Genomic DNA, 144,179 nt, shown 5'->3' with positions numbered 1-144,179 from the left:
GAGCTGTTCAAATAAAAAGTTATCAGAATTTTTTAAACACAGGCAAAACAAAATATTTTCCCCTAGCTTCTTTTCTGAAACTATTGAGCTGTTTTGGCTGAAGTTTAAAAAAATATATAATAATAATCACCTGAGGCAGACACAAGGCATGGAAAACATCAGCCTAAATGGTTAACATTTGGCAAAGTTGTAAGCAAATGAAGACAGAGTCTTCTAATGGGAGGTATCAGGCAGCCTATAATTTTGCCTATTGTGGGCCAGATTCTGATACCCTTACTTAGTGAGGCCACTGGTGGATTTAAAGTGTTATTCAGCATGAGAAAGATATCAGGATCTGGCCCTCTGCATGTTATGACTTGTACCTAAACACCAACTAATGCAAAATGACAGCCTCAGTATGCAAAATATTCATAACAAGAGTCTTGAGTCTATAGGTTTTGCATTTTGCCCTCAATTTTTGTAAATATGATCAGTTTTATGAAAGACCTGTGCAATCTTGTGTGTCGTGTCACTTGAAAACAAGACCACTTCTAAGTGGGAGGGGAAAAAAACCCACTTTCACTCAAAATGGATCTCTTTTAAAAAAAATATGTACCAAGACATTTTTAAAGTTTGAATTTCAATATTTTGTTTTGACATTAAGTTTCACATCAACATGCACAACATTTTGAAATTCTGTGTAGTTTCTTTTTTTAAAAATTACCAGTGTGTGAAAAAAATTGTAAAGGACAAAATAACCTGCAGCTCTATTATGAATTGTTTTCTGCAATACCTTGTGAAGAAAATTTTTTTTGTTGTTATTTCCACACAGCTCTACTCAATCCCTGCAGTACTGGCATAAAATGCTGCTATAGAGAGTTATTTCTGAGATAAGCATCTTGTTAATGGGCTTCCGCACAACAGGGACAGAAATTTCAAGGCCATTATTGCCCCCGTGATTTTTACAGGAAATAATTGTGTAGATCAAGACCTTAAAATAATAATAATAAAGGTTCAAATCAGCTACTGAAAGGAGCATATACATAAAACCACATTACTGCTTGTCCAATATGTTATAGTAGTACAATGCCAGCACATTCTGAACTATAAAAGGATTCTTTTCACTTATAAAATATTATCTCAATATATAATGTCCTTTTTCTAAAACCTCCTCTGTTAACAGACAATATTACGTTTTCTGATAGTGCACTTACTCGTTTAATACTGCAAAACTGATCAAAAGGCAATGCCCAGGAAACAAACACCATCCCTCCCCCCACCCTCTTTTTTTATTTCAGGTATAGCTGTTTACAATAGGGGATGGGGACTGTGCTTATAATTCAAACTCAACAGGTTGGCTTAAAACATCGATTTTTCCAAACATTCCAAAATTTCCCAAACATTATGAAGGATCATTGAACTTTGCATTGTTTCATTACATCGATGGTCTTTCTCCCACCTCGCTCCAGCATCACTAAATTCATCTAGCTCTGTCGATTTCCGTTCACCGTCACAAGGGCAAGTTACCTCCAGAAGTGCACACACATTTACAGCAATTAGAACCAATCAGTGTAATTTATATAGCTGGGGCATCATCATGAGCATTCATCAAATCAGCATCCAGCTTTGTCAACAATGATTGCAAAAACACAACAGCCCGGAGCCCTGGCTGCAAACAACCATAATTACCTGCATCCCACTACTTGACCAGTCTCCCTTTGTGCTTCCCGTGAACGAGCTTGTCTTTTTCACTAACTATTGCAGACAATGCTGTTTCCCTTGCAGTGCCAGCACGTAGCAGAGGCTTGTATTATTCCTTTACACAGACACAGGCAGTCTAGAAGGAACTCTTTCCTTAGTCTCAGCCGCAGATTAAACTCTTCCAGTTTCTGCAGTTCCCCTAGCTACTTTTAGACTGTAAAGGTAACTGGAAGAGCTCCCTGTCCAATCAGATGAAGGGAGGTGGGGTTAGAATAATGAACCTGAAGCTCTGGCGTCAGAGTAGAAGCATTTCAGCATGACCCAGATCTCCTCATGCAAAAGGGGGGGAGAAAACACCAGCCAACACTGGGCAAAAGAATAACAGGCAGTTTATGCCACTGCTTACAGTACTAGTCAAGAGTGAGCTGGCAGTTAGAATCTTCAAGGTACAGACACAGCATCTAGGACAGCCAGGTATTCATAACACCTTCACTGCAGAGAGGGAGCAGAGCTAAAGGGGGAACCTCATGTGATTTGTCTTTTACTTAAGAACCTGAGATGGATCCAAACTAAAATCCCCAGAACTGAATGCCCCAGACTTTAGCAATGGATCTGAATGTTGTGGTCTAGACCCAGCTCTGTTAAGGCACTGTCTTTACAGCATCCAGTCTGCGCTTGTACCTTCCTACAGAGATTGCTTTCCTTTTGGATGGTGTAAAGAGAAGCAGCCTCAGAATCCATAAGCTGTTCTACTGCTCCACTTCCCTACAAGTGGAAAACCTTTTTTTTTTTTTTTTTTTTTTTTTTTTAAAGTCAGCTACAGATGATGCTATGGAAACTCTCCTGGATTTATTACTTCACTGACTGTTTGAAGTTACCAATAGGAATTTTTATATTTTAATATTTAACTGCAGCTTGCATTTATCTTACAGATGTGAGATACACCACAAATCCAATGGCAGAATTGCTGGATTTATCCTCAGATTTGTTATCCTACTAAGAGATAATAAGGCCCATGCTGAATGAAATCAGAACAGAAGAACTGTGACTCTCAGTCCTGATACTGCTAATAACTAGTTGAGCATTTCCCTTTGCTCAAATGAAGGACTCTGTTTTGGGAGCAGTGGGATCTGAATTTATGGCAGAATTTAAGGTAATAGGGAGCATCCTTTGAACACAAGCACATGGATTAGTTAGGGAAATACATATATTCTTAGCACATGAAAAACATCTAACGTGAATTTACAACCAAGAGCCAATTTTTATAACTGGAATCTACAATAGAAATGCTGACAGACTAACAATATCATTAATGACTCCCAGTCCTATGTTCACTGGGAAAACCTAGAAGATTATTTAGTACAGTGGTTTTCAACCTGTGGTCCGTGGATCCCTGGGGGTCTGCAGACTATATCTAAGATTTCCAAAGGGGTCCGCACCTCCATTTGAAATTGTTTAGGGGGCCACAAATGAAAAAAGGTTGAAAACCACTGATTTAGTAGAACAGAAGAGTTGCCTTGCATGAGTACCGTTGAAGGCTAGTGATATCTGAAAGTGAACCGGTAGAACTAGCACAAAGATGTCATTGGCGCCAATTCACAACAGTGGATAAACATCGTACTGTGTCAGAATCAAAACACATACCCCGTGGAGCTTCCACTGACGGGCCCTGCTTGCAGCTTTTGCCACCCTTTTACATATACACAATTGCTACATCTAAATAAAAGAACTGCTTTCCTTTTTGTGAAGATACCCAGGGGAAAAAGCTCTCAGTCTGAGTCATTAGGGGTTGACAACAGGAAAACAAACTTATGTTGAAGATAATGCAAGTGCTGAAGGAAAAGGTCACTAAGCACTACCAATTCCCAAGGAGTACAATGCTGCATCTTCCAGTGGTGTCCTGTGTGAGGCAGAATAAACTCCCAGCTCAACAGCAGGACCTGGCACAACTCCTTCTCCAGCAACTATGCTTAAACAAGGTGAAGGAGTGCAATTCTAAACAATCCAAAAGGGCACAACTTCCTCTGACATGCACATCTAATACAGGCCAAGTAAACGGGAGTCTTTGGTTAATGCACTAAGATTCAGTATTTAAGCACAAACAGGTGAATTGGATGGGTATCTGCTTGAAATTTACTCAGAGTCCTCCTCTTCCACTAGGCTTTTACATAACACTGTAACGGATTCTTTGTGGACCATTCTCTACTTCTGTTGTTCCAAAGTTCTAGGCAGGAATACAGAGGGGATCTTTCCAGGGCACCACAGTACCCAGTGGGAGCACGTTCACCTGTTCTGAGTATATCTAGGACTCCACACAGAAATATTTGGTAGATACAACTTTGACAAAATCTGTCTCACTCTATTACATTTTTAGTGCACACATGTGGAGGGACTAGCACATTTAACTAATGCCAGTTCAGTGGATGAACTACAGAAATTCTACTTTAATAGAAGTCCCGTTACACTAAAAGAATAACGTTCTATGGAACTGGATGGCCAATAGTATTAGTAAATGTTCACAGAGCCTTTCACCCTAACTGGCTGGTTCAAATCAGTCTAAGGGCTGGTAATGACTGAAAGATGTTATGCTATGTTTTGTGTGAAATGAGTCTGTGACCTCAATCTAGTTCCTAGTGAACAGGTGTCCATGTCACCACTAGTTGTTGGTCCTTGCAGACAAGCCAAGGAGTAAATGGGCCTGGAAATGTAACTTCTGTATCTTTGTATGCTTTTTAGTGCATGGATCCTATGGGGCTATGCAGTCTAGAAATACTTTGAACGGTAATGGTCCCTCCAGGACAGGGATGCTTCAGGGAGCTGGAACTGTTGCAGTAACTGTTGTGTGGATAGAGAACTGTTCTCTGCAGCTGTCAATCTGTTATTTTTCAGAAGCACTAAATTCTTATTGTTTTAAAATTAGTATCTGATTCCCAACACTGGTAGAGCTGTTAGATTTCATGTGATTTTTGCTTAACAAGCTAAAAATATAGCCTTAATGAACTGCCTTAATGTGGAGTATCCCACAGTCTTCCTTAATGAATTTCAGTAGTAAAGTAATGTATAACTGAGATGTGAGTTAAGCCCTTGATATTGAAGAGCTCTAAAAACATACTTCGGAAACACATACCTCCACTGTTGTAAAACTGAAGAGGTTTGGTAAAGACAACACACTTATACCCATACTTCTATTGACAGTCTAGTATCAGAGGACAAAGTTTCTTCTGGTTTTCAGTGACTGAAACTGCCAAGCATCTACTTGCTAATCATATGTTTTCACAACAGGATAAAGTGAAACTCTTCCCATGCTATCACTTATTACGTCACTAAGCACAACTATTGAATCAACAAAACAACCGATTACTCTGTCCAAAGTGTCCACAAGGTCATTTATTGTAAATGTTATTTTGGTCAAGAATTTACAGTAATTTTAGACAAAGTGGTAGGAAGGCAATATGGGCTGAACACACAAATGGGCGCCAGAAACTCTGGAGTTCAATCCCAGCTTTCCACTAACTTGCTGTGTACCCTTTGGCAAGTCATTTTGCCTCCCTGTGTGACACAATTTTGTCATATGTAAAGTGTGGAATAATAATAACCCATGATATTTCATGTATCTGTTAATATTTGTACAGTGCTTCCAATGATGTAAAGAGCTACAGAAGATATGTTTATATACATGTAAATAACACAACAAATTAGAGGAGAGACTTTGCCATTGGTGAACAGATCCTTATCCAATATAGAAGTCAGTAGACTGTTAAACATCAGGAATTGACTTAAAATCTTATTTTTAATAAATCTAAATATTAGTGATGAAAAAGGACTATTAGATCATTTAGACCCTGTAACTTTAAGCAGCTATGTACAGGAAAGAAGAGATACCGGCTGTGAACAATGTAAATTCAACTGTGACTACCTTATTCGTTAACATTTGAAAAGTCTGTTAGGTACCATCATATATAATTCTTTTAAAGCATTGGGTAGCAGGTATTTAAGATTGAGCCCTATGACCTCACTTTCTGCACTCAGTGACTTCATTTACCTGGGATAGTAACTAATTGCTCATATTTTAGTGGTCACAAAATCATGCTATTTCTGTAAACAAATAGAGCATCAAAATCTTTTGGTGTTTATGGTAACAACGAGCTGCCATAAGTAACAAAGAATAATTCTCCTTTTATTTCTAAACACACTTTATTTCTAAATTTCTTTGGAAATTGCCACTGCTCACATCTGTCTAGCAACAGCATGATTAAGATGTTTGTGGAGATGTAGTAAGGTAAGCTTCTACAGACAATATTAATGGACTCTGCAGAAAGCACCTGACATTTCTTGTGTTTCAAAGTCCACTGAATCGGCTCAGTGAGCTAGAATTAAAACCCTTGTTTATCATGGCATAACATCTATACCTGTGACTAATACTTTTGCTGTCTTGTGGAAACAAACAAACCTCAGTACCTAACTACCGGGCAAAGCCGCACATTCCTCAGTTCTCATTTACAGGAATTTAAAAATTATTAGCAGAAGAACTTTCTGACCAGTGTTGTTGGCGTGCTTCTTGATGAAAAAAATATGGGAAAACATGGTTCCTGTCCCAAGAATCTTAAATTTAATAACAGACAGAACAAAATATTTAAGATATATAATGCATTGGAAGACCGGATAATAGTCTAATAATGCTGTGGATTTTTTTTAAAGGGACATGATCAACTCTAATTTGGCTCAGATTTTGAGTTTTATTTAAAAAACTCCAACGTCTCAATATCACAAACACTCGTGCATATGAGTGGCTACTCATGTAAGTAGTCCCTTTTACTTCAATAGGACTACTCACTTGAACAAGAGCTAAGCAATGCATGACTGCTTGCAGGGAAAGGGATCCAGCTATTTACAAAACTTCAGTCCAGCAAAATTGTTTCTATGACTGGTTCAATTCCATTCTTTTAAAGAAACACACATTCCTCTGTTATGTTTACCATCCAAACTTTTCAACATTGCACTAGTGCAGGAAAACCAGAAACAGAAACTGACTAGAACAAAAGGGAAGCTCACTAGTCCATTATCGTGGAAAACCTAAACAATGAGCATAAGTGGCAAAAAGTATTTGAACTCCCCCCCCCCCCAGTTTTAATAATCTAAGCTCTTGTTACTATCATAGTTAAAGATGTTTGCACCTGAATCTGCAAATATATAATACGGCCATAGTGCTTACTACCAGGTCTAGTCCCACTGACTTCAGTTGAATCACTCCTGATAAAAACAACATTAGTAATAATAGATGTGTCTGCTGGATCGGATTCAGAGGGTTTTTTAAAAATATTTTTTTAACTTGAGAGTGACCCTTTAATATGGATAGACTTTGAGGAAGAAGCATGTTTCTTACGAGGAATATCTGCTTGCTCTTTTAAAACTAAAATTTTTATAACCCAGGGGTCGGCAACCTTTCAGAAGTGGTGTGCCGAGTCTTCATTTATTCACTCTAATTTAAGGTTTTGCGTGCCGGTAATACATTTTAACGTTTTTAGAAGGTCTCTTTCTAGAAGTCTATAATATATAACTAAATTATTGTTGTATGTAAAGTAAATAAGGTTTTTAAATTGTTTAAGAAGCTTCATTTAAAATTAAATTAAAATGCAGAGCCCCCCAGACCAGTGGCCAGGACCCAGGCAATGTGAGTGCCACTGAAAATCAGCTCACATGCCGCCTTCGGCACGCGTGCCATAGGTTGCCTACCCCTGTTATAACCCATAAATTCTACCCTTTTCCATTTTCTTTGTATTAAGAGCACACATCTTGCTTCACCTCCGTTTCTCACATCCCCTGGGTCAGATGCTGAAAGACTATTAAACTTAAGGGAGATGAAGGAAGTCTTCAATCCAGACGTCAGTGGGAGGAGAGCATAGGCAATACAGTTTGTGATCCCTCTGGGGAGGGAAACTACTAGTTCTTAATCCTCACTCTCCTATAGTGATTGAATATTTAGCTATGCATGGATCAGACTTTTGAAATACCTTGTATGTTATTCTACTGGTTTTAAGTTGACATATTTGTAAAGAGAAACTTTCAACTCAAAAGAGAAATTTTCACATCAGATGTTGTAAACAAACCTTTCTTCTCCATGTTACTAATAACACCTTAAAGTATTAAAACAGAAAAAAAATACATTTATTATTTTTTTAAAATAGTGTTTTTTAAAATCCTTTATTCTACGGGTCCAAAATTGTGTGGACCACATGCTGCTTATTTAATTTTTGCCTTTCTCTTATCTTGGACAAAGAAAGTCATTTGTCAGTATAACTTTTGTTTATTATCAGTCTCACTTTCATGTTCTTTTTGGACACAAACCACATGTAACCACATGCAAGGGGCAAACCAGGCAGGCAGAACTCCATTGACCTCAATGAGGCTCCACTGAATCTGCATGAGTGACAGGAGAATCAGGGCCCTTTCTTGCAAAAGCTGCAGGGCAATATTTCTTTCTTTAAATGAAGACAACTGATGAACTGGAAATTTTAAAAAAAATAAGAGTGGAAATATTTTTGTTGGGTTCAGTTTTTGTAAAAAAAAACTTGTTTTTACAAGATCTTAATCTTCCACTTACTGAGAAAGTTAATTATAGTCTGCTAAAGCACTTCCCTCCATGTTTCAATTTTCTTCTCTTAGTAATTTAGTGCTCATGAATGTCATGTCTCCAGTAACTAATCATGCCCTTTTCAGTTAACTACAATGATGACTTTAGTTAGATAAGAACAATAGCAAAATGAACCATTAGCACAGGGAGAGGTGTCCTTGCTTTCAAGCTACAGCTAGCCTCACGCATCATTTATTATTATTCTTATTGGTTCAGTCTCCAAATTCAGCTGCTTCCAGGTAACCAGTCTCTTTGAATCCTGCCTCCAGAATGTTGTAGGTATTTAGGTTGCAGTAACCACAGTCAAAACAGATCTTCAAAGCTCCACACACCACAATAAAAAACGCTAATTACCACAGACTGAAGCCCTCTACTTGTGCACAGAATGGCTATAATGTGGTCAGCAGCAGTGCTCTGCTAAAAGCTGACATTCTGTGCTGCACTTCTTACAGAACTTGCAGCTCTGTGGGAGAAAGACCCCTGGCCATTTTGAGACAATCTTTGCATCCTCTTTCCTGGGCTGTTCCAGGGGCAAGTTGTGATGAAGTGGGATTTTATTCACTTTGTTATGTTGCATGTGAGTCTTACTGTCCTATACTATGTGTACCTCAGTTTCCTTGTGTATTGCACCAACGCTTAGGTGATGGGAATTGGGTGTGTGACTTTCGCTGAGGCCCTCAGGCAGGTGAGGCTCCCCAGCTCTACATGTAGGCAATGGCCAATGCCCTTTATAACCTGAGACCCAAGAGGGGGATGTGACCAGGTGACTCTTTCCCTGGGAAGCGAGACAAAGGCCAGGAGGAGGGGCAACAGGCAGGTCGGAGGTGGGGTCGCTGGAAGCTGGGAGACTGTGTTTTTTGGGACTGAGATGGGGGAGTCCAGGGCATCTGGCCCAGGGTCCCCCAAGATGGACTTGTCTAAAAGTCATTGATTTCTGTGCTAACAAGTTCTGTACTATGCTGTGTTCCTGTTGACTAATAAACCTTATGTTTTACACTGGCTGAGAATCATTGCTGACTACAGAGTTGGGGTGCAGGGCCCTTTGGCTTCCCAGGAGCCCCTCTCAGGTGGACTCGCTGCAGGAAGTGCACAGTGTGGAAGGGGATGCTGAATGCTCCAGGGTCAGATTCAGGAAGGTTGAAGCTCTGTAAACTTCTTGCCCTGGTGACAGTATGCTCAGAGAGAGGAGACATGCTACCCCAGAGTCCTGACTGGCTCCATATGGAGTAGTTTCAGAGCATCGCCCAATGACTCCATGACACAAGTGCAGCCCATTGGATGAAGTAGGCAATGCAAGGGCTGCCCTAAATTATGGCTGCCTCCTCAGGAAGCCATTAGCATGGCAACACTGCTGAGAATGCCTGTGATATTATGGGCCAGATTTTCAAAAAAGCTCAGCTCCCACTTGTGGGGGCTGAGGAGAGACGACGGCCAGACTGTCAAAAGAGTTCAGCCTAGTAGATGTATGCTTTTTAAAAATCAGGGCAGGGAGTTGCTGTGCTCTAAGCGCTTTTGAAAATCTAGTCCCAATTGTGGGTACTGAATACTTGAAAATGTAATCCCCAGATCTTTTGAAAATCTAACTCCATGTGATCTAGACCTGTTATGAACATGGTTAGACAACACAATGGTTAAAATGCCAGCCGTTAGTTTATATTCACTGTTGCTGCCATCAATGGAGCTGAACCTTGGGTAGTGCATTGGTGGAAATTAGAAAAAAGGTGACAGTGCAATCACACCATATGGTCCACTCAGTCCATGACTTCTCTATTAGGATTGCTAACAAAGGGGCCAGTTAATATACATGGCTTTTGGTGACCGGGACATTTGACCACTGGAAAGGGCAACTTATTTCACACAGGCCACCAAACAATAGCAATTTTCAAGGCACCTCTGACTAGGACTAGATTCACACCTGTCACCTAGGTATATAAGCCTCTATAGCTCATTACTACTTCCTTGAGCCATCCAGTCCACCTGATACATATTTAAAACTGTAGCTATCTTTTTAATCCCCTCTCATCTCACAGTGCAGTGTATGCATAAGACTATCTGCGATTTTACTAGGATCCACTATATAGAATTATAGTAAAAGATTTATTATTACCTCAGCATCTAGAAGTTAAGAATTGTTGGAGTGGTTTGATGCTAGCATGTTGGTTGATGGATGCTATTTAAAAAATGTATGGAAGTATAAACCAACCCACGTAACAAAACTTTTAAATTTTAACTGACCTTAGAAGTGGTAGTGCTCTCCTCTTATCATAACCTAATCAGATGTGAGCAAGCAAAAGAAACAAGGTTACATTATTCGGGTATATAGATGGTTAGCTGAATATAATCCTAATCAGTTTTATAATTAACCTTCCAATCTGAGTGAAAGTACACCAGCCTGACATTTTGTAAGTTAATTAAGCTTTCTCTGAGCTAGCACTCCTTTCTTGGAAACAGTGAGATAGGAAAGTTAAACGATGGGGTGACATTTTACCACACTACTGATAACATGGCTCTAATTAAAAACAACTGACAAGAAAGGAGATTCTCTCAGGTATTATCCTAATAAAATAAAAAAAATCCCAATTAGACATGTTCAGCAACAGGCAGCTCTATACATTCCAGAAGTAATCAATAGTGCTCTAGCAGAGGTCTTTAGGAGCACATTCCATAGATAGCTGGTAGTGATCAAAAAGCACCCTACTTATTTGGATGCCTAGATTTCAGATTGGAGGTAGAAGGGCTTTACTTAGGGATTGGAAGGTAATCTGAGGGCACTATAAGCACAATTACTTTTCCATTCCATTTCTCTAAGACTGGTATTAGTGTCTGCAGAGAAGTGAAAGGCAAGAAGCATGTTAACAGCAAATGATAGCTATAAATCAGTTACTTTACACTTTAATTAATACTTCTATTGGCACGATCAGGTAGTTAAGGGCAAAAAAAATTGGTTTTTGTCAGAGAAAGGATTTTTTTTTATTTTGTTTTTATTGTAATTTAAATGGAAAAAAAAAACACACCTCTGTTTGGAGTTAAACATTTGCCTTCAGTATTTCCAACTTAGCCATCACAGTGCTGAGCCAGGCCATGAGAGTCCAAAAGGGAAACTGACTGGGAATAAAACTAAAATAGGTGACTTACAAAAAATAAATAGTATCCATGGGGAAAAAGAAGTAAGATTTTTAACATTCATTTATTTTTAATTATCTCAGGTATTACTGGTGAGTTTTCTGTTTTGTTTTAAATATATTGGGCCAAGATCAGGCCTGGGTTAAGTGGGTCATTGACTTCAGTGGAGTTGTACCCACACCACCCATGTCTGCATTTGGCTCATTCATTATAAACTGACAGAAAAGTACAAGTCTTTTACAGTATATAGAGGAGTACATCTTAGTTGTTTACAACCACACATTAAATATATTAAACTGTTTATTTTATTCCTGTTGATTTATATAATAGTTGCCACAAACACGAGAACTACATTTTAAATAGCTTATTATACCGTCCTATTACAAAATGAAATGTAGCTGGAAATATTTTTCCAGAATCTGCTCAGCTCAGTGAAAATCTCATGTAATGAGAGCTGAGCAGATTTTATGTGAACTTGCCTGAAGGTCCTGATCCAGTAGGTGTGCACAGATCTTTGGCTGAATGCCTATCTTTCCCAGCTTGTGAATCACTCTGGGGCTTAGTCAGGAGACAGTGTCTTGACACCTATCATAAGGCAGTAGTCCACAAGCTCAGGTGCCCAGAGTGAGGCTGTACATGCCAACAGGAAATAACCTTGGCACCGAGTGAGTTTGGGTGCCAACTGGGCTAGGCAGAAGCTGAGTGGGGTTTGTGGATCACAGTGGTGCCTAGAAACAAGAATAAGGTATCTAAATACCCTTGTGCAATGTGCATCCCACCCTAAATGCCAAAGATCACACAAGAAATTAACAGGGTGAGTAGGGATAGGAATTCAGCCATTTCTATCTCAGAGATCCATGCTTAGAACACAGTGTGTTCACTTTTAGTCCCTCTCATTACTAGTATACTATCACTACTTAGCTCACCAGAGAGATCTACCTATAGAAGGCATTCAGACTGTGCCCAGAGTGTACCAGAGCAGCTAAACATCAGATTTCATATTAAAGAATTATTCATGAAGGACTCTTGTTTCCTGTTTCTTTCAGTTACTCTGAACCTTTCCCTCTATTTCCTTCTTCTTCTCTTATTCCCCATTATCTCAGCTGTGGTACTGTAAGAAACCCAATTTCAGTCTTTCTACAGGAACCTTTTTCTTACTAGCTCATTAAAAGATTATCACTGAGGTTTTTTTAACAGTTACCTTTGGGTGGGTATCGTTATTGTGGTAAAAACATGTTTGAATGTCACAGCTATGTTAGAATCACAAGTTGCTTTGGGGCAATAACTACAGCCAGCCAGAATAACTATTATTCAGCCATCATTTCTTGTGGTCCCTTCTGGAAGCTAGAGAGGATAAACATGCTAATTAATTAGCACCTTTCTATAATTAATAATGGCTTTCATGTGAAAGTAGGTAAGTTGTGAGAGTGGGGTGCTTGTTTGCCTACATGTGCAAAGATTCTAGCCTGAACTCAAATGGCCACTTGGATTCACTCCCCAGCTGTAGGTCTCTCCCTCTGGTGTAATCAGAGAGATGCTTCCTTCCCACTCACACCTGAAATATATTTAAGAGGCCAGGGTTGGTTCTTTTTCTCTTCTATGATATAACATGTCATGGGGATAGGGTTTTTCTGCTATGACCTCCAGCATCATGGTAATTCCCTGGAGAATCTTCATCTGTTTCTATTACTCTATCAGGTTACTGTCTTCTGTTGCTCTGTGTTCCCCCAGCTCTAGGGATGAGGTAGTGTCTGAGAGGACCCCTGAGCTGTTGCTTGTTCCTGAGGATGAACCCCCTGAACTACCTCCAGTGTTGCTACTGCCACCAGGTGTGAGAAATGGCTATGCCCTCTTGCCACCCCTTCTCAAGGTGCTGTCTGACCAGAGACCTCACAGTTGGGAAGGTGAGGCCCAAAGACTCCAACCAGATTCCAGAGCCCTGAGGTATATGAAGCGGCTATATAAGATGTCTGCCACGAAAGAAGGGATCCCAAAAGCCAACAAAAATCACCTCTACAACACTGTCTGGCTCCTCACTCCATATGCTGAGTGCAAACACAACCCCAAGGACCAAATAAAAGGTAGGTGAGGAAAGACCTGTGTTTGGGGGGAGGGGTAATTAAGATGCTCTTTCCCCTTTCCTTCAATGGGGTAGAATAAAGAAACCTCTATTCTCTACAGAGGTGTAACTGTTAAATCTACTGACTCTTCCCTTGCATTGAATGGGTTTTTCCATAATCTGCCTCTCCTTAAAGGGAATTTAGGCCAGGCTTCTCCATAATTTAGGCCTTTGACCCTACATAATACCCACATCTAAAGCTATATTGAGTAAAGTAGGAAAAAGAAATAATTAAAATCTGTTGGCTGTCTTTTGTCCTTTTACTGACTTTTAAATTCTGCATTTTACACAGTCAGCAAAATCTGCTTCAGTATTGAGATCTTATTAATGATGTGTTGGGATCCCATTACAAGAGGACTTCTCCAAATTAGTCCACTGTTTCTGCTGTACTTTCTACTAGAGAAGAACCACTCCATTTCCCCCACTTTATGAATATCCATACTTGGAAAGCATGACTTCCGATGAGTTAATTACAAACTGATGCAGCTGGGAAGCTTCAAGGAGAAAATGATGGGGTGGGGTGGGGTGAAAGATGTGGTCAGATCACAAGACTGGCAACCAGCAATTCTTGACTTCTAATCCTACATATATGGCTGTGGACATGTTACTTCAACTCTGACTCAGGGTTTCTCCATCCATATTTTTTTTTTAAAAAATTGTATGTGTATATGTCTGGCTACAGATGTGAATCTTCACAATATATTTTTAAGGCAAAGTGCTCTGTAAAATGAGATTTAATAAGTGATAAGATTTATTAATTATGACCTGCCACATAAACTGCAGCCAAACTACCGTTTTAGGTACATTGCTATAAAATCCCCTGTGTAGCATGGTAATGTAATGCTTGAAAGCAAAAACTAATTATGGGTGTGTCTCCTTTTAAGATGTCGTCTATGTTGTTATAGTGATTCAGGTGGCTAAACTTGAACTAACTCACAATCTCAATGTGCAGCTATGCTCAAAAAAGCAAACAATTTTAGGTTTAGTGGAATGGAGAATAGCATGAAATACTATGAGCAGCTACACTAAATCAGTAAAGCCCTCACTTAGAATATTATATGCAGTACTGGTCTCCCTATCTCAATAAATAAGGTTGCAGAATTAGAGGAGGTTCAGAGAAGGCTAACAACGATTAGTAGCAAGGAAAAATGCTCCAAATGAAACAACTGGAATTCTTTACCTTAGAAAGCAGATGAGTAAAAGGGGAACATGATAAAAGTATTAAAAATAACACATGGTATAGAAAAGATCAGGAGCATCTGTCCTCCCTATTTCATAATACAAGAACAAGGAGACAGTCCATGAAATTGAAAGATAGCAAATTCAAAGCTGACACAGGAAATACTTTTATATGCAATGCATAACCAGACTGCAACGCTCATTATCACAGGATGTCATGGAGGCCAAGAATTTAGCAAAATTCAAAGAGGGACTGGATATCTACATGAACAAGAATATCCAGCGTTGTTTGTAGTTAATGAAAAAAAATTTGGAAAAACTTCAAAGCCAAGGGGTTAACTACAACAGGTTAGGATGACTTTCATGGAGGTAGATCTTCTCACATGTACTTATTTCAGGGTTTCTTGCACAGCCTTCTGAAGGGCCTAGTACTGGCAACTCTCTGAAAGAATGTTACCCCTATAAACCAGGGGTCTAACCCAGTAGGCAATTCCTGTCTCCCTGTGGCTGACACTAAGGGAGGTTATTGTCAACAATCTTGCTTGTATAGCTTCCTCCTCACCCACTAGTTTCTAATACCTCTTAAAAGCCTGCAAAGATATTTTTTTCTCTGCCATTTCTATCCTATTCAGTTTTGCAATTCTTCCTTCCTTAACCTAATAGAAACAGATTTTTGCCTGCTGCCCCTTTTTTTTAATGAAGTATCACTAGTGTTGGCACAACTGCATGAACAATGTGTGGAGCCAGCAGGTCAATCCACCATTTGTTGGCTCCTCCAAAATGTTTGTGTGTGTGTGGTTTTTTGTTTTGACAAATTGATGCATTTTCTTTAGGGTAATAAGGTTTTGGAATCCTGGTGGACATTCCCTGCCAGACTATCAAATTTAAGTTCAATTGAATTTTGAGGTCTAAATTATTTCTGTTTGATTATGCACATTGTCAAGTACTACACCTCTACCTCGATATAACGCTGTCCTCGGGAGCCAAAAAATCTTACCGCGTTATAGGTGAAACCGCGTTATAATGAACTTGCTTTGATCCACTGGAGTGCGCAGCCCTGCCCCTTCTCCCCCCGGAGCACTGCTTTACCGCATTATATCCGAATTCATGTTATATCGTGTCGCATTATATCGGGGTAGAGGTGTATTGAAAATTGTTTAATCTCTACAGAGACTTTGTTTTCTTTCTCAGAAGACCTTCGCTCAGTGGATCTGCTTTTCAATCTGGATCGTGTTACTGCGCTGGAGCATTTACTCAAGTCTGTCTTGCTCTACTCCTTTGACAGATCAGTTTTTAGTTCTTCTGCCATTACATGCACGTGCCACTTAGCTGTTAAGGAAAATGATCCTTCTGGTCAAGTGTGTCCCAATGTACCTCAGTCAATTACTTTTAATCTGCACTTTGAACTCAGAAGACACAAATGGGTTGAGATTGATGTGACCTCTTTTCTTCAGCCTCTAATTGCCTCTAACAAGAGGAGTATCCATATGGCTGTGAATTTCACTTGTCTGAAAGATGATCAACACCACAACTCTAAACAGGGAAATTCCTTTAATACGGCATTGGTGCCTCCTTCTCTTTTATTGTACCTAAATGACACCAGTGAGCAAGCTTATCGTAGGTGGAACTCCCTTAGGCATAGAAGGAAGAATCCAATGTGGTCCCGATGGAGAAATAATCCACTTGCAGATTCCATGAAAGAAATGGGAACAGAAAATATGCAGAATAAAAGGGCATCTCGCCACCGAAGAGATGAAGATGTGAAAGAGAACCAATCTGCTCCAACTTATAATTTGAGTGAATACTTCAAACAATTCCTGTTTCCCCAAAATGAATGTGAGCTTCACAACTTCCGACTAAGTTTTAGCCAACTACAGTGGGACAAATGGATAATAGCACCACACAGATACAACCCTCAATATTGCAAAGGTGACTGCCCAAGGGTGGTTGGGCATCGTTATGGCTCTCCTGTCCATACAATGGTACAGAACATCATATATGAGAAATTGGACTCCTCTGTTCCAAGGCCTTCTTGCATTCCTGCTGAATATAGTCCCTTGAGTGTCTTGACAATAGAGCCTGATGGTTCTATAGTCTACAAAGAATATGAAGATATGATAGCTACTAAATGTACTTGTCGGTAACATTTAAACACCACTTTACTGCTACTTATTTCAGAATATTTTTCCAATACTCTAAGCCGTCTGTAGTCTTGACCAACTGAATGTCATAAGTGTAAGTAACTTCTATTAAATAGATATGCTATCAATTTAGCATGGAGTCCATGGCAGGTATCTGCATAATGGCATCACTTATTTTTGTAGCCCCTTGTAACTAATTGGAAATATGAAATTATAAATTTAAGGAAATTTTACTTAATTTCCTTTTATATGGAGAAATAATCCATAACTTGTCACTTTGATAAAAGTGTAAAGGATTTCATTCTACTGTAAGCTTTGATGCTATGGATAAAAATAAGGGGAATAAACACCTGTCATGTCATGGCATTTGTGTGGTTCTTGTTCAGTCTTACTTGCATCCAAAAGACACTTTATATTTTTGGCAAGTGTCTGAGCACAGAAGGAGGCTTTAGTATTTCTGACTTTCTCAATCACTCAATTTTTAAGTATGCTTTTAATTATTCAAACCAGTTCCCTCTCCTGGTTGATAAAATTCAAGGTTATCTCTGATAAATGGACAACCTGTTTTGCCAAACTGTTAGGGCTTTCTTAGAGGTTGGTGGTAAGTGACTATACTACTTATCTGGAGACAGTCCTAATTTTGTACCAGGAAGTCTAACTACATTTCTGGGTAGTAACTAGTAAAAATATTCTCATTCAAACATTTAAGAGAATTGTTTCTACAGTTAGCAGGAAAACGTACACTCCTTACTAATAGGTTATTTAAAACTGGCATTTAGTAACTTTTTAATGCTGCTGCTTTTTCTATTCTGGCCAGCTATGAACAAGAAATAACAGTTTAGACTGTGAACTAAACTTTAGAAATGAAACCATACTTGGTATGATTTTAAATATACAGTTTTGAAAAGAACATTTCAAAACATAAACAGTTCAGTCACACTTCCTACTGAAGTTAAATGTTACTTAAATACAGTAGAGTTATGAACTGACCAGTCAATTACACACCTCATGTGGAACCAGAAGTATGCAATCAGACAGTAGCAGAGAAAAAGCAAGTAGAGTGTTAAACTAATAAAATAAGGGAAAGATTAAAAAAAAAAAATTGACAAGGTGAGGAAATTTTCTGTGCTTTTTTTCATTTTAAATTAAGATGGTCAAAAGCACCATTTTTCTTCTGCTTAGTAAAGTTTCAAAGTTGAATTAAGTCAATGTTTGTAGTAAACTTTGAAAGAACCATAATGTTTTGTTCAGAGTTATGAACATTGCAGAGTTATGAACCGCCATTCCCGAGGTGGTGTTAACTCTGAGATTCTACTGTATGTATTGGTATTCCTAAACCTGAATACTTTTTTTTTCTTTTTTTAAAAAGCCAGGCTTAATTGCTTTAATTTTAAAGTTAATGTTCCCTACTCCTATGGATCTCCAGGGCTAAATCTCTGGTCCTGTTACTATTCTAAACATCTATTCCCATGAACTTCTGCTGTAAACATACACTCTGTAATGGAAACCTGCCCCCAGAGCTCTAGACAGGCACCTACTGCACATAAGACTAGTTTGAAGTCATTTTAAGATTTTTAGAACAGATTTTTTTTTTTTTTAAATTGCTCCTGAGTCCCCCTTTCACCTGGTGTGGTTCTACAATGCCTTTCTAGTTCAAAGCTTGCTCCTTAAGAGTGTCATTTTAAACAGCTAATCTATCATTAAGTATAAAGAGACCCTCTTTTTACCATAAAAATACTTTAAAATCTATGTTTTAGAATCCTGCCAGTTCGTTCTGTGATAGTGAGCTAGAGCAGTAAATGCTGTGCTGGGAGTTGTGCAGTTCCAAATCTAAAGCACAAGAGGTGAATGTGATTTATTTTTTTTATTTTTATGGACATGGGAGAGAGAAAATGGTAACTACCTAGAAAATATACCAAGGCAAGACATGTTCCACATGTTTACTTACTATAATCATGAGCTTCTTTCTGGAAAACTAACTGTTGTACATTGAGAACTTAAGAAATAGGGACTGTTCAGCTGTCTTTAACCGGAGGCTTTTACAGCACTTCACAACCCATCCTCTCAAGGAAGTATTACTGAGCTTATAAACTCTTCTGGGCAGGAATGTTTTTTTGTGTTTTGACAGTGCCTGTGACAATGCTGTCTTGGTTTGTGAGTGAGGCTCCCAGGTACTACTGTAATACTAATCCACATTCTGTAGATGGGGAAAACAGGCACAAACAGATGAAGTGATTTAATCAAGTTCAGAGAGGAATTTGACTCTCTGTAGTGAGTTAAAGATCCTTACTTTAACTGAGAATATATTATTGCCCTTATATAAATCCATGGTACGCCCAAATCTCAAATACTGTGTACAGATGTGGTCTCCTCACCTCAAAAAAGATATTCTAGCACTAGAAAAGGTTCAGAAAAGAGCAACTAAAATGATTAAGGGTTTAGAGAGGGTCCTATATGAGGAAAGATTAAAGAGGCTAGGACTCTTCAGTTTGGAAAAGAGAAGACTAAGGGGGGACATGATAGAGGTATATAAAATCATGAGTGATGTTGAGAAAGTGGATAAGGAAAAGTTATTTACTTATTCCCATAATACAAGAACTAGGGGTCACCAAATGAAATTAATAGGCAGCAGGTTTAAAACAAATAAAAGGAAGTTCTTCTTCACGTAGCGCACAGTCAACTTGTGGAACTCCTTACCTGAGGAGGTTGTGAAGGCTAGGACTATAACAATGTTTAAAAGGGGACTGGATAAATTCATGGTGGCTAAGTCCATAGATGGCTATTAGCCAGGATGGGTAAGAATGGTGTCCCTAGCCTCTGTTCGTCAGAGGATGGAGATGGATGGCAGGAGAGAGATCACTTGATCATTGCCTGTTAGGTTCACTCCCTCTGGGGCACCTGGCATTGGCCACTGTCGGTAGACAGATACTGGGCTAGATGGACCTTTGGTCTGACCCAGTACGGCCTTTCTTATGTTCTTACTTTACCTCTTCACTACACCTAATGTAAAAACCAGTCTTGCAAAAGCTTAGTGATAAATTACAGTGTTTACATAAAGTTTGGTACACCTGATGAGGCCATGGCTATCCTACTTGCCATAGTGGACAATCTGATGTTTCAGGGGAAGACTTAAACAAACCTTCATAATACAACTAGCAAAGACCCTGATGCTGTAGACTCTTATGTGTGTGAAGTTACTGGGTTGAGTTGGGCAAATAAAAGATGATAGGAGCAAGTCCTAATTGTGCAATGGTGTAGCTGCTAGGATGAAGAATTCTAGCCTGATCCTTGCAACTGTTCAGGTTACAGCTTGAGGCAGGAAAGCTGACCAACCTGAGATTTTACAAACTGAAATAAAAACTTACTTTTTTATTTATATACATATAAATAAAAAAACCTATAAAATTATTCAGCCCTAACCTAAATTTTAACCATTAGAAAATGTGTATGCCAAAATACCAATGGATTCTATTTACTGACCTCTCAGGACCACAGTAGATCAACAACGTACTTTGTACACAATTTCAAACGGGTGTGAATTTTGACTGTAACCTCTAATCTCGGGCCAGTATGACCCTTCAGTAGCAGTACAATATGCTGTCATGTAAGACAAGCTTGATTCTTATACTTGGCTACTTTCAGTGCCCTGCTCATCAGACTGGTTCTTCCATCCTCGGTGCCTGGGCCAGCAACAATCTTTCTGGGTGAATCATGTGGTGTTGACAGGCTTCTTAGGGAAGATGATGCAGGGCCTTTGTGGTAGGAGGGAAGCACTTGGAAGATGCTGAAGGTGAAAGAAACCTTACCCTCCTCTCGTTAAGGAAGAAATTCAGGAAACTCCCCCAAAACAAGCAAAACTGGTCTGAATGAACAAGACCTGTGTCAAATGCAAGGTCAGGGTCTGGGGCTACCAGGTTAATTAACCTATTGGCTGTAATAGCAGCAGCTGCTACTCCTGTAGCCCCTATGCATGGATCAGTATGACCTATCTGGAGCAGGGGCCTAGTACCTTGACCTCTGAGTGGTGCTAAAGTCCCCAGCATGGTCACCCCACACCCAGCCCTGGCTGCGCTCTACAAATAGAAAAAATAATTAATCCACTGAGAGGTGGGGGGAGGGGCAGAGTAACCTCAGGAGAGGTCATGCCTTGGGGATGGGAATAGTACCATAGAGACTGTGTGTAGGAGTAGTTCCCAATGGGGGAGGGCAGTAATGGGAGGCCAGAGGGAGCCTAGAGACCCTGTGAGGTATTGGGGGGCAGAGACCATGGAGACCCCATGGGAATAGTGAGGGGGCAGAGGGACCCTGGAGACCCCGCGGGGGCAGTGGGGGGGACGAGACTAGAGCGACTCCGTAGGAATAGTGGGGCGCAGAGGGACCCTGGAGACCCCACGGGGGCAGTGGGGGGGATGAGACTAGAGCGACTCCGTGGGAATAGTGGGGGGCAGAGGGACCCTGGAGACCCCACGGGGGCAGTGGGGGGGACGAGACTAGAGCGACTCCGTGGGAATAGTGGGGTGCAGAGGGACCCTGGAGACCCCACGGGGGCAGTGGGGGGGACGAGACTAGAGCGACTCCGTGGGAATAGTGGGGGGCAGAGGGACCCTGGAGACCCCGCGGGAGCAGTGGGGGGGACGAGACTAGAGCGACTCCGTGGGAATAGTGGGGCGCAGAGGGACCCTGGAGACCCCACGGGGGCAGTGGGGGGGACGAGACTAGAGCGACTCCGTGGGAATAGTGGGGCGCAGAAGGACCCTGGAGACCCCGCGGGGGCAGTGGGGGGGACGAGACTAGAGCGACTCCGTGGGAATAGCGGGGGGCAGAGGGACCCTGGAGACCCCGCGGGAGCAGTGGGGGGGACGAGACTAGAGCGACTCCGTGGGCATAGTGGGGGGCAGAGGGACCCTGGAGACCCCGCGGGGGCAGTAGGGCGCAGAGGGACCATGGAGACCCCGCGGGGGCAGTGGGGGGGACGAGACTAGAGCGACTCCGTGGGAATAGTGGGGGGCAGAGGGACCCTGGAGACCCCGCGGGGGCAGTGGGGGGGACGAGACTAGAGCGACTCCGTAGGAATAGTGGGGCGCAGAGGGACCCTGGAGACCCCACGGGGGCAGTGGGGGGGATGAGACTAGAGCGACTCCATGGGAATAGTGGGGCGCAGAAGGACCCTGGAGACCCCGCGTGGGTAGTGGGGGGGATGAGACTAGAGCGACTCCGTGGGAATAGTGGGGTGCAGAGGGACCCTGGAGACCCCGCGGGGGCAGTGGGGGGGACGAGACTAGAGCGACTCCGTGGGAATAGTGGGGGGCAGAGGGACCCTGGAGACCCCACGGGGGCAGTGGGGGGGACGAGACTAGAGCGACTCCGTGGGAATAGTGGGGTGCAGAGGGACCCTGGAGACCCCGCGGGAGCAGTGGGGGGGACGAGACTAGAGCGACTCCGTGGGAATAGTGGGGCGCAGAGGGACCCTGGAGACCCCGCGGGGGAATAGTGGGGCGCAGAGGGACCCTGGAGACCCCGCGGGGGCAGTGGGGGAACGGAGGAACCGCAGGGGGTAGTCGCGTAGGGGTCCCGGCCTCCCTCGCCCTCTCAGCCTGCAGGGGGCGCTGCCGCCTTCCCGTCCTTTCCGCCCCTCGCTCGGGAGGCGGGGCCAGGCCGCGCGGTGAACCCGGATGGCGCCCCGGAAGCGGAAAGGGGGCCCTGGCAAGACCGCAGAGACGTGACCTCCGGACGTCCGAGCGAGCGGGCCTGGGTGAGAGCGGAGCGGTCTGGGCGAGTCGTTCCTCCGCCTCGGGGAGCCGCCGCCGCTGCCGGGGCCTGGCGGGTGTGGCCATGGGGCTGCGGGGGCCGTTCGGGCGGGGGGGTCTCCCCCCGGGCTGCGGCTGCCCCCGGAGAGTTACTGGCACAGTCCGGCTCCCTCCCTCCCAAATGCGGTTCGGTCCCATCCCCACCCAGCCAGACCTTGTTGTAACCCCGGCCCGGGCCCGGCCGGCCTGAGTCCCCAGTGGCGCTGAAGTGGGATCCCGGGGTGGAAGTTGAAGTAACACCGCGTAGCTTCCTCTCTGCTCATCCCGCCTCTAAAGGTGTCTCAGCCCCTTCCAGGTGGCTTGATTGAAATGACCAAGTGGAAAGCCTCGATTTAAATCCTTGATTTTAATCAGCGTTTCCATTTGTACCTCAGGCATTTTGTGGAGAGAGCTGCATTCTCATTGGTAGATATAACCCTCAAAACATGTTGATTTTCAACTTCAGTAGAGCCTTTACGTTACATTTGGTGCATCTTTTTGCTACTTAGTGATGATACACACGATGGTGTCTCCTGGATTCAGAGGCGGGGTCCAAATGCTTGTGATGACTTTGCCAGTCTCTTGCACTCAGTAACACCATCTCTAAGTCCTCCGTGGGATCAAGCCTTTAATACAGTACATGACCTATTGTGCTGTATTTATAACGCGTGATCTCAAAACTTAGAAGTTCATTGACTGATTCTTTATATAGAAAAGCATCCTGTAGCTCAAAGTTTTTGATGGAGGCTTGTGAGTGCAGCATATTTTTTATTTAAATGTTTGAAGAGATTATAATAAATTTAGGCCTTAACATATTTTGTATTAACTTCAGCTTTTGTTTTAACTGGATTTATTTTTAAAAAGAAAAACTATGTAAATGTTAAAAATCCAATTTTTTTATCATACAAATCATCGATTTGGATCCACCCTGAGGAATATTGTGTTTAAAATCAGTCTATCTCCATAGTAACTAGCACTTTGCTTTTGCAGTACAGGCAATTAAAAATGGGTGGCCTTTTTGGAAACTTGGAAAGAGTGAGGCATGTGATCACTTACAGCTTGTCTCCATTCGAGCAGAGGGCATTCCCTAACTACTTCACCAAAGGAATTCCAAATGTATGGAGGCGATTTCGTTCACAGGTCTTCAGGGTAGCTCCTCGTAAGTCCTAATTCCTTTGTTTGAGTGAATTATTTAAACTTCTGAACTGCCTTGTGTACCATATGTACTGCATTCACTAACGCCAGAGTTAAATTAAAGATGCTGATTGGTGTCATTTCTGCATCTATATTTCAGATCTTTGATATTTTTAAAAAGCTTATAAAATAATCTTTCCCTGCCCACAAGCATGGAATTTTATGTTAAAACTTTTATAAGAAGATCTTAAACAAATTCAGGGAATAAAACCATCATCAAAACTACAAATGCATGAGACAATTTGTGGAGCAGGTATGCTACATAAAGGGAGATGAAAGAGAAAATGTTCTAGATATGGGGCCAGCAGCTGTCATGGGTGGATTTAAATCCAGAGGAATGGGCTAAGAGATGTCAGGAGGAACTCTTCATATACCATAGGGCCATTCATAGTACATGCACGATTGCCTGCAAATCTAGGCATCCATAATAGGATGATGGCAGAGTGCAAATACTCATCGGGATGATTTTTAAGTGTTTAACTCTTACCTATATTGGCGAGGGCTTTAAAAATCCAAAGGAATCGCCTTAAAACATGGTGATCTCTACAGTAACACTTCCAGAGTCTATCCCAGGACCGTAATCAATGCAGCACAATGCAAGACATTTTCACGTATCTACTGTAATGTAACTTGTAGATATTCACTGCTTTTTTTATTTGTTTTGTTTAAGCTTTTGTGGTGGCCTATGTTGTTTACACCTGGGGGAACGAAGAATTTGAGCGACTGAAAAGGAAGAACCCTGCTGACTTTGAAAATGATGAGTAATACAGTTAATATGGAGATCTCAGTGTATTAATGTCAGTGTCCCTTCCTTGTTTCTAAACTTGTTCACATACACACAAAAGGATATTTATTATAGCAGGCTGCGAAAGCTTGTTCAATAAATCTTAGTTCCTATCCTGTAGTGTTGTGTGGAATTCTTGTCTTTGACTGCTTTGTCTCACTCACTTGATACAACTGAAGCTCCCTGACAGATTTTAAATTCTGCAGAATCTAAGTTTTCATTTTAAGAGTGTCTAGCCTTTATCGCCATTAAAGACATTCCAGACACACTGAATGTAACTGATGCAGTGTTGTCTTCAGGCAGACAAAGGTGAGCTCTGGTCCTTCCCCGAGCTGCATCCCTGGCCACATCCCCAGCCTCCGCAAGACTCCTCTCCCAGCCCTGCAACAGCCTCGGCTGCTGGCCATGGTTCCATTCCCAGCTGGGGACAAGGCTGGGAATGGAGCCGCACCTGGCCCAGCCCCAGCTGCAGCTCTGCCCCGAGCCTCAGTCCAGCCCGAGACCCACCCCCAGCCTCAGCCCCCTTACTCCTGTCAGCGGTTCCCCCTCCCCCAAGCCATGGCTCCAGGGGGGCATGGACAGCTGTAAGGGGGGGGGATGCGACCCTCAGAAGTTCGGGAACCACTGCCCTATTGTGAAAATGATTAATGGTTTTATTTAGCTGGCTCTTGTTTGAGGTGTCTAATTCATTGGCCACTGGGATAAATTAGGTAGTGGTGTTACCAACACAGAACAGAACTGTTTCTCAGTTCAGGGATGGTCTCTGTAAAATAAATAGTCTTTATACCTGAGATAGGTTTCTACTAGGCTATATTTAGATAATTTCCTGTCTGTAATGGCTGTTGTAGAGCTATATTTATACCCAAGGTTTTTCCTTTTCCAGCTTGTCTCTAAAAAGTAATCGGAACATCTGTTTTCTTTTATGGGCAGGGTCAACACAGGCTGTGCCAGGGTATGCTAAAAGGGCTTCACCTTTCTCAGGACAAACAGCTAAAGAACTTCAGCTAGTTCCAATTGCTTTTCCCCTTTGCCTCATTTCCCCTTTGCCTAGAGCTAGGATGAAAAGCACCCTTCTGCCACTCTACCATGTTGTTCCTCAGGCAGCTGCTGAGAATGTGTATGGCGTGTCCGTGGCAGAGACTGAGTGAAATTGTTTTCTCTGAATGCATATTGCCTTTGTGATAACTATCACTGTGTTCAGAGGGCTGCATCTTCAAGGAGCAAGACGATGTAGGAACACTGGCTGCATTTAACCTTAATAGCTTGATATTTAGCATAGTCTAACCCTAACTGAAGTGAAGAAGCTCATACTGCTTTGTCGGGAATGGATCAGCCCATCTTAAATGTTTGCCAAGCATGTAGAAAATCCTGAAGACAATGCAAATAGCCTTTCAGTGCTAAATCACCTTGTTGGCTCATCCTGTGCTGATGAAAAATTAGTTACATTGTTAGTTTGAGTTATATTTTACTCCTGGGGGAATTGTGTGTGCCTGCAGAAAATGCCTCCTCCTCCTCCCCCCCTGCCGATTACTTCACTTCCCTGCAGCAAATGACAGGAAAGCCATGCAGGGGGATGAGCATGGGTGCAGGTTTTTTTTTGGGGGGGGGGCGGTTCCCCCCAAAGGCAAGGCATGGGGGGGCACATGGGGTTACATGCTGTTCCCCCCACCCATTTCTGCAAGCGCAGAGTTGCCCAGCTGAAGGAGGCTACCTCTCAGCTCTGCTGACTCTGCAGCTGAATGCTGCCTTTTTCTAATGCCAGTCGTGCTCCCTTTCTGTCTGCTGGGAGCCTTCCTGTTTCTGTGCAACAGTGAGTGCCTGTGGTGGGGCTGGGTAAGGGGAGGGGAATAAGGCAAGGGGGGTGGGTGAAGAGGCAGTGGGGAAGGAAGGGGGGTGGAACAGGGCAGGGGGAGGAGAATGTGGAAGTAAGGGGAGGGGGGAAGTGGGAGCCTGGCATGCGGCAGCAGCTGGGGTCCCCTGTTAAGGAAGCCCATCGAACCTTCACCCCGACAAGCCCAACCCCACCCAGACCCCAACCAGCTATACCTGGACCCCCACCCCATCAAGCCCCACTCCCCCAGCACCCAGACCCCACCCACTAAGCCCCTCAAACCCAGACCACCCCTGCTGAGCCCCATCTCCCCAGAGCCCCCCCACACACACAGAGCCCAAACCACCTTCACCTGGATCCTCTGAAGTCCCATTGCCCCTGCACCCCCACAATGAGCCCCTGTGCATCCCAATCTCCCACTGAGCCGCCCACACCCAGATTGCCCCACACAGAAACCTCTCACCCAACACCTGGATCCCCCCCACTAAGCCCCTCCACACTTGGATCCTGCAGGGCTGAGCCTGCCCGCCCACACCTGATGCAGAGGGGCAGAACCCCGGGGTGTTTCTCGGACAGGCCCAGCCCTTGCACTATGTCAGGGTCAGGTGCAGCCTCACTGCCGAATCCCTGTACTGGGGGAGGTGGAGGCTTCAGGGTGATCTCCCACCTCAGTGCAGCCAGTGGCCTGTGCTCCCCACTGCCATGCTGGAGCCACATTTATTTATTGACAAATACAATTTGCAGAATTTTAAAATATTGTGCACATCATTTTTATGTTTTTGGAGCAGAATTCCCTCAGGCGTAATATTTCAGTGGCACCAAAGCCTAAACCTAGTGTACTGAAACAGCTACAATTTCCAAGCCACTATGGCAAACATTGGTAGGTGATAGCTTTTGTACTAGTAAGAATGGTGGCAAAGCTCATCAAAGGCAGACTTAATAATACTAGATCGCAGTAGAAGGCCCATTATTGTTAGAGAAAAGACAGGCTTCCTTTGCAAGCTTTCAGCAACTTAAGAGATTTTGCTTTTTTTCCTCCCTCCCTCATCAAACGCATCTGTTTCAAAGCTTAAATGACAGGTTTAGCCTGCTACAAGTAAAACTAATGAAAAGTGTAAAACATTCTTTTTTCCCCCCAAACAATGCTCTACAGTTTGATTTTACTGAACTCGTATAGTTTCTGTATCAGTTCCTGTAATGGATGTCTTCCCTAGGGAAGGACTATTTCTTCAAGCTGGGGAGCACATTCTTTCTGCTGCATGCCAAAAGCACTTGGCTACAGCATTTGCTTTATTTTAATTTTTTTACTTGCTTTGTCAAGCCTGAGAATATTTCAAGCACTGAGAGCTGTTGAACTAAAATTTGAGCAAATTGCTGCATTCTGCTGCAGTGCATCTCCACCCCGCTCTTTGATTCACAGACATCCTTCATCCCAAACTTAGTATCCATATCCTTTATGTTAATCCTTATCCGGTAAAGAATGACAGCCCACATCTGATGCCCTTTCATGTCAGGGCTGGGGAAGCTGCCATTACCCATGTTTTACCTGTTCTGGAAATAAAAAGACAACTGGTTGATTTCCACTGCTATGATATTCACCATTCAGAAGAAATACGAGAGGGGACTTGCATAAGCAAGAAAATAGGGAGAGTGCTGCTTTCTAAACTGGAAGCTACTGTTTCCCAAGAGGGGGGCAGCTATGTTTATACAGCTCATCAGACTTTCAAAGTCCACTACAGACAAATTAACTATCACACCACACAACCCACAAGTCCCATTTAACAAATAGGGAAATTGGCACATAAAGGAGGTTATGTGACTTGTACAAGATCGTGCCAGCTGAGATTCTAACAGCCTTTCCAGCTCCCTGCTTAAAGTGCTGGCCAGGGCTGGCTCCAGGCACCAGCTTAACAAGCAGGTGCTTGGGGCGGCCAAGGGAGAGGGGCGGCACCTGCGGCAATTCGGGGGCGGCAGGTCCCTCACTCCCTCTAGGAGCAAAGGACCTGCCGCTGAACTGCCGCCGCCGATCGCAGCTTCCCCCCCCCAATTGCCGCGTGATCGCGGCTTTTTTTTTTTGCTTGGGGCGGCAGAAATGCTGGAGCCGGCCCTGGTGCTGGCTGACAATTGCTTCTTGTACTCATCTCTGCTTGTTTGTAAGGGCTGCTAAGTAGGCAATATAGAGACTGGCCGGAGAATGTATTAGGGTTCCTCAGAATGATGATGAACAAGATGCAAAGGAAAAAAGGGCTCATCGTCAGCACAATCAATTGCTTCAGGCTCAGCCCTTTTGACCTGCTGTACTTTACCAACTGATCTCTATCTTAAACAGCAGGCCCAGAGAGAGGGTTACAAAAGGTTTAATTCTTGCTCCCAGTGAGCTGGTACAGAGGTAGCCAGAAGTGAGAGAGAGAGAGTGCGTGCGTGTGTGGAGGGGAAAGAGACAGAAAATCTGTCTGATACTATGTAAGGTTTCTATTTTGAACACCAGTACAATTGGCCTACAAGATAAATGCAAGGGCTGTTTTTTGCATATTTAGAGGGTATCAGTCCTACAACGTGGCATTATAATTGAAATTCCACCCTCCGAGTTGGCATCAGCAAGTATCTGCACATGAAGTTGTGGAAAACTACTGTACACCCTTCTATGTCAAGGCTGTTTGATAGGGATCATTTAAAGCTTTCTGCACTGGAATTTCTACATCAATTGTATTTTAACTGTATTGTGTCATTATACAGTAGCTTCAAAGGAACTCAGAATACTTTTGAGCCACTATGCTCTCCAGAATCCTCAGTGTTCCTAAAATAAGCGTAAGGGAATAGGCTAAAGATATTCATTCCTACACTAGCTCTAATCTCCAAAACCCTTCACTAGATTGATTCCCACTGAGATATAACTGTATGTGGAGTAGATTTGGGAGCCAGGTACAGAGTGCTGCACATGCATAGCACCATAGACAGGAAGTGACCTCAAAAGGTCAAGTCAAGCCCCCTGTGCTGAGACAGGACCTTCCTTGACAGGTGTTTAGCTAACCTATTCTTAAAACCTTCCAATGATGGGGATTCCACAACCTCCCTTAGAAGCCTATTCTAGAGCCTAACTACCCTTATAGTTCAAAAGTTATTCCTAATATCTAACCTAAATCTCCCTTAGTGCAGATTAAGCCAATTACTGCTTGTCCTACCTTCAGTGGACATAGAGAACTGTTGATCATAGTCCTCTTACAGCCCTTAACATACTTGGAAGACTATCTGCCTAAACATGCCCAGTTTTTTATAACCTTTCCTCAGAGGTCGAGTGTTCTAAACCTTTTATAATTTGTTGCCTTCTTCTCCAATTTCACCACATCTTTCCTAAAGTGTGGGGCCCAGAACTGGACACAGTACTCCTGAGGCCTTGCCAGTGCCAAGTCCAGCAGGACAATTACTTCCCATCTCTTACATATGACATTACAGTTAATACACCCCAGAATGATATTAACCTTTTTCACAATTGCATCACATTGCTGACTCATATTCCATTTGTGATCTACTATAACACCCAAATCCTTTTCAGCAGTACTAGTGCCTAGCCAGTTATTCCCCATTTTGTAGTGGTGCATTTGACCTTTCCTTCCTAAGCATAGTACTTTGCATGTCTTTATTGACTCTCATCTTGATTTCGAATCAATTTTCTAATTTGTCAAGCTCATTTTTAATTCTAATCCTGTCCTCCAAAGTGCTTGCAACCCCTCCCATCTTGGTGTTATCCACAAATTTTATACATATGCCCCACTTCATTATCCAAGTCACTAATAGTACTGGACCCAGCCCTGACCCCTGCAGGGTCACACTAGATCAGGGTTGGGCAAACCTTTTGGCCCGAGGACCACATGTGGGTATGGAAATTGTATGGCAGGCTATGAATGCTCATGAAATTGGGGGTTAAGGTGCAGGAGGGGATGAGGGCTCTGGCTGGGGGTACGGCCAGAAATGAGTTCAGGATGTGGGAGGGGGCTCTAGGCTGGGGCAGGAGTGGGGGGGTGCAGGATGGTGGAACCAAGGGGTTCAGAGGGCAGGAGGGGGATCGGCTGGGGAAGGGGTGCTGGATCCAGGCAGGGCTTACCTCAAGCAGCTCCCGGAAGCAGCGGCATGTCCCCCCTTCAACTCCTTCGCGGAAGCGCAGCCAGGTGGCTCTGTGTGCTGCCCCCGCCGCAGGCACCACCCCTACAACTCCCATTGGCTGCGATTGCTGATGGGAGTTGTGGAGGCAGCACTTGGGGCAGGGGCAGCATGCGGAGCCCCCTGAATGCCCCTACGTTTAGGAGACGGAGGGGGGATATGCCACTGCTTCCGGGAGCCGCGCAGAGCCACGGCACATGTGGAGTGGGTCGAGCCACGGCACACGTGGAGAAGGTCAAGCCCTGGACCCCACTCCCCAGCAGGAGCTCGAGGGCCGGATTAAGATGTCTGAAGGGCCAGATGCAGCTCCCAGGCCGTAGTTTGCCCACCCCTACACTAGATACACCCTCAGAGTTTTACAGCAAACCCTTGATAACTACTCCTGGTCAACTATTTGTGTACCCAACTTATAGTAATTTCATCTAGACCATGTTTCCCTAGTTTAAGAAAATGTCATGTAGGGACTGAATTAAATAGCATGAAATTCAATAAGGAGAAATGCAAAGTACTCCACTTAGGAAAGAACAATCAGTTGTATACATACAAAATGGGAAATGACTATCTAAGGAGTATTGCAGAAAGGGATCCGGGGTCACAGCAGATCACAAGCTAAATGAGTCAACAGTGTAACACCGGGGGGGTGGGGGGGAGAAGGGGCAGCAAACCTCATTCTGGGATGTATGATGTATTAGCAGGAGTGTTGTAAGCAAGACATGAGAAGTATTTCTTCCACGCTACTCCACACTGATTAGGCTTCAACTGGAGTATTGTGTCAAATTCTGGGTGCCACAGTTTAAGAAAGATGTGGACAAATTGGAGAAAGTCCAGAGAAGAGCAACGAAAATGATTAAATGTCTAGGAAACATGACTTACAAGGGAACATTGAAAAAATTGGGTTCGTTGTCCTCTGTCTTCTCTTCTCCAGAAACACAACAGTTTTCAAATACATAAAAGGTTGTTACAAGAAGGAGGGAGAAAAACAGTTATCCTTAACCTCAGAGGATAGGACAAGCAGCAATGAGCTTAAAGTGCAGCCAGGGTTAGGTTGGACATTAGAAAGTTCCTGGCAGGATGGTTACGCACAGGAATAAATTGGTCTACATAATAGAATCATAGAATATCAGGGTTGGAAGGGACCTCAGGAGGTCATCTAGTCCAACCCCCTGCTCAAAGCAGGACCAATTCCCAACTAAATCATCCCAGCCAGGGCTTTGTCAAGCCTGACCTTAAAAACCTTTAAGGAAGGAGATTCCACCACCTCCCTAGGTAACCCATTCCAGTGCTTCACCACCCTCCTAGTGAAAAAGTTTTTCCTAATATCCAACCTAAACCTCCCCAACTGCAACTTGAGACCATTACTCCTTGTTCTGTCATCAGGTACCACTGAGAACAGTCTAGATCCATCCTCTTTGGAACCCCCTTTCAGGTAGTTGAAAGCAGCTATCAAATCCCCCCTCATTCTTCTCTTCTGCAGACTAAACAATCCCAGTTCCCTCAGCCTCTCCTCATAAGTCATGTGCTCCAGCCCCCTAATCATTTTTGTTGCCCTCCGCTGGACTCTTTCCAATTTTTCCACATCCTTCTTGTAGTGTGGGGCCCAAAACTGGACACAGTACTCCAGATGAGGCCTCACCACTGTCGAATAGAGGGGAATGATCACGTCCCTCGACCTGCTGGCAATGCCCCTACTTATACAGCCCAAAATGCCGTTAGCCTTCTTGGCAACAAGGGCACACTGTTGACTCATATCCAGCTTCTCGTCCACTGTAACCCCTAGGTCCTTTTCTGCAGAACTGCTTCCTAGCCATTCGGTCCCTAGTCTGTAACAGTGTATGGGAATCTTCCGTCCTAAGTGCAGGACTCTGCCCTTGTCCTTGGTGAACCTCATCAGGTCTCTTTTGGCCCAATCCTCTAATTTGTCTAGGTCCCTCTGTATCCTATCCCTACCCTCCAGCGTATCTACCACTCCTCCCAGTTTAGTGTCATCTGCAAACTTGCTGAGGGTGCAGTCCACGCCATCCTCCAGATCATTAATTAAGATATTGAACAAAATAGTCCTGCCATGAGTGCAGGGTACTAGACTAGATCACCTCTCGAGGTCCCTTTCAGTCCTACAATTCTATGATTCTATGAATGTGCCAAAAGTCTTAATAAACTCAAGATTTTCACATCTACTACTTCCCTCCTATGCAGGAGGCCATGAAGGAGAGGAAAATACTATTAGGCCAAGAACACAAAAGCCAACTCCTAGACCAGTTTACCTCTAAAGTGAAAGATTTTTTGGGCAGATGAGAGGAAACTTGCCTTTCCTTCTTTTATTATCTGCCCCAGTTTTCCTACAAGCTGCTAGTCCACCCCACCAAAGGGGGCTGTACTGGGCTATCGCCCAGATGTTATAGGGTACACACAGAGGGTGTGGATGAGAGCTGGCAGCAAAGACAGAGTCATAGGAAGAAGACAATATAGTCTTGCAAGTCAGGACTCATTCTAGAAAAGTCTTGAGACAGCCCTTTCTGCCAACACAGCACCCTTTAATTGGCCTTGTGCAACTCTTGGGGACATCCTTACTCTTTAAGGACTAATGTGTTAGGAAAGCGGTTCTCAAACTTTAGTAACCCGAGGACCCCCATTTTGATTTAAAATGTTTTGGAGACCCCCAAGACCCTCTGCCCCACCCCTTCCCAAAGACCATGCCCCTGCTCACTCCCTCCCCTCTCCCTCCCCCACCCTCACTCACTTCACCAGTCTGGGGCAGGTTTGGGTGCAGGAGGGGGTGCGGAGTGCGGGCTCTGGGCTGGGAGTTTGGGTGCAGGAGGGAGCAGGTGCGGGCTCTGGACTGGGGCAGGGAGTTAGGGTGCTTACCTCAGGCAGCTCCCGAAAGCGACCGGCATATCCATCAGGCAGCAGCTCCTAGGCGGGGGCCCAGGAGGTCTCCACCTGATGTCCCTGCCTGCAGGCACTGCCCCAGTAGCTCCCATCAGTCACAGTTCCCGGCCAATGGGAGCTGCAGAGTCAGTGCTTGGGCTGGGATGTGCTGGCTGCTTTTAGGAGCAGCGCAGACTCAGGGTCCCTGCTCCTCACCCTCCCTCCCAGCGCCTCCTTCACGCCGGGGAACCTGAAGGAGGCGCGGGGGAGGGGGGGAGGAAGAGGAGAGAAAAGAGTGGTGTTGATCAGTGGGACCCACGGACCTCCTGGAGTACCCTCAGGGACCTCCAGGGGTCCGCAGACCCCAGTTTGAGAAATGCTGTGTTAGTCTTTCTCCTAAGCCTAAAGTCCGTATAGGGAGGACAGGAGCTTAATTTTAAACGGTCTCAGCTGAAAGATCCATACTTAAATATGCCAGATCTCAAGCCATGTAGTTCATCATAACAAAGGATCTGGATAAACTCTGCCGGCTTTTGACCCTGTTGTGGTGGTACAGGCTCTTTCAAAGCTAATTCTCATACACATACACCACGTTCTCCAGCTTATACATATGCTACTTTTGATCAGGAAAAGTCTAGATGAAAAAGAAACAGCAGGAGTGGGAGGTAGAATATTTCCACTGCTGAGGGTTTCATCTCAGTCACTGCACAGGGCCCTGGTAAAGATACATTAGGTACCCAATTGCATTCATTTCACCTCCAGCATTTTATTTAAAAGTATATTTTACATATATAAAGAATCCATGTGTGAGAAAGTGGGAGGCATTGCCGTCGTTTGAGTAGAACCCACTCTTACGCTCTCAGCAGCAGATATTGCTAGTAGTAGTTTACAGTTGAATGTCAAGCTGACAGCAATTTGAAGCTACCTTGCTGCTGCTGCCTTTTCCAGCCAATTAAACACCCACTTGTGCTAGGCCTCCTGGGTAAGCAACAACTGTATCATTACTTTTACTCATATACATACAGCACCATGTACATTACCTTTGAATAGGTCCATATTAACTCCCTGGAAACTAACATTTATAATTATGCATTATGAATTTTGAATGAAAATCAGGAAGTACAAAGCCCTTCAGCATTAATAAAAGGACACAAAACACGCCTCTGATGGTGGTGGTATATAATATTTGATGTGGAGAAACTGAGGCGCACAGGTTAAATAATTGGCTCAAGCTGTTTTAATGCACTAAAAGTGAGGAGCAGAATCAAACTCCCATCTTCCACTCTCAAGCTAAAACTATTCGACAATGCTGCCTCCCCTATTTAAGAAATCCACAACATTTTAAGTACTTGCAGCCACGGAAGTGAAAAGGTTACACCTGTTGCTCCCCAGTGAATACACTGGGGCCAATGAGGCCAACAACCCTTTTTGCAGGCAGGTACACAGTCTTAGGTTTAAAAAAAGTAACAGTTTGTATGATCAGTTTCCCCACATACTAAAGTACACGTGTAAGAAAAGTAAATATAGTTTGCCAGATGGATAGACCTTGAACTAGGTGACTTTAGTAGACATTAACTTATTAAATTTCTCCTGGTCTCCAAGACGAACTTTGTCCCTGTGACAACTGGCAGCTGATGCAAGGATAGGAATTGAGGCTATAAAAGTCTAGCTGAAAGGTTTGGAAAATTCATTCAGGAGTCCAGCACCTTCCACGAATGCTACCAGCGACTGGCAGCCTATCCAAAGAAGATGCAGTGTTTGAAAGTTATAGCTGCCTTACTACTTTGTGCAGCCCTACTGAGCCAGGTAAGAGCAGGAGGAAACATTTTAATTTAAATGGTCAGGCAATTACTAACATGAAAGTTTATGGGCTTGCATCCATAAAATGCTGTGAAGTATTTAGAGTTAATGGCAGAGTGTGTCTCAGTTACTTCTGCAAGCGAAGACAGCACAAGCCAGTAGTCTGAAGTATTCTCTCAGTTCTGACACTGTCAGTTTAGGTCAGTCATTTAGTGCGTCTGCAGCAGTTTCACCACCTATGAATGAGGATGGCTGCTTCCGTCCCACGAGTACTGGAGAACCTTAGTTGCTTTTGATATAGAACTTTACAAACATACCAAGCCAGTATACTTTCAATAAGAATAATGTTATGATCTGACTGCCAAATGAAGCATCTGTAAATCAGTTATTTGCAGTCCATTAAACCCAAGCTCACACTAACTGTGGCAGGAAGCCACTGTTCCTTCATGGCAATTGTATTTAAATTCTGTTTCAGATACACTGTGCTTCCTTGCATCGTCCAAGCTCTCACCTAACAAGGCAAAGGAGGATGACACCTTTCTGGAGAGGGATTTCCCTCAGACCCATAGGAGCCATATGCAGGGATGATAGTGAATGTCTCTCTAGGCTATGCAGGTAACTACTCATTCCCACATGCTTAAGGGAAGGATAAAGGCACAGGAATGTTTCACATCACAGTGTGCAGGGGGAATTTCTGCTGAATTATCACAATACTGGAGATGAAGTTTATTCTGTATAGAAAGAATAGCTGCAGCAAAGGTTGGAACAATAGATTCAGCCATTTTTCAAAATTAATTTTCTCAGTGCAAACTGCATGCAGAACAGTTCCTAGGAGTCCTATGGTAGGAGCACTGGCAAGGTTATTTTTTTTTTTGCTCTGTGCTACAAAGATTGCATCTTTTCTAATAAAGATGTTGGAATTTAGAAGTTTGGAGTGTTGGTCTAGCAGTGCTGGGCCCCGGATATTAGAGAGACAAGGGGGGTGAGGTAATCTCTTTTATTGGACCAACTTCTGATGGTAAAAGACAAGCTTTTGAGCTACACAGCACTCTTCTTCCGGACAGGAAAGGTACTCAGTGGCACAGCTAAATACAAGGTGGAACAGATTGTTTAGCATAAATAGTTAACACATTCTAAGGGTCCATTCTTGCAGGACATACTTAAGTGAGGACTGCTTTTTAGCTTTAAAATCAATCCCCCTTCAAGGAGGTGGTGTCATTAAAAAGCAGCATCTCACAATAAAGGATGGACACATTTTTATTTAGAGGAGACTGATAAGGAGCTCAGAAGTCTGAATGTGAATTAGTCCACATTACTAGACACAAACAGAACGGGGCCTCTCTGCTGCCCTCCCTTTCCTATTTCCTCCAACTACATCTAAACAAAGATACCAAAAAACAAATTACTACTAAATAACTGAAAACTGACTCATATGGGAGAGCCCAGGCTGGTGGCAATATGCCCAGCACCCTACACCCCCAATCTAGGAAAAGATGGGTATAGTGCTGAGGCAGTGCACACTGCATTCACAATGGGAAGTGAATAGAAAGGGTACCTTTAGTAGATCATAGAAATCAAATTGTTATTTTTGATGCATTTGTGAGAGGTTGTTTTAGACTACTGTTTAACAAAGCTGGTATGTTGCCCCTTAGCCTTTCAGAGTTGCAAGAGCAGGTACAGAAAGATTCATATAGAAGGAAAAAGGGATTTCCACTACGCAGTAAGGCATTCAGCATTGTTATCAGGGGTGTAGTGAAAGGACAGGCAGGTGTTCTTGAGCCAGTGTGCACAGCAATAAAGCACACCCACCAAGCAAGGCAAACCAAACCTTGTGCATTTCATCTGCAGAGGAACTGGTTTCAGGTCATCACGTTTTACAATACATTTTTGAAAGAAGACCGCCCTAGAAATCAAACAATCCCTCCCTGCCAATGTGAGTCATTGATAGCATCATTTTTCCCTAAAAAGTGCTTTCAGGATGTGCTGAAGTAAGATTTGAGAACAATTGAAAGAGTACACACCAGATTTACTTTAAATTCTAGTTAGCGGGAGCTGAACCAAATGAACAATGCTATGTGCATGTGTACACTGGACTGAACTATGTCAGCCCAGGCCTTTAATGATTGATACTATGTCTTTTTTTGCAGGAAGAATCACTGTTCCATAAGAATTTCCCGTGCGTGATCATCACTACGGAGAAGAAAATATTGTTACCTCTTACAATGTTCAACCTTATATATAAAATATTTATTAACTATCCTTAAGTTAGGACACTTTGAATTATGCAATTGCATATATTTAATATTTTTCAGACAAATGTGTTATATGAAATGTTGTAGGGCGTTTCATGAAAGTTGAAAGCATGCACTGGTCTAGACTGCACCTTCTGATGACAAGCTCAATAAAAGACCTTGCATCTCAGTTTTTTTTAAATTGTTCACATTATATGTTTTTCTATACGATAAACAAAGATTTGTATTTAGCAAATAGACTTGCTCTGTCTTGTGTCCAATGAACAAAAAGTCACAGTGGGGGGTGCAAGCTGGGGAGGCACTCCCGAAAGAGTGTGTATTTGCAGCTGGACTATGGACATTTTACCCTTTGGCCGGGTGAGTGCATAAACCAATCATCTCTCCTCCCACTGATACCAGCCAATAGTTCTCGGGCAAGCAGCCCTTCTGAGAAAGGGAACAGAGTGAGCAATCTTATTAAAGAAGAGCCCCAAAATAGCAGATTCCTTCAATACTCCAGTGTTTCCAACGGTATTTGGAAGAAAACAAATCTATTGCTGCCAAACTGCTCAAAATCAAGTAAGAACAAGTTTAACTGAATAACTATTTCAGGTTTGATCAGCTTAATTAAGTATTTCAGTGACTATTACCTTTGCATGCTGATCAACAGGGCTAAAAGAAACTGAATCAAGTGAAATATCAAAATAAGTCTAGGCGCCATCTGCATAACAGATACTCTTCTCCCTTGTTGTGCATGGCACAAGTAGATATTGAGAGGGCATGAGGACCCAAGAGAACTGAGTTGGAAGATGGAATACCATTGAGGAGGAACCCTACACAAGATACAAGCACAGCGTTTATAACGTTTGATACAGAAAATCTATTTGATATTTATTAAACTTAGTTTCTCCAGTTACAGTTTTGCATTGTACAAAGCATTTTAATGACACAGTAGTTAAAAAGATCTTTACAAATTGAAATGTGATACCCTTTTCTCCAAATATTTTAATTGCCATAAATTTGTTTAAAAATACACATTAAACGCATGTTTCAGACACTAAACTTTCTATAATCTCAATACCACAAAATACATAGAATATACTATACAGATGTGGAAAAATCTAGTTAGTATATAATACTTTGCTCACCATTAACAGCTTTATTACGTGAAATGCACATACTGACTTAGAAATCCTAATTTTGAGCCTCAAAGTACCCTTTGAAATTTCAAATGTATTGCAACAAATAAAATCACAGTTTTTTTATGTTTTTGTAAGTTTTGGTTGAAGACCGATGCCTAGAAACAAAATGTAAGACATGGACTTGTCATGTACAAAGCATAGGATAGAGACATCCCGTCATTAACAGTACCTTTCTGCATGATTAACAAGGGCTTTGAAGTGATAGGTTAAAAGTTACCTTCCCCTGCCCTACCCAACCCTCCTCAAAAGAAAACACAACCCTTCTTCACCAAATAATAATAATTTCAAATAAGATAAAGGATCTTTAATAAATATATAAGCACTTTATCCTCCATATACAAAATTTCTTCAAACCATTTAAAAGGGGGGACAAGATACAAACGTCAGTAACTGTGCTTGAAAAAGTCATGTCTGGTCCTTGTAGTTGAACTTTCAGATATTTAATGCCAATGTAGCCAACAAATATGGGCTACAATACTTGTGTACGTAACTGCATGATTTCCTAAGGTTATATCAAAAAATTCAAGACTGGGAACATTTCATTCCAATTTGCCAGTATGGACTCCATTAATAAATATAGAGTAATATCAATTGGAACGGTTGCATTTCTGTTAAGTTTCCAGATGTAATTAAAGCAGGTAAAAAAAGTTTATATGAGGATAGCCTATATAAACTATCCTGGAGCAGCACTTCAAACTGCTCAACATAGTGTATTCAATTTAATCTCAGCTGAATATTGGAATAGAGAAAGAACTAATGCTGTCATTCTCAAAGACTGTTCTATGAACTGGCCAGGCTCATTGCTCTAGCATCCTCACAATGAGACAAGAATATAGTTTTATTTTTATAGCTACCCCTGCTCTTTCCTCCTAACACTGCTATGTTTAAATGGCATCACAGGTAAAACTCCTTCAAAAATAATGCGATTTGACAACATGATTCTTTATGTACTTCCATCTCCAGGAAATCAGTCCTCTTAGAATAGTCTGTGTTTGTCTAACAGAGTTGGCTAGCAAAAGCTTTGGCTACTCTTTGTTTAAAGATATCTAAGATTAGCTTTGTTGTTGGAAATATACAGCTTTCCATAATACTGATTCACTAGACCTAAAGTAATTCAATCCTCAACCTAAATATTTATGAAATATTTGTTAGGGCACTAACCAATGATTTGGAAGTTACTTGCTCCCCAATGGGTAAATTAATTCAAACTTGACTTGCTCAGGCCCTTTTGTAACTGTTTTAATATAAACGCTGCAATGACAGTAAATTTTTCTGCTAGGTAAATGAAATATTAAATAAAGCAAAGGTAGTCTCTTTTCTACTAGTTTGGCAAACTACACAGTTGCATGCCTAAGGATTTATTTCACTTGCCCCAGGCAAGTACGAAATTATATTCATAAAGTACTGACTCTCTATATGTTGGGTCATTCATAAATACATTTTAGGGTGTGTTTTTTAATCACAGCAATCAAGCCTCAGCAATCTAAAAGAATATACATTGCACTCCTGTATAATATCAAGATTCCTCACCAGTAAGATGGTGATTCAGCACTCAGTTTAATAAATAATATATCAATATAATCAGTTGCACTATAATCTAAAAACAAGTATAACATACTTTGGACAGACTGAGTTCATATATATGTATACACACATACACACACACACACGTGTATATATATATATATATATATACACACACACACACACACACACTAAAGACACATACAATACAAATTGCATACTGCCGTCAAAAGACAAAAAAAAGAGCATTCCAATGTGCTCTGTTTTACGGCCAATATTTCAAATCAAAATAAATCATGGGCTATTTTGTTCTGGTGTCCTGAAGGCTCATTTAGAATTATAAATGATGCAACTTGTCATTTCGGAACCTGAAAATTTGACAGCAAATTCAAAATAATGTTCATGTCTGAGCAAGCCTAGTCTGATTATTAAGCCTTTTTTATTAAAAAAAAAAAAAAAAAAAAAAAAAGGTTCACCACTGGGGGGGAGGGAAGAATGTGGAGGGATGAATAAAAACTACAACACTGATATGTGTTAAAATATAATCATATAGGGAACCCTTAGTACCAGGAGTTAAGGATTCCTTCATGGTAAGACACTAGTGCAACTTGCATTAGCGCTCAAATGACATGTATTTCCCACATTGCTGCTTAACGGTTAAAAAAGGACAGGTTTTGTTAGCCTGCGTTTTGGCAGCGAGATGGACGCTTATGAACTATTTTCATTTTGTTTTAGCTACTCTATCAGGCAAAATAAAATTCTCTCCCTGAAGCAATGGGTAAATCCCAAGTTAGATATGCTTTTGGAATTGTCAAACTGAGTTTAATCCGTTTGAAATGGCCTAAGTCGAGAGAGGAGTGAGTTTGTTTTTAACAAGACCATTGCATATGTCTTACATAGATAAAAAACCTGGGACAATATTCCAGAAGGATTTCACCAGAACGTATACTATTTAGGCAGGACTCTCTGTCAGTTCAGGCCCCCATTTTGATAGACTGTAAAGAGTCTTCTAGATTTTTTAGACAAACATTTAGAATCCATTGGTCTGGAGCTAAGGGATACACTAAACTGGTCTCTTGAAAAATGTACCACCCAAAGATACTGGTGAGACTCTAGTTAAGAAAAAACAATATTCCCAGAGATGAGACCATTCCTGCTTACAGCAATGGTAACGGTGCACATAACAGAGCAAGCTAGAAACAGCCATGCTGGCTACTGCAGCCCTATACAAAAAAAATAAAATACAAACAATGCAGCTTCTAAGAAGGTATTTTTATATAGAGTCAAAAGTGTGCTAGGCACTTTAGAGTATTACAAAGGAAAAATAGTTGACAGTGTCCCATTAACCAAGATGCAGAGTTTGAGAGTAGAGAAAGTTCCATCTCTAATAGCGAACACAGAGAAACTAACTTACATAGTGATTCAAATAAAAAGGGTGCTCAAACAGACCTGAATGTAGGCTGAAGTATAATGGGGAAAGTCATAGGTTGACTAACTTTCTCCATTTGCATGTAGCAAACTTTTCTGGAAGTACAAATAATGTTGGAACACAAAGGAAGCTCTACGAATATGCAGCTACAGTTTAGCGAAGTTACTAATTTGCAAAACTTCTTAACTCTTAAAGCCTGTAGGACATACTGCAGTACTAAGTAGCGTAGAATTCTATTCCTTCTTTTGAGGTTGCCATCATTTTGGCACTTAACTACAACTACACACAAATTTAGTGCAATAATTTTCCTGAACATGCACGTTCACATCTGGTACAGAATAAGGGGGGCAATGGGAGATAAAAACAAAGCAGCATTCCACAATATCACTCTAATGGGTTCAGAGTTTGACTCTTTAAAAGGAGACCACTGTAACAGGAAGTCAGTTTCTATGACACACACTAGGACTGATGAAAAAGAAATGGAATTTTACCAAAAGTACTGCAGAAGACCAACTCCATACAGTATTCATGGTCCTGCTGTAAAACTTCATCTTGTAAACAGTTCATAAAATCTTCATCTAAAAGTAAGGCATAAGGCACACCAGACATGATAGGGGCATTAAGCAATATTGAAAGGAATATAATTTTTAACCTTTTACTCAGACAATAACCTTATGTGGAAAGGTACTTTGGATTACAACTTCTTAAAAGCAGCCACTTGGAACTCAATGCAGGATTCTTGTTGCACCAACTTACTTCTAAAGTGAATATTCTGCTCCCCTAAAACATCTAACATTAACGGGGGCCTCCATTAACATGGGGGTAAACAGAAGTTTTAAATAAATTCTACATCAGAACAGTTTCACATCACTGTGAAAGATGTGATCTGCACCCCACAATGGCCATTATCACGCGATAGTGTCCATCAATTAGCAGACCCAAAAGGAAAAGATGGATCTTAAATCACTTTTTAGGATTTTTGGTTTCCCAGTCAATGGAAATGATACAAACAGTTCTAATAGGAATTATTTATCTGTTCTTTCAACTGTTAAGTTGGCTGCTTCAGTAAGCATCAAATAATGACAAACAAGGAGACAAAACCTATTTTAAACGAAGAGATATAAAAAAAGCACAAGATTGTCCATTTATGAAACGTTTCCAGTATGCACCTATCAGAGACTGAAGCTCATTCTCACACCACTTCCATATTGCATTAAATGCAAGTTTACTGTAATGTTTTGTGATTGCTATAGTGTTAACCAAGTGTTCTGAAATGGTCTTGAAAAAACAACCCAAGTTAGACATAACTAAATATCTTTCCATATACATCTCTTATATTTTCATTTAAATGAAATATCTTAATGTGTAGAAGAATATCTCTGGAACTTTTCTTAAAATTTAGTACAAATTCTGTAATAAAACTGTACTTATTTAAGATTTGAGTCATAGGCATTAGGCATGAAAAACTTGTGTCCCTACACTTTAGAACCTATCAACCCTTATTTTGTTTTACAAGCTCTACCACCACAAGACATTACAGAGTAACAAGCTCACGCAGTACTTAAATAAAGTGTCTACATTTAATCTCTGCTAAGTACTTGATAGGGTAAGTTTATAGGAAGAAATAGCTAAGTCTTAAAAGAGCCCATAACTGGGCTTTGTAAAAATTTTAAAAAACAAATGAAAATAAATAGGATTTAAAACTGATTAGTTATGTATTATTGACTGGAATTCCAATCCCACTACAGAGCAGTGAAGCCATATCTTAATATGTAGCCGATTTTAAAATATTTAAATAACTTAAAAATTAGAATACTGAAGAAGTCCATTAACATGATGTGGTTTGGGGTTAAACACACAGAAGAGGATGGGAGACGTGAAAGCATTCCTTGCTTTTAGTGTCAACTAAGCAATGTGTTATGGCAGTCTTCCTTATTGACATGACACAGTGTTGTGGAGAAAATCAGAGGCAGCAAGAAAAGTGTGTTCTACTTTTGATTCCTTCAGTTCAAGATATCACTTAGCATCCAGACGCAACCAATGTAATCCCTGTCGGGTGTAACGCACTAGGTCTGTCATGATGCTCGAATTAAAGATCAGAGGGCCCATAACTTTATCCAGTTCAGCAAAGAACTCTAGAATGACACAAGAAAACAAATCAGACTATTTACAGACACTCTCACATTGACTTCCCTCTGGAGAATGTGGTACTGAGGAGGAATCCACCTATGACATACTAACAAATATTACACATCTCTCACAGATGACACCAGAGGAGAGAGAAGAGGTGGAAGGAGGTGAAAATGGTACAGGGATAAAAGACAATTTCCAAGAGAAACCTAAACATTTTTGCAAGAAGATGATTGATAGGAACAAGTGGAAAAGGGTTTGCACTGAAGTTAAACACTCTCAGAAGTGGTGAGTTCCCTCTCAAAGAAATTTGCATATTCATTAAATAAATTTTTAGAAATGGAAATCTGAGTCCATCATTGTAAACTATAAGTTATATCAAGTCCCAAAAATTATATCTGGCTATATATTGCCAGTGTGAGGCTTATTTATACATTCAGAATCAAGATCATAGGAGCAGTCTGAGATGTTACTGAAAATCTAATGCAATAATTATCCATCTTTCCCTACAGCAAAACACCAACTGAAAAAACATACCTGGTGTACTATTAGTGGATTCTCTCAATGTGAAAGAGCTATTAGCATTTATGGCATAATTCAACACATTTGATTTTACAATCAGATTCTGCCAAGTCTTACCTCTTTGCTCTTTAGAAAGCTGTTCAGCTTGGTCCCAAATTTCAGTGGCATAGAGAAAGTTGGATGTAACCTGGACATAGCTGGCTGCCATCTGGTGGATTCTCTGTGGAATAGTCACAGAAGAACTGCTCCCTGAAGGGTTGGTTGCCCCCGAAGAGTAATTTCCTGAATTTCCTGGAGACAGCTTCGGAGAGACCGGAGATGGCATACCAACAGGTTTGCTAGTTTAAAAAAAAATAAATAAATAAAAACGCATGATTTTTAAAATACAAAATGTCAAAATATGTATGTATTCTGACACATCAAGCTGCAAAATTTATTAATCTGGAATTATAATAGTTTGTACTTCTATAGGGCCCTTCCATCTTGGGATCTCTCTTTACTTACATTTAAAGTAAAGAAACCAACAAGTTTAAGTGACTTGCCCAAGGTCATATGAAGTGTGCCTCAGAGCTGGGAACAGCATCCAAGGCTTCGAGTTCTGTGGTTTAACCTTATGACCAAACTTCCTCACCATTTAATTTAATCGTTTTTATAGAGGAATGTTTATTAAATGTAAGTTTTAAGGAATATACTTAAAAGAAACCTCTGAACAAAATCAGAACCACATGAAAGGGCTATATTGCCATACATGTTGAAATTTCTCAATCTATTACAAATCTGAAAATCTAAGTTTTAGTAGGTTACTTCAGATTTATATGTTCTCTGACTACACAGAACAGATAAATACATCAAAATACTACTCCGAGGGTTTAAACAGTACAAGTAAATTGCTCCCTATGTTTTCCCATGGAGTTGTTGTGTTTTGAATATATTGTTGCAAGCTCAAATGGTTCCAGGCATTTTAGGAAGTCTATTGTCCTCTTAATGCTGGGGGGGGGGGGGGGGGGAAGGAGGAAGAAATGTATCTGAACAGAACCCATTGAAATTAGAGTTATGTATTAATTGCACACAGGAGGGCATAGATCTCTACTGCAGTAAGGAGTTATTTAAAATCATGCGTGGAGTGCTTTCAAGGACAGCAGTATTTTAAAACATTTATCTGAACAATTAAATGAACACATTTAACGGTTCATCAGACACATAGCTGAAGCCTGGATCCTTGCAACAGTACAATTGGCTAATGAGACTTCAGATAAAATTATATAACATGAGTAAACAGTGACTTTATAAACCTTACATAGACACTTTATTGTACATAAATTAAGATATAGGAAATATCTAGCTAGTTTAATAATCAATCATTGAATTCAGCTCCTGCAGATTATTTTATTCCATTCCCTCTCCCCCACAAGATTTAAAATGTCTAAATCAAGAAGGAAAGTAGTTAAATGTACAAGTTACAAAGCTGCTTACCTTCCCATGCCAGGTGACGGTGCTTGAGAGTTATTATAGGAATTCTGTTTGGGAAAAATAAGTTTGTGGGTGATTTCCAAGGGTATGTTAATTGCTTATTAAAACAAGTTTTACAAATGGATACATTTCTTTGTGATAACCAAAAGTCTGAACCAGTATGGGAGAATCAAAGCACTTTAAATTTGGACAAAATATCCCATTTTACTGCTGACAAACTAAGGCACCAAGAATGTAAGTGATCTGTCTATGGTACATAGCAAGCCAGCAAAAGAACTGGGATTAGAACTCAGGTCTCCTAACTTAATTCCTTCCACTAACCACTAGACTTTATTACCTCTGGTGGCAAGTTTCATACTTTTTCCAATCTTCGCCTTCTAACAGCAATGTGAAAGCTGTTAACACTGGCATTGAGCAATTAGACTCTTTCCTCAAAACCTGAAATTATATTAGCATGCTCTTCTCCTCTATTTAAAGCTAGGATTTCCAAAGAAGCCTACAAGCTTCCAAATAAGATGCCTAATTCCTATTGGCTCCTTGGAAAATCCCAGCCTAAATTCAGATTAAGCAATCTCACCCGAGTTTTAAATGTCCTGACTGAGTACCTCATCTGAAACAACCTAGATTCAAATAAGTGAGTAAAAGGAGGATTTTTTTCAGCCTCTTGTAGTAGGTTTAAACCAGATCAGATTTAAAAACAGATTTTTACTGAAAATTCTAGAAAGTCTCATGGGAGTATATGAAAGTTCAGGCAAGCTGGCTAAGAGCACTGCCTTTTGAACCTTGGTAAAGCTGTTAGATGAGCTAAAAACTATTTATTCAAACACCAACTTCTGCAAATGTTGGACAGCTGCAGTCATAAAATGTATCACTAGAAACAGAATTCCCTTAAGATCATACATGAAAGTGAAGGTTCAACTTTGTAATGTCTGCAGCCAGGAAGAGGTACTTTTTATCCTCTCTGAAATCTGCTGAATTGTTTATTCTTTAAAGCAGACAAAAGCTAGCTGAAATTATTATAAATGGGAAAGTATTATGCTAAGACCAGTAGGGTTATGACAACACTGTGGTCATGCTGCAGTAACAAAAAAAATAGAGTTCTAAAACACTGAACATGAGTTTACTTTAAGAGCCACATTTCCAGATAGGGACATATCAAAGTACACGTGTTAGAGAAATCAGGAAAGTACCTTGGAATTTCCTTTTTTTTTTTTTTATATATATATAAAAAGGACTCTCGGTAATATAGGAACTTTTTACCTTTAGATGTTCTGTCAGTGTTTTAGAGTATTTCAATGCACTCTCCTTCTTCAGTTTGAAAAGCCTTAGATACAACAGGGACTGGCATCGAAGACTAGGCAAAGAAAAATGGCAACACATTTACAATGAGTGTGTGCTTACATGGTTCAATAATGCATGGAAACAGCTAGCAGCTGTGTGTTTTTCAAACATACTCTCTGAGGTATGGAGTAGTAGTTTTGCCATCAATAGTAACAATGTTTAATTTGTCAGAGAAACGAAAGATAGTCTAAGCTTGAGCACAAGACTTTAGATACACAATCTTCATTGTCTTTACTTACATAACCAGAGTCCTGCTCACTGAGTTGAGAATACAACCCTAAATCATCGCCTAGACTAGCAAATAAATGAAAGAAATTTATTAAAAAATAAATGAAGCCCATTACACCAGGATGTGCTGATACAACATGCAGAGTCTGACATCACATTCCCCCCCCACAAAACAACAAACTGATTCCTGTCCACTCTGTACTCAGCAGCCTGAAGAATTTGGAATGTTAGGAAGGTGATTCTTTGACATATACCCCAAGCTGACTAATCAGTAGGTGGGCACAATGGGAAGATGTTTGGGCACCCCATGTCTTCTGCTGCTGCTTCTTTCAACCCTAAGGGTCAGTATGCAGTTCAACGTCAAGGCCACCTTTGCAAGGCAGAGGCTCAAATCAGTGCTATAGCACCTCTATCTTTTAAGCAATAAATGTTGATATTCCTGTTTCCAGAAGAATCACTAAATTATTTAATGCAACCACTATGGTTTTATGAAATATTTAGCGTCTCAGAACAGAGCTACAATGGCATAGAAATATACATTTAACTTGACAGTAACACCGTCAATTTCTCATAACAGGAAAATTCCACAGCCACATAAGTGTGAGCATGAAAGCAGAGCTACAGACACTCTGATGCTGCAGCTTTAGTAACATAGTCTAACTCTACTCAAATTCACAAGCATATAATAAGTAGTCCAAAAACTGTCTGTTTTAACCATTAAGCTTGTCATATCTATAGATCAGTCTTTTCATGTCACGCCCCCCAACCCAGAAGCCACAGTCGGGAGCAGGGCCATGGCTCCCAGGGACATGGGCAGGGGTAAGGGGACCGAGGCTGGGGCTGGAGCCACAGCTGGGCTGGGTGCCAGGAGCTGGGGCCGGGGCCAGGAGCGGAGCTGGATGGCACTCCCTCCCAGGCCCCTGTTGGGGCTGGCCCGGACCCCACTGTGCCACCCCAAGCGTTCCTCCGTGCCCCGCTAGGACAGCGCACCCAACAGTTTGGGGACCACTGCCATAGATGGACCAGACATCACAAGGAAATCAGACTCCCATCAAAAGCATTAGCTTACTGCTCACCTTTCATTAAGTTTATAAGTGAGAAACAAGAACAGATTCTTGGCACTATTCATATCACTTCAGTGGTAAAGCTAAAACCTAAAAGTAAATTTTTTTTGGTCCTAAATGTCTCCTTTTTATTCCCTCAATATTCAAATACACAGGAAGGTTAATAACAGACATGAAAGGGAGACGCTATGCTGGCTCTCACTACCTAAGGTAGTGGTCCCCAAACTTTTTACCTTGTGCCTTCCCTTACCCAGTCTGCACCCCCTCGGCCCCTGGAGCTGAAGCCAGGAGTGAGGCTCCGGCTCTGGGAGCCGGGGGGAGGGGACATGGATGGGGTAAAGGGACCAAGGCTGGGGGCTGAGGTGGGAGTGGAGCTTCGGCCAGGGGTTGTGGCCAGGAGCAGAGCTGGGTGGTGCTCCCTCTCCCCACCCCCCGTGGGGGCTGGCCTGGGCCCCAGCTGTGCTCCACAGAATGTTCCTCCACGCCCCTCCCTCCCCCCTTCTAAGGTTCAATGAAAACCTCAAATACCTTGGAGCACTGAATTTACAATTCAGTTAAAAACGAAATAGTTAAAAATACCACTGTGCTTAACCTTTGGACATAGTGCATTCACTAATTTGGCTCAAGATGTTTTATTAAACCAAAATATACGTACCAAAGCACTGCTAGCCTTTTATCTGCAGCCGTAGCATCTGGTGCCAAATAATTTTTCAGTTTCATAGTGTATCTGCAAACAAAGACATCAAGTAAATGACAAATAAAATAACGCATTATGTTGTCATTTATCAGTTGCCATTTCTCATTTAATATTCTTTTAAGAAAACTATTAAGGCTTAGTTCCAACTGCCCTCATTTTACCAGAGATCCATAGATGATTTACTCAAAAGTCTGGATGAGGAAAGTTTTGGAATGTTTTTTGTTTTTATATTACAATTTACACTAACATTAAGACCCTTAGAGGAAAGAATTTAAAAGTCCTTTTAAAAAACAACAACATTAAGCCTCAAAATATGGATAAGGTGGGTAAATTTTTACAGATGAGAGATTGCAAGTATTGGTGGCAAAATCAAGAATCGAATCTGGGCACCTGCTCCCAGTTCCCCGGGTCTGATCACTAGGCTCATAGACTCATAGACTTTAAGGTCAGAAGGGACCAATATGGTCATCTAGTCTGACCTCCCGCATGATGCAGGCCACAAAAGCTGACCCACCCACACAGAATCTTCCAGCCTGCGACCCCTGCCCTATGCTGCGGAGGAAGGCGAAAAACCTCCAGGGCCTCTGCCAATCTACCCTGGAGGAAAATTCCTTCCCGACCCCAAATATGGCGATCAGCAGAACCCCGAGCATACAGGCAAGATTCTACAGCCGGACCCTCATTTTACCCGCGATGGCATGTTAATGCCTAATTGACTAAAATCACTTTATCCCTTCAAACCATTCCCTCCATAAATTTATCAAGCCTAATCTTGAAGCCAGAAAGGTCTTTCGCCCCCACCGTTTCCCTCGGAAGGCTGTTCCAAAATTTCACCCCTCTGATGGTTAGAAACCTTCTTCTAATTTCAAGCCTAAACTTCCCCACGGCCAGTTTATATCCATTCGTTCTCGTGTCCACATTACTACTGAGCTGAAATAATTCCTCTCCCTCCTTGGCTTCACTTACTACTTGCTTTATAAAGCTTACTTGATTAATTCCACAGTTTCTGAATACATAGGGAACGGGGACTTGGATTCCTGAGCATTTTTCTCCAATGCATTCCCACATTCGATGAAAGACACTACAGCATCAAGATAGAAAACAGCTTTCTCAAACCTGTCAGACTGAAGAGAATGAAACTTTAAAAACAAAAATAGAGAGAAGTTGGAGAGAATTACAGTACTAGAGAAGAGTACAGGTTCAGAAGAGTTAAACCAACCTAACATTATGTGCAACCACCAGATAGATGTTTTGGGTTCTACTTACCAATGCATCTGCATTGTGCTTTAACTTCTTTGCTTCTTGTAAATAATGATCGGCCGAGTACATCCTACAACATAAAAAAAAGAAATTCTGAGTTTAATAAGATGAAAATTGAATCCCTTTCTGTGTGTCAAGCTTTGTAACTATGGGATCTTTTGACATTGCTTTTTCTTCCTTCCTCAAGTTACAGCGCATATAATTTTTATCATATAGACCTTTCAACAGTTAAATTTGGTTACTTCCAACTATTGTTTTAAGACAGCTAAGAGTCACTGGATTTAGCCAACTTATTCCACATTCCCTAGCCAAGCAAATCAGACATGTTAGCAGAGGTGTCAGCTATCTGACGTGCTAGTGCAGAGTTCCCAGTCTGCAGATCACAAAAGGATAGTATTAACCAGATGTGAAACTTTCAGAAGAAATCAAGACATGTTCAGATGGAGATTCCATTGTTATTTTTGAACTTAGGTCACACAAGCTGATCTGTGATATATGGCTGCATGTCCTAAAGCAAGCTCCAAAGCAGGGGCGAGTAAAGTTTTTGGCCTGAGAGCCACATCGGGTTTCAGAAATTGTATGGAGGGCCAGTTAGGGGAGGCTGTGCCTCCCCAAACAGCCAGGCATGGTCCAGCCCCCGCCCCCATCCGACCCTCCTGGCTTCTCACCCCTTGATGGCCCCCCCGGGACCCCTGCCCCATCCACCCCCCCTGCCCTCTGTCCCCTGACCATCCCCAGACCCCCCATCCCTAACTGCCCTCTGCCGCCCCATCCAACCCCCCCTCTCCTTCCTGACTGCCCCCCCCCCAGGACTCCTGCCCCATCCAACCACCCCTTCTCCCTGACCGCCCCCGGAACCCCCGCCCCTAACTGCCCCCCACCGCTGCCCCCCACTGCCCCATCCAACTCTCCCTCCTTCCTGACTCTGCCCCGCCCCCCGGGACCCCTGCCCTATCCACACCCCCTTCTCCCTGTCCCCTGACTGCCCCATCCAACCGCTCCTCTCCTTCCTGACTGCCCCTCCCCCCCCCCAGGACCCCTGCCCCATCCAGCCACCCCTTCTCCCTGCCCACCCCTAGAACTCCCGCCCCCATTCAATCCCCATGTTCCCCGCCCTCTGACCTCCTCCACCCCTATCCACACCCCCAAAACTCCCCTGCCCTCTATCCAACCCCCCTCCCCGTCCCCTTACCACACTGCCTGGAGCGCCGGTGGCTGGCGGCGTGGCTGCACCAGGACAGGCAGCCGCACCACTTGGCTGGAGCCAGCCACGCACAGCGCAGTACAGAGCACCGGGTCAGGCCGGGCTCTGCAGCTGCGCTACCCCAGGAGCTCGCAGCCCCGCTGCCCAGGGCATTGCACCCATGGCGCAGTGAGCTGAGACTGCAGGGGAGGGAGGGCAACGGGGGATGGGCTGGAGCTAGCCTCCCAGGCCAGGAGCTCAGGGGCCGGGCAGAACGGTTCCGCAGGCCGTAGTTTGCCTACCTCTGCCCCAAGAGATCTTTAATTTTCTATTTTACTGTATTAAATGCTGTATTTACAAGGTCACTGTCTAAAATCTGAACAAGATTTTCCAAACATACAAATAGTTGAGTTAAACATTCCCCTATTTCACCACAATATGAAGTACTGGGCACATCCGATTTCATTTAAAATCAGCATTTTATAACAGTTCATTTAAAAGTGAATCATACCCTCCTTTCTTAGAGAGGCACTAGTTGACACTATAAAAGGAAAAAACTAATCTTTAAAAATCAGTTTACTGTAATCTAAAACCACAAATACTAAAATGTCTAATTATAATTATATGGTTACTGCATGGTGTCACTGCAGGGCATAGTCAAAGCCACCCGGGTGCCCTAATTATGCATTTCCGTATCTTAATATATTTGGACTTCTTTTAAGTTTATTCTGAACTCTGAATTTCCTGGCTTTAACATATTTGGCTTGTGGATAACTACAACTTCCCTCTAACTACAGATATGTGCTCCGAACTTTAACTCCATCATAACTTGATTTTGTCTGGGAATATGTAGAAGAAAAGCAAACCACTCCCATAATCAGGTTGTTTGCATATGGTCCTTTATGCTGGCCCCTAGAAGTACTTAATCCAAAAAGCAGTAATTTTAAATCAACCTTGAAGTAGCTGATAAAACTAGAACTGAGCCCCTGTAGAGAACACCCAAGTATTTGCATGAAATATTTCATGAATGGATAATCTTGATGTGAATTTGGGAACATTTTTTACTGATTCACATTCTCCAAAATTTTTCAACTTTGATAACACAGGACCAAATGATTCCATGATCCCACTTTTGTTAATCAACAATTCCAGAGGATCCTCTCCATGACTGAGAGCAGTCACTGACTCGGGAGTGGTGGTGGTGGTGGTGGTGGTGGGGACGGGGGGGAGAAAGGGGAGCCAACTCAGCCCAAAGAGGACAGGCAGGCAGACTGGTCTGGTGAGGTGTGAAATGAGTCTGCAGAAAGGGAGACTAGTATTCTTAAAAACGGACATAGGACAATCACATACTGTCAGAATCCACTGCTTGCTTGTTTCAGGCCGAGTACGAATGTACAAAGGAGGCCATGGCTCCTGGTAGTGGCTGAGATGTCGGCCAAATTAGTGATACATGTGTCAGGCAGGCATACAATTACACAAACAGCATGCAGATCTCCACAGAATAATACTGTACATGCATGGCAAAGAACATCCCCTATACATAGGAAGCTACTATACATTTTACAAGTTACACACTGAAATTAGTGCCCTGTTTAGGGAAGAGGAAATGTAATGTGGCTGGCACCTCTCACTGCTCTCACCTGTCATCAAAAACAAGCTTTGCTCTTCGGGACTTTGAGCTGTCTGTAGCTGGGGTAGATGCAGGAGGGCAGTTCGATGAACTGTTTAGAACCTTTTCCTGAGAAGAAATAAATTGCCACAATTAGTAATTATAAAAGCAGTTAGAAATCTGTTTTAAAAAGAGATGATTGTTCATTGCTTAAGTTCCTCCTGGTAGTCTCACACTTGTTAAATGCAAACTAGGTCAGTTTTGCAGCAGGTTAATTGCCATTCACATTTACTACTTACACATCATGACTTTCAAAGGCTTCTCTCCTCATTGGTGCTCCAACATATGCTGGGGGTGGAGCCAGACCGAGGATCAAGGAACCATAACCAGTTCCCTTACAAGTAGGGTGACCAGATGTCCCGATTTTATAGGGACAGTCCCGATTTTTGGGGCTTTTTCTTATATAGGCTCCTATTACCCCCCACCCCCTGTCCCGATTTTTCACATTTGCTGTCTGGTCACCCTACTTACAAGCCCCACTCTCTGATGGGCCAAATGGATCTACGCTAGAATGAATCTGATAAAAGGTTTCCAGGCACAACTGAATTCTCCTCCTCAACTTGGTAATGGCTAACATTCATGTATTTTACTGTCCTCCTAGAAGAGGTGCTGCATGTATTTTTTGCTTTTCTATTCCTTTTAGAAGTATCAACTCTGTAGCATGATTTTTGCTTTAATATTTCAGAAGTGGAGTGATCATTCTATTTTTCAAGCATCCAAAATGTGCAAGGAGCCTTCACAAAGAGACATGGCTCCTACCCCCCAAAATCATACAACTTCAGCTCAACATGACATAGTAAGTGAGACACAAGGTGGGCAGGGTAATATCTTTTATTTGACCAACTTCTTGTTGGTGAAAGAAACTTGACTGCTTCAAAAAAAAAAACAACCCCAGCAATATATAATCTCCGTTCACCCACCACCAAAACGCAGCCACTTCAGAACAGAAATACAGCCAGCTGTACCAAATGTTCAGTGACACACGACAAGACTATACTAATTTAAGACAGGAATTAAAACCAATTTAAACTATAAGGAGATACTAATTACCCAAATAAAAAAAATAAATGGCCAGACTTGGTTCAGCGCTAACGCAGAAGGAAAAAAAAAAAAAAAAAGGTGCCGGTGAATCTACAATACAATCCCCTGAGGGACCAACAGGCTCCTTGGAAGTCTCCCAAGCATGCACTGACTAGACCAACCCTGCCTGCCTTACAAAATCTGATGAAGTCAGCATCTGAGGTGGATGTCTGCAATCCTAGTTTAGATATTTCCCTTGTTTGCTATTCTTGACCACCACGTCACATTTTTCTCAGTTCCTGTCTATTTGTTATTTCAATCTGCACACTTGGCTGTCATGATTAGTTCCTCTGACTTTGTTTCAAACCTTTTCTCCAGACATTACTGAGGTTAGCAATAAGATTTACCAAGTACTGCAACATACCAATAACATCCCTAATGCCTCATTAGGCTTTGAGGTTCTGTTTGCTGCAGAGGCCTCAAGACAAGCTGGCACCAACACACTACAATGCAATCCAGACCTTGTGAATTATAGTCACATTTCGCCTTTGAAATATTACGTTCTTGCCATCTGATAGTACAGCAGTCACTGAGAACAGCTTATCATACAGCTAGGTTTAATACCATGTTTTATCAGACATCCTCAGATGTTATGCACCACCCAATAGTATCAATTTATATAGGTGAGAGCAGGCAGAATCCCTAATTCCCTCTCCATTCACACACACCAGTGTAATGCCACAAGAACACATTTAGTCTGAACTTCCTCCCAAGCTATTAGTTTCTAGAGATTTTAATTTTCAAAATCTCCTGTCCCACCCCATTTTCTCCCCCGACTCAAACATAAAACCTCTTTATTCTGCTGATAGCAGCTAATTACATCCACCTGGTCTGGCAGCCAGGGCAAGTCAGCAGACTAGCTCTGTAGCCCTGGGAAGGGTCCTATCCTGAAACACACCCCAGGTGGGGGGAAGGGGAGGATTGAACCATCTTTTCCTTTATAGTCAGGATAGAAGTACAATCTGCTAAAATCACAAATGGCTCAATTATTTAATTGCATATAAAATAGTATCATATTGTTCTCCTATTTTACTTTTATATAAAAAACTGAAAAATGTCACTGGAATCAAATTAAATGATTAATAAGCAACCTCTATCTATAGTTAGAAGAACACTAATCACATTTGTAAATTTAACATTAGTACCAACCTACCCCCAGGATACTACAGTTCTAATGAATAGCTACTGAGTTGTTTTCCATTTACAGGCTTCCTTATGACCCAATTACTTGTGCACTACCACAGGGAGTAAACACCTTTAAAAACTAAATTACATTTAAGCTTAAAGTCAAAGCCTGACAAATTATTGCTTGGATTACACATTGACATTCCAGACTGCACACAGAGAAACGGTGAATATTAGAGGAAAGCATTTACAAAATAAACTTCTTACCTTGACTTCCCTGGCATTGCTAGAAGCCTTCCCTTCTGTCTTTTTTTGTTTGGAAGATGAGTTACTTTTGCTGCTGCTACTCTCCTTATTACTGTTGCTGCTTGATTTTAAGGAAGAAGATTGACTGACTGTTCTCTTCCGGGACCCATGATCTTGTTTGGAATCTTTCTGAAGGACAGGGGCCACAGGAGAAGGGAGCAGATCCTTCTCTTTACCTGCACTTTGCTTTGAAGACCTGCATGAAATGAATAAGTACATCTTATTTCTAGATACAGTGACAAGAATTATTTTGACCTAACATGACACTATATGGGGATATTTATTTTTCACCTCATTTTTAATAACTGGCTTTTGGGTGAACCAGATTGGCCTTGTTTTTACTATTTGATCTTGTTCTGATTTGAAAAGGTAGCAGATTCTAGCCAGAAAACCACTTTTGTTTAATAAAACAAAAAAACCAAACATTTACAACCTGAAAAGTTAATGCCAATGTTTATGTCAACCTGTCTATAGCACTGTTAAGGTGGAGACTTTGTTCTGAATGTCTAGACTAAGAGACGGTATAGGCATGTATTCTATTTGCCCAAGCAAAAGGGAAAGCTACCCTTAATTCAGTCATCCAGTACATATGTATCACCTCCCCACCTTGACTGTTCAAGGACTACTGTTGGCAATCAATGGCAAGCCTCATGCTTGCTAACCCATCTTCCAGTTGGGAAGATAAGACATTTGGACAGCTATTTGCACAGTAATAAATTGCTCAAAGAAAAATTAAACACTTTTCATACTATTAATCTAAAGAACATTTGGTTCTTTGCTGACAGAAGACAAATATCAAAGAAAGAATAAACTTTAACAGCCCCAGCAGAGAAATCTGCAAATCAGTTTTACAGAGGCTCTGAAAAATCTTAATATTCACAACTGAACACAATGAAACTGAGTGTTACCCTGTGGTATGCAGTATTATTGTACTGTGTTGGTCCCAGTATATCAGAGACACAAGGTGGGTGAGGTAATATCTTGTAATGGTCCAATCTAAGATATTACCTGACCTACCTTGTCTCTCTGTTACACTGTGGTAATTCAGAGTGGCCAAAAACAGGTTTCTTCAGATTATTCATTACAGTGGAATATGTGGTTCAGTGCACAGATATATTTTTATTGTGTAATCTGAAGTAGCACATATTTTTAAGAAAAAGAAAATCCACAAAAATGAACAAACTTGCCCCTCATTAAAAGTACACTAGGAACCTTGCTAATTTGCACCCTAACTCACTGCAAAATTAATTGTATGTGTGGATAAGATTGGAAGGCTTATATTTTGCCAGTTGTAGGTTAGTTCTAATCTATGGTAATCACAAATATAAATGTGGCCAATTTTTAAAAAAAATGTGGTGTATTTTTTAAAATGATCCAGTAGTTGAAGGATGGGAGTAAAAGTCAAGAGACCTGAGTTCTAATCTTGACTAATCACTGGCTTGCTGCATAACTTGGGGGGGGGGAATTAAATCTGCAGTTTCCACATCTGCTGAATGGAGAATTAATCACCCATTTCACAAGGAGTGGATTAATGTGGTTAGGTGAAGTGCAGACTGACTAAGTCTTACATATGTTAGTGTTATGCAGCTCACCTATTTTTAAACACTGCCCTGTATTAAGGTAAAAAATAGGGAAAATTAGTTCCAGCAGGAAATAAACCCAGCCTATTCCAACCCCGTTATCAAAGGTAAATGACCTTTGAACAAACTATTTTGTAATAATGAAGTAAAGTTGTTAAATAAACCAACTGTTCTTTGTTAGGAGTGAACCGTGTCCCAGTATGCCTGGTTCTGGGAAGTACCTGCATTCTGATTAGTTACCGTGAAAACCCCAAAGTCAAGGTAAAAGGGCAGAGTCTGAAGAGTGGGTGCACATGAAATCTTGCCCCATGAACAGTGAGCTGCAACTGATTTTTTCCTATGTAAGTGGTGGCAAGCAGATATTTAGGGGAAGATTTGTAAGTGCATATAGGGTGTTGGGTGCCAATCTTCCCCTTAATGTATGCTAAGCCTTATAGACTTAAAAAACAGCCAATTTTCCCACTGCACTTACTCTCTATTGCTGGAGGCCTTGTGGCCTGATGAAGACTTTTCTTCCAGTTTAGTTTTCTTGCCTTCGCTGGCTCTGTTTTCATCATCATTCTGAATAAAGCAAGCACAAGAGAGCTATCAGGACAAAGTTTGATATTTACAGGTTAACTGTCCCTCAATGTTTTACATTTGTCTAGACAATTTAGCAAACCTTTTACAACATATGGAACAGAAGCACTACAGCAGATCTGAAAATCATTCCCTGGTTGGATCTAGCCCATGCCTTAAGATAGTTGACCACAATGGAATTACTTATCCCAAACAGAAGGCAGTAGTACGTAGTGAATGTCAAATGATCTACCAGTAGAACCAGGAGTGAAATGTGGCTGCTGAAATTACTGAACTACTTAAAATGTGATAACCTAATTTATTCCAGCCAGATTTTTGTTAAAACAATCTACACCTCATTATGCTGATATATGAAGGTCTCCCAATAAGAGTAGGAAATTAATTTTGATTTTGCCAGACCATAGGGGATTAAAAAAAGCACTTTTAAAAAACGCTTCATTCAACATTTGTCAATATTACTTTTGATAAGAGTTGATGCTTTATAAAATAGTGGACTGTAAAAATCAAAAGGTTTTGAAAGTGAATTTCAAAACTGCCTACAAACTTTCATTAATCTTCAAATCTATCATAAGCAGTAGCAACAGAAAAACAAGTGTAAAATAATAATTCTAATGAGCAACTCAGCTCGAGATTAGAGTCCAATTAATAAATCTTACTGTAATGCAATGCAGTAATAGAATGCTCTTTGGCTACGGAACTGCTACAACCCAGCACCCAAAGATCAACAAAACATGTAAACAACTGACATTTGTCAGCAGTTGGATTTCTAAAGTGATTGTTGCAGAATTTCTCACACAGCCTGCCTCAGTATTTTGGGGTAGGCCTGAAAAATAGTTTGCCTCTCCCACTTGCCTCAGAAACATACTCATGTCCACCATGACTGCACCACTAGGCATAGATCTCAGGACTTTGAAGATGATTAGTGAAATGATTCTTTGGGATACAGCCCAAGTTTAATTGGTCCCCCCAAAACCTTCTGTTCCAGATGTAGGAGCACAGCTCTTTATGCTGGTTTCTGTCCATAACAGCCACCATTTTTGTTATATTGTTTTGCAAGGAACAACTGGCCAAATAAGAGGGGGGGGCATTAGGTTTGAAGCTACTAGAGACTGAGTGCATTCAAGTGAGTGCTAGAACTTGTATAAGTAGTGCTATACAAACACCAAACAACATCATCCTTGTAAGGTAGGTATTATCCCCATTTTTCAGATAAGAAACCTTTCCACCTTACTTTCATTACTTGATGCAGGGCAAAGAGGTAATTGAGCTGGAATAAGAATGGAGGAATCCATTTGTTTTCAGTCTCATGTCAAGTTCACCAGGCCATACTGCTTCTCACTCCAAGAGTGACTGGAGATCAGTTCTTGGTTGCTCAGCAGGGAAGCTGGCACAGTTGAAGGCAACTGTTTGGAAGGGAGCTTGCAGCAGCATTTATACCACCAGTGCCCCTTTGATATTGTGGCGAATTGGGAGATATCTGCATTATTCTTACATTATGTTTGACTGTGTTTCCTTATTCAATTTTCTATTGCTGCCCACTTGAATTCAAAGAGCTGAGTCAGACCAAAGATAAGACAGAAAACTGCCAGGTACACACCTTCAGAGCAGTTAAGAGAACAATGGGGCTATTGTTGGTATATGCTAAATATCAAGAGGCCCTGACTTGTTAAAAAATACCCCTGGCAGAAAGGTGGTGTAAGTGATCGGCTTGTCCTGAGGCTGACACACAGAACTGGAAGAGAGGTTGGAGCAGGCACATTCCTTAAGCAGGGCCTAGGCCAGCAGCAGTTAAGAATATGTCTACACTGTAGATGGGAGTAAGCTTCCCAGCCTGGGCAGAAAGACTCATGCTAGCTCAACTCGAACTAGCATGCTAAAAATAGAAGCAAGGATGTTATAGCTGTGGCCAGGAGTGGCGGAAATGCCCTAAAAGTGTGGGGGGAAGGAGGGTAACAGAGCCAAGGCTCCAGCCTGAGCTTGAACATCTACACCATAGTTAAACAACCCCATAGCCTGAGCCCTGCGAGCCTGAATCAGCAGACACAGGCCAGCCACTGGTGTTTAACTGCAATGTAGACATACCCTTATGGCTCCAAATCAGGGCTTCTCATGGATGATTTCACAGAACTGCAGGAATCACACATGGATGAAAACGCAATAGATCATTCAGTCCACTCTTCTACCAAGCATCCCTGCATTTTTCTAATAATCGAAAACATTACCAGGCAAAGGCCAGCATAATAGAGATTTTGGCAATCTGCTGATTGAAACATTAGTGCCAGTGCTGGTGTCACTAAGAAAAGGCTATTTACCCAACTCAGTACCCAATGATCCCACAACAAGAGTCAATTTCCCAGCACAAATTTCATCATGACAATGGGAGTTACAATGCCTACCAAACTCTCACACAACACCAGTTCTCCCCCACCTGCCCCGAAAGTCCAAGGAACCCTGAAGCCTAGACAGACTCCCTTCAAAAGAAACAGTACCACTTCTTAATTGGCCAGAGGAGTCCCTAAGACTGAGCACTCTCTTTCTTTGCCACTGGGCTATCCATCTCACCTCAGTAGGAAGCCATCAAGAGATTGAGACTAGATAAGTTTTCAATTGATCACTTACCTTATGTTTCCTTTTGCCCTTGGTGGAATTTTTGTCTGAGGCTGTTTTTTGGGACTCTCTTGTATGCTTCTCTGGCACATTTTTCTTCTCCACTTTGGGTGGGTCTGTGTCCTTGTAAGGCTTCCCTGGTATTCTTGATAAGAGGCTCAGATCGATCTTCACAATAAGTGGATACCGTTCATCTGGATCACTGAGTGGTGAAAGAAGTTCCTTCTCTTCCATAGGAGAGAACATTCTTTGCCGAAAAAAGCTGTCATCCTCCTCCATGGAAGACTTAACAGGAGTCCTATTGCTCTCAGAGTATTTGGGGGTTTGTGATGAAGGAGGCAGGCTCTCGTTTTCATCAGAGTCAGAGGATGAGGTATCTGTTTCTATGAATTCCCTGGATTTCTGGGAAGGTTTGCTTGAAGCCTTATATTTCTTTTTCTCTGCTGTAGGCCGAGGGGAAGATTTGGGCTCCTTCTTTATGTTGGGTTTTCTAGAGCCCTTTGTGGCTGCCTTATGCCTGTTTGAGGGCATATTTGTTGCAATGTCTACTGGGGTTTCGCTTTCTATTTTAAGCCCTCCTCTGGGCTCTTCAATAGCTGTCTTGTCTGCCTTCTTGGGCTGCTTTTTACCAACAGTCCTCCTCTGTATTGTGCTATCACTCTGTGCAGGTGACTTCTGCCTGCCACGACTGCTTTCCGATCCTTTTTGGGTGGTTTTGGAATCTCGCCCAGGAGTGGAGGAAATGGATTCTTTCGACCCACTTTGATCCGTATACCCATTCCCGGAACTCTGATCTCGGCCATCTTTTTTGTAGCCTTGTGAAGATGGGATATTACTGTCCACAGAAGAAGCTGGTGACACTTTATGCGGATTCACTTTGTTCAACCAGTTGTCAAGTTGCCATTTGTTTGTTGGTGGTGGCTCAGGCTAAAAAAAGAGGGAGGAGTATTAAACACTATATATTTTCTTCCCCCGTTTCCCTCCAAGGGCTGCAATATTGTGCTGTACACCAAGGTAACAGCTATGCAGAAAGCTGATGGTGCTAATGAACCAAGTATAATGTGTTGGAATACAGTGTAAAAGCCACAGCTCTTATACCTTCACTGTGGAGAGGCTGATTACACAGAGCAGTGACAAATGATTGCTGGCAGAGGATGAGAGGAGCCACAGCGGATGCTGTTGGCCCAAGCACAGCATCATGGTGTGACCCAAAACGTTGTGCCATATCACAGTTACATCAATGACTAAATGGAAGTTAGTGCATACCATGCTTTAAGCTACTTTTTTCATTGTTGTAGTATTAATGTATGAACATGTCTGTCTCCCAAGCTTTCAGAGCCAAGTGGCATGAAGTACATGTCAAAGTCAAGTGCTAAATGTGTTTGTTTTTTTAAACAGTTCATTTAGCATATCTGATAAACTGCTGCTGAAAATCATTCCAAAATGTTTGTCAATTTTACGCTTTATTTAGCATCTTCTCAAACTGTCGCTCTGTTCTTAACTGTCAAGATTGATGCAAAGATCATGGTACTCAGGGATTATTGTAGATGGATTATAACTCAAACCAGATATCAAAGCTTACCTCTGGAGATGCACTCTGGGATGGCTCATTAGCCTCACTGTCACTGGAACTACTTTCACTTTCAGAGTCAGATCCAGAACTGCTTTCAGATCCACTATGGCTGCTTGAGTCATCCCTGGAATTATCTGCTCCTTCACTATTATGCTGTGAAGGTTCAGAATTACTGGGGAAAGACAAAAAAGTAAAATAATCAAGTCTATGCAAGACATACAAGTTTCACATAAACAGGTTCTGACTTAATTATCTAACAGAAAATTCTATATAATTGAGTACAGCAAATAGACTGGGAAATGATAATTACTTATATAAACAATTACTGCTTTATTTTTCAAGCTGTTAAGTATCTACTTGTTGGAGGAGAAAAGCTGTTTGACCAATGATCAAGTTCTAATCACTTCTTGGGTTAGCACAAGCCACAAGTCTACAGTGTCAGACATGGATTTTTAGAGCAGTGAGATCAAATTAGGAAAACTCATCTGCTCAAGTGTTGTTACTTCATTTGCCGTGAACTGCTAAAAATCAGCTATGAATGCCTACCTTCCAGGTGTACTCCTTGGCACTATCTTATCAGAATCCTGTAATTAAAAAAAAATAAATAAAACCAGGGTGAGGAAGAAGCCTCCATAAATTATATTATGTATTGTGTACTGCATGGCGACGAAAACAAAAATAGAGCTCTAATACTCCTTCCTCATCACCACCAACAAACATACTTAGCATATATAGCATCTCTCATCTGAATACATTGGAATAGTTTACAAAATTGCATATTATCCTCAGAGAGGGAAACAGATTAAATTTGGCCAAGTTCACACAGCAAACAAATGGCAAAGTCAAAGAGTCCTACATATCCTACTATGGTTTTGAGAGTTCCAATTCCTCTCTACTCATCACCCTGTGTCATTCATCTTTCTGTGTGAGGACTGGTCACAACTTGGGTCTATCAGTGTTATTCCTCAATTGCCCAAGGGGCTGATGTTCAGCAACAGAAGGCCCTATTCCCTTGCTCAATGCCTCATCAGCATTATCCTGAATGAATGAATGAATGAATGAATGAATCAAGAAAGACTGGGATTGGAAACTAAAACAGAAAATGAACCTGGGATACTAAATGGCAGTGCAGACAACCATCATCATCTAGGTTCCTGAAAGGGCTATTTTTAGAATTATCTAAGATCAGTGCCAAAGATAGGACAATTTGTATTACAGAGAGTTAATATCAACTAAGGGAGCATCAATTTTCCCAACTAGAGTGATGATGCTACTGTAGAAGTAGTAACAGAAAAAGGAAATTTGGTGGGAGTGTTCACATACATTAGACACAACCACCAATCCCAATCCTGAGTTAATGGTGTGTGGAAAAATTTATGCCACATATTATTTTGAAGATGTGCTGTCCTTAAATGGCAGGCCACCACATGTGAGGGGGGAGGGAGGGGAGAGGAACCAATCCTGAAAAAGTCTCCTTGTCACTAAGAGTTTATACTTCTTGAGTACATTCTGTTCCATTTTATGTTGAGGAAAAGGCAATATTAAATTGCTACACAGTGAGATTTGGAAGTCTAAAGGCAAAACTGGAAGCAAGGACTCCCACAAATAGTGATTATATATTCCCAAAAGTAGTTATACTGTACTGTTACAAAGTTACTTTGAAAAATCTTGCTTTTAAATTAATGCTTACTGACAAATGTTCAATTTGCAACCAGACAAGCACTGCATGTTTTTAAAATAGAAACTTAGTATTGAACACTTCAGTTGTGTCTGCTGAACTTTTCTAAAACTTTAGTACTTATGGTATATACCTGTTCACCATCACTGTCTTCACTGCTGCTGAGTTTTAAGTCATCTTTCAACATACTGAGTGAAAGAAAGAAAGAGGAATAAATTTTTCATATACTCTAGAAATGAATTCCAAAGTGGTGTTAGGCTATAAACTGATCTAAAATGTTACTAGGAATTTTCCTTTGTTTACAGAGTTCATTGAAGTGGGAGTACACAAAACTCAATACTAAAATGTTGAATGCTTAAGTATAAGAATCCCTTATACAAAAATATTGTACGTCACATTTTAGTGTGAAAGGAGAAGCGACCACTTATAGGATTGTCTTCTTGCATGCAAATGATTAAGAGTATTGTTTAAACAGAATTAAGGAGGCTAGAGAGTGACACTTAGAATTCTGTCATATTTTATTTCACTGCTGTCACAAAAGCTATGTTTCAATATACATATCTATATCTATTTCACAATCCTAGCATAATGTCTGAATACTGGAAAGACATACATTCATTAAGGTTTTTGTTATCTTTTGTTTTATTTTCGCGATTAAAGGTTTTAGTGTATATAAAAAACAGTATCTTACTCTGTTTGGTTTGATTCACATCTGGAGGAAGAAAATGAGAAAGTTAAAAAATAAGTTTCCCACGCAGGTACTTTCACAGTATGGCTGTTTTAATGAAATTCCTAACATTCTAACATCTTGGGTCTAATCCCCAATATATCTTTTTCCCCCAAAAAAGGTCATTTAATGTTTGTCTCCCCAAAAGAACAAGTTTATTGACTACACAAAGTGCAATCTTGCCCTATCATTTTATTTAAGACAGTATAAATTCATTGCAATAAACTCTCAAGCTCTCACCCACACCTGAATCTAATGGGGGTTTCCAGCAGTTGTCCACAGATCTCCTCAGATTCCCTCAGTTGCAGAAATTGCTCCAATTCCCCCATAGGTGATTTGCACCCACCAAAAATACCAGCCCCAACCATAAGTATAGCATTGCTGAAATATTGCTATGACAAAAGAGCAAAGGCCGGAGCGCCGCCAGCTTTTCTGCCGTCCTAGGCGGCGGAAGGTCCCGCCCCGAAATGCCGTCCCCCACAGAGGCGGCGGAAGGTCCCACCACCGAAATACCGCCGCAGTCACCACCCCCCAAATTGTAGCGCCCTAGGCGACCGCCTAGGTCACCTAATGGGTTGCGCTGGCCCTGAGCAAAGGAAAAATGAAGGGTGTAATCCTTCTGTTACTGTCTCTAACACTTAGTGTGGGTAAGCATCTTTTTAAAAAGTGACTGCGTAAAGAGGCTGTGTTCAAAGTCATATCTAGTCACAGAGACAACAGGTTTTTCAGAGGGGTAGAGGGTTACTGATTTTTTACTCCTGTTAGCACTGTGAAGCCTGGACAAGCTTGGGAGAAAAATGGGTTCTATTTCTGCTTACACAGTAAAAGAACTGCTAATTGAAGACTTTGCAACTGAATTTGTATAACTGAGGGCAAAACTTGTTTTGCAGAAAGTTATTTATTGGAGATGATGCATAAGCAAGAACAAACCCAGGTCAACTCTAAGATCTCAGCTTTGCAGGACTGGTAGATAAATGCATATTTGTAAACTGGTCAAATTTGACATGGTTGTCACAGTAATAGAACCCCACAATTTTTTTTTAAACTAACTTTTCTGGACATAAATGCATTTTAATTACATATACTACTCCTGGGAGAATTCTGCGCCCCTGCGCAATGCAGAATTTTGCAGAAATTAACGTTGTGCATACAGAATTTCCTTTCCCCCACAGAAATGGGCTGCAGTGCTGCTAGTTGCCACTAGGGTCTGCTGGACCCGGCAGAGCCCAGCCCACACACAGAAGACACTGTGGGAGTGGCGGGGGAGGGGGAGGAGAAGAGAAGAGGGCTAGAGGATTCCTGGCAGCTGCAGTTGCCAGCTAGCTCTGAGGGAAGGAGATGGCAGTGCACAGGAAAGAAACCTGGGACCAAGCATCAGGCTGTTTCTCCCTCTGGATCCCTAGGCTCTGGAGAGGGTGGGGGTGGGGGTTATCCCACAGCTGGGCTCTGGGGAGCAGAGGTTGTAGGTATCTGAGCAAGGGGTGTCCTGCAACTGGGCTCTAGGGGAACAGGGGGTTCAGATGTATTGGCTGGGGAGGCCGCCCCGTGGCTGGGTTCGGGGAGGGGAGGAAGAGGGCAGAGAAACAGGAACTGGGTTGTCATAGGGGTTTCTTTAACTCTCTACTTCTGGGGGAATTTGTGTGTGTCTGTGTTGTTACAGGCATACTTGCTGACAGATATTTTGAAATAAGTTATCAAAATAATTGAAACTGGAGTGATTATGTAGTATTATTTTGACAAATACAATGTGCAGAATTTTAAAATATTGTGCACAGAATTTTTAATTCTTTGGTGCAGAATGCCCCCGGGAGTAATATACAGACAGCCACTAAAAACTTACTTTGGTGTACATATTTGCGTTTTCTAGGAACAATTAACCTTTGAGCACCAGGTGTCAAATTTTCTCCCAACTTGCTCATTATAAAGAATAAAGTCACCAAAATTTATGAGGAAAAACAAAAAACAAAAAAAACACTAATCAAGAAGCTTCTAGTTACACTGTGGGTTTTTTTTTATGGTTGTGTAGCAGACAGATGAAGTGTAATGTTTGGTCTATAGGTACTTTAATATAGTTTGCCACATTTGTATCAACATCTGTATGATAAATGTTTGGTATTCAAGCAGAAGACAGGGCCCCAAATTTAAGCTTCCTTAAGCACATTCCATACTGTATCCTCTGATTACAGAATATCAGAGCTCCCCAAACCATTTTTGTAACGGTTAGCACAGGGATCTCAAACTCAAATGACCACGAAGGCCACATGAGAACTAGTACATTGGCCCAAGGGCCGCATCACTGATACACACCCCTACCACTGCCCCGGCCCCGCCCCCATTCCAACCCCTTCCCCAAAGTCCCCATCCCAACTCCGCCCCCTTCCTGCCCCTATTCCAACCCCTTCCCCAAATCCCCACCCCCTACCCCGCCTCCTCCCCAGTGCGCACGGCTCCCCGGTCCTCCCCCTCCCTCCTGGAAAGCGCCAAGCGCTGCCAAATAGCTGTTTGGCAGCAGGAAGCACCTAGAGGTAGGCAGAGCAGCGGGGACGCGGCACACTGCGGGGGAGGGCGTGGCAGGTGACGGAGGCTTGGCGACCGCAGCAAATAACTCCACAGGCCACGTGTTTGAGACCCCTGTGTTAGCAGCTGAAAGTAGATCATAACTTCACAACCCAGGTAACTGGATTTCTCTGCAACCATGAACATTTATTTTAAAAGGTCCCTCTACCCTACCTGCCCTCCTCATTCTTGTCAAAGTACTGAAACAAAGAAATCCCAAGAATAGAAATCTTCTTTAAATATCCTGCTAGCGTACAACAACAAAAAGAGAGCAGGAAAAGCAATGTGCATACATGTGCCCTTGTGAACCAGCAGTTGGTGACATAAAATTTGAGACGATCTTGGAAAGTGTCCTTTTCACGTGGGCTTGGGTAGCCATTTTCTGGTAATCAACAAGAATTTAGATTCTACATAAGAAAAGACCGTTACCTTTTCTGTAACTGGTGTTCTTTGAGATGTGTTGCTCATGTCCATTCCATATTAGGTCTGCGTGCTCGCCACATGCACTGGTGCTGGATGATTTTCCCTTAGTGGTATCTGTAGGGGACTGGCTCTGGCGCCCTCTGGAGTGGTGCCCACGTAGCACGGTATAAGGGGCTCCATCGGCTCTCCCCACCCTCAGTTCCTTCTTGCCAGAAACTCCAACAGTGGGGAAGGAGGGCGGGTTGTGGAATGGACATGAGCAACACATCTTGAAGAACACCAGTTACGGAAAAGGTAACTGTCTTTTCTTCTTCGAGTGCTTGCTCATGTCCATTCCATATTAGGTGACTCCAAAGCAGTACCCCTGGAGGTGGGTAGGAGTTCACGGACATGTAGATTGCAACACAGCTCTGCTGAACCCAGCGTCGTCCCTGGCCTGCTGAGTGATGGCATAATGAGCCGTGAACAGAGGACCACGTTGCAGCTCTACAGATGTCCTGGATAGGGATATGTGCCAGGAAAGCTGCCGAAGAAGCCTGAGCTCTCATTGAGTAGGCTCTGACAATCAGCAGTGGAACCTCCGCCAGGTCATAACAGGTCCTTATGCATGAGGTGATCCAATTGGAAATCCTCTGCAAGGACACCGGAAGGCCTTTCATCCTGTCTGCCATAGCAATGAAGAGCTGAGTTGATTTACGGAAAGGCTTGACACATTTTAAGTAAAAAGCCAAGGCCCTTCGGACGTCCAACGCGTGAAGACGCCTCTCTTCGCTGGTCCTATGCGGTTTGGGACAGAACACCGGGAGGAAGATGTCCTGGTTCATATGGAAGGTTAATACCACCTTTGGCAGGAAGGCTGAGTTGGGCCACAGCTGAACCTGGTCTTTGTAGAAGACCTCAGAAACTCCATAAACGGTCAAGGCTTTAATTTCAGAGACACGTCTCGCCGACATCACTGCCACCAGGAACACGACCTTCCAAGACAGGTGGGAAAAGGAGCAGGAACCCAGCAGATCAAAGGGCAGGCCGGTGAGCCTAGAAAGGATTAAGTTAAGATCCGACTGCGGGACAGGAGCCCATACCTGCAGGAAGAGTCTCTCAAGCCCTCTCAAGAATCTGATCATCATGTCATGGGAAAACACTGTCCTTGGATTGGCGAGCGAAAAGCAGAGATGGCCGCAAGATGCACTCTAATGGAAGAGTGTGCCAGGCCCTGGTTCCTCAAATGGAGCAGGTAGTCCAGGACAGCCTGTATGGAGGAACGCGAGGGAGACACGCTCCATTCAGATTCCCAACGGGAAAACCTCATCCACTTGGCAGGTAAGTCAGTCTAGTTGAGGGCTTGCTACTTTCCAGGAGGACCTGTTGGACTCCTTCTGAACAGGTCTGGTCCTCCGGGTTCAGCCACACAGCATCCACACCGAGAGGAGGATGGACTTGAGGTTGGGGTATAGGAGCCGACCATGATCCTGTGACAGCAAGTCTGGTTGATTGGGCAGGGGCCATGGAGGGCCTGCTGTCAGGCTCATAAGCGTGCCGAACCAATACTGGCAAGACCACGCTGGGGCGATCACAACAACCTGCGTTTTGTCTCTTGATCTTTGCCAGGACCCTGCTGATGAGTGGAATATAGGGAACGCGTACAACAGGCTCCCTGACCATGACAGGAGAAAAGCATCGGAGAGGGAGCCTTTGCTCAGACCTTGCAAAGAACAAAACCGGTGACATTTCCTGTTCTGTCTGGTAGCGAACAGGTCCACTTGGGGAGTTCCCCACCTTTGGAAGATCATGCAGGCTACCTCTGGATGGAGCAACCACTCTTAGTGAGAGAAATCCCTGCTGAGGTGGTCCACCAACATATTCTTGATGCCGGGAAGGTGTCAAGCTTCCAGGTGGATCTCGTGGCTGATGCAGAAGTCCCATAGATGGAGTGCCTCTTGACAGAGAGCCAACGAGCGCACTCCCCCTTGCCTGTTGATGTAGAACATTGAGGCTGAGTTGTCCATCAGGACTCGGACCACTTTGCCCGACAGGTGGGGCAGGAAGACTCCGTACGCCAAACGGACTGCTTGGAACTCTGACATTTCTGTGCAATTTCGCCTCCTCCGGGGACCACATCCTGTGTCTGGAGGTCGCCGAGATGTGCACTCCAGCTGAGGTCCAAGGCGTCCAACACCAGCTCGTTGGAGTGAGGGGGGTTGTCGAACGGAACCCCTTCCAGGACTGTCCTGTGGTCGGTCAACCATCGCAGCGAGGGAAGTATCGCCTGGGAAATAGTAATGATCTTTTCCAGGGGGTCCTGAGACTGGAAATAGACCATCCCCAGCCATTGTTGCAGGGCCAGGCATGGCGGACCACGTAAGTGCACACTGCCATGTGGCCCAGCAGGCGCAGACAGGCCCTGGCTGTAGTCAGAGGGAATGTGGAGACTTCCGCAATGAGGATAGTCAGTGCATGGAACCTGTCCCGTGGCAGGAACGCCCTGGCGCAGGTCAAGTCGAGGATCGCTCCAATGAACTCTATCCTCTGCACCGGCACAAACGTCAACTTTGTGTCATTTATCAGAAGGCCCAGAGAGCGGCACGTGGCTTGAAGCACCACGACATCCCTTTGGACTTGAGACCTGGAACTGCCCTTGACAAGCCAGTCATCAAGGTATGGGTAGATCTGGATACCCCGGCGCCTGAGGTAAGCCGCTACCATGGACCTGCACTTGGTAAACACTCTCGGTGCTATCGCCAGGTCGAACAGGAGGACCGCAAACTGGTAGTGGTGGGGTCCCACCATAAACCAGAGGACGCGTCTGTGACCTTGAAAGATCACTATGTGGAAGTATGAATCCTTCAAGTCGAGGGTGACATACCACTCTCCTGGATCCATGGAGGAGATAACAGAAGCCAGGGAGACCATGTGGAACTTTAGCTTCTTTAGGTACTTGTTGAGGTCTCGCAGGTCCAGGACGGGCCATAGACTGCCCTTGGCCTTTGGGATTAAAAAGTACCAGGAATAGAACCCCTTGTTCCTGTACCCAAGAGGAACTTCTTCCACCACACCCAGCTGCAGCAACCCCTTTACCTCCTGCGCGAGGAGACTCTTGTGAGAGGGGTCCCTGAAGAGGGATGGTCAAGGCAGGTGGGAAAGGGGGGTGGGAAAAGAAAGGAACTGGAGAGTATAACCCTGTTCCACTGTGCCGAGGACTCACTGGTCCAAGCAAGGAAGAAAAAGGGAAAGGTGGTTGGTGTACACTGGGACAGATGGATCTGGGGAATAGTCTGGTAGGTCGCCCTCGGGCACACCCTCAGAATGACCATTTGGCCCCTTGATTGGCACGGGTTGAGCCTGACTGGGCAGAGGGTGGAGGTGGGTGGCTTGGATATCGCTTGTTGCCTTGGCTCGTTTGTGGGGCTGGTCCTGCCGAGGCTGGCTCTCCTGGCCCTGAGGCTGTTGCAGTTTGAACCACTTACGCACCAGGGCTGGGATGTACAGATCCAGGGTTTTCAAGGTGGTGCGGGAGTCCTTGAGGCCATGCAACTTGCTGTTTGTTTGCGCCGCAAATAGGGCTCAGCCGAAGGGCAAGTCCCGCATGGACAGCTGAGCCTCAGAGGACAACCCAGAGAGGAGCAGCCAGGAAGCTCGCCGCATGGAGACAGCGGAAGCCATGGTGCAGGCAGCAGCAGCAGCAGAGTCCGATGCCACCTGGAGGGCTGCCCTGGCCACCGTCATGCCCTCATCAAGAATCACTTAGACCTCCTTCTTGGAAGCCTCGGGGAGCGACCCTTCAAACATGGCCATGGCTTGACACATATTGAAATCATACCGGCCAGGGAGGGCTTGGTGGTTGGCCACTCTCAGCTGAAGGCTGGAGAATGAATAAATCTTAAGTCCAAAGAGATCCAGCCTCCTCGAATCTTTATTTTTGGGGGTAGCCCTGGGTTGTCCTTGCCTCTCTTTGTGGTTAACCGCCTCTATCACAAGGGAGTTGGGGGCAGGGTGGGAGTACAAGTACTCATGCTTCTTCATTGGCTCAAAGTACTTGCGTTCGGCCCTCTTAGAGATGGGGGCGAAGGAAGAGAGGGTCTGTTACAAGGCATTAGTGATTTTGGAAACCCCTTCATGAAGGGGTAGGGCCACCCTGGCAGGAGCCGAGGAACAGAGGACATCAAAAGGATAGCTCCTCCAATTCCTCTGCCTGAAGCCCCAGATTGGAAGCGACCCTCTTCAAAAGTTCCTGGTGCGCTTTGGTGTCATCCTGAGGAACTGGGCCCTGTGATAGCCTTGTCTGGCAATGACAAGGACAATGCCAGTGCTGCGGGAACCTCCATGTCCATTGGTGGTCTAGCAGCTTGCTCCCCTGGGTACTCCTGAACCTGTGGGGTCTTACTCCTCGAAGCCTTGAGAACCAGAGGGGGAGGGGATACCAAGGCCCTGGCCTCTCCGAGGCTCCCAACACCAATCGGGCTGTCTGGGATGGTTGGGTGAACTCCCCAGGGTTCCACGGGTACCATGGCGCCAGCACTGCACTCGGGGCCATGGAACCGGTTTTGGTGCCGTCGATGCTGGCATCACCACAGGTACCAGGGTTTGTCCCGCAGTCAGGGAACATCGCTCCGTGCCGGAGCTGTAAGCAGAGCGGCAGTACCGGGCGACCAGGAACGGGCAGAGTGGTGGCTCTTGTCCGAACCAGTGTCGGTTGCTGGGACCCGAAGCTGACCTGTCCGAGCGAGTCGGGTGTCTCGGTCAGGGTTTTGGAGACCGACTGTGTTTGACGTATCTGCGTCAGACACCCAGTGATCCACGCCTCGCTACTCGACCGGTACCAGGATGTTGAACGGGACTGGGAGCCACTATAGGCCGGCTGTCAGGAGGAACCTCCTGAGAAGGGCGATCTCCTCCTAGGAGACGGGCGATGATGACCAGGTGATCGGCGGTCTCTGTTCCACGATCGGTCCAGTGATCGGTACCAGGCCCTTGGAGACGGTCGGGGCCAGTCCCAGAGATCTTGTTGAGTGGCATGTGCCCCAGAGGGTCTGCGCCAATCCACCGGCAAGGAACACCTCGAATCCCTTAATCAGTGCCCCCAGTGTGGGGACCAAAGGGGGGGAGGGGGGATCTGCTGAGCCTGCCTCTCTAGTCTGAGGCATGACGGCTTCGCATGGGCGAGCGATGGTGGGACGTCACTTTCGATGGGGAACAGTGCTACTGAGGCAGGGACACATGCATAGGTCCTAAAGCAGGTTTTCCCCGAGACTGGGGTACTGCTGGAGCCGGAGTGGGCGGCACCAGTAGCATCAGAATTTCCTGAGCTGCTTGAAGGGCTTTGGGCATCGATGGCACCTGAAGCTGGTCATGGCCTGCACCGCTATCCGGAGTCGCAGGCAAAGTATGGGATGAGCTGCACTGCTTGACTTGAGTCAGAGCCTGACTTCCTGAAGGGGGTGTTGAGCTACTCAGCATGGGTCGTGGCTCGGCTCCAGCCCTCTCTTTGTAGGAGGTCGTCCCTTCACATTCTTCTTCGACTTCATGACCGGAGCCGTGGACGGCGCCGACGGAGCACTGCGCATGGAGGCCATGGTGCTTGGTGCGGAGTCGGACTGCTGCTCCGGTGCCGGAGTGAGTGCCGACTCCATTAGGAGCGCCCTTAGACGAGTTTCGCGCTCCTTCTTCATCCTAGGTTTAAAGGACTTGCAGATACGGCACCTGTCACTTATGTGCCCCTCGCCTAAGCACCTTAGACAGCTGGTATGCAGATCGCTGACGGGCATAGGCCGTTTACAGCGATCCCAGGGCTTAAAGCCTGGGGACGTGGGCATGTCCATTCCCCTGGCTGAGTCCCATTCGGGACTAACGACGAGTTGAAAACAACTATTAAGGGTTTAACTAAGAAACTACTAACTATATACAAAACTATTTTACAGGTTTTCAAAGTTCACAAGAAAGAACGAAAATGCTAGCCGAAGCAGCAGATTTTCCAGCACTGTCACTGGTAGCAAGGAGGAACTGAGGGTGGGGAGAGCCAGCAGTGCCCCTTATACCACGCCATGTGGGCGACGCTCCAGAGGGCACCAAAGCCAGTCCCCTACGGATAATACTAAGGGGAAAAATTGCAGCACCGGTGCACGTGGCGAGCACACACACCTAATAGGGAATGGACATGAGCAAGCACTCGAAGAAGAACTGTTATATCCACGTTAAAGTGTGGAGAAATGGCTATAGTCATCTTAATGGGCCAAAATCCTTCAAAAACACTTCAGAAATAGTAGTTTGGGAAATATTGGAGAGGATGTTCTAATCTTTTCATAAGAGCAACTTACGATTTCGATTGATGGCCATTGGACGTTTTTGATGAGGGATTATATCTTTCTGGGGGAAAAAAGAAAAAAGAACACTCCTTAAAAATGAGCAGCAAAATAACACGCTTCAAAGTTACAAGAAATAAAAATCCTAGATGAATTTGGAGGCAAGAATGATTGAGTGAATTTAGCACTTGAGGAATGGAGGGACTAACACAACTGGTTTAAGCCAGATACGATGCAAGCAGGTGTTATGCAAACTTCCCACACAGTTCCATCAATGCACCTCAACCCTGACATGCAATACACCCTTTCTATGCCTGCTTTATGGTTCTCTTAAGCAGAGCCAATCATGCTGAATTGTTCTATTTGCTTGGTGTAGTTATACATGATTTAGACTGGGACTAATAGAATTATTTCACTAATATCAGCTTACCTAGATTTGAACTAGAAGATCCAGAGGTGAAAGGCTAGCACAGCAGGCAACTGCACCAACAAGAACAGTGAGGGTATGTCTACACAACAAAGAAAAACCTGCAGCGGGCCCGTTCCAACCAACTTGGGCCTGCAGCACTGTTTCCCACCCTGCAGAGTCCAAGAGCTTGGGCTTCAGCCTGAGCCTGGAAGTCTACACAGCAATGAAACAGCTCCGCAGCCCAAACCCCACAAGCCAAAGTCAGCAGGCACGGCCCAGACATGGGTTTTTCTTTGCTGTGTACACATACCCTGAATATACAAAACTGGACCAGATTTCAAGTGATTTATTTTTTTTAAGACAGCAGTAAGTTTCATTTATTTTGAATGCTGTGAAAGAACAAATTGTTTTCCTTCTCTCTCTGTTAAAAACACTGCTCTAGAAAAATTGTACTGCTTTCTGCATGCAGAGACATGGAGTTACTCAGCCGGTAGCGTCATGTTAACATTAGCTTCAGCATCATCCCTACTCAGCTCTGCAGTAGCTGAGTAAGGATCCCACCATTTTGACCAATCAAGGTAGGTCACTTTAAATTCCTAACTTCTGTCCAGGGCACCACAACAGAAGTCAAAATTGAAGTGGTCATAATTTGGTTTTCAATGAAATATTTAGGAGTTGAGAATCACTCCTAGCCTCCGATCAGGCTGGCTTCTCTCCATTTTACAGTGCATTTCTATATGAAGCATTTATAGATAGGCCCATATACCATAGCAATGGGTTTTCTAATTAAGTGTTTGAATTTATTTCCTCAATTCCTCTCTTTATTGTGTGTTCAGAGTAAGTGGCTTGTCAATATATAAGAATAAGCCTCTCTCTGCTTTTACTACTTAATCTGATTAATTATTTGGGGTATGAAGGGTAAAGCCGAATGGAAGTGAACAAGTGTGGGCTGTGTTTCAATCACACTAAATGCACTACCTGTAAATAATCCATTTGAGTAATTCTCGTGGAAAAGGAAAGACATTTCAACAAGAGCTTTGTTGCTTTTGTTCAAATTCTGAAAAGAGCTCTGGTAGCAGCTGAGAGTGAGCATATGCATAATCATACCCTGGAGTGCCTGATATTACCATATTCTCCATTTTGAATTATGCCCAATAAGGTGAGCATGGAGTGCCACAGCAAGGGGAAGCTACAGTGTGGATTGGCTACTGTCCCCAGCTATAAAACAAACCTTATGCTTTATTCTACTACACACATTAATTTGCCTGCTGGACATCAGACTTTTAGAAACTGGGGTTCGAGTTTTCACATACAATTATCACTATGATTTTCAATCAGCTCTAAAGAGAAAGCATCTTTCGGAGGATTACAGTAATATGACTGGGTACAGCTAGGTATTTCCTCTAGAAGCCAGCAACCACAATGCAGTTTAATCATTACCTTTCAGATCATATAACAGGACTTGTAAAAGAAAACAAATGATCTGTTTTATAGAGTAAGACTTGAAGAAAACATGGAAATGCTAACTTGGGGTTTTAACCTGTGTGACCTGTCTGGAAGATGTAGATTTAAAAAAAGCCAAGAAGCCCAAGAGGCATTTGGGACGTTAATCATATCATGAAAACATTTTATATAAATATTTTTTAAAATATATGAAACTACTTTAAATACTCACTCTGCTCTCCAGTGCCAAAAGTGGACTGTTGAGTCTCCTAAGGGAATAAAAAGTTACATAAGATTATTTCAAAAGGGAGTTTTAACTAATGATGAAAGTAAAGGCTGAGTCATATTGCCCCCTATTCTTTTAAATGACTACAGTACATTAGGACTTAAGTAGAAGAGTGAAGCAAAAGCAAGGAATGAGGGTACTTGATTGTTCCTCTGGGCTCAAATTCCCTGCACCTATCCCAAAAGACATTTCAAGCCCAAGCACATGGTCTTAGCACAGGGACTTACTTCAGTAGGCCTGCCCATACTCCCCTCCTACACCAGCCCATCTGTCCCTCCAGTTACCCATGCAACTTGACACCTAATTCATGTACAATTATCTTAGCAGTGCTCACAAGTTAGACTCATTCACTTATGTAAATTATATACCCAAATTATATGGAAATCTAGCCATGAAAATCAAGCCATGTTCATTCTGGCTCTGACATCAGCAGTAGAGACCCTGGCACCAGACGCTGATTAATTCCAGAAAATCCAGCTCTCCCCCACGCAGTAGTGCAAAGTCAATCCTGCTAAATGTAATTTAAAAAAACCAAAAGCTTGTTTTATAGTTCTTAAATAAACAGATCTGACTGAGTAGGTACAGGGAGCAGACTGCCGAATAAGAATGTCATATTTATATAGTCACCTTTTCTGACCATAACCTTGTTTTAAAGCAGTCCAGCTTTGGCCCTAAAAATATGAAATAACTGAAAATACATGACTCAATTTGAAATGCATTACTTAGGAAATTGAATCTAGTATACTTCATTCAAATACTCTTTCACCAGTTTGCCAAGAAGAATCAAGTAATCTACCAATAGTGGGTTGTAGCTTCTATAATAAGCCTGTAAACTGATCTCCCATAGCAAGTGGCTCACTGAAGTGCTGCATGTACATAATGGTATCTGTAAACATTCTGAACAAACAAGGGCTTTACACAACATGTTTAGATGTTCTTAAAAATCTTTTACTGCAGATTGGTAAGTTGTTGAAGCAGTATTACATGAGGTTTTATTTCTTTGGAGTTCTTCACTGCAGTGTATAAAGCTCGCTGTGTTCTGCTAAAGACTTCCCTCTTCCCAAAGATATCTTGTTTTATAGGTTTTATTTTAAAAATTGCTTCTTTAGTCAAAGAAAAAAAAGAGTAAAAATTTAAATTAACTCAAAATGAAGCCTTGTGACATCTTCCCAGCTTCAATAGATAATTACCAGATTAACCTTTTGCAAGTTTCCAAAGTTTAAGCAATGCCGGGTTTTTATATTTCACAGACATACTGAATGTCAGAATGATTATCTGCTATTTGGTTTCTTTTTGCCTCCATGGCCAAAAGTAGTCAGCAGGCCAAATGCGGTAGGCTATCATTCAAAATGGAAGACAGGATAGTGGGAAAATTATTGTGCTGCCTAATTTCAATAGCACTGGTAGACAGCTACTGTCCTGGGGTGGGCATACAAATAGCAATTTACATCTGTTTCTTCCTATGTACACATTGTGACTGCAATAAAACAATGTCTGCGCAATTATCCATTGGTGTCACTTAAATGTTTTTAAGTCACACCATAGCATTCCCTGAGGGTGCGCTTTGATGAAGATATATTTTGTTTTAAATCCATTTTCCAATAATCTATTTTGGTTTTGAACACATTTCACTTTAAGAAACTCAGACAAGTAAAAGCACAAGCTTACAGCTACAAAGTTATTTCCAGCAGTATCATCTCCCAGGGGACTACTTAGGAAAGGACAAATGAGAAACAATGGAGAGGAAGGAGACCATATTAATCTAATGGGAGTAACAGCAGACAGACTGGTCAGGACAGGCAATGAAGAGATTTAAGCAGGAAGCAAACTGCACTTAGACATAAAAGGCAGAGAGAGGGAAGACTGGATATAATTGGGGAGAATGGTAATGCAGTACTTAGGTAGGTTGCCAACTTGGCTCTAGTCCAGGTAGCAGTGACTGAAAGTGGTTGCCATTTGATGGCTGTTGGGTTCTATTTGAAATGAGACCGTGGTCTCAATTCCACTTTCCATATTACTAACTTAACAGCAGCACAATCAACCCTAATCGATGCCATTGATGATACTCTGAGAGGTCAACGACCGAATAAACCTGGAAACAAAACTCCCCTTCCCTTCCTTAGCCATCCCTTCTCTAGGGCACAGCTGAGGTACTCCAGGGCAGAAGTTTACAATGCTGCCGTACTATTTGCTTTGTGGAGAGCAGACTTCAGTCTCAGACTCAACTGAGCAACTTTCACCTGTACAAAAAACCCTTGGCTCTTAAGATGTTTGGGTGGTATGTGTCGATCTACGTGCACATTTACAGACAGACATTTTATATACAAGACCAATAATCTGCCTTTGGAGTCTGACAGTCATCTGCAGGAAATCTACGTGAGGCTGGAGCAGTAACCTCAAGCCTCAGACCATGGCTCAAACCAAATGACAGAGTATACAATTTTCAAAAGTGACTTAAGCATTTAGGGTCCTAAGCTCCATCAAAAATTTTACTCAGATTTCTTACAACAAAAGATGTACAAGCTAATCCTGTGAGGAAGCCAATTTCATGCAGCTTTGTTCTTGCTTAGGACCTGCTTTACCATTATTAAATATGTTAAGGTAATACCAATAGGCCCAATCAGGAATCTGGGACCATCATGCTAGGCACAATTCACATCAAACAGACAGTCCTTGCCCTAACAATCTAAGTTGACACATTAGACCACTGAAAAGTGCCTACGTTTGTAGTATGGCATGCGAGACACACCAAGTGTTAGCACACAAGTAGAATGCTGTGAAACCTAGCAGCATATTACGTGTGAAGAAAGTACAGTTTCTGAAGAGATCAAGTCCTCTTAGGACAGTACAGCTTGATTAAAGTAAACCACTGTTCTGTTTTGTTTTCTACATTCCATGATGGTTTCAGGCTAAACAAACCCATGGCTCACTAACTTGCTGGAATTCTTGGAAAATATTCCTGCCAAGAATGACAGGGGGTACAACATGGCAGAGGAAATTATAGGCATTGGATCTGCAGAGCGTATTTAACAGAGTTCCTCATCTAAGATGCATAGTCATGGAATAAAAAAGTTGGCTAGAAGTCAGAAGACAAGGAGAAGCCATAAATGGAATTTTTTGCAAGCTGGTTTAAGAAACACAATCCAGGTTGATAAAGGTCCAAAAATATGACCTATCTTTTTGTTCTTGTATGTCAGCAAGACCAAGTAATCTAATACAGCTTCTTTCCCCCACCCCATACAAAAGATTCAATATATATGCTTAGGAGGAAAGTCAAGTCAAAGGCCCACAAGCCAAACAATTCATAAACAACCCTACAATAACAAATAGGCACATGTTTGCAAGATAGAGAAAAAACATTCTGTAAAGAAACAGATTTCTTCTTCAAGTATGTTGGTATTATTACATACTAGTTCTGAATATTATGAAACTTAACTTAGTTCTCTTAACAATAAAATATTTTAAGTATTACTGCTGGGTTGCCAATTTTGTATTACTCAGCAAATTAAGCTTGGATGAAATTAGTGTGTGCAAGATTTTTAGATCTATCATTACACTGATAAGATCAGTAAGTACCAAAAGGGAATAGATAATGAAATAATGAGACTCGTTTCTGGATTTGCCTCAGGAAGTAAATCTAGGAATTGTTGTAGAATACTTTGTAAATTCTCAGCTCACAGGACAGCAGCAAACAAGAACGTACAGTTCAAAGGGGAAAGACAGGTACAGGGCTGTGCAGGTCCCCCATTCTGCTCTCTTCAGGGAGGATGGGTCTCTGTTTGTGGGTATGTATTGACAGCAGAGGCGTGGAGTGTCATGAGACCTGGCCAGAGCATTTTAGAGAACCGTATTAGTAATTTTCACCACAGCTCAAGGCAGCTACATTAATCTTGGAGATTACATAGAGGACAGTGCTCCACTCCTCCCAGAAAAAAGCAAGCGATATAAGATGTTAAGAATGAAATAGATGAACATAGAAAAACAACTGACAAAAATAAACTTCAAGTGAAATATGCTTACAACTCAACTATTCTCTATCAGGGATCAAAATGGGTCATTCAGTGGGCTCTTACTTTCCTCTGGAGTCTGCCCACAATGCTCCAAAATCTCAGCTTTCATTACAAAAAATAAGTCTAGCACTTATGACTTTGAAGATTATTCAGTTAACATTATAAAGGTTATTTATGAAGTAACATTTGCTGAGCCTGTAAATGCTGAAACAGTGGCAAGGGAGGAACAGACTGCCCCAATCCATTTTCAGGGTGTGTTAACTCTGGAGCAGAATGATATTGCAATGTTCTTTCACTGTTGATCACACACAAGAAACAAGAGGGATAGATGTAAGATAGAGGGATGTAAGAGCTGCACTGTCTTCTTCTAGTGATGCCGTGCTAACAAACATACAATTGTTATTAGTGCGTGACAATTTCATTGACTCTTTAAAAATCAGTATTTGTAGTTCTACATTAATGATACCATGGGGTGAAGGGACGAAAAAGCCAACTGAGCAGAGTTAAGACTGTTCTAAGTCAGGGGCGGGCAAACTTTTTGGCCTGAGGGCCACATCGGGTTTCGGAAATTGTATGGAGGGCCAGTTAGGGGAGGACCCCCATCCCCCCGCTTCTCGCCCTCTGACCCCACCCCCCACCACTCCTGTCCCATCCAACTCACCCTGTTCCCTGACCGCCCCTGGAACCCCTGCCCCAACTGCCCCCCACCCAACCCCTCCCTCCTTCCTGACTGGCCCCCCGGGACCTCTGCCCCCATGCAACCCCCCTGTTCCCCACCCTCTGACCGCCCTGACCCCTATCCACACCCCCGCCCCCTGACCACCACCCCAAACTCCCCTGCCCTCTATCCAACCCCCCCACCCCACTCCCTGCCCCCTTACCACGCTGCCCAGAGCACCGGCGGCGCTACAGCCACGCTGTGCAGCTCAGAGACCGGGTCAGGCCAGGCTCTGCAGCTGCGCTGCCCCAGGAGCTCGCAGCCCCGCCGCCCAGACCATTGCGCCGGCGGTGGGACATGCTGAGGCTGCGGGGAAGGGGGAACAGCAGGGGAGGGGCTTGGCAGGAAGGTCCCGTGGGCTGGATGTGGCCTGCAGGCTGTAGTTTGCCCACCTCTGTTCTAAGTGCGTAACTGTGCATTTCCATACTTTATATGTCCGAATTTCTTATAAGCTTAACCATACCTTCGCATTCCCTGCATTTGTGATGCTTGACTTTGGGGATAATTACAGGATCCCTAGATGCTTTTAAGTTACTGACATGTATTCAACCTTAATGCCAATTTAATGTAGTTTTCATCTGGAAATTATCTTTTATTTTGTTTTTAATTAAATATGTTATACATAAATACTAAAAGAGAATGTTACTATGGGATATTTCCAATGATCTGAAGATATGTACTATCAACTTAAAAAAATAAGTTTTATTTTAAAACTTTCAGGGCCAGATCTACTAGTGCATACCCCACTACAGACCAGCACAAAGCAGTCATAGTGTACTGTCCAGTTTCCCTTCTCCCTCTTGATCCTACCCACATTCTCATGCGCATTCACACACACACCAGTTTTCCCTTCCTTCCTTTCCTACTGAACAGATCTGATGCAATGGGTACTTTTTGAAAAGAACCTTTTAAGATTAATGGTCATGACAACAAAGCTCTTCATAACAAAGTTTCTTCTTCAGCCCCTGCTGATGGAAAATAACATTATTTACAGAAAAATCAATGAAGAACTGCTCTTTCTAAATGGCTGTCATTTCCTATTGTTCTCAATGGGACTGAAGCCACAGCAGCCAGATACTGTCTCCCAATTTTGTTCCTTTCAGGAAGATACAGCAGTTGAGTGAATGCAGATGGGGAAAGAACATAATTGTGCTCTTTACAGGGCTATCATGGGTACTGCTGTAAAGCCAGGATGGATTTTCAGACAAAGGGTTACCATGTATTCAAATAAACCCCAAATGACAATGCACAGTTGAATTTAACAACAAGAGCTTTAAAACCCTGCAGTGCAATTCTTGATCTTTAAAAGGAGTTTCTCTAGTTTTAATGTCACTCAATATTTAACTACTAAACAAATATAAAGTTAGGTTTGTCAGTCTCTAACCTTAGTTGGAAAAGGAAATTTTGATGGCTCTGTTTTGCATGGTGTATGAATAGCAGTCAGAGGGGGAGGCCAAGAGTGGGTCATCTCCTGTAAACAAACCAAACAGCAAAAAGCCATTATACGTTAAGGTTAAAACACATCAAAATGTCAACTTTAAAAAGCTATACACACTTCTGTGTGAAATATTTTTACCTATAATCATTAGATGTAAAACTTAAGAATATTTACTTTAATATTATAGACTAATTTGTTTTTTTTCTGTTTACTATATCCATTTGACAGCATTTTGAGTATGCAGTTCCATTCCCTGCCTACATAATGAACAAACTTTTGCAGAGAAATCTGAAAATTCTTTAAAAAATGTTTGTCCATGAAAATGGACACTAAAATACATTCAATAAAGAAAACACATAGAACTGATAAGCTGCTTTCTGTTCCTCCAAAACTTCTACCAGCAAGTTTAAAACAGGGATGTCAATGTGTGTTAATACTTAGTAAGAAGAACTAGGAAACTGAAGGGCACAACAGGTTTAAGGTTAACAGCAGTTGCAGCAGAAACTGGAATCCAGGTACTTCGCACATTGATGATTTTTAGGGAGTCAGATAATGTAAGTGGAGTTCTTGGGACACTGCTGATTTTCTCTCATGTGCAGGCAGGGCAAGTTCTCCATTTCCCCACTTTAGCAGTGTTTGTTTATTTAAATGAATAAAGTCAAGAACCAGAAGAACAGGCAACTTACTTTTAGAATTTCATCCACACAGGTCACATCACCAGATGCTGATGCCTATAAATCAAAGTTCAGGATTAACTATTATATTTATACCTCTTAAGGCTTCTCCCCCCCCGCCCCTTAACACACCGGATTTAAAGTTACACTTGTTTCTGGCCCAAGTCCTGATGATATTCATCCAGAATCAGTGAGAGAAGTAGCACTGCTAGACTAAAGAACCAGCAATAGTTTTACGATCGGATATCTCCCAAACTGCAGAAATCCTAGATTTGGTATAGCACTGGCACACAGAAATGAAATACACTAAAAATCATGTTATTCTAATCCATTACCTGTATTCCTCACTTAAATGTTAACATGATTTTAACAAGGCAGTGTCTTACAAACATCTGAAAGTTTGGCTTGATTTATTTTTTAAACTATAAGTTCATGAGGCAAGTCACTGGCCACTATCTGAACTCAAGTGATTGAAAAAGCATAACGGTAACCCATAACATGACTTTAGATCTGCTCTCTCATGAACTGCATTATTAATTAGAGCATAAGGGCTACTTACAGTTTTGTACTTTAATAATTCCCTGTACCTCTGTCCAAATACGTGTGTGTGGGGGGGGGGGGGGGGGGAGGGAGAAGAGCTGCAATACTGTTTGTCTTAGTGTAAAATATAAATTATGCATACATTTGTGAATACTTGGCATAGATGTCTTTCCTTATGCATGATTTTTAACCATGGCCATAATTTTTCTACATTTTATTTAGCCATTTATTTGCGATATCTAAAAGACTCCCAGCTATTGCTATTCAAGTGGCTAAGAGTAGATGCAATAGCATCTTATTAAAATAATTTTAAACTACACTGATCCTCAACATGGCTGTGCAGATGCAGGCAACCTATTCTCAACACTCCAAGAGTAGCTAAACCACTAAAACATGTTTAAGCTAAATATGCCCTATACAGAGAAAAAAATATTGCTTATATTCTGAAACCTATTACATTGTTTTTAGAAAACTATAGTTATATTATGCACAATTACTACACTTCAGAAGAGAATTTGGTTTATGCCACAATCGAACATAACCGAGAGTAAAATCCATTACATGACTCATCAGAAAGAACCAGAGACCATAAAAGCTCCAACATGGTATGCAATTATGTAAAAACCAGGACATGCACATTGGGGATGTAGAAGGAAATAAACAACATTCTCCTTAAAATACAAAAGAAAAATGTGTGACTTCCCACTGACAAACTACAAAGTTGCTTCACTTTCCAATGGGAAGTCCTGTATTTTTATAGTAAGTTAACTGTAGCCATATAGGCTGGAATTTTAAATGGAGCCTATAGAAGTTAGGCACCCAACGCCCTTAAGCACCTCTGAAAATCCCAGCCATTGATGCTGAAAAAAGATAACCCCCCCAAAACTTAGTACCAACTTACATCTAGTGGTTGAGAAGGTATTTTAAGCTTGGTTAGATGTGCTTTGCTGCTAGGCTTCAGCTCACTCATGCTGTTGCTATGAGTTTGACTACTGTAGTGTTCAGAGGACAACTTTGGTTCCATAGACTCCTGTCCATCCATGGGCCTTACATAGGCAGTGGGCTTCTGCAACATTGAACTGGACTTGGACATTAGTGAAGGAGGAAAAGACTGGTTAGAGTGCTGTCCACTTGAAAATGAAGGTACACGGGAAGGTGAGTCCCAGTTGGCATCAGGATCCCGTGGAGATTTTGAGCGCTGATGTTCCTTGCTATGATGATCACTTCCATGAGACCTGGAATGGCTGGAGCTCAATGAAGAAACAGCAGGTGGTTTTCCAGGGCTGGAAGAACGGGATTTGGAGTGTTCTGATCCGTGCTGGCTTTTTTTGCGGCTGCTGCTACTACCACCATATGAGTCACGGTCATGCCTCTGGCCACTGCTGCTAGTGTTATTGCCACTGCTCCGCTGACTACTGTGTCCAGTTTGTAAACCGGAGGACCGTTTCTGCGATTGGGAGGAAGTGCTAGGTGCTGGTCCTACAGGAGTCCATTTGCTGCTCTGATGAGAGCTGGTACTGTGTCTCTGTTCACCAAAGAAACTTTGGTTTGATTTTTCATCTGGCGTTGATGGTACTGTTGGTTTGGGAATACCAACAAGCTTTTGTAGAGATCTGTCTCCTATAAGATCCTTCATTTCATCATAATTTCCAAGCATGCTCTGAATACGGTTAGACAGTTGATCTTCTTTGCTGGTCTGTGCAAAGTATAACAGAAATATAAGATTAAAAATACATTTAAGAAGTATTTTTAAAATGAGATTCCTAAATCTAAGATATATACATCTTGGCTTAGGTAAGTTGACTTGACACAAAACTAGAGTAGTAAACCCAAAATTCAGAATTAAGAACTTAAGTTAGCATCCAAGTCTATTTTGTGTGCCATCCCAGTTTCGCCTCCTGTTCTTAATATTTTAATCCCTTTAAATTTAAATAAATAATGTATTAAGTTTAATACGTATGTAGTAATAAATGGACTCTGCATACCAGTTCAGAGCAGGACGAGGCTGAGATTTTTCAGTGTTGTCAAACGGAGCTAGGCACTCAGCTCCTATTGGTGACTGAGAATCCCAATGAAAATTTCTAGAGAAGTACTAAGTTATTCTCCTAATTAATACACAAAGAACTATGTAGTTATTATTCCCTTCTGATTTCTAAAGCTAGTCCTCTTATTTTTAACATTTCACTCATCCTTTTAAATTATTTTATCTTTACTCTCTCCCCCGTCTGTCTTCAAACTATACATATTTTATTCTTAAAGGCTGAAAATCCCACATAGTAAAAGACCATTTGGCTGTGCACCACTAACAAGAAGCCTTCAGTGGGCTAATATAACTAATAGCATATCCATAAAGCTTGATCAAGTTTAACATTAAATGCAGCTTCCTATTACCAAAAAATGGTAGCTAGATTACAGATATTAGTTTATGAAATATCATAGACTGAGTGCAGGGGGAAAAATGTAAATATTGTAATGGCAGAATCTTCCACACAAACCAAGAACTATCTATCAAAAGTAGACAAGACAACTGACTGGCCAGAGAGTCAAGGAAAAAATTTTGCCTAATGCATTAGAAACGATTAGAGGTTGGCACAAACAAAACCAATCTTATCTATTAATACAAGGCCAGTTCAGCTGTTTTAAATAACGACTGTTCAACTGCCAGATAGATAAGATGGGCTATTATATGCATTTTCTATATTCAATGTCCCCTTCCACACAGTCCTCCAAATCCCTCACTGAGCCAAGATCTTTCCATATAGTTCCTGGCTTTAAATCTCACATTGCAGCCACCATTCTTTCAGAAGAGGATGGACTATGGCTGCCTGCCTCTAGACATTAACGACAGACATCCTTACTGGCACAGCAGGTACAGAGAAAAAAAAATATGTATCAACTAGGCCACCTTGTAGAGGTCCATGCACACTTATTTTGATAGCTTGTGGGGAAATGGTCCAAAGTACACCGCTACCTCGATATAACACTACCCGATATAACATGAATTCGGATATAAAGCGGTAAAGCAGTGCTCTGGGGGGGCAGGGCTGCACACTCCGGTGGATCAAAGCAAGTTCAATATAACGCGGTTTCACCTATAACACGATAAGATTTTTTGGCTCCCGAGGACAGCGTTATATCGAGGTAGAGGTGTAGTTTAAGGAAATAAGAAGCCAACAGTTAGAAAGAAAAATGTAATGGAAAGGTTTAAAGAGCCTTAATGCCACAGTTCCTTTTAAATTCTGCTATAATTCTATGGTAATACAAAATTATTTTTTCCTTTAGCCATATGAACTAGGTAGGTGGTTCAGAAGAATGTTTTGTTCAAAGCCCTGAACTATGATCACAAAATTCTCATAGAAGAGAGTTGTGGGGAAGTATTGCTGGCCACACAAAAATGGCACTGGCACTTTTAAGGAAAGAATCTAATTATTATTTATGCAGTTCTTACTTATGCACTTCTCAATTTGGAGAAGGAAAACGAACCACTTGTTTAACTAGTGTTTGTAGTCAGTTTCTAGTCAACTCCATTCATGCTCTAGCACAATTTTGCGGTATTCATTTGTGAACACAGCAGTGGACGTTTTGTTTAAGTATCTTTCCAGTAGAATTCTTTCTAGAACCTGGGCCAGAGTTGGGCTGTGTTTATCAAAGACATGAGTTCTATACAGTATAGCTTTAGGTTGGCGATGAACAATTGTACCAGTGATATTACTCCTGGGGGAATTCTGCATCACTGCATGCGTGCAGAATTCATGTCCCCTGCAGATTTCTTTTCTTCCCTGCAGAAAAATGACTCTGACAGGGAAGCTGCAAGAGCAGTCATGCACCACTTCCTAGCTGCACAGATACATTGTTTCAGGCAACCGGAGCTGGCAGCAGAGAGGTAAATCACCGCAGGGCTGGGGATACCCCAGCCAGCGGTTCCTACACTGAGCTGGGATCAGCTGATAGTCTCAGCTGGGCTGGAAGCAGAAGAGGATGGGACTTTCTCTTCCCCTGCAAGAAGTGGCTGGGGCTGTGTTAGACCCAACCCCAGCTGCAGGAAGCTCAGCATACTCCCCTGCTTCCTGCCCACATCGCTGCTCAGCTGCAGGGGGAGAGGTCACTGTATGGGGAGCTGCTCCCGCATCCGCCCAAGCCCCATGCATCCGGACCTCCCATACCCAGACACCCCCACCAAGCCTCACCCCATACACCCAGAACCCCCCTATCCTTTCATACCCAAACCCCACCACATTGAACCTCAACCCCTGCATCTGGAGCCTCCTGCACCCAACCCCCCTGCCTCCGGCCCCTACCCCTGCACCTAGACCACCCCCCACTGAGCTCCCTGCACTTAAACCCCTGCCACCATCCTGAGCCCACACATCCAGATCCCCATGCCACTGCCCCCCAATTAGCTGCACCCAGACCCCCTCCCCACCAAGCGCCACTCCCCCCACACCCAGATCCCTCCACTGAGCTCCAAGCACTTTCACCTGGAAGTCCCTGCAGAGTCCCGTTGCCCCTGCACCTGGAACCCCGCCAACGAGTCTCTATGCATTCAGATCCCCCCCACACCTAGGCCCTTCACTGAGTTGCCTCCACCCAGATTATCCCGCACAGAATCCTCTGACCCCACACCTGGATCTCCCCCCCAGAGCCCCTCCACACTTGGATCCTGCCTGGTTGAGCCTGCCTGCCCCACACCTGGTGCTCCTTGTGCAGAGGGGCAGGGCCCCAGGGTGTTTCTGGGGCAGGCCCAGGCCTTGTGCTGTGTCAAGGTCGGGTGCAGCCTCACCACCTAGTCCATGTCCCAGGAGTGGGGAGGCTGCAGGGTGATCTCTCACTTTTATGCAACCAGTGGCCTGTGCTCCCCACTGCCATGCTGGAGCCTCTGCATTTATTTATTGACAAATAAAACCTGCAGAATTTTAAAATATTGTACACAAAATTTTTAATTTTTTGGCGCAGAATGCCCTCAGGAGGAGTATGGTATTAAGAACCTCAAATACTATCAGTAGACTAGATAGCAGGGTTTTAAAAAAAAAAAAAAAAAAGCAATCCCCGAACTAATCTTTCAGACTGAGGCTATTTCTCTAATAACCCTTAAATGATTTTTAAGGCCAGTCTGCCCTAAAAAGGTTACAGTGGTAGAATTATGTCGGTTAAGGGTGTGATTTTTGTTTTTACTGATACAGTTCTACTGGTCCAAGCCCTAACATGTGTAGTTATACCAATTCTGTTTACCAAACTGGAATAAGCACTTCTCTGCCAGTATAACTATGTCCATACTAGGAGACCACTTTAACTATAACAGTAACATTAAAGCAGCAAAAGACCCAAGTCTCATTTCCTCACTTACCAGGAGGCGGCTACATTGAAAGAATTTTTTTTTTTTTAAGGGTTCTTGAATAATAAAGAATTAAAATCATGGAGGTCATTATCTTACCCTTCGAAAATTAGTTTCTGCCTCAGGCACATATATATTGTTCGTCTATAGGTGTTGAGTGTGGCCTAAATAGATCCTTGGGAGAGAATCTAGTGTGGGTTTAAAGTCATGGGTAGAGACTTTAAATAGTTTGTAAAGAAAAGAAAAAAAAGTTACACCAAACCCTGAATTAGGCTCACAATAGTAAACGAATTTTAAGGAACCTGGCTATATTAAATGGTAAGAACCCCAGGCTATGAAGCAGTTTTGTATTTAAAATCAACCTGCTAGTCAAACTTCCTATTCCTGGGTTTACCTTTAGCTAGAGTACTGTGGATGAAGGTTAGTATGCTAAACAGTAAGCTAAAAAAGCATTTTAAAAAAAAAAAAAAAGCTAGCCACCATAACAGACTTGACCAACACTTGAAATGTTTTGGGTGGCTGGAACAATTTCAGAAGGAAACTGAAAAGTTAGCTGAAGTTTCATTATCCTTTTCAGCACATCCTTTCAAATAAAGCAGTGTCTTTATTCTTGAGTGATATTTTGAGCATCTATTAGTCCTGCTACCTAGTAGCCATCCATCCTCACTTTCAAGCCCTGCTTCTTATCACGGTCACAAGAACTGTGCACTAGAAAAAAATCACGTAAAAAAGCCTAGAAACCAAATAATTAGAAATATGGCTTTTGCTACAAGGAACTGCATTTTTAATAATAGCATAAACTCACAACTTTATATGGTTCAGCAAAGAGAGGAGAGTTAGGTGGAAAGACTTCTTCGCCCTGTTGAATTTCTTGATTTCGCCTTTCCCTTTCTTTCATACGCAGCACATTCCGGTCTTCACGGTTCATGTTGCTATGAACAAAAACATAATTTCTGATCACAGAAAGGAAGTGAGGGATGAAAGTGAACAAAGCTAGTTCCATTGTATGCAGTTTGCCAACAGAATGGTTCAATTGAAGAATCCCCTTATGACAGCAGGAGATATCCAAAATTGAAAAGAAGTTTTTAATTAAACAGCTGGCATCTGTATTTGCTATAACCTGCAGTCAGCAACTAGCTTAGATCTGTAAAACTGGTAGAGCTTAGGCAATGATCAAAAATAGAAAAATTCACACAGAATCCATAGGTGAACGAACCCCTACTCCTCCAAACCATTTCACCTGCATAATTAATTTAAGTTAGAATAGGCTGGTTTAAAAAAAATAGTATCCATTTGCCATTCACTGTTAAAAGCTTCCACCACTTTTTCCTTTTAATATCCCCTGACTGTTCCCCCATTCAGTATACAACCCCCACCCACACTCCATCCCTTCCCATGTCCAATGCTTGGCCTCTACTTTTGCTCTACCTTATTTTGCTTTGTTTTTGTCCCCAACACAGCTTCTTTGGTGTCCATCCTCTATCGTAGTTAGACCTCAGCTTTGCTCTTGTTTCTAGGTTCCCTAAAAAACGACATTTCTGCTCTAAATACATATTCCAGCAAACACCTCAGTCACAGCAATATTGCAGCCTCTCGTCCACTGTCCTGTCATACAGTCAGTAACTACTGATCAGTATGGGTTAAGAAACTGGAAATTTCTCTTTTTTAAGAAAAGTTTACTGAAATCTGACTTAGGAGATGTCTGCTTCAACTGACACACTGCTTTAATTATAAGCACTAAGGCCAAATTAAAAAAAAGGATGTCTAAAAAGTGTCTCTTTGAACTTGAGAAAGCATCAAGACAAAGTAATTCGGGAAACAAGACTATGAATAAGATGGCACTAGTAATGGTGTTTGTGTGTACTATTCTTCTGCAAAAGTCGTAAGTGTAAATCAACATTCAGTTATTTATGTAGCACCACATGTGCAAGGTGTTTTACACAGAAGAAATTAGTGGTCTCTGAAAGATGCTACAGTCTAAATAAGATGAAACAAAATAAAAGGTTACATTAATTCAAGAGACCATTATTTGACTGTTTAGACAACTGCCCAATTATTTTCAAAATGTTTGCTGAAGTATTCTATTTGAAATCTACATGATAAAACAGTTACTCTATTCTAAATAAATGAGTAGTCATCTTCAATTTCTATTACTCAGCCTTTTAAATATTTACTTTAGCTTACTTTCACTGTAATTTTTCCTCTCTGTATTTAGCTTCATTCTGATTGTCTCATACTCTAAGTTAGTATAATGAACTTTAAGAGATGCTGAAAAGTAGATTAGGGCCAAAATATAGTTTTAGCTTGATTAGTGGAAACATTCAATTTAAAAAGAAAATTGACAGGTTTTGGTTGTACTTAAGTATTTCCCAGCAGTGTCTACAATGCAAACAGAATAAGAGAGCGTGTCCGTTCAGACCATGTCTTGATGGGCAAAAACGATATTTCTTAATTGTGTTAGCTTAACACCAGGCTACAAAACTGTCAGCTAGAAAACCTCTGAATGTATTACTCTGCATCTTCAGGAATGTTAACATGAACAAAAAGCCCTGATAAAATGATTGAAAGCCATTCAGCTTATCTGTTCTTCAAGACTGAGCCCTATAAAAACTTGCACCTGGAAAGTGAAACTGACTAGTTCACTTTGATTGTCCAAACTGACTGAACAGCAAAAAATAAACTAATTTTCTTAAAATGGTTACTAATTTAAGGTTTTTGTGATAAAGGAAAGATAAGGGATTCTTTAATTTAAAAAACACAATACACATATGATACATGGAACCTGGAAAATTCATTTCAACTTGATCATGGATATAGAATTGAGAGATAAGATCCTTCTTTGGGCTAGTATCCTGTCTTCCTATAAAAAGTATTGAAACAAAAAGACATTATAGACAACACAAATTTAATTATACAGACTGTTCAGTTAAAAGCCACCTAGAACAGCTGCATTTAACTTCTGTGCCTGTTGACTATAAAATGTAAAATTTTGATTAATCCTTTCAGCTTTACTTTTTGTTGCTCATCCTAGTATACTTAATCCATATGGGTAATCTAGGCACACCTAGAAGACATACAATTACTACAGTTTAGAAGCATATAAAGTTTAATTAACATTTAAGCAGACTTAACATTTGCAGCTATTAAAAAATATGGTGTAGAGTTCGTAATGTAATAATGAGAAACAAATTTTGATCAGCAATAACTTTTACAAATGAAGACCTGGAGCAACTTCCAACCTTACATTAATAATTAGGACTATCCAAACTAAGTAACGGAAATAGTCTTCTTACTGCACTGAGGGACTGCAATGTGTGCAACAACTTCACGTGAAAAGGCAGTAAGGATGGAAACCTTGGTTTGGGAACTGAGTTCAGTCAGGGGCAACACTGGAATTAAACTGGCTCTCTCAGCTCACACTACTAGACCTATGGAGAACAGGTAAATAGAAATATTACACAAGCTACCTGAATTTCTCCCTCCCACTAACCTCCCATCTTAAACATTATAGTAAAAGAAAAATTTCTTCACAGGTGGAGGATTTGGATTGTATTTGTTTCACTGAAGCCAATAGTTTAAAAGGGATTCAAAAATCAGATTAAATCTTCAGTGCTTCCAGTGAATAACAGCCATTAAAATCATTACAAGTTTGCATACTGGCATTATGTTAACAGATTAAACTAATGGGCTGTTGGTTTGGTGGATTTTCATAACTATATAAGTTATCTCAGACAGCTCCCTGGTTGAACAATGGGCAGGTACTATACAGCTATAAGATGGTCACCTGAGAGAAACTAGATGCAGGTCTATGCTCAAACAAAAATAGTAAGAAGCAAAGGTACTTTAAAAAGCAAATGACAACGGTATGTCTATTAAAATCAGTACTGCTACTAATTAACTGATTTTGCAAACTCCTTTAGGTTAAGGCTTTTACAGCCAAATTATAATTCTCAGTGAATTATTTTTTTAAACCAGTTAAAACCTATGAATACCTATCAAAATTAAACATTCTACACAGTTGGCTCATTAAGTTTATAACAACCAAAAGTGATTTTCCTATGCTCGGAGCCTCTTGCCCCAATTCCAATGTCAAAATGCAAGAGCTGGAGCACACATGAAAACCTGGGGGGCAGAGGGAAGGAGGGGAGGAAATCACACTAACAAAGCACATTAATAGTCAGACATCACATGAAACCCAAACAAAACACTGACTAAATAATGAATCCAGCTGTGTCCAGTTGTTGGGTTTAGGTTTTATGTTAAAAAGAAACTGTTTTAAGCTGAAACCTATTACCAGCTGATCTTTATCTAAAAGATATCCTTATTGCCACCTCACCCCACCCTCTCACTGAACATTTTATTTCTCATTTTCCCAGTCCTCCCTAGTGTGAGATGGGTATGTCTTCATTGCAGTTACTCCAAGTGATCGTAAACCAGGGTGTGAGCACACAGGTTAGCCTAGTCTGGGTCCGAGCAGTTATACTGCAAAGCGCTACCCAAGTTATTATGTTTTTACTGGTACAGCATTCCCCGTGTCTCTTGTTAGGACTTCTGGGAGCATATCCCATGGTTCTATGCAATGCAATGCAATGCAATGCAATAAGCTGAACTGCCCAATGAATTGTGGGAAAATGTGGTCCCTTCTGGGCACACAAGGGGAACCGTGGACAGTCACTGCCGGACTATCACCACGCAAGTGCTTTAGCCTGCATCCTTACTGAACAGTGAACATGTTACCAGCCCAAGTGAAAGCCCCCAGGTTCTAACCCACAACCCCTCATAAGCTAGCTAGCATGGGTTGAAAGCATCACTACACTCAAGTAAGAGCAGTGGTTCTCAAACTTTTGTACTGGTGACCCCTTTCACACAACAAACCTCTGATTGTGACCCCCCCCCCCCATAAATTAAAAACATTTTTTTATATTTAAACACTATTATAAATGATGGCGGTGAAGTGGAGTTTGGGGTGGAGGCTGACAGCTTGCAACCCCCATGTAATAACCTCATGACCCCCTGAGAGGTCAGAGCCCCCAGTTTGAGAACCCCTGGGTAAGAGGTTGGAGTGTGTGGATGGGAAGGGAAATTAGGGCAATACCTGTTAAACAGTTCAGAGTAACACTGTAGTGAAGACATACCCTAAGAAAAGACAAATCAACTGAGGCAATGCAACTGTCACAAGATGATGGACTTATTTCACAAAGCTATGGCTACAGTGATCATTATTAAGTTACCACAGTGGTATCTGAGGTTCCAGAGTTTTCCCCTGTACTATTACTTAAAAGTAGAAACAACTGTGATAACTGAGTATATATATCTCTTGTCAGTAGAACAAGGTGGTACGATAATATCTTTTACTGGACCAACTTCTGTTGGTGATAGAGAGAAGCTTTCAAGCTACACAGAGCTCTTCCTCAGGTCTATAAAAGATACTCAGTGTCACAGCTATATACAAGGTCAAACAGATAGAATATGTGCTAACTACTTATGCTAAATTATCTATTTGACCTGGTACTTAGCTGTGAAATTAAGTACCTTTTATAGACTTGAGGAAGAGCTCTGTGTAGCTTGAAAGCTTCTCTCTCACCAACAGAAGTTGGTCCAATAAAAGATATTACTTCACCCCCTTGTTTCTTTAGTATCCTGCAACCCACACAGCTACAACAACTCTGGACACAACAAGAAAAATGTTGACTTTCTAGATTTGTGATCTCTGTATGCTCAAACTTTCCTCTAAATTCAACTTAAAATACAAGGACAGAATTATAAAATCATCATGAGAATGGTGAAGTGAGGGTTACTTAAATCCCTGCTGCCATGTTTTAAAGAGAACCATTTCCTCTTATCAGTACTTAAGAAATGTATTGTATGAGAAACTATACTAGAGACAATGGTGAAGAAGCAGAGTACACACTTATTCTGAAAAGGTTTGGCATTTATTCTTTCAACTGACTCATGGTGCACCAACTAAAGACAGCTATGCAAACCAAGTCAGAGTAACCCATCTGAGTCTCAAGTGGTGCAAAGTCTTCAAGGCTTTCATCTTTCACTAAATCATGAATAGCTGTTTTTATTAACTACACATCTTAAATCTGACAGGAATAAAGCAAAGACAAGGAAGCAGGCACCCTTTTTGCCCAAGTATTACTGGCAACATGGTGAAAGGCGATGGATCACTTGATGATTACCTGCTCTTTTCATTCCCTCTGGGGCACCTGGCATTGGCCGCTGTCGGAAGACAGGATACTGGGTTAGATGGACCTTTAGTCTGACCCAGTATGGCTGTTCTTATGAAAGACATCAAGATAAATAAATCTCTTTTTAGGCGTATGGCTAGGGATAGACTTGACATCCTTTCTTCTCACCATGTCTCCCCCTACTCAACAATCACAGAAATCAAAGAGTTCATTAATTCAGAATCCATCCCATCATAAGTTCATCATGCTCCCTCACTGACAGCAGCATTGCTCAGTTTTCTTAGACCCATTAAAGCAGCAATCAGACAGCTGCCAAAACTGGGTGCCCAAGTAATCCCCCCCACACACACAGCATTCCATACAGAAAAATACTCCCAACTCCAACTTTCCAACCAGGCATTAGTGGGTCTTTAAAGCATGTCTACAACACTTTTGCCTCGTATCCTCCAAAAGTACTCATTTGCACTCAAGGGTTTCTTTTTCTAAAACCGGTTTCATAAAGCAAGAGATGAAGTAATAGCCATTCATTTATTCAGTGCTGCTTAATTGGCTGTGATTAAACAGCAAAGTCCAGTTTGACAACATTTAGCCATGAGCGATAAACAGTCTTCAGAGAGAATACACATATCTAGCTCTTCATGCTGGACACACCCAGTTTCATCAACTATATTAGACATTTTTCACTATATTTCAAATAGAAAAGTAGAAAATTCTGTCCTCTTTCTCAATACTCAAGATGTAGAATGATACCCCAGAATCCTGTAGTTTACACTTTAGAGGCCCACTTTGTTTTCACAAATTATTTACACGGACACAGGGGGGGGGAACCCACAAAAAACTGGAATCCCTTTTTGTATTTCATTGTCAGCCTAGCAGATTAATGATCACACGTGCTCCCACGGCTTAATACTGGAAGTGTAGAAACTTACTACAAAACTTGCCACCAAATTCTTTGCACGGGCTAAAATGCTACAATGTATCAGCTTACAACACAATTGCTCCCACACTGAAGAACCCAAAAGATCTGCAAAACCCATAAAAGAGGATATATTCTAGAGTAGTCAGGATAAAGAGTACTACAAATGCTACAGAAAACTGTAGCCAAGAGCTATCATAGGGTATGTCTACACTGCAATTAGACAACCATGGCTTGCCTATGCCACCTGACTTGGGCTATGGGGCTGTTTAATTGCAATTTAGACGTTCAGGCTTGGGCAGGGTCGTAGACCCCAGGCCTACAAGTCTACACCACAATTAAATACCCTCTTAGCCAGAGTCAGCTGGCATGGGTCATCCGCAGATTTTTAATTGCAGTGTAGACATACCCCATGAAACCTCCTCTCCTGCCACAACCCACTAAGACAACAGTGTTGGATGGAAAGGTGATGGTGTCCTAGGTGAAGCACATCTAGTGGATGGTGCTCAACTGTAGATCTCCTTCAGAGATCAAAGACTGAGCCCAACCCTGGACATTTTCAAAGAATGATGCAAACCAGCTTTTCACAAGAGCCTTTCCCCAATAATTATGCTGAGGAACAAGCCAACATTATTTCACAGACACAGGAGAGCGAAACAGAAATAACTATCTGATGCAAAGAAGAAAAGTATGGTTTAACAGACCAGTCTAAAGCAATCTGTTTTTTGTATTTGGCTCCTATTTACTACAATAATGGATTCCATGAGTGAGTAAAAAAGATTTTAAAAGGCGATTAAAGTGACATCACTGCACATGAATTCATTGCACTGGAAATGCAAGGTGTGCACAGGTAAACCAAAACCTTGGCAAATTACTGCAAGATGGATTCAATTAAATAGGTATTAAAGTTAACATTTAGTTTGAAGCTATTTCTTTTTTCTTGGCCAGGGAAAAAACAGTAAGTAAAACACTTCCTTCCATTGTGAAAGGGAAGGTCTATTGTACACAAAGCAGCTTTGCACAATGTAGTGTGTACAAATAGAAAACTTTGTCTAAAGTACACAGAGAAGTGTTGACAGGAAATCACAGAGACAGAAAAGGAAGATTTTGGATCGTCTGAACCCACTCATTTTTACAGGTTGAGGGTTTTTTTAAATACCCATTCAAATACTTGTAGGCAAAAAGTTATCCTAGACATGAAGATCCTACACTTGGTTAAAAGTATTGTGGTCTTCACAAATAAGATTAGTAAAAGGTTATTAAAACTGGTAACTAAAATTGCAGCAACACCAAGTAACTAAGAGCCAGAGATAAATTACACAGAACTCTGAAAATATTATTACATATGCTTAAAGCCGCAGGAAAAGTAAATCTTGCTAACTTTGCAAAGAACAAAATACCCCATTTTATTTCCACATTTCTTTCCCTCGTATTTCTTAACAAAAGGGCTGCAGTTTTCTCTAGGCTCTGATAAATATAGAAGCTGTATTCCATGTAGGGAGGGAAATCTTATTTGGATTGGGATACCTCCAACTATGAGGTATTTATTTGCTCTACAAGGAAAGAATTTACTATACCAAATAAGTTCTTAAGTTATAACTCAAGGATTGCAATAAATTCATGATTACACACATGCAGAGAGATCATATTCACACTTGGTCATAAGAGGACCTGAGCCCATAAATTCACTTTGATGAGGGAGAAGAAACACTCCTCTTTTTACTTAAACTCCACCTCTAACAAGGAGGGATCTCCCCTTCCATAAATATCTTTGGGGAAAAATATATTAGCGAAGCAAAACACAGGCTACTTCAGCAGCAAAACCCTGAATATAAAGGCATCTAATATTTGTTCTACATTATCCTTCATGTGAAAGGAACTAAAACTGTACGTTCTGCCGTGAGATCGGCATCTAGTAAATAAAGAGTTGGAGGCAAACACATTGATCAACATGTTGAGAATTACAACATGTTGTGATCTTGTCAGCACTCAAGATAAGTAGGGTTAGGTCTGGTCAATATTTGAATGAGAAGCTTCCAAGGAACAAAGAAGTGGTGATTCACTGTGTGGTGCTTTTACCTCCAAGTTAACAATATTCCAGAATGGTAAAAGGATATACTGTAATGCTGGAGATGCTCAATCCTAGATGAGACAGTGGTCCTAAGCACTTTTGGCCAAGTAAAGTTTGCAGGAGCAGGGTATTCATTCTTGTGCCCTAGCCAAATTACAGTTTGGGTTATTACATCCTGCTCTGTAGTTTCAACTGGATGTGGTATTCTTCACTTCCTTCCCTTAACCATTATATAGTATTACTGTGCACTATTAAACAGCTACCATTTTTACCCCACAAACCACTGCATCTCAGTGGTGGATGACGTGATCTTTGTACATAATTTGTCATCATACAACCCATTTGTAAAGGGTTCTTGGATTATTTAGAAAAAAGGAGGCCATATAAATATAACTTAGAGAATTTTTTCACTTCCAGGTCCCAGAAACAAAGGCAAGGTTTTCATCTCGAGGCCAAAAGACCAAAAACATCAAGACACTTGATCACGGCCTTGGATAGACCAAGAGACTACCTACACTTGACCAGAGCTCGGACTACTTTTATTAAGCCAGCAATTCAGACTTGAAATGGGTATATATTCTAACATGTTGATGACTAGAGATATTCTAAGCAAGGATTACACTTTGACCAAACTGCAGGAAATTAAAAAACACTAAAAATCTGTGTTTGTTTGTTTTTTGTAAAGAGTCAAATTATGGGGCAGCTCTAACAGCACCAGAGTTAAGGTTGCAACATGGTTTCTGTTTAAAGGCAAATTTTCAATCTTCATCCAAAAATACACATAAAAAATGTTTAATAAAATGGAGTTGCAGGGCTCCCAGGAGTAGAGTTCCTAGCTTTGCACTTCCTGCAAGAGGAGCAGCAGACACATTCACAGCCTCTCAACTGACAGTTCCTCCTCTACCCTTTGTCCACTCACGCCTAAGAGATACCATGAAGGAACTAAGAAAGAGAAAAGAGTTGACAGTTGAGGGGCACAGCTACTAGTTCCTCTCTTTGGACTGCTGTTCCAGGTAGTCAGCTGGCATGAGGAAGGCACTTGGAAGCTGTGTTCCTTTGAGCCTTTCAGCTATCAGCTCTCACCCTCTGTCACCCACATAAAACCATCAGGGGAGGAGAGGGGACAGAGGGAGAAGAATGGCTTTCAGGAACAACCACATGACCTTGACTCTCCCCCTGTGGGGATGCCAGAAAGAAATTAACATCACAGTACTTCACATCCTTTACTAAATCTGCCATTTTTTCTATGCCTACTACAGCTCCAGATCATGACTCCTATTCATAAAGTCCAATAGATCCTCATGTGCTGTTTGTAGTTCCACTGATCCAGGCAGCACTAGCTGCTGATCAAAATGGAAAAAAGTGGGCAGAATTAACGTTGTGTGACAAATGAAGCAACACACTAACTGTATATTTCCTAGTTTTTACATATTTGTGACTTATGCAACATGACTACAGTACATTCTTTTCAGGGATATGTGGGGGAACCTTAATTAGGCATTTCTTTGTTCTCTAACAATTGAGTTTGGAGTTCTAAGTCCTACAGTCCAAAAGAATATGGGAAGAAAAAAATCCCAATGTGAAGCACAAGCCTTAACTCTAATTAGATTTTTGTGAGTTAACAGATACTTGAAACAACCTGATTTAGTTTTTTACATGGATCTTAATTCATCAGACCTAAAGCCAATTGGCTTTTATGACCAAAGGATCAAATTCCCCACATCTTTTCAATTCTAGGTCACTAGTGGTTGCTATAATTAAGTACAATGAGAAGACAAACTCTAAAGTCAAATTCTTAGATGTGGTTAGATCCTGTCCACAGAGGCAAGATCAAGCCATGTTATAACAAGATCTCCCAACAAAGTTTTGCTGTTTATGTCAAGCAGTATTAAGTCTCCATAATCCTGTTCATACATGTCCTTAACTTTTGCTTCAAATGCTGGAGCCAAGACAACATTTAAGTTTAATTATGTGAAGCTTGTTTATGCACCAATCATTAATATGACTAATATGGCTTTGACTGCTTTACACTATATAACTTCAGTTGAAAGCATCACACTTACTGCTATGAATCCTGTGGCACTGGGGTTAGGAAAGGAGTTGACTTTTCATAAATTCCGCAGTAAGCTGTTTTGACTTTTGAACCGTCTTATATTTTTGAAACACAAGACCTGAAACAGTATACATCAGCTTTGAGTCTAGTCAAATCATTTGCAGGAATATAGCCCCATATTCTTTCAGGTGAGATGTAAAGGAAAAAACAAGGTTTATTTCAGACAACTGGTGCACCCTTCTCTCCTCCACTCTCACCAGTTCTCTGGACCTTACTTACAAGGACAGTGCTACATTAAACAGTAAACACAAAATAGCAAATCCCAGAACAGAGCAAGTCTGTCAAACATCTGGATTTAGCTTCCACTTCCCTCGGATTATGGAGATACTGCCTCTCCTCACAATTTCTCATGAGACATTCCATTATGTGTCTATCTTGAATTTCAATTTGTATTTCACTGTCAAGCATCCTATTGGATACTGTGCTAAAAAAAATATGTTCAGTTTTGATAAATGTGAACTGAACACTATGTAGCTCACTCAGCTCTTCACAACATTCATTGTCTCAAGTTTTCTTAAAGGTGGTGAAGCTGTAAGGATAGTTAGTGAACAACTCACTCTTCTCCCAAGAGATATGGTCTCATTCAAACCTGTGTTCCTCTGCAGGAGGAAATGAGTCATGTGGCACCCAAAAGCAGATACAGCACCCTGAGGACACACCCTCAATTTGCTTCAATATTGTTTATCCACTAATACTGCCAGGGCCAAAATATGTTCAGGACCTGAAACAGAATGAATGTCCCTCTGGCATGATATGCTTTCTGCACTGATGTTTCACAGGCCTTGGCTGCCTCTGTGTACATCAACTGACAAACTGCATTTAATTAGGATTGATGAGGGGCAATATTTGACAGTGTGTCAAAAATGATGCTGGCTATTTCAAAAATAGCTCCATTTCTAGTTCAGACACAGCTTACATATGAAATTGACTATTCATGCTACCTAGTCAGTTTCAAGTTGCTGTTTCCAGCACAAGATTAGTGTGTAGGAGCAAGTGCAATCACAGAGTGGATCCTACAAAGTGCACTCATTCCTCTCATTCTGGAGAGGAAAGCAATCTGAAAGTCAGGAAAAAGCAATCAAGTTATTTAGGATATCCTGTTGCTCATCTTTTATAAAGCTATTAGAAACTAAGTGTTTAATCGATTAAGGAGATGCATGCTACAAAAATGGAATAAATAATATGCTTTAAAGGATGAACAGCTGCACATAGTCATTTTATACTAAACAGAATATTTTTTATCAACTTTGTAATAAAAATGTGAAGTAAACTTCACTATAAAGCTTTTCTGAGTACAAAATTCAATTTTAAGCATTTGCAATATTTCTCAAGGCACTCCATTTCCTATACCTACCTCCCCTCTGCCCCCGTCAATCACCTCTGCTTTCACACAAGTTAACTGCTTCTACAGAAATATTTTATTTCTATATGCTCAGCAAGATACTTGAGAGTTGTTACAATACATTACACCACAACATGCCTACACACTACTGGCCTTTTAGTTTCACTTTTTCCCTCCACCCCAGGAGATCCATCATTTAAACAATTTACCAGACTTACCATAAGGTCCTCATGTTCTCAAGTTTTAAGCCCAAAAAATGGGTAAACCAAATATTTGCAAAATAAACTACTGAATGACAAACAAGTTTCTTTCCTGGATGTCAGCTGTATAAACAATGCTCCTTTAAACAGTAAATGCTGTCTAAATGACTGCCAAAGTACATAGTTATCTTGTTTAAGAAGTGGTATTAAAGACCATCACACGCAAAGGAAGAAAAGATTTTCACAGATCAGCAAAGGAAGCAGAAGATGCCTGCAGCAAAAAAGAAATTCCATTACTAGCAACCTTTAAATAAAGACAAACTAAATGCAATTCACTCATCTAGGATGATGAAGTGAAGTCTCAAAGAAATAATCTGTCCAGTGTAATCTGCATAACAATGGCCAAGTTAATGTCAGAATATTTGACCAGCCCACATATATAACTTTATATCAAGCGGTAACTTTTTTTTGATGCTTCACAAGCAATCCCTTGCTTAACCTATAAATAGCAATCCACTGAAATACCATAAATATAGTCTAGTCTCTAGTGTCTTATGTAGGTCAGCATGAGGCATTATTTGAACTTCCATGCTAAATTAATATAGTCAGAATGACATAAGGGGCTCTCCACTGTAAACAAGGAGAAGGAAATTAGGTCTATTGGCAGACTCAATCAACCCAGTTTAAAAAAAGTTATATTGCCATTTACTGGAAAAGGTTCTCAACTATAATGATACACTCATTCTCTACCCAGAGTTCTATAACAGTGCTCATCACCAAATTATCTTAATTTCTTCACACCCTCAATAGTGGAGTTGAGAATGCTCAGTCCCTGACTGATACATGTCTGGGGGTTCTCATTGTGCTGAGTTCCAGACTAAACTAGAATTTCTATTTTCCCAGAGCCAGCCATATAAAAAAGTATTTCTTCCCACCCTGAAACGATCCAGAGGATAATTCTTTACAGTCTGTTGTGAGAAGACACTCAAATTTACACACTCTTATGGAGATACCAGTCAATCCTTTGATCTAGCCAAAATGGTGCTTACCACAAAACATGCCTAGAGGAGCTGGATGAGAACACAAAGGTGGCTGTATGCCACAGTTGCCATTACACTCCCAATTTACACTGGGAGCTGAACCAGATGCAGGAATTGGGGAACAGCCTCACAGCTGCTCTAACCTACACCTTGCTGTAAAAAATACTCAAGAGTCTGTTCCTTTAGCTAGGGTTGCCAAAGTACACCAGCACGCCAGCCATTCCTCCTTCCTGATATACCCTCTATACTGAGACCAGTGAAGTGAGCGAGGTAGGGCCAATTACATGAAGATTTCCCCCTCCCCTATGCAAGTGCAATCTTCAGCTCAATGCTTAGGCTAACTATAATGCTGATGTGTTCACTTAATTTAAAATTTAAAAACTGAAATGCTAACAAATATTTTTAAGGCTGTTTTCAGTAATAAAAAGTTAGGAGAAAACTTGAAAACTGGTTCTACAACTGTTATTTGGACTGGCTTTTATTTTATTTTTTAGGTTTTACATGCAGAATTGACAGTCAGCAGGCTCTAATTGCTCCTCTTTATGCATGGGAAAACAAACTGACAAAGCATTAACAATTTACATCTAGGTTTCTCTCTCGGCCATTTGCCCAGCCTCCTTTTGCCAAACTTTGGAATGTTACAAGTGACTGTGCCTATTGCAGTAGTCAAACCAAACCTGTTTGGTCTTCAACTGCAAAATTGTTGTTTGGTCAAAAAGCTCCTTCCTGGTCACCCCAGCAGCCAAGTGGTATGCAAAGATCTCAATTTGCACAATTTGCTCAGCTCATTTCACAGGCATCACCTGGACAAAACAGCAGTAGCAATTCAGGAGAGAAGAATATTGCTGCCTCTTAGAGGTGCCAGAACTTTTGGAGTGGGTGACTCATAATTGCCACAGCTATTAGCATCATTCTCCAGCGTTGTTTATTATGGATTACAGTGGGGGACTCGTATAAGGATGTAGCCTTGATTCATCAGATTAGGGTTGTCAAAGACAGCTGGATGTTATGCTGGCCATGTCATTCCAATGGGTACTGTTGGCTACGAAACTGACATGCCTTAATCGTATCAATACGATGAGCCATTGGCTCGGGTGAACTTTGACTTTGACTCTTGTGCTATGTAGCTGTGGCCTTACCTTTCCACAGTGAGAATGAAGCCATTGCTTCTGTTTCCCTCACTGGCAAATTGGTTTTCCTGTCTAGCTAAATTACAAAACTCAATCCCTTCCCAAGTAATAAAGGCCAAGTATACAGTCTAGACAAAAGAATATCCTCTAGTTCTTTTCCTCTCTTCTCTGTGGTAGGGCCCCTAAGCAATACTGCTCTCCCTTTTTGAAGGCCTTCAACCCCAGACAACAAAGCAGGTGTCAGGTCCAACTTTAAACTCTCACTGCTTCTCTTTCTGCAAGTCCACTCCCTTTGCTTTACCAGTCTCTAAGCCCAGGTCTACATTAGGTGGGTGGGGGTGGGGTCAACCTAAGATACACAATTTCAGCTAAGCGAATAGCGTAGCTGAAGTCGGCGTATCTTAGGTCGACTTACCTGGCCGCGAGGACGGCAGCGAGTCGACCGCTGCCGCTCCCCCATCGACTCCGCTTCCGCCTCTCGCGAGCTGGAGTCCCGGAGTCGACGGGGAGCACGATTGGGGATCGATTTGATCGCGTCTATGCTAGATGCGATAAATCGACCCCCAATAGATCGATCACTACCCGCCAATCCGGCGGGTAGCGAAGACCTGCCTTTAGTTTCCACCTCAGGGACTTGGCTATGTCTGGCTGTCTTGCCAAATGACATCCTCTCCTCAGGGTACTTTACTCAGTTGTCTACTTAGGCCACTTTCCAGGCTCTTTGAGGGGCTTTTTCCAAAGCCCACCCCGGAACTCCTTGGACTGGAGAGGCCTAGGGCTCCTACCCCTTTCTAGTTTCACTCTCAGAACAGCAGGTCTAACTCCTTTCCCTGATCTCCCACATGCCAAGAAAAGGGAGCTGAATAGACACCATCCCTTCCAAATATTTTTTTGCCATCCTCTAACACCCAGGCTTCCTTCTGGTTGACAAGTCAGCGTGCCTTCTGCAAAAACAGAGTAGTGCTGCACAGTAGGACTGTGAATGGAATGGTATGAGCAATGACAGTATCATATAAAGAATTTGAGCATTTTTACCACTATGATTTAACCGTATTCATAACTGATTAGATTATGGTGATAAAAATGCCCAATTTCTTCCACTGTTCCTGAAAACTGAGTTGCAAAGTATAGTGAATTACATCTCCTAACATTCTTAGTGCAGACAACGTCTTGTTAAATGCATAAAATGTATAACATCACAAAACCTGTAACAGTGCTCATGCAGAACAGAGTTTAAATATCATTCAGAGAACAACTGCACAAGTTCTCCTTGGGCTCTTCACACAGCAGAGCCAATAAATCTAATAAATTATGCTATTTCCAATAAGCTGAATTTATTTTAATGTTTGAGACTTGACTGGGGTTAAGTACCCTTTTTACGTCTAGAATTTGCCTGCCAGGTTATACTTTTCTATATTAAAGTACAGCAGTAGTTTTACAGGAACACTAAGAAGTGAAGTGACTTACTTAGTGGAAGGACAGACAATATGATTTTTGGGTTCTGATTCCTAGTACCCCTTGCTCTAACCACTAACCAAAACAAAATTCAACAGAAAGTCTCAACCTTGTTATTTGTTGTCAGTTTTATGAGAAAGGCTGGAGACTTGAGTTTTTTGGATAAATGAAGTCAAAGTCAGTTACCCAAACTTTCCCTTTCAAATTTAAGAATGCTGGGAGGGGAGGGAGGAGAAATTAGTGGCAGCTGGGAAAGGCCTGGTAAGGAGGAGAATGGTACCTTGGGAAATTCTAGGTTGAAATGGGTAAGAAAGAGAATTGTTGAAGCAGGAGATGTAGCTAGGCTAGTAGGTGGGGGGACGCAGAAGTAGAAGCAGAGAGGATCTGGTAGATGGAAGGACCATGAGTGCCTGCAAGCCAGCCAGTAGGCTACACACTGGATGCATATAGCTGAACAAGCAACAGGAGCTGCAGCTCCCTGTCAGCTGGGAGCGGGAGGATGAGGCTGCAGAGCATGCTGTAGCATGACAGGAGAGCTGCAGTCCTCATACATGAAGGCGTTCCCAACATGCCATTAAAAAGGATTAAAGGTTAAAACTTTCTAGCATAATCATTAATGCTAAACATCACTTGGTCACAAGTTTTGTCAGCAGATTGCTAGGAAACAGCAATAGAACTGCAGCAGCGAGAGAGACACGAACACCATTCAAGATCAAATATTTAGAACAATGACAGGTACTTACCTCAAAACATGTTAGAAATGTTAGTAAATATTCATTTAGCTATATAAATCCTTTTCAGTAAGCAGGTGTGACAGGTTCCATAACAGATAGAGAACTTGTGCTGCATTAGCCAGCATTCCTCCCCACCCCACCCCTCTTGGTTTCCTGTCCTTTTACCTCCATTTGAGAGGTCAGATATTCCCTTATCTCCCACACACTCCCTCATCCAAGCCTTTATTTAAAAAAAAAAAAAAGACTGAATTCTAATTTATCCCTTCTCATGTTATATCTTCCCTCACCATTTACAATCCAATGCTGATGGATCATACTCAACAATCTGAGCTCTCTCTTAGTGTAAGCTGTTAACATAGTGATCTTTTACACAAACCTCCTGGATCAGGCTGTCAAACAAAAACCATATTCTTCGTAATTCAATCATTATGTCTAAGCAGCATTAAACATGGAGGATGTATCTCATGCTGCTCTAAAAGCTATTACATATTCCTTACTTCTGAGCATTCTATCTTCCCATCTAGAATAGCAAAGGAACTCTCCATAAAATATACAGCTTTTGCAATGTATATCAATCATCTCTCCAGAACAGTAATAGGATTCAGCTATGAAGATCAGCAACCCATTCTCCGGCTTCCAACTTCTCAGTCAGTAGTCTACTAACTTAAAGCAAAAACTCTACATCAACTGTATCCCACCCTAACTCTTTTTCGTTGAGCACAACCAACTACCCGGATATGTACATTTTCCTTCCCTGACTTTTGCCCAAAAGATGCCCCATACTGCAGTCTGCTATTGACTCCAATCGGTTTGTGTCATAATTAGAAACTGTTGTCCTTGGACATTCTATCACAATAGCATATTGTAATAATTTAGAGATTATACTGGCTCCTCATTAAACAGCTGATTTTAAAATGTCTGATTACCCGTTATATAGCACTCAAATTTTACCTTTAATGGTCTTGTGAATTTTTACCAAACAATATAATCTAAAGTTTGCCTGACATTTTTGTGGACAGAGATCTTGTGTTATAGTATTTTGCAAAGATCTTCATAGAAGTCATCATATAATTTCCACTAAAGCCTTGCTGAAAGTGGAAGTTACATTTGACAAACTACTGAAGCTACTGAACACAGCTGCTTTTGACTATTTGCTCTTGACTTGTTTTAGCTCTGGCAAAATAAACTTGACAGTTTTAAGATCTTCAGGACCTATACACTCACAAGAACACAAACGTAACCCATCTTGAAATACTCAATTTGTTATCTATTAATTTATTAATAGGGTAGAGTTGTGGAATGCTTGTTTTATTAAATTCTGTTCATCTTAAATGACTTTTTAATGTGTCCTACAGAAAACAAAAACACTAAAAACAAAGACAAGAAGAACTTTTTCTGGAATCAATCAAGTTAAAAAACACAAGCTAAACCTGAAGTTGACATCTGAGCAAAGTTCAGTTGAAGTATTTAAAGTAACATTGAGACTGGGTAAATATACCAGATTGCACTCACATAAAGATTCACCAATTATCAGTTTACTGTAAGACAGAACCTGCCAAAGCTTCAAAAATAAGATTTTAATTAAAACTGCTTTAAAATATTATAGAAAATATATGACAAGAAATGCTTCTCATCCTGTGAAATTTTGGAATACTGCAATAAGCAAAATGGGGGCAGCACTCAACCATTCATTGGAGACTTCTCAAGGTACTCAGCCTAAGATATACTGATATATGTGGACAGGAACCCAAAGAAAAACACTGTACTCAACCTCCAGTAGCACCTAATGCTGTCTGAACTTTTAGAAAGGCAATGTTCCAAGCTTCAAGCTACCCTAGGAAAAAGACTCCGGGCTGACATTATGTGAGAAGGACCCACACTGTTGAAACAAACACACACACACACCCACCCACCCCTGTGGCCCTGACCCAACACACACCAACTATTCTAGCGATGGGCCACTCTGCTCCTGACTCACTGTATTCTTAGATACTACAGCAGATACAATTATTTACTCCTGGGGGAATTCTGCACCACTACATAATGCAAAATTTGTGCAGAATTAATGCTCTGTGCATAATTTCCTTTTTCCCCTGCAGAATTGGTGCTGCAGAGCTACTGGCCGCCACTAGGGTAGTTGCGACTGTCTGAGCTGGGGGTGCACCCCATGGCTGGGCTCTGGGAGGTGGGGTGCAGGTGTCTGGGGCAGGGAGGGGACCAGCTGGGCTCAGGGGTGGGGGTATCTAGGCTGGGGGGGGGACGCAGCTGGGCTTTGGAAGGGGAGGGTGCAGGGCCGGGAGGGGGCAGAGAAACTGGAACTGGGTTGCACTAAGGGTTTCTTCAACTCTACTTCTGGGGGAATCTTTTTTGTTGTTGTCTGCTGACAGGTATTTTGAAATAAATTACCAAAATAATTGAAACTGGCATGCTTATATAGTGTTATTTTGACAAATAAAATATGCAGTATTTTGAAATATTGTGCACAGAATTTTTAATTTGTTGGTGCAGAATTCCCTCAGGAGTAAGAATTACAATGTGAAACTCCTGTAATATGCAGGTATGAGGAGGTGAAATACAAGTGAATGGCAAGTTTTGTTTTTGGTTAAATTAGATTTTTAGTAAGGTTTGTGGAGTTTTATTGAAATATTGGTTTTGTACTGCATAAATATTCAACAGCTGACCACTCCATAATTTTAAAGTTTGTGTTTAATAGCATAGTGAAAATGGTGTTTGGAAAGTCAGGTAAGCGGTAGATTTTCCTCAGTGGATAACATCCCACTGGAAAGCTGGCTAAAGTGAGGTGAAATAATTTTCATGTTACCTTTACCTTCTAGAGTTGAATATTTAGACTAGAATTTTCAGAGGAGCCTAATAGATTTAGGCACCAAACTCCTATTGGCTTTTATTAAGTCCTTTTAAAATCCCAACCTTAATGCAATTATTATTTGTATTACCATAGCACCTAAGATCCCTATTCATGGGCCAGGAAGACCACATTCTACTAGGGACCATACAAATAGACCAAAAAGATCGTGCCTGCCCCAAGGTGTTTACAGTCTAAGTAATAATTCCTGGCACCACCCTGCATGCATACATTATCCTACAGTTATTTTATCTTGTGTATTATGGCATCACCCGGAGGCTTCTGATCAGGACGGGGGTCCCATTAATAGCTACTGTACACACAAAGCTACTATAGCCTCATACTATATAGGTACGGTGTTCCAAAATCCATTCCAGGCATACATTCTCCTCCTATCCCACCCACCCCTACACACACAAACACTTATTCCACCGCACTCACCTCATCTGCAGGCATGTAGGGCATTAAGAGCATGATTTGCCCCTAACACACACACAAAATAAAGTTGTTTGGGCAAATAGGTGAGGAAAACCCTGTAAAAATGGCTATTGATAAATGCGGATTGAGTACAAAACCTTGCATCATTCAGCCAAAAGAGAATGCTTTTTTTTTTATTAAGAAAAATATTGCAAGAAAACAGGCAAGAAAGGGAGAAAAGAAAAATCCTTTCTGAGCAGCTTGCTAATGAAAAGCTGATTTACACTTAGGACTAAGTGATTATTAAAACACTCCACTGGTAAAATGTATTTCCGGTAGGGTACGGAGTATGGGTGTGTATAAGTGCAGTGTTACTGGTATTTTTTCTAATTAAATATACCTGGTATTGATATTATAGGCTAAGAATTCACGGTTCTAGGAACTGCCTTTTTATCCTTTTTCTTCACTCACTGACTACACTTATTTTCTGCCCTGTTAAATCAATATTTTTAATAAGTGTTTACTAAGTTATTCCAGCAATGTGGCTGAGGCGCAACTTAACATTTGGAACCCCAGAAAGAGAGTCATAAGGAAGTGAATCAATGGGGTTCTACAAATAACATAATAGACTATCACTGTTCTGTTTAGTTGTGCCAATCAGATTAGATAAGGCAGAGATAAGAGCAGACATTTCCTTTCTGTAGTTTCTAATTAAAGAATAAGTATATGTTACAAAACAGTCTTATACTGTGCAATTTTTCTTTGAAACCTTTATATGTTTACTAGCTTTGCTGTTATATGTTTTAATCTCGTTCTCACAGATATCTAAAATAAATAAGAGAAACTTGATCTAAATACAAATTCTACCCTCGTCTGATACACCTATAAAGACCAAGGCAATTTTTTTTGGCCCAAGAGATCTGGACATAGTATGCACAGTCTTCATTTTAAGAGTAGTAAAATAGCTAGGAACTGATAAGTGCAATTACTGATGTACTTAGCCTGTGCAACCATGGTGAACACTGAACTAAAACACCAAGTGGAAAGAGAGGGCCAAAAGTGATTTAGCAGTTTGTACCTATGTTGGGAACCTTTATGTCTCGGTTTAATTTCTGTATGTCTCGAATACACAAGTGGATACTAAGGCCTGGTCTACACAAGTAAGTTTTACGTACATGGCCATGTCTGTCAGGATGATTTCCCTCCCCCACTCCAAACCAGCAAAGCTCTGCAGCAAAAGCCCTAGTGTAGGCACAGTTGTACCAGCAAAAATGTCCTTTTGCCACTATAGCTTATTTTATGCCACTTGAGGAATTGGTTTACACCAGTAGAGTTGTCTCTCCAGTACGGAGTTAATCAGGACAGCTCTATTGGTAAATCCATACTATGGATACAATTTTGTCATGGTAAAATTAGTCAAAATGCATGGAGCAGTCATGGTAAAAATGTACAAAAATCAGGCTTTGGTCAGGGCGCGACTGAAGTCCAAGCCCTGCTGCGGGGAGCTGAAGCCCAAGCCAAAGTCATGGGGATCTGTTAAAGTCACAGAATCTGTGACCAAATCATTTCCTTAATCCACACCAACAAACCTATGTTACAAAGACTGAGGGCAGGATAAACATACTAGTTTTCCCACTATGTGCTACATTGCAAGGTCCTTTAAATTGACAAGAATAAAACAATTCATAGGCAATTTTTTTTTTTTTGGCCAACCAACCAGAGACTAGCATTACATTAAATGCTACTCTGTTTCATTACGGCTGGAGCATGGTAGTATCTGCTGTAATTATGTAAAACAAATTCCATTAAATCCCTCTCCCCCACATTATTACATGCTCAGCTTCCTGAGAAAATACACAACAGCCTTTTGGGCTGAATTTTCCATGTTTGGACTCTTGTATTTCCTGACAATTTTTATTTTAATTATGTAACCTTTAACATGGCTGATAAAACACACTCGATGTAATGGTAAACAAATTTTACACAAGTATTTCCTGTATTTGTGCTGTACCAAGTGCTGTATTTGGTAATAAAAATACAATGAGATCTGTCTAGAACAGTGGTTTTCAAACTGTGGGTCGGGACCCAAAGTGGGTCAGGACCCTGTTTTAATGGGGTTGCCAGGGCTGGCATTAGACTTGCTGAGGCCTGGGGCCAAAGCCGAGGGTTACACGTCAGATTACAGGCCCCCCACCTTGGGCTGAAGCCCTTGAGCTTTGGCTTTGGGCCCCCCACCAGGGAGGTGGGGCTCAGGTGGGCAAGCTCAGGCTGTGTAGTAATTTTTGTTATCAGTAATTTTTGTTATCAGAAAGGGGGTCGCGGTGAAAAGTAGTTTGAGAACCCCTGGGCTAGAAGGGTAAGACAATTCACCATCCTACTCAGGTTTAACCATTGGCTGCTACTTTTGAATCACATGGCCCTTAATGTCTACTAGTTCTTCCATCATATTCCTTCCCTAGTCATGTTTTAATTTATCATAATCCTGATCTCTGAAGTACTCTCTCCACCTAAGCAGGAAAACCAAGAGGATTTAAGTAAGAGAGGAAGACAAAGGGAGAAAGAAGAGACAAGAGTTTAACAACCTGGAAGTGCAGCAAGCTTAAGAATACTGATCTTTGGACGGACTACCAAAATTCTGTTTGTGTAAAAAATTTCCATCCCCATATAATTTCACATTGGGTGTAGGTGTGTGAATGATTCCCACCCATTTTCCCCTAATGAAAGCTTTCCAGATCAATAAAAGACCTCATTACTTGTATTAAAGTTATTCAGTGATATGGTACATTCCTCCATTAAAAAATACATATATTTGCCTAATAATTCCAAACTAACAAGACTTGAGACAGGTACTATACTTCATATTCTAGTTCCTAAAACAGAGACTTTTAAAGAAGGTATGACAAACATGAAAATTTAAATGTCACTTCTGTCAAATCTTGAAAACTCAAAATCAAGAAGAGTTAAGGAAAATATAATTTTTCCTCTAAAGAGTGGTAGCTTTTAAGTATATTTAATCCATTTAAAAAGTGTTATACAATTATTTGTCCTACCTTAAATAGATACCATACAGCAGGGATCAGCAACCTTTGGCACGCGGCTCGCCAGGTAAGCCCCCTGGCGGGCCAGGCCAGTTTGTTTACCTGCCGCATCCGCAGGTTCGGCCGAGCGCTGCTCCCACTGGCCGCAGTTCACCATCCCAGGTCAATGGGGGCTGTGGGAAGCGGCGCGGGCCACAGCATGTGCTGGCTGCTGCTTCCCGCCATCCCCATTGGCCTGGAGCGATGAACCGCGGCCAGTGGGAGCCACAATCGGCTGAACCTGCGGATGCGGTAGGTAAACAAACCGGCCCGGCCTGCCAGGGAGCTTACCTTGGCGAGCCGCGTGCCAAAAGTTGCTGATCCCTGACATACAGAATTAAGTGCACACACGACTAGAGATCAGATCTAGTTGTTATAATGCCTAGAACTAAGGCATATCACTTGATATCCCAAATTCACCACCATTTACTTTCATTGGCTTTAAAAAACAAACAAAAAACGCCATATATTGTGCTGTAATACAGAGAAGAAGAAAAAATACCCATTTGTTACAAAAGTCCATTCTGAAAAATAAACATTGCTTATTAAGACAAAGTAAAATAAAGAAACCTTTGCCAAAAAGGTTAGTGGTGACAATTAGAATGTATAGCAATTAAAGCATACATGAAACAATGGAACAGTGCCCTAGCGGTGAGTGTGCCCCATGACACGTGCCCCCTTGAGGTGAGGAAACATATAGTACAAGGGATATAGCAGTAATATGAAAATAAGGCATAATTCAGGCTGAATACTTCAGCAATTCGGGGCGGGGGGGTGGGGGGGGGGGGAGCTTCCTGACAGGGAGAATCATTAGCCTGTGGAATTGTGTAGCCTATTTAAGAGGAACTGGACAGGACTTTTGTAACTGCATAATAGGAACAATCCTGCATAGGCAGAAGAATGGACCGGACAATTTCTTTCCATCTCTAGTTCCATGATTTTGTGATCCAAGACTTCCTTTTTAATACAGTTATCAATCAGTGTATTTTATAAATTATAAATTTTATAAATTTTAGCAGTGAAAAATTTAATTTAGGGCATTGTAAGACAATAAAATTGTTAAGTTGTCTTTCACAAATATACTTACACAATCACATGCCTCTGCATTTCAGCTTAGGAATATTTTATTCTTTATAGCCATGACGACATCCAAATTGGTATCCTTCTGATATAAGCTACAAAAGTGGCATTTAAATCTAACAAAACAAAAGACTAGTATACTAAGGATATTTGTGTGTTTATGTTGAGGAGAGTTGCAAGCACAGATTCCTGCACCAGATAAGAATACTTCTGAAACAAATCCACATGAACAACAAACAGTTTGAAATTAACTGGCTGAGGGCAGTTACTGTAGGAAGGACAAGAAATCTGACAACAACAAATCTGAAGCCTTTTCCCATATCCTTCAACCAGTTTTTTTCCATCTGAGCACATTAGACTAGTCCTGAAGGGAGGTGGGCAAAACAGCATGGCCGGGAAAGCTACATGACATAAGATCCACCCTTCTCTCCCTGATGCAAATCATCTTCTGCTGTCACAGGTGGCTTCTTGAAAGGCACCCACATTCCCTTGTACATATCTGCTAGCCAGCTCAGGCAGCTACCCAATCATCACCCTCAATTTCATGTCCCTGCTCACAACACTGAAGTTCAATCATGGGTCTCACCAGTTGATACATGGTGCTTTCTGTTGAGCTGAAGCAATGGGGAGAAGAAGAGTAGCAAACAGTTAACGCAAGAAACAAACAGGAAAAAAAAGACGACAAGCAGGAAAAGGGCAGAAAGGAATGTTGGGGGAAGATTGTGGCAACTGTTCTGAAGCCATAGCACAAGAATATGTGGTGGCAGGGGAGCTGCCATCCAAACTAACACAGAAGTGTTGGGAATCATTGCTCCAGTCCCTAAGCTACAGGCCACACTTCACTGATCACGTCTGACATATTCAAGAAACAGCAACTACAGCTCTAAAAGAAAGCCAGAGCACCCTGGCAAGCAGCCACTAGTTTCTTCTCTTTTTTTCTAACTAAGTAATACAACACTTGCTAATGTTTAACCATTCAAGAAGTTTAGAGACTTCCATTGCAACATTGTTATTTACAAACATTTGAATAAAGCAAATATTATGACTTAAGTAGCTCCTAAACGTAGCAAGATTTTCCTCATCATTCAGCTATTTCATCAACTATGATTTATGACTGTTCTGGTTTCCGTGGATTTTTTTTTTTTTTTTAAATATAAAATTTCTGTTCCGTATTTGTCAGACGGTTTACGAAATGCTGTTTAAGTCATTTACCACACAGTTTGAGGATATACATTTAGAAGCAGAAATATCTGGATCTTGAAAGCAACTGTGCCACTGAACTCAACACGCTGATTTACAGACAAATATAAAATACTAATAGTGTACTTTAAAAAAAAACAAACAAACAAAAAAAACACTTGTCTGAAGTTCTACTAACTATTGATCCAAGATCATTGTGACCGGAAAAGAATTCGAGGAAAATACTCAAAAATGTGCACTTCATTTTGTGCACCTAACAGCACTCAGTAGTCAGTTACACTATTTCCTCTTTACAATCAGATTCCCTGTTGCAACCTTTTAAATACAGGACAAAGTGACTAAACTAAACTGGCAAAAGGATTGAGGGACACAAACAGCATCTGAAACGCTACTTTTAATTCTAGATTTGACATTGACTATCCTTTTAAGACTGGCCGTAACTATTCAAAATAAGCGGTAAAGAATTTGCACTTCTACGTTAAATGTTACAGGCATGTTGCATAGTGACCAGAAAAGGAATCCTAATATTAAAAAGTGTTGATATATTTAAAGCCTAATAGGGTAATAAAATGCATCAATAGTAAGAATGAAAGTCAAAAGAAGCAGCATTATTATACAAGTTATTCCACAGATCCCTGTTAAAATAATATGCTGAAGGTTGGCCACCCACAGAAACAACAGTATACTGTTACACCAGCAGGGTGAAATATATGGCACCCATGGTAGCATCTGACTTTTTTTTATTATTATTATTATTATTATTAAATGTTTCTCTCATTGGAGAAAAGTCTATAAGTTGACCAATCAGGTGACTAACCACTACTACATCAATTCACTTGACTACGCCCTATTTCACAATAACTCCTCTGGGCTGGCACTCCATTACTGTTCAGAAATATTAGAAGAAAAGGAAAGAAAACTGGAGAACTCATCCATACTGATGAGGCATTCAACCACTAGAGGAGAAAATATAAATTAAAAAACAGAACTGGAAATTTGGACAAACCTATTTCACTTCAAAGACTAACATGCTGAGTAAGGGCCTGATCAGCACCTACTGAGGTAAACAGGACGTTTAACTGACATGATGGAAGCAAGACAAGGCACATTATCATATGGATGTTACAGACACTCAGATATTTTCATGATAAACCAAGAGACTGAAAGATACAGTAGTTAACGAAGGAGGTGAGCCTGGGAAATTTAAAGGCCCCACACTTCTTGCGTCAAGCACCTTTTCACTAACCAGTAGATCTTATGAACACACTGTGTATTCAGTTATTTTGGACTGGATCGGAAGCATTGCTACTTTATTACCCTTGAATTTAATATATTGGCTCAAAACTATGTTATAATTAGTCATCTTTTCGTTCCTATAAATGAATGAATATAGGAACTGAAAATGTAACCATGTGTGTTATAGTTATTAAAGCATTTTGTGTTTTGTTAATAGAAAAGGGAGAACATTGTCCTGACTTCAAGGAATATTGTTTAAGTTGTTGTACCCTGTTTAGCCAAAGGGCAATTCAATTATCACCAAGTGGCTTTGAACAACAAACATCACCTACTGGTTCAGAAGGAAGATTTGATTGTGGCTCAGCTAATAAGCCAGAAACTCTGCCTTCCTCCTACCCCACCCATTACCACAAAAAAAATAAAAATAAAACCCACACAACAACAAAAAACTGTTCAATATGAACGAAGCCACAAACTAGGCCTCCCCACCGCTCCTCTGCCTGATCCATCCCCAGAACTGCTCAGTGCCTAAAACACACAGCAAAGTGGAAGGAACAAAGCACTGACGTCAATTACTGGAGGATTAAATCTAACAGCCAGGAGAGGAAGAGGAGGCGGCCTCATTAGCAAAACCACCACCAAGAAAAACCTAACAACCTATAGCCACATTTACCCAGAGCCATGTAAGTTTTGTTTTCTCGAAAAGAGGGAATGCCAGCACATCTGAGTAGAGATTATGTGTATGGCTACACATCCACCCAACCGTGAATGTTGGGGGGGGTAAGGAGGCTTGCTCATCTCCATGTATTAATCTAGACAGCATAGGGGCTGATGCCTCTTTTACCAGGTCACATCTGACATGAAAGAGGCCATCCAGAGCTGAAGGGGACGAAGGGTGGGGGAGGCAAGGAGTGGGTGGAAGTTTACAAAGAGACCAAGAGGAGGCTCCGTCCATGAGGGAGAGGTTACTAAAACTGAAGGGGCAACAGAAAGAGTTTCAAGCGGGGGAAGATAGTTGGAAAAGGCAGGTGGGGGGGGGGATAAAGAGTAAGGGGGGGCAGATACGGGGAACTGGATCTTTCCCGTCCGCACCCCCCAGGAGACGCTATGGCCCCCTCAAGGGGAAGGCGGATTCCGGGGAACTCTGACCCAGCCCATGTTCGGGGACTGAAGGGAGGCAGATGTTCCCCCTCCCTCCGCCCAAGCCCGGGTACCTCCAAAGGAAGAAGGAAGAGGACACAGTCCCACCGCCAGCGAATGGGCCTTGTCCAAACAGACACCCGGGAGCCCCCGCCTCCAGCCCCAGGGAGCGAGACCGAGCCGGAGCGGCCCCGCTTACCTCCGTTCGCTGCTCCGCTAGGCCCGGACCATTTCCCGGCTGCCGCCGCCGGCCCGTCGGGCGGGAGACGAGGAGGCCCAAAGGGGACGGAGGAGCCGCCACTGAGTCAGCGACAGCCAGCAGGAGAAGGGGACCGAGGCGCGGCCAGGACACGGGGCGGGCAGGGCAGGGCCCGGAGCTGGGCACAAAGACCAGGCCCAAGGAGCGGGCTCGGGCCCCGAGATGGGGGCCCCGGGGGGAGGGAAGGCAGGACCCGGAGGGGCGGGGGAGCTCCGGGAGCGGGTCACAGGCGGTGGGAGACGACGACGGCGGCGGCGGCTCCCCGGGGGTCCCGCCGCTCCATTGCGGCCTGGGCTGGGCGTGCGGCTGGGTCCCGGTGCGGCCCGGCAGTGTCGGGTCCCGCTGGCTGGCTCCTCAGACAGCGACTCCAGCCCAGCTCCTCCCGCAGCCGGGCATTCGGATTACCCAGCAGCCATCGCGCTCGCACAGCCCCGCCGCCGGCCACGTGACCCCCAGGCCCGGCCTGAGGAATCCAGCACGTGACCTGGGCGAAGGAAACAGAGACAAGCTCCGCCTTCTCAAGGGAAAGCGCGAGATCCCGCCACGTGATAGGGGCAGAGCGAAGGGGAGGAGTTTAGGCTCCCCCTGCCGGAGAAGAGGTGCCCTCTTGATGTGATGCAGCCCTCAGATGCAGTTGCCAACCTAAAAATTTGAGGGTGTCCAGGCTTCACTGCTGCCCATCCAGAACACTTAGTGCTCCTCTTTGTCAGACACCAGGCAATGCAGAATGCACTGCCCCGCAACCTGAACTCTACCCCCTGGCACTGGTAAGAGCCACCACTGATTGCCTCTATGTTTCAGCCAGGGCTGCCCCATCGTAAGCACTGACTAAATAAACAAGTCATTTTATGGAGTGTATCCCCCCAAATTGCATCCTCTCTGACATCTATATGTTCCCCAACTGCCCTTCACAGTATGAGGACTATCTGTACTTACCGATGCAGGGATTAGAGGGCAGAAGTAGTGCAGGTGATGTTCCACAGGGGAATCATTAAGGTTGGTAACAGCTGGCAGCAGTTTATGCATAGTGGATGAAGTGATCAAGGATAGCATAGACCAGGGGTAGGCAACCTATGGCACGCGTGCCGAAGGCGGCACACGAGCTGATTTTCAGTGGCACTCACAGTGCCCGGGTCTTGCCCACTGGTCCGGGGGGCTCTGCATTTTAATTGAATTTTAAATGAAGCTTCTTAAACATTTTAAAAACCTTATTTACTTTCCATACATCAATTGTTTAATTATATATTATAGACTTATAGAAAGAGACCTTCTAAAAACATTCAAATGTATTACTGGCACGCGAAACCTTAAATTGGAGTGAATAAATGAAGACTCGGCATCCCACTTCGGAAAGGCTGCCGACCCCTGGGATAGACATACTGTACATAGCTGCCATTCATACATACCACCCTAAATGCAACTCCTGCTTTTGTGAGGACAGTCTGACAGTTTTTCCTATTGTACCTATGTGCTGCAACCTCACAGAACTATATAGCATCTGAAAGCATAGGGTGTTACATCAATCAGGGAAGGTTGGAGCATCATTCAATAGGGGCACAGTTAAGGTTATAGGGCAGGGCTGGTGCATACATATCTCTATATTTACTGGATTTTAGTGGTTTAAGTATCAGTGAACTTGCTAGTGTAGAAGAGTAGGAGGCAGTGCTAGTCAACCTTGACTCTATATTAGTGAAGTTTTTGGGTAGTGAATAGATGGCAGTGTTAAAATGAAGAGTTAACAGGACGTTAGGAATTTGTCAACATCTGTGAAATGTATTTCCTGGTCTGATGCCTGAGATTACACTTGAAATACACTTGTGGCTGAATGACAACTTGTGACAAGTATATCAGCTGTTGTTGGCTTTGTTTCGTTTCTTCCTTTGATCTTTGTGCAATAATTACTTACCAAAACTGTAGTTAATAGTTTGAAGGAAGGACTCCCCCCATTATTTGTCAAAAGATTACATGTAGTTTTAGACTCCTTTTCCATACTTACACATGTATACATTTAACTTCAAAATAAGATCCATCTTAGCTATTATATAGCACTTTTTAGCAGATCTCAAAATGCTTTAACTAAAAGTCACTAGAGGACCAGCTCATTACCTACTTATGTCATATCTACTTAGGTTCTGTGGGTCAAGAACTGGGTGAAGCAGTCACTTAACACATCAGTGAAAACATGGATCCAAAATCCCTCCCCTTCACCATCCTCACCATTCAGATTCAGATTCCATACCCACATATGCAGGAGTACTTCAGGTCTGCCAACCCAGGATGAATTTCATCTAGGAGGCATATGGCACAAGAGAAAAGTCCTTAAGATAACCTCTGCTCTTGACTTCTTTCCACTTAAAATCTCAAATATAATATTAAACTTATTTTTGACATATGTTCACAGGGTATTGCTTATAGCATTATTCCTATACTTGCCAGTTCAGACATTAAGTGAATTCATGGCCTCAGCAGCATAATCTAGGTACACACATCACTTTAGCATCTGAGCATCTGTCCCTTTGAAAGACTGTAGGCATGAGATTTAAATAGAGGCTTTTTTTCTTCATTTAGTAATTCTGTCCTTGTAATCCTGACCCATCTACAAGTGCTTTCTGATTTTATACAGTTGTGTGCTACTCAGATGAGGTCCTACTGTTTAAATATTTATACTTAGCATGTTACATTATTGAACGCACAGAAAAGGATGGACCCTCTTCCTGTTGAGACTGTTAATTACACTATGTTTGTAAACCACCTTAAGATCCTCTCATGAAAGGCACTAGAAAAAGCCAATCCATCATCATCAATGCATGAATTACCAGTGGTGATTTGAGTATTTGCTGTAATGCTGCTGCTCTTGGACTACCCATATTCCTTGGTGTAATCTATTTTAAAGCTGTTTTTCTGTATTTCCTTTTTTTCCCCAATTCAGCTAATGAAGTGTTTTGTTTCCTATGACATTTTATTACATGCATATTAAAACAAATCCATCTAGAATTGCACACAAATTGTTGCTACTCTGGACATAAGGGCCACTCAGAATGTTATGGCACCAGCAGGGATAGAATTCAGTTCTCCTGCTGCAAAAGCACAGGCCCCCTACTCCTTGAGCTAAAGGACAAACACGGTTGGGAGGTAGGCGTACAGCTGTGCATGTCTGATTCCAACTAACAGGGAACAAAAGTGCAGATACATACTAGCCAGCTAATTACAGTACTTTAAAACAGCAGTCTTTATTTAGACACTAGGTGGTTAGGTCTATACCCCTGCACAGAAGGTAACTGTGGCCTGCAGGAGCTTCTGCACTAGTCTGGCATAAACATAACAGCTAACTTATAATTAAAAGGAGGTGCACATTAGCCACAGTGGTTACTGCAACGTCAAGGCTCTGAAGCATCTTTACTACTGCTCAATATCCCAGGGGAGGATTCAATCTCTATTCCAGCTCATAAAAATCCACCCCTCTCAACCCAACAATTATGGTTGTGTATGGATCCTGAATTTTCCTTTCTTCCTTCACATTCATGGTAAGGTTAGTTATATGGGTACAGGTCTTTTTGTTTTTTTTTTAAACATAAACATACAGAGCATTGGTACTTAGGCTCAAAATTTCAACTTTGTGTGGATTTACCAGTATTGTGTCCTCCTAATACAGATTGCAAGAGGCGGCTCTTTCAGAGTCCTCTTCCTTACTGCATAAGGTCTTACATTTTAAACAGTTCCTAGTCCTGCTTTTTGTTTGTTTATTTTTAAAGAATATTGAAGCAGAGTTCCAGGCCTTTGACTTCATGTCAGTGAGATTAAGACCTCTGCCAATGAGTATGATCCAATATTTATTTCTTCATTTAAAAAATAAATAAATCAACAGGTGCCCCTCCAGTGTTCCAGTGGCAGCAGTCCAGCACAATAGCATTTTTCAGTAAATGTTATCTTAAGCTCCAGAATCTAACTTTTCATTTAAAATTAAATTATGTCTCTATCCCGTACTGTTGCAAAGACCCCTCAAATCGTGAGCAGAATGTAAAAAGATAAGAACGGATGCCCAAGTCTACTGCCAGCCTGACACAATAACTCTGAGACAACTGCATTTAAACTGGGTATTGAATCTGAGGCTTTATTATAATTTAAATATCAACATTATTCAAAAATACTATCAAGGAGGAAACAAAATCCTAATTGCCTGAAAATTTTGTAACATCTATAGTTAAATGTAACCCTGTAGGTTCCTATAACTTAAAAGTGCTTGCAAAGAAAAGAAATCTGTTTTTGCAGTTTATTTACTTTGTGCATTTAATAGCACTTTGTGTAGACGCAGTTTCTCCTTTGATGAAAATACCATTATAAACATCAACAGAGGAACAAAAAAAAGCTGGAAGCATTTTTAAATTTGCAGTCCTTGATTTTTTTTTTTTTTTTTTTTTTTTTTAAAGTTTTCACTTTGACTGAATATCCCTTTTAAATCCTTCGTTTTTCAAAAAATCAAGTTGATTATTTTACTGGTGATCAAACCATACAAGAAAGTTCAGGATAAATTAACTTGTGAAGATCTGCACAAGCAGCTTTGAGTGGCATCTCAAGTGAGAGGAGAACAGGGCTTGGGAGAATATTTTTTTTGTATAAACTCAGTTTGACCCATGAATGAGGATAGGATGTTCAGTATAATTTCTTTTTAAAGTGAACTTCTTAAATTAGAGAAATTCCAATTTATGAGTGAAAATCCCATCTACAAATTCATCTCACATACAGCCCTCTTACGTGATCTCAGCTAGGGCACCAAAAACCTAAGTCCAGCTCTCACAAATGTTTGATTTAATAAAACTCCAAACTAGAAAATCAAGTTGCCTGTGCCTTTTGTTTTTCCACCCGTCAGCAATGTTTCCCCTTGAAATATGATACTTCTCCCCAGGCTATTCTTCCACTAGACTGCATCAATTGCTTCAGTTCAATTAGCAATGGCAGTTTTACTTGTAATGGGGAGGCATTAAATTGAGCCAGTTTAAAGCAGTACAGGTCTCAATAACTACTGAGTAAATGTAACAATTTCTAGTTAGTAATCTTTGTAAATTAATGATCATTTGTGCCTAATTTAGAGCTTTGGAAGATGGTGATTAAAGAAATACCTTTCCTTGTAGAATCAAAGTGAAATAAAGGATTCTTTTAATAGCAAATGAGGAGTTGAGCTAGTAAGAGTTGGATGGCTGAAAGCTCTGGTCAGGCTGGCGGGTTTTGCCCTCTAAGATAAAAACGGCTGGGGATAAATAAAACAGAATGGAGCATGGATTTAAAATTAAGCAGAAATATCACATCTAAGAGCAAGTGATCTAAACTAAATAAATTAAAATAAATAAATAAAAAGCCACTATGTTTCTGGCTATAAAATATTGGAAGAAGTTCCTTTCATGGCCTATCACTTAATCACTGCTGAATGATATAAAGTGTCCTGAGAAATAGCGTACTGTCTCCTTAGACCTCCCAGCTCAGGGACCAATAAACCAGAAGTTAAACATAGGTTTTCTTAATCTCTTTAGCAGTTGTATTGTTTTGTCTTATCTCCTGCAGACAGCTTCTTGGATCGCCAAGTGTGCCCATTTTCTAAAGTTATTGTCCTCAATCTCTACCATATCAGTAAATTTGCAGTTCAGTGGACTGCCAATGAATATAAACTTAACAAACAGTGTTTAATAATTTATTAACTTTTCCCATTAAATGGTACATTCTCTAAGATGACAAACAATTTCCTGGTAGTTTTATTTACAGTCTTCAGGATGTTCTGTAAAACTCAATAATGATTACAGACTAAAACACACAACATACATATTTTCAAACATTTAAATAGAAGCACATTTTATTCAAAAGTAATTCTACACACTACTTTTTCCATAAAAATATAAAAAATAGTTTAATTACTATATTTTACCTAAACCAGGATATCTAAGAATTTTCTTTCACATATGATGCCCCCTCCCAAAAAAAGGGAACTCCATCAATAAGAAATTGAAAAGGAGACTGCATCACAAAATTAAATGACTAATGCCATCTGCTTAAATTCACCACAACAGCAAATTAGTTCTATTTAGCAACTTGCAAAAGACATCTTGCAGTATGCAGGGTTGTGATGTTTGTTTGCTGGAATTTTTGGCTAATATGCCTCTTCCATTTCTTTCACAAATGTGCACAAACTTGTCATGTAAAAATAATGGACTGAGCCAAATAATCATTTTATACTGCAAACTATAATGCCAGGTGCCACGTGCCCAACAAACGTAAATTGGCAATCTTACACTACACAATAATTTTGCAAAAATAGCAAAAAGGAAATATCTTCCTTTTGGGAACTATATTTAAAGGTGACTCATTTTTTCTTACCAAACTTCCAATGAAAATAGCTTTTTGTCCTTGCTTTGAAAATAATGTCTCAATTATATTTATGTTACTACCATTTCTCCAACTCATATTCTGTGTGGAAAGCGAAATGAGTTCGGGGGTTGGGAGGGGGCGGGGGGGAAACCACTATGGCCCCTCTCTTTTTAGGATACATTTAATTTTATAAAAAAGGCACAAAGATGAAGCTCCTAAGCAGCATCAGTTATTATGATTCACCCCCCCCCCCCACCCCCTGCCTGTAACCCTCGTCTTATTCCGATGCTACTGCTGCAAGAGACATTCTTTGTCTCAGAGAATGTTACAGTTCCATGAACTCAGAAAACAGGCAAAGTTGAAAAGACTAGCTAAAGCCTTTGTACAGTACAAACAGCATATGGATCTCTAACAAATTAGCACTAATAAAGGTTTTATGTTGCAATTAACCTTTGACCTGGAAATCTCAGGAAAAGTCATTTGAGAAAAGCTGAGCAACAAAGTATAATATATTTCTCAGCAGAGGGATGGAAGTCACCCTCTGAGCAATACTGTGCATTCAGTTTAGCCAGATAATGGTAATGCTATTTGAATACTACACAGCCACTGGTGTTAGAAGCTCTTATTCCTCTTCCTCCCTAACTAGTTTACAGGATTTTCTAAAACATAAATGAAGCTGCTGTAAACAGAGGGTCAGTATATGACATATACAGCACAATCTGAAACAAGAAGGTTTTGCTGTCTGGCATGTAAACATTAGGGTTACTGGACTTTAGGTCATATAAACAAATCTGATGACAGATTTTTAAACTAAAAAAGTAAAATTTCCCATTAAAGGATTAACCACAAAAATACTCTTTCAATAAGTCTCACTTGCCATGTAATACCTTTTTATGTCCTATGACTGAATATGTAAAACACTTAGAAAGTTTTAAACTGTAGAAATTTTAACCTGTTAAGCTGTTTGGCAATAATGTATTCAAAACCTCCTTAGAGAATGACATTATCGTTCACTAATAACAGTCCTACATTGTCACCGAACATGGCACCACACTATTTCTTCTTCTTTTTCTTCGGTGGCTCATCATCAGAGCTGCTGTCTGTGCTGGTGCTGCTGCTACTGGAGGAACTAGAATCTGACTCGAAGTCTGAGGAAGAGGAAGAACTACTTGAAGATGGGGAGGATGAGGAAGTGGAGGAGCTTTCGTCACTGTCGCTGTCATCAGAAGAAGAAGAGGAAGAGGAATCTTCACTCTCGGATGAAGAATCACTAGCTGAACTGATGCTGCTATTGCTGCTGGAACTGGTGACGCTCTTAGACCTGCAAGAAACATGAAAAGGACAGATGAGAGATTTTCTTCCCAGTACAGTGGTCACTGAACAGACCTGCTGAAGGTACAACTACAAAAAACAATGTTCATTACAATTTTCCAGACGTGACTCTGTCTGAAGGTGGTATTTCCCCCGCTTTCTTGATTCTATTTTGAACAAATACCCTTAAGCCATTTGAGTAATGGGACAGTGTAATACATACTTCCCCATCGTAAAACAAAACAGAACTACAGGAGAAAAAGCAAAGGTTTGAAACTTGGTATGGGTATCATCCTTACTGAGGACTGGGGTCTTTGTTTGGTTAGAGTGGGAGAGAGAGAATAAAAGTTTTAAGTGATAGGAAAAAGTGACTGGACAACAACTAAGATTTTAGAAAAGCTTAATGAAGGTCTGTTCCTTTGACATTATTGTACATGCTCCCTGGATGAAATTCTGGCCCCTCTGAGGTCAATGAGAGTTTTACTATTGACTTCAGTGGGACAGAATTTCACCCAAGGGATACTGCTCCCAAGCTACTGATGGAGAAGGAATCCAACGTACCCACCACTACAGTAACATTTTGTGAGATGGAGATTTTAATAATCTCAGTGAAACTTTCAGAAAAACAAATCCTTTAAAAATAGCTTTATCAAGGGCAAGGAAAAACATGAATATGGGGGTAAATATCATGAAGTCCTGCACGCTCTGCCATTTTTCTGAATTCATATTCTGCAAACTCCAAGCTTTCATTTTGATTTTTAAAAATCAGTCGTTTTCCCATTAAGATGCAGCTACTGCAGATGCGCTACCACTCCTAAGCAGTTTGAGATTTTGGTATGGACAATGCTACTAAGTGCCAAAAATGAACAACACAGGTTTTCCAAAGATACCTCAGCCAAAAACCAAAGGTGTTAGCTCACCTTGCTCTCATTCCATTCAGTCAACTGAATGTCATCCCTAACTGGTACTATGTAAAGTGCTAGAAATATTAAGCATAGGTTCGCCTTTCTCCAGAAAAAAAGGAAATTAAATGCAATCATAACATTAAGGGTGCTTAGTTGAAAATCACTAAGTCAGGAAATTCATAAGCTAAGGTTATAACAGCTACATTAACTCTGCCTCATTGTGCATCCACAGTTGTGTCAAATTGACATACGTGGAGCCATGTGTTACGATGTTCTGAGCCATTAACAACTTAATATACATCTGTTATCTGTATTTCCCCCCCCTCCCCCGCCCCAAACAGCAGTTTTTTCCATTGAGGGCAGTTTATTTACAGCTGCTCAGGAAGGAATCTCCAGAAAATAAGCTAATAGAAGCCACATCTTAAAGTGGTGTTCGGAATCATTAGGACGGATCACTACATAGGAAGTAGAGTGGGTACTTGCAGATAATGCCTAATAGCTATTTCCTTGATGGAAAGATTTTGGGGGAGAGGGCTGGGCCAAGGATAGGAAGCAGAAAATCATCTACAATAAAACCTCAGATTTACAAACACCAAAGTTACGAACTGACCAGTGAATCACACACCTCATTTGGAACCGGAATTATGCAATCAGACTGAAGCAGAGATGAGACCAAAAAAAAGCAAATACAGTACAGTACTGTGTTAAACATAAACTACTAAAAAAATAAAGGGAAAACAGCATTTTTCTTCTCCATAGTAAAATTACAAAGCTGTATTAAGTCAATGTTCAGTTGTAAACTTTTGAAAGAACAACCATAATGTTTTGTTCAGAGTTACGTAGAACCTCCATTCCCTAGGTGTTCGTAACTCTGAGGTTCTACTGTACTTGCTTTCAGAAGGTTACATAATATATAGTCTGTGGTTTGGTTACACAAGGGGGATGAATTGTTGGGGCAGATGAAGAAATTTACTTCCTTGGAACAGGCAGAGATACACACGTGGTTTAGGTAGAGCAAGAAAAGTAACGTTTAGATCATGCTCTAGTCTTTTTTTTATATTTTGTAACACAAGCTTTCTCACTGCCGTATGATGCTGTCTGCAGTATCTGAATAATTTTCTGCAGAAAAGGATCTAGGGGTTACAGTGGACGAGAAGCTGGATATGAGTCAACAGTGTGCCCTTGTTGCCAAGAAGGCTAACGGCATTTTGGGCTGTATAAGTAGGGGCACTGCCAGCAGATCGAGGGACGTGATCATTCCCCTCTATTCGACATTGGTGAGGCCTCATCTGGAGTACTGTGTCCAGTTTTGGGCCCCACACTACAAGAAGGATGTGGAAAAATTGGAAAGAGTCCCGCGGAGGGCAACAAAAATGATTAGGGGGCTGGAACACATGACTTATGAGGAGAGGCTGAGGAAACTGGGATTGTTTAGTCTGCAGAAGAATGAGGGGGGATCTGATAGCTGCTTTCAACTACCTGAAAGCGGGTTCCAAAGAGGATGGATCTAGACTGTTCTCAGTGGTACCTGATGACAGAACAAGGAGTAATGGTCTCAAGTTGCAGTTGGGGAGGTTTAGGTTGGATATTAGGAAAAACTTTTTCACTAGGAGGGTGGTGAAGCACTGGAATGGGTTACCTAGGGAGATGGTGGAATCTCCTTCCTTAGAGGTTTTTAAGGTCAGGCTTGACAAAGCCCTGGCTGGGATGATTTAGTTGGGAATTGGTCCTGCTTTGAGCAGGGGGTTGGACTAGATGACCTCCTGAGGTCCCTTCCAACCCTGATATTCTATGATTCTATGAATAGATGCATTGATTTTGAAATTCCATTTCAATAATATATCAATAAAATGAGTTTTTATATAAGGCAACCCGAATCAGATCTCTGATACTGCACACTAGATACAGATAAGTGCATCAGAATAAGCAGTAGACTCATGGATCAAAGGAGGCAGAATCAGCCAGAGTAGAAGATCAAGTGTCTTGGGGTTGGCAATCTACCTTCCAAAAGAATGCCATGAGGGAGGTGGTAAGGGCTAGTGTGGGCACAAGAAAGCCCAAAGCAACCTAAAAGTTATGGGGCACAATTGCAGGAGTTTTGTCATTTCGTATTTTTCTGGTTAAGCCTGTAGCAATGCTACTGGAACCTTAACTTCTGCATCTCTTAACTTCAGGATTTTAAGTATACAACAACATGCTGTGTTGAGTATTTTTGTATTTAATTCTTCCTAATGCATAGTAAGTGTACTTGATGCTTTATATGCAAATAAATGAATACTGTGGTTGGATCTGAGGAGGCCTATAACACGTGAGAAAACAATTCAAACCAAGAATGTGTAATGTTTTAAAGGTGATCTGCAAAGAAAAAAAATGGGTCTGTCAATGTAAAAATAAAGTCTAAAATCTTTTTGCCAAAATAAAAGGATGTCTTTAATAAAAAAACATTGCTTCTTCAGCTGAGCTGAGAGCTCACCAAGAAATCCACCAGTAAAACCAGTCTTGACATTCTTGATACCTTATGGTAAATACAGGCTTTTTTAAAAAGCCTTTCTGACCATATTTTATATATATATACATACACACATACACACACACACCTCTACCCCGATATAACACTGTCCTTGGGAGCCAAAAAATCTTACTGCGTTATAGGTGAAACCGTGTTATATCGAACTTGCTTTGATCCGCCGGAGTGCACAGCCCTGCCCCCCCGGAGCGCTGCTTTACCGGGTTATATCCGAATTCATATTATATCGGGTCGCGTTATATCAGGGTAGAGGTGTATATCATAAAGATGCAAAGAAAAGGGACCTGACCAATATTTAAAAACCTTTGCACGTCTCCTTTAAAGGAGGGATTTTGAGACAGAGGGCGTTTTCCGAAATGGAGTGTGGGTGGCTGTTCCAATCAGCAGAGCAGCAATAAAGGAGGCATTAAGCTAGAAGTGGGAGAAGACAGTTAGACCATATTTCCATTAGGGATTGTCACACAAAAATGTTGCTCGCAGATATGGAACACATGACAGCACCAATGGCAACCTTATAACAAAGTTCTACTAGTTTTTTATACTAACACAATAATTAAACTGGTCTAGCTGTGGGCTCCCAGCAGCGCTAGCACTGCTTCATAAGACCCAGTTTTAGTGTCAATGATAGCTTTGTTTGGTTGGGTTTGGATTGGTTTTGTTTACAGTCGCTAGAAAAACTTGTAGAGGGAGATGGCAGTTCGGAATGGGGAAGAGACAAGGAACAGCAAGCTGGGGAGAAGGAACTATTATTAACTGGAAAACAGTAGTCAATTATTGCAGTTATCTGAAATACAAATAATGCCCTTCTAGCCAAAGGAAGGAATATTTTTTTCTACTAAAGGGAAGAGTATGTAGAGAAGGGAAGATCAAAGAGGAAAAAGTGAAGACAAAGAATTAGAAGGTGAAGGGGTTGGAGAAACTTCAAGTGCTCACAGCATGACTACTTAGAGGAGGCCAAAGGTGACAAACACAATCCTTCATTTGCAATTTCTACTTCCAGTATCTCACACACCCTCTTTCAAATTACCCTCTGCCACAGTGAGTGCAACATCATGCACTGGAATAGCTGCACTTTTAATCTTTTCCCACATACCTTTTTTTCTTGGTCTTCCTTTCTGCAGTACTTTCTCCAGTTCTAATTAAGGGGAGGGGAAAAACAATGGCTTTGATTAATGCAGTGGGAAAAATTAAGTAAACAGGTGCACAGTGGAGTTGAGGTTTATAATAGAAAATCATCATCCCACTGGCAGAAAAGTAAACAATGGGTTGTTATGACTAAAGTTCACTTGGCATATTCACTTTCAGCCATTTTTCAACCCAAGAGGAAGACATTCCCTATAACTTAAAAAAAAAGCTGTTGTATTTTACCCTTTTAAACATTTTTTTGTATTTGAGTATGCCACACTCTCAGTTACCTTCTGCTAAGGGTTCTCTACCTTAAAATGACACTGTCAGTGTGAAAAGAAGATGTGTACAAGTTTTCTTTACCTAATATCTCAAATTATTAAAACTAAATTTTCAAAATCTAAATTAGTTTTCATCATTTATGCTCTTCATGAATTTCTCTCCTGTGCAATAGAAAGAAAACAGTCCATTTTTATTAATATCATCTAGCTATTTCACTTTCAGGTCCTCATGCATTCACACACCGATAGAAAGTTTGGGTTTCAAACACTGCAGGGAAATGCTTGTTTAACAAAATATTTTCCTTCGGAATTAAAAAGGAAATCCCATGGAGAGATTTCTGTTGGTCTTAACTTTTGAGAAAACCTTTCCACAAAGTAGCAGTATTAGGCCAAATTTGCCATGACTGTTCCCTTTTCAATTCATATGGTCATATCACCTTCTCAGCCAACAGCAGAAGTAAACCACATGAGGCCTCTATTTTGCATAGTATTTAAGCATGTAATTAATTCCATCCCTATTCGGGGAGGTGCAGTGTCTGAGTGGTTAAGGTCCTCAGCTACAATGAAGATCCTGGGCTTGAGTACCAAGTATCAGAGGGGTAGCTGTGTTAGTCTGTATCCACAAAAACGATGAGGAGTCCGGTGGCACCTTAAAGACCAACAGATTTATTTGGGCATAAGCTTTCGTGGGTAAAAAACCCACTTCTTCAGATGCATGGAGTTTGAGTGTCACTCGACTTCACACTGAAAGGTTACCTCTAGTCACCCAACTGACCATCTTTGATGTGATGCTGGCCTCATCACTCCCTTGTATACTGTTGGCTATGAAACTGATATAACCACAGCAGCCCAATGAGCCATTGTCTCCAGAGAACTTTGACTTGACTAATCAGGAAAGTATTTAAGCATATGTTTAACTTTAAGCTTGTATGTACATCCCATTTGACATCCAGTGGATTTAAGACCTTTCCAAAAAAGGGATTCTTTCCTTAATCAAGGCCTAATATTAGGAGCAAACTTAGGGTACGTCTATACTTACCCGCTGGTTTGGCGGCAAGCAATCTATCTTCTGGGATCGATTTATCGCATCTTGTCTAGACGCGATAAATCGATCCCGGAAGTGCTCGCTGTCAACGCCGGTAATCCTGCTCTGCGAGAGGAGTAGGCGGAGTCGACGGCGGAGCCTGCCTGCCACGTGTGGACCCGCGGTAAGTACCTTTAAGTTCGAACTAAGATACTTCGACTTCAGCTACATTATTCACGTAGCTGAAGTTGCGTATCTTAGTTCGAACTGGGGGCTTAGTGTGGACCAGCCCTTAGATAAATAGAAGCAAAAACTATTCCTGGTTTTTACAGTTCAGTTGCTCACATTTCACTTAAAAGATGTGCAGCACTGGATTTTAGAGAACAGAGCTCATCCATACAGATTCCGAAAGAATGTTTTTTTTTTTTTTTTAAACATAATATTGTAATGAAATGGTAGTAGGTAACATCAAGGAGAATGCAGACTTGCCTACCGTCACACAGACCTGCAATATGCTCATGCATTTTGCAAGTCTATGTGACAGTAGGCAAGGTGTCAAGCATTCCCACACAACTGGTAAAAGGACATGGGTCTGTGTGCACGAGGAGTGCTTTCCTCACATAATCCCCAGTTGCCATACAGAGGGTTCACTAAACTACAAACCAGGAGCTCACAAATTCTAATCCCAACTCTTTTACTAATTGTTCTCTCTATTTCTGTGCCCTCCACACCCTTCACTAATCAGGGCCTCATGTGCCACCTTAGAGGAGGCACTTATTCATTCATTCATTTTACATCAGGCAAAGCTGCGAATAGAACCCTGGTCTCTAATTTGCCAAACTGCCTTTCAGAAGAAAGGGCCTAGATTATGTGTTAACCTAACCCATGATAACAGAGTGTGGATTCTTTGTCCCGCTCTAGTGGCCAACCAAGACAGAAATTTATGAGTCTGCTACTGCCTCCATATTAATGTGTATTGTCCTGGAGCTCAAGTGGTAGAAACCCATACTTTTAAATCCAGAACTCCCAGGTTCAAACTCTGCAGATGATCCAAACAGAGACACTATTACACTTGGCTATGCAATCTCTACTCTACCATACTCGGCTCCCAGAGCCAGCAATACAAATCAGGAATCCTCATACCCTACTTTCACAAGCAGTTGTCTAACCCAGTAATAAAGTGTGCTGTCTCCCACTCTACAATCTGCTCCATAAGGGGGATAACAGTAAGCTTTCCCCTATCAAAAACAACAGGAGTACTTGTGGCACCTTAGAGACTAACAAATTTATTAGAGCATAAGCTTTCGTGGGCTACAACCCACTTCTTCGGAAGCATATATGGTTTTTTTTAGTTATTTTTGCAGATACAGACTAACACGGCTGCTACTCTGAAACCTTTCCCCTATCAGTTATTCCTATAGTTGCCATGGTAGAGGACGATGGCATAAATCTGAAGATTGTGGGATCAAACCTGTGTTGTTTTATTATTGGCCTGCTGCTGCCCTATATATAAACCAAGGTCTTAATTCTCTACAGATGCATGAGCATTAAATCCACACTCCTCCCCTACACAGAATCACACAGCTGGAATCTGTGCTGGTATGCAAATTAGTTACAAATATGAAAAATTAAGTAATTTGCATGTATCACACAGAGTTGCACAAAACTTGGCAGCTACTGGAATTAAACCTTTTAAGCCTCCATTTGGTACTGTACTTATATCATCATTCACTATAGAAAAGCCAGGGTGTCTGCCCTCAGGATGTGGAGGAGGTACTGCACGTCTCAGCTTTGTACTACATAAAACGTATTACATTTTTAAACAAGCGGTAATTCAGTTTTACACTTTTAGAATCTTACAGCAATTTTTTTAGAATTTTAGAAGCCTTTAAAATTCTTTTTCCATTGTCTTCATTAAGAACATTATTTGCAGTATTTAAAGTATATTTACATTTCATTCTTACGTCACTTCCCTTCCTCACCCCAGCTATTGTACAGTACTTGATGCCTAACAAGTAGGGACAAGGAAATATGTCCCAAATGTTGCATCAAAATTTGAATAAATTTTAGTGTCTAAAAGCACACAGTCATTATGTCTTAGAGGGCTTCATAATCAGAATTATTACTTTGTACTGAAGTTCCTCAATTTTAGGTCACACAACCTCCATCTAGGTCAATAACTATTAACTAACTAGAAGGATCATAGTGCAAAATTATTTTCCCACATTACCTAGTCTTGGACAACCGGACTTGTTTGCCAGTGCAAGGCTATATTACATATATAGTTATTCCATTTAAAAAAACGACATTTGTCAGAAAATGAAGATGTGAAGACTGACACAATGGCCCTTGTAAATGTGTATTACTTTTACAACCATATTGTTCTACGTAGGTTTTTATATGGAATGTCCTAGATTTTTGTTGGGGTTTTTTAAGAAAGAAGTCCAAAAAAAAAAATCACTATGTACACAGGTCATAACATAAGTGAATCTCATTATGCTGTAATTATGCACACCAATCAAGTTTTTTTTTTTAAAAAACCCTCACACCCATCACATCCCCCTTTTCTCCAGAAAACAGATAATTATTTAAAAAGTGCTTGTGCTAAAACTCATACCAAATTTCACTTTTATAATGCCAAACTATTTCCACATTAAACCTTTTAAAAAGAAATAGTTCAAAACATTTTTTTAATAATAAAGTATTTTCCTTCACACTGCTCACGTTTTTAAAAATGGCCGAACCATTTTTTGCTCAGACTTTAAAAGAAAATTAACCCTTAGGTGGAGACCTTGTGTAACCCCCACACCTTCTGGGTGTGGTGTTCTGTCCCCTCCAGTGGCACCGAGACCACTTAGAGATTAATGAGGCTGCTACTGCCTTAGTTAAGGCTTTTAGCTCATGCAGTAGAGGCTCATGCATTAAGCTTCAGAGATCCCAGGTTCGATCCTGTCCATGTTACACTTGCATAGAAAATTTCAGCCCCAAAAGAATAAAGATTCAGAAAGTCATAAGCAACTGACAAAGGGAAAAATAAAGTTAGAATAAAAATGCTTAAGAAACCTTAAATCCTTGGAAGCAGCAAAGAGTCCTGTGGCACCTTATAGACTAACAGACGTATAGGAGCATGAGCTTTCGTGGGTGAATACATGCATGCATCCGAAGAAGTGGGTATTCACCCACGAAAGCTCATGCTCCAATACGTCTGTTAGTCTATAAGGACTCTTTGCTGCTTTTACAGATCCAGACTAACACGGCTACCCCTTTGATACTTAAATCCTTGGGCTTCACTTGGCCAATGGCATTAAGCACTGTGTTGTCTAACCCTGCTTAAAACAAGTCTACACAACACAAGGTTCAACACATCAGCAGCCATTAGTTCTTGCCTATGCTAGTGTTCCTACCATTGCTACCGATAGTGAGTACCATTGCTATTCAGTATATGATAACAGCTAGGAGGATGGTCGACATAAAAATTATATGAAATATCCCTTTATGTTCAATATTTTGGAAAGCTTCTCAGTTCATTATAGGACTTCATTTTCTCTCTGAAGGCACTTTTGATTAAAAGGGTGAAATGTTTGAGTGCTGAATTCTTCTTCACTGGGAGAAACAACAAAATTCTATCTAGGGGCCACAAGAATTAAGTGAAGTCACACTTCAGATTAAGGCAAAGTCCAATTTGGATATTTCTTCTTGGTTGCAGGTATCACCTGCCTAGGTGTCTCAGATGTCAAAACTGCAAAGCATGTAGTTCTTTTAATCCAATAAGATATATCCCCGATATTTCTAGGAATAAAGAATTGGCAATACATATGAATCCATATCTTGCTCCCCTATTTGCTTTTTATTCTTCAAACTAAAAACAAGGAAAAACCATGCTCCTGGTACACTGTTAACGTAGCACCTATGTTTTTGTTGGTGGACACATTTATGGCGAGACTATAAAAATGACACATCACATACTTTTCTAGTTATGCTTATTGTCCCCACACTAGGAAAGATGTACACAAACTGTTTTCTAAGCACCATGTAAACATGTAATAAGGTAAGGGGTCAAGATGTCCAGAAAACAATGACCCATTACAAAAAGGCCCCATTACTTATTTTGACTTTATTCCAGTGACCCATTTTTGTTTAAAAAACCTGTTTGACCTAAGTTATAACAGGGAGAGATTGACCAAATAACCTGTGGATACCGTGGGATACAAATACACATGTATATCCTCTGATGTACGTACAGTAACTATTAATGTTAATGGGAGTTACACATACAGACTGAAGAGAATGAACACAAAAACCACACAAAGAAAATTGACCACGCTACTACAATCTCCCAAACACAGTCTATACATACTTCTGCTAATGGTTTTTAAGCCTTAGACTGGCTGATCTTACCTTTGTTGCAACAATAGTCTGTTTTCTTTTTCTTTCAGAGCTTTCGCTAATTCCACTGTCCTTGATGGTCTGTGCAGATATTTTCTTTTCCCGGTACATTCATAGGTCCAATGTCCAAACTCTAAACACTTCTGACATCTCACATGCTGCTTGTTTGCCTCCCTACAAAAATACAGAATTTGCTTAAGAGCAGGTTTGTATTTAAAGTTGGGATATTTAAGCACAATCAACACTATCTATTGAAAATTACATGGTGCATTTTAGCAGTCCTAAGACAAAGTATTTGTCTTGTTTAATTTGAGCTTTAACTGTCTGCCTGTATTTATTGGTGCTTTAGCTTTTCTCAAGTCAGAACAATCCTGCATTCCATTGGGGCAGACAAGCACATGCATATACCTGCATATAGTCAATGGCAGGGTTGGGTCCTTTGTGATTACTGGAATGTTCCTGTATCAGTTATTTATCAGAAAGAACACAAAGACACTTTTCTATTCCAGAACTGGAGCTCTCAAGTCTCTCTTTCTGCTGAAGTGGTAAAGACTAAACTACACTTTGCTCTTGGTTGACACATTGGCAAATGGTGTGTGGCCAGCATTTTAGTCTAATAACTCCTATTGGTTGGTCTCTCTTTCAATCTTTCCTCACTCTGCTTGGAGTTCATAATTTCCCATTCCCTTCAGAATTTAAAATTCATAAGCAACTATTAAAGAGTTTGAAGAAAAGTGGAGATGGAGCAATTCTTAAGTTTCAGCCAGTGAACAAAGTAATTCAATTACTGAAAACACAATTCTTGTCCCAAATTAACTGGCAAATATTTTGACAGCATGTTTTATATTCCTGCACCAACTGCGGGCAATATGGTTACATAAACATAGATAAATGTTAGTAAATTGTACCCGATGTTACAATCTCCGAAGAATTTGCACCTGTCTCCATAGTTTTTTCAAACAAGCACCTACAAACCTGTTCCTATCCATTGAGTCAGTTTGTTGCAATATTTTGGGCAGCCTAATTTTCAAATCATGGGAGTGTAGTGATTAGAGGCAGAACAGAATGTCAGACTAAATAGGACACCGTATTCCTTGTGGGAAATTGAAGAGCGATCCTACAATTTCAGCAGCCAGTTAATGACTGCTATCACAAAAGATGCAACTGAGGCATGTGAAGTTCGAAGGTAACATTTTACTCCGTCCATCCCAAGTATAACCTGATTCTGGCTTTCTTGCGTGCATAATTCACTAGAGTTAGCCATGCAAAATTTTACTCACCTGCTTCCTGAGAAGGTGTAAACTATTAATTTTTCACCATCGTCACAGTAAACATGGGTGAATAATTTTGAGCCCACATTGGTAAATAGTCAGAGAGTTTTGCAATACTTTGCTAGAAATCACAGAGGAAAAAAAGCTTCCTTTCAGTTTAATATGGGTTAAAGGAGACTCTGATGATATACTCATCCTGAAGAAGTGAGTTCCCACTAACAACTTTTCACTGACACAGGAAGGGAGCTAAAGTTGTTTCCTCTGTTTTATTTTTCCCTCCCACTCCTCATTAATTTCTTTAGCTTTAAAATAAAATATTTAGCACTTTTACTTTGATTCATATTTACACTCCCGTGAGGTAGGTATTAGTCTCCTTTTACAAATGAGGAAATTAAAGCAGAGATATTAAGTGACTCACCCAAGGTCACATCACAAATTGGTGCCAGAGCCAAGATAAAAAATAGGATTTTCTGACTCCCAGTCTTCTGCTCAGTTTATTGCACCAAGCTGCCTTTCAACTCTGCCTTTTACCCCCTTCCCTCAACTGAAAGACTCACTTCAGAAAGTTCAGTCCATTCAGAGCCACTCAACAGCCATATACTACTAGAAAGAGGAAAATTCCTAACTGCATATTTAGCATTTAGACACGGTGAATAGGAGGAGGATAGGAGGAAGGAGGAGAGAGAGGCTATTAGCATTGATGGATGTTTTGGTTTGGTGTGGAACTATGAGTCACCTACTGCGGTACAGAAGAATGGCATGGTTCACTGGCCTTTGTCATCACTTACTCAGGCTCCCAGGTCTATCAAGTTTCTAATAGTCATCCTGTCTATAACATCCAACACCTTTTCGAGACTAAACTTCTCTGGCTTCTTGTAGTAGCCCTAAGGAGAAATGGTGCTAATTTAGATTCAATAGGGAACAAATAAGACTCACAATTAATTGCACACAATTAACTTTGAGAATTTAATTTCAGTAGGGAACAGTACTTTTAGTAAGTAGGCTGAACAAGATTCTAGGGCTACTGAAAGTTTTTTAAAGTTTTATTTTCTCAAGCTCCATTTCTAGACTCCACCGAGAGAACGTCTGTGAATACTGAACTGCCTTGAGACACATGTTGCACTCAATGGTCAGCCCCCCATTAGCCTACTAATATAACTCTACTTCAAATTTTACAAAGGTTAAAAAAATAACTGAAGGCTAACTAGGTGTATTTAGACTACCGAATACATGGAGTTGTAAACAAAATGAGGCCCCAAACAGCCAGTAAACCGTCACTGATATATTTTATGTGGTGGATGGCACTTAATAGACAAATATTTTAAAAGATCTTTGCTATTAAAATGTTACCGTATAGGTTTGGATGTAACATAAAAACCTTGCATGTGCTGGAGGGGTATCCAGACTAATGGAAAGATACTGCTTCCAGCCCCCACTAAGAAAAGGGGCTGAAACACCTATATACTGTAGCAATATATGTTTTACTAGACATGCTTAGAGATAGATGAAGATTCTTATGCCGCCTGCCTATTCCTCCATGGAGATTAGTAGAAAAGGAAGATTTTTCTGCTGCATCAACTCCCTGCCAACTCCTACAGAAATCAGCCTTGTCTCAACTGAAGCTCAAAGGAGGAGGAAGTTTGGTACATTGAATCCAGGGTTTTTTTGGTCAATGTAGTCAATCTCCAAGAGGAGGTAGCTAGGTTGACGGAAGAATTCTTTTGTCAACGTAGCCGCATCTACACTGGGGGTTAGGTTGACCTAACTAAAGATGCAAAACTTTTCACAGACCTGAGCGACATAGCTAGGTTGATCTAATTTTTAAGCAAAACCAGGCCTTAGACTTCTGGCTCTGCCACAGATGCCATATGTGAGCAGAACTAGCACAGTTCCTCCACTTAATGAACACGCAAACACAAACAAACATTCAGCTTTTGGTGCCAACTCAAACCAGCACATATCTTCTCTACTGGAAAACACTAGAAAACTAGATAGTACAACCAAACAAAAACATACCATCACTTCCAGGTCCCAACACCACTCATCTCCTGACCAAAAAAGCAGACAATTCCACCCAAACCAAAATAAAATCTAAATCTAAAAGCAGTCTAATCAACGGGGGGGAGGGGGGGGGGGGAGAAAGATCAAACAACCTAGACTGCTACAGATTTCTAAGCACAGCCCTAATAGCAAATCTCATACAAGTGAAATGGACAAGACTAAGGCCTTGTCTACACTACTAAGTTTTGTCGACAAAAGGCAGCCCAAAACAGAGCAAAGAAGACATGTTCCAGGTGGTATCGCACTTCTCCAATGCAGAGAAAAGGGAATGCAAGGAGTGGAGGGAAGCCAAAAGGCAGGACAGAAAAGAAAATCAGAAGTTTGTTAAGGATGCTTCTGAGCAGATGATTAAAGTCATGGAGGAGCAAACGCAGATGCTGAAGTCCTTAATAATGCTGCAGACTGAGCAGATGCATGCCCGCCCTCCCCTGCAGCACATTCAGAACTTTTTTCCATGCACCCCTCCCCAAACTCCACCCGCACAGTCCTTTCTGCTTTCCTAGACTTCTCGGTTTCCCCTTCACTCCACTCCCTCTGACAACTTTAAAGACGATAGCTGGACCTACACACAGCTCTGAACGTCTGCCCTTCCCTGGTACCTCCTTTCCCACCAAGCATCTTTGTGTGAGTGTGTGTCGTTTCTTGTACAATAAAAGCAAAGTTTTTGAACAGTAACTCATCTTTATTTGTTTCCTACAAATTGAGATAGCAGGCACTACCAGTACATACACAGGCAGTTTAACCATTTGCTTACTGGAATGTAATACCCAAAATGTCACCATTGCTTCCTAGGAAAACTACATGTATTGTAACATTGCAGCACCAATCACAGAGATATACATTATTGGTTCTCATTTTCAAAGTGTTGCCTCAAAGCCTCCCTGATTCAAATTACTCCCCTCTGGGCCCTTCTGACAGCTCAAAATCAGCAGCCAAGCAGTCTGCCTCAACACTCCACCTCTAAGCAAACCTTTCACCCTTAGCTTCACAAAGATTATGCAATAAAAATACATTTAATTAATTAATGAAGAATATCCTATCTCCTAGAACGGACCTTGAAGGTCATTGAGTCCAGCCCCCTGCCTTCACTAGCAGGACCAAGTACTGATTTTGCCCCAGATCCCTAAGTGGCCCCCTCAAGGATTGACCTCACAACCCTGAGTTTAGCAGGCCAATGCTCAAACCACTGAGCTATCCCTCCCCCCATGTAGTTACGACCATAGGAATATTATCCTCATTGAGGTCTAACCTGCCATAAAGGCATCGCCAGCGCTTCTTTAATCTGCCAAAGGCACATCCCACAGTCATCCGGCACCTACTCAGCCTGTTGTTGAACCGCTCCTTACTGCTGTCCAGGTTTCCTGTGTAAGGTTTCATGAGCCATGGCTGTAAGGGGTACGCCGGGTCTCCCAGGATCACTATGGGCATTTCAATATCCCCCACTGTAATCTTCTGGTCTGGAAAGAAAGTCCCTGCTTGTAGCTTTCTATACAGGCCGGTGTTCCTGACGATGCGAGCATCATGCACCTTCCTGGACCACCCCACGTTGATGTCAGTGAAATGCCCATGGTGATCCCCAAGCGCCTGCAACACCATGGAGAAGTACCTTTTCCTATTGATGTACTCCATCGCAAAGTGGTCTGGTGCCAAAATTGGAATGTGTGCGCCATCTAGCACCCCTCCAGTTAGGGAAACCCATTTCTGCAAAGCCGTCCACTATTTCACGCATATTTCCCAGAGTCACGGTCCTTCGTAGTAGGATGCGATTAATTGCCCTGCACACTTGCATTAATGCAGCCCCAACAATTGACTTTCTGATTCCAAACTGATTCGCGACCAACCAGTAGCAGTCTGGAGTTGCCAGCTTTCACACAACGATTGCCACACACTTCTCTACCGATAGGGCAGCTCTCATTCTGGTGTCCTTGCACCACAGTGCTGGGGAGAGTTCCGCACATAGTTCCAGGAAGGTGGCTTTCCGTATCCAAAAGTTCTGTAGCCACTGCTCATCATCCCACACCTGCATGATGATACGATCCCACCATACAGTGCTTGTTTCCCGAGCCCACAAGCAATGGTCCACCCTCTGCAGCTGTTCTGTGAATGCCAAAAGCAATCTAAAGTTGCTCCTATGCATATCACACAGCATGTCAGGCAACTGGGAGTCTTCTTCAGTTAGGAACGTCACAATTAACTGCACTGCCATCCGCGATGTCTTCATGACAGTTATCAGAGCATAAGAGAGCAGTGCGGGATCCATCCCTTCTCACAAAGATGCCGGGGTGCACAGCAAAGAAGGGCCATTAAAAATTCCACGAAAGAAAGCCAGAAGCCCATGGAATGCTGGGACAGAAAGCAATGCATCAAAGGACATTGAGCCCGGTCCCAAGATGCGCCACGATCTGCTCCACCTTCCCACAAGACCTAGCGGCAGAAGGTGTCGAGCTGGACTGTGGGATACGTACCCACAGTGCACTGCTCACACTGTTGATGCTAGTGCCCCAAGTGTGGATGCGCTCTGCTGAAAGAGGGAGTGAGTGTGAACATGCAATACCGATTTTTATTATAGCGCTTTTTGAGTGTCGACATAACTTTTGTCGCCAAAACTCTGTAGTGTAGACAAGGCCTAAGGCAAGCTCATACTGAACATGGGATCAGGGACTATAAACTATAAATGGAAGCTAGGGGATAAGTAGCACAATGCAAAACACATACAACCAACATGTAAAAGGAAAAGTTGAAATGGAGAGACTGTTCCAAAATGAAAGGGAAATAATTATTCCATAAATCATTAGAAATTATTAAACTTTCCACTGAAAAGTAAGGAAAAAATATGTAATCCTAGAAAAAGAAGGAAATGCAAGAACACTATCCAGCCCCATTAATCGCATCTGAAACAGACAAATATGACAAATAATTACAGGGAACAAACTCCCACAAACTACAGTGAAACCCTAAACAGACGTTTGATGTACTTTATCTACTGGTACCCCAGGCTTATCTTTTGCTCACTTGGCTTGAAAGGCTATAAAAGCACCTAACAACAACAAAAATTCATTTGAAATTACTTTGGCCAAGTTACTTTAAGGTGACCTGCATAACTTAAAAACAAAAATGTAGGCTTGTGCTTTTTTGTGTGCACTTCTGTAGATGTGTTAATAAAAGAGACCTGACGTGATTTTTTTCTGCCTTTCTTTTGATAAACTTTAAAATATTGTGTTTTCTCCCTGATTTACTTGTGGACCTCATGAATCTCCCAGCAGTGTGTATTGTGAGTTCTCACACCTTAACTGAAAGGTGGGGGTGTTGACATTTTAACATTTTGTGGAAAGAATGCCATGATTAATTAATCAGACATTGGTGTTAACAACTACTCAAAACAATCGGACTAAAACATCCTTCCTCTCTCAGTCATTCAGCTTTCATTCTTGACTATTGTAATACCATCATTTCACTAGTTCTTCAATCACCATAGTCTGCCAAGACACACAAGATCTGAATTTCTGGTGTAAAAAACAAGCAGAATATTTTCTGAACCTTTGAAAGGGGGGGAGAAAAAAAAGCCCATTTAACCTCTTTGTTTATCAGGGGGCTGATCTGTAATGGTACTTAGCTATCTCAAGCTGATAGTGAAACGCTTAGTTTGTTAACATTTGTAAAGAGCTTTGAAATCCTCAGATGCAAGGAACTAGAGAGGTGAAGAGTATTTATTATTCCTGTAACGGCCTGTACCATGGTTAACTTTTAATCTTCCAAAATATATAAAAGAATTTGTTTTTCAGAATCAGTGAGCAGCAGGCCTGTCCCAGTTCACAGACAGGGTAGAATTAGCTCTTTCTGGGAGAAAGTACTTCATTATCCACTCCAACGAAAGATTTACAACTTAACTTTAAAAGAAGAAAAATCTGCTCTCATGCTGCGGCCCTTTACTCGTGGGACTGTCCCCCTATGGGGGAGGGAGGGCTACTCTCCAGTGCTGCAAGGTGCACGTCAGACACCTGAGGAGCTGTGGAGATGAGGGGTCCTGTACACATGCAATGCATTATCTACTGCCCCTCACCGCCTAACCCACGGCCCCTGGCGTACGTGACTGGGCTGGCCAGCCACCGCTACCCGCCCCCCTCCCGAAGGGCTTGCTCCACACCCAACTTGCAGGCTCTCCGGGACGGGTGAAGGAAGCGATTCTCCTCCTCACGCACCACCCGAGGGGTCCCAGGCACACGGGCATCACCGACTCCACCGGGACTCCCCGCCGAGGCGCCCCCTCCCAGGAGAGCCCACGTCTCTGAGGCTTCCCCTCCAAGACAACCCTCCTCTCCCCTGCCTACGGGACCCGGCTCCTCTCGGGCTGCCACATGAGGACAAGCCCCTCGGGGATCCGCTGTCACCGGGGACCCTCCCTTAGCCCCCGGCCCGGCGCACTCACGCCTGCCGCCGAGCGATGAGTCGGTGCATGGGAGTCGCCATCTTAGCCCCTGACCGGAAAGTGAGGGGAGCCGACGACAGGCCACCGCGCTGCATGATGGGCAATTCCGCCCTCCTCCTCCTTCCCCATTGGGGGAGAAGCCGGCAGCTGCCTGCCACAAAGAGCCAGGCGCCAGGCGGCTAGAGCGGACGCGCGTTGGGGCCCGTCATCCACCACAGCTCTACTCCTCCGGGAGGGGGGAGGCCTACTTAGCGGCTGGTGCTGCGCCCTGCCGTTCCACCGGTGCGCTCAGCTGCTGCCCAGTCTCCTTCTCCCCCGGGGCCTCTCGCCCTTCCTTGGGCCATGTGCATGCCTGCCCCCCAGGCGGTCCATCCCCCTCTCACCCTCCTGTACCCATAGTGCATAGGCACCAGTTCCCGTCTCTCGTTTCGGTCTTGTGCTGGTCTCTTCACACTTCTGAGTGTCACATTGATGGATTTAGGTTTCAGAGTGGTAGCTGTGTTAGTCTGTATCAGCAAAAAGAACGAGTAGTCCTTGTGGCACCTTGGAGACTAACAAATTTATTTGGGCATAAGCTTTCGTGGGCTAAAACCAACTTCATCAGATTCATGCAGTGGAAAATACAGTAGGAAGATATATATATACAGAGAACATGAAAAAATGGGGGTTGCATACCAACTCTAACAAGACTAATCAATTAAGATGGGCTATTATCAGCAGGAGAAAAAAACTTTTGTAGTGATCATCAGGATGGCCCATTTCAAACAGTTGACAAGAAGGAGTAACAGTAGGAAAAAAATTAGCATGGGGAAATAGTTTTTAGTTTGTGTAATGACCCATCCACTCCCAGTCTTTATTCAAGCCTAATTTAATGGTCTCCAGTTTGCAAATTAATTCCAGTTCTGCAGTTTCTTGTTGGAGTCTGTTTTTGAAGTCAGCGACCACACAACAAAAACACTAACCCAGGAACCTATCCTTGCAACAAAGCCCGTTGCCAGCTCTGTCCACATATCTATTCAAGGGACACCATCATAGGACCTAATCACATCAGCCACAGCATCAGGGGCTCGTTCACCTGCACATCTACCAATTTGATATGTGCCAGCAATGCCTCTCTGCCATGTACATTGGCCAAACCGGACAGTCTCTACACAAAAGAATAAATGGACACAAATCAGACGTCAAGAGTTATAACATTCAAAAACCAGTTGGAGAACACTTCAACCTCCCTGGACACTCAATTACAGACCTAAAAGTCGCAATTCTTCAACAACAACAACAACAACAACAAAAAACTTCAAAAACATAAAATTCACTGCAGACTGTTGGCTGATGTTGTCACCATCTCAGATTGTGCTTTTGGCATTATCAAACAGATCCTTGATTAGTCTAATTATTTTTGCTGGTGTTCCTTAATATG

The 144,179-nt window shown here is 41.8% G+C and overlaps 4 protein-coding genes across 5 annotated transcripts; 2 read left to right on the top strand and 2 right to left on the bottom strand.

Annotated features, from left to right (window-relative positions):
- Positions 1 to 13,070: 13,070 nt before the first annotated feature.
- GDF9 (growth differentiation factor 9) lies at positions 13,071 to 16,876 on the top strand. Its single transcript, XM_065410151.1, has 2 exons — positions 13,071 to 13,515; positions 15,924 to 16,876. Exons 1-2 carry the CDS (start codon positions 13,071 to 13,073, stop codon positions 16,874 to 16,876), a joined length of 1,398 nt encoding a protein of 465 aa, XP_065266223.1.
- Positions 16,877 to 22,553: 5,677 nt separating this feature from the next.
- On the top strand, positions 22,554 to 24,748 carry LOC135882708 (cytochrome b-c1 complex subunit 8). Of its 2 annotated transcripts, none has more exons than XM_065409695.1 (3): positions 22,554 to 22,625; positions 23,650 to 23,818; positions 24,524 to 24,748. In XM_065409695.1, exons 2-3 carry the CDS (start codon positions 23,665 to 23,667, stop codon positions 24,616 to 24,618), a joined length of 249 nt encoding a protein of 82 aa, XP_065265767.1. In that variant the 5' UTR covers positions 22,554 to 22,625; positions 23,650 to 23,664; the 3' UTR covers positions 24,619 to 24,748. The 2 variants fall into 2 exon arrangements, with proteins under 2 accessions (XP_065265767.1, XP_065265768.1); XM_065409696.1 differs by lacking the exon at positions 22,554 to 22,625 and adding an exon at positions 22,994 to 23,085.
- Positions 24,749 to 43,693: 18,945 nt separating this feature from the next.
- On the bottom strand, positions 43,694 to 117,111 carry AFF4 (ALF transcription elongation factor 4). The gene is made up of 23 exons (XM_065408880.1): positions 117,029 to 117,111; positions 90,050 to 90,143; positions 89,427 to 89,553; positions 84,191 to 84,985; positions 82,762 to 82,806; positions 82,022 to 82,108; positions 75,856 to 75,892; positions 73,787 to 73,835; positions 64,461 to 64,481; positions 63,903 to 63,957; positions 62,638 to 62,675; positions 62,101 to 62,263; positions 60,531 to 61,445; positions 57,805 to 57,893; positions 55,714 to 55,948; positions 53,213 to 53,310; positions 50,396 to 50,459; positions 50,117 to 50,268; positions 49,088 to 49,159; positions 47,060 to 47,153; positions 45,803 to 45,846; positions 44,447 to 44,667; positions 43,694 to 43,812 (listed from the first exon to the last, which is right to left on the bottom strand). The coding sequence occupies exons 3-23, from the start codon at positions 89,547 to 89,549 to the stop codon at positions 43,694 to 43,696; spliced, it is 3,516 nt and encodes a 1,171-aa protein (XP_065264952.1). The 5' UTR covers positions 89,550 to 89,553; positions 90,050 to 90,143; positions 117,029 to 117,111.
- Positions 117,112 to 122,755: 5,644 nt separating this feature from the next.
- ZCCHC10 (zinc finger CCHC-type containing 10) lies at positions 122,756 to 142,854 on the bottom strand. Its single transcript, XM_065409732.1, has 4 exons — positions 142,760 to 142,854; positions 135,014 to 135,175; positions 129,279 to 129,320; positions 122,756 to 124,763 (listed from the first exon to the last, which is right to left on the bottom strand). The coding sequence occupies exons 1-4, from the start codon at positions 142,852 to 142,854 to the stop codon at positions 124,496 to 124,498; spliced, it is 567 nt and encodes a 188-aa protein (XP_065265804.1). The 3' UTR covers positions 122,756 to 124,495.
- Positions 142,855 to 144,179: the final 1,325 nt, after the last annotated feature.

This window comes from Emys orbicularis, chromosome 8, assembly GCF_028017835.1.
Source record: "Emys orbicularis isolate rEmyOrb1 chromosome 8, rEmyOrb1.hap1, whole genome shotgun sequence".
In the NCBI taxonomy this organism is placed as follows: Eukaryota; Metazoa; Chordata; order Testudines; family Emydidae; genus Emys; species Emys orbicularis.
This window is presented reverse-complemented; position numbering and strand designations above follow the sequence as displayed.

What these genes read in the sequence shown, in the direction of transcription:
- GDF9 (XM_065410151.1), top strand. Translation starts at nt 13,071, where the DNA reads ATGACCTCCAGCATCATGGTAATTCCCTGGAGAATCTTCATCTGTTTC. An exon ending in CCCCAAGGACCAAATAAAAG is followed by an intron (nt 13,516 to 15,923) that starts GTAGGTGAGGAA and finishes TTTCTTTCTCAG; the next exon opens with AAGACCTTCGCTCAGTGGAT.
- LOC135882708 (XM_065409695.1), top strand. Translation starts at nt 23,665, where the DNA reads ATGGGTGGCCTTTTTGGAAACTTGGAAAGAGTGAGGCATGTGATCACT. An exon ending in GGTCTTCAGGGTAGCTCCTC is followed by an intron (nt 23,819 to 24,523) that starts GTAAGTCCTAAT and finishes GTTTTGTTTAAG; the next exon opens with CTTTTGTGGTGGCCTATGTT.
- AFF4 (XM_065408880.1), bottom strand. Translation starts at nt 89,549, where the DNA reads ATGAACCGTGAAGACCGGAATGTGCTGCGTATGAAAGAAAGGGAAAGG. An exon ending in CCAAGGAGTACACCTGGAAG is followed by an intron (nt 62,264 to 62,637) that starts GTAGGCATTCAT and finishes GTCTTTCCCCAG; the next exon opens with TAATTCTGAACCTTCACAGC. An exon ending in AGGGCAAAAGGAAACATAAG is followed by an intron (nt 57,894 to 60,530) that starts GTAAGTGATCAA and finishes TGCTTTATTCAG; the next exon opens with AATGATGATGAAAACAGAGC.
- ZCCHC10 (XM_065409732.1), bottom strand. Translation starts at nt 142,854, where the DNA reads ATGCAGCGCGGTGGCCTGTCGTCGGCTCCCCTCACTTTCCGGTCAGGG. An exon ending in CTCATCGCTCGGCGGCAGGC is followed by an intron (nt 135,176 to 142,759) that starts GTGAGTGCGCCG and finishes GTATTTTTGTAG; the next exon opens with GGAGGCAAACAAGCAGCATG. An exon ending in AGACTATTGTTGCAACAAAG is followed by an intron (nt 129,321 to 135,013) that starts GTAAGATCAGCC and finishes CCCCTTAATTAG; the next exon opens with AACTGGAGAAAGTACTGCAG.